The following is a 142,673-nucleotide window of genomic DNA, read 5'->3' as shown; positions in this document are numbered from 1 at the left end:
TGTTTATCTGTTATGTATTAATGTAAAAACATCTATTTATAATCTTCCAGTCTTTGCATTTCAGCTTTTTAAAAAGCATCAGTGTGTAGTCTTTCCAAGGCTTTAATTAATACACTTTCAGCATCATCTATCTTTCTCTGAACCTTCTCAGAAAATAGGGCCATGCCAGCAAAGCCAGCATCGGTTCTTTTCTGCTAATCTACTAGCAATATTCTTTATAAGTTATTTTGTAAATATGGGTGTAACGAAAAGAGAAAAGAAACTTTTTTTAATTTACAACGTTGGCCGAGAATGAAGAATGTAATGCTGGAGTACATACATAGGGCTTGTCGCGTCCTCCCTCTGCCAATCTGCTTTGGCTTGGGAAACAGTATGTGACTTCTTAATATATATAAAATGGTTGGTTATCATTGGCTTTTGTAAAGAGCTACCCCAGGGAAACAAAGCTCTGCAGAAGGCTCTCCTATCAAATCATGTTTACTTTATACTTGCCAGTGTCATTTCATGTGCTTGTACATGTATCATTGCACTTTAACAGCCAATATTTCAATTTTCTACTGCTGATGTAAATTACCACTACAGAATCCAGTATCCTTATTGTATGTATGACATTTTGAATAAATTTAACCATTACTTGTTGGTTGGTCTGAACATAGGTGTGTGTGTGTGTGTGCACGTGCGCGCGTGTGCACATGGGTGTATTATTTTGATTTTGTTTTGTTTCTTGGCACAAGTAGAAGTTGAACTGGTGCAGTAAATCCAATTGGAGTCATAATGGGTACAGAACAAGACAAAGCCTATATAGTCTCTATCCCTAAAGCATCATTTCAAGACTGTCTTCTCCCCTTTCCCCAAAACCACTTTTTTTTGCAATATAAATATGCCTTTTGCCAAGTGTCAGGGCAGTGATTAGGTGCCCAGGTAATTGGCTCTTTTGGATCCAGAGACAGTAAGCTGATCAGTAAATAAATGGATTTTAAGCTTTATTATTAACTCAAGCAAACTGATTTAAAAGCATAACAAAAAAATGCATACTATACATATCAAGCAAACCCAAATGTATTTCAGGCTGCCAAGAGCTCCTTTATAATAGCAGAGATACCCCATGGGTGACCAAATTCCAGAGGTACCCCATGCCAGATCCCGTGCAGAAGCTTCCAATAAACAACAGCCCCAAGATTTTTATTAAAGCTTGACACCATGATTATGGTCATGAGACAACAAGATCTGATCTTGACTGGGTGGCACATGACTGGAATAGAAATCGAAAGTTTTGAGACTTTCACCCTAAGAAAAGCTTTGCAGCTACATGAAGATCCCCTACATTTCTCCTGTATGCAATAACAAGAACAAAAAACAAAACAGGTTACCTCAAAATGAGTTCAGAATTTCTACACTTTTATTAATACCGGTAGGAGGAAGAAATCAAAATATGTCATTAAACTCAAAATAATCATGGTCTTCCATATTACCACTACAGTAGAACTTTACAAAAGAGAAATAAGATATGTATTGCCAACGTAAGACATTTAATGGAGTTCTAACAACTGATCTGTAATCTACTGATGCATAGGCCTTTAAGAGCCTATCCAACATTGTTTTGCAAAATTCTACATTAATGTAATTGAAATTAGAATTAAAATAGGGTTAAAACAGATTTTGATTATCTGATTTTTTTTCTATCTTGACCATTCCCAGTTTTATTATAGTTTAATACTTCAGCAAGGAATTGGTATGGAAATCACTACCATAGGATAATTAGTTGCAAAAAAAATCTGGATAAAAATTATGGGAGTATATGATTTGCAATGGAAAAAATGTCACTTTGTGGGGACTTTTGTTAGAAATTGTATTTCTAACATATTCAGGGAGAAAATACTGCTCAACAATACAGGAATTTAGATTAGATTAGATTAGATTAATTGGTACATATCATGTAAATGTCTTTCTTGTAGATTAAATAGCCAGAACAAATAGAGTAAAATTATCATATCTAATAGAACCTACAAATCAGTGTCTCTAACAAAGCTGCCTATTAATGGCAATTATCACTTTCATAAACCCAGTTGGATTCTGTCTAAACCTAGATATTGACCTTGAAAATAATAACTTAATAATATTACTTTTCTTTTGGACCACTAATATTGAGGCTTCAATTTTGGGCGAATAAATAAAAATGTCTAATATGTGTGTAACTTTATGTTTAACAAGTTCCTTTGTCTTCTACCAGGACTTGCATCAAAGCCAAACTAGCTATGATGTGGATTACCTGAATGTTATGAGGGATTATGAAGAGATTATAGATCCAGTGGTTAAGGCACTAAAATAGAAACCAGGAAATCGTGAGTTCTAGTCCTGCTTTAGACATGAAAACTGGCAGGGTTAATTTGGGCCAGTCATACTCTCTCAGCCCATCTCTCACAAAGTTGCTGTTTTAAGAAAAAAATAGGAGGAAAGAGATAAGTTCACCTCCTTGCGTTATTTATAAAAATAATAAAGGCAGGATAAAAAATCTAAAATAATAATTTAAAAAAATGCAGAGAACAGGACTTCTCAGTCTTGGCCAGTTGAAGGTGTGTGAATTTCAACTCCCAGAATTGCCCAGCCAGCCATGGGAAATTGAAGTCTATATATTTTCAGGCGGCCAAGGTTCAGAAACATGGCCATAGAAGACCATTCAATGGAATAAGAATCATCCCACACACCTGCTTTTTTTCTAAACGAAAGATCTCCATTTGTCAAGTTCAGGGGTTGTTTGTTTTTGTGGGGACTACAAATAAAAAAAGCTAGAGGAGTCATTTTAATGAGGGCAATAGGTAAAGCTCAATTCCCAGATCCCATTTAAGGGCTCTCCCACAAAATTGCTGTTTTTTTAAATTAATTTTTAAAATTTAAAATTAAAAGCCATAGAAGATCCAATTTATTTAAAAATAATTTATCAGATAAAATGGAGAATATACATGTTCTCTATAGGCTTCTGCAGCTATTGCTGCAACATCTCAAAGCAGGGAGGAAAAGACCATTATATTATTGAAACATTTCCAAATTTTCATAACTTTGCAAGTCATACTTCTTCTTTTCTGTTTTGCAGAAATTCTCTCCGCACATCTTGTATCATGTACATAAGTTTTTCAGGAAGCTATTATTGGTCTGTTTTCTATACTTGATGAATATTTTTCCTCATTCCAAAATGAGCAATCTTTCCAATCTTAGCTTTAAAAAACACAATATCTTTAAATTTAAAAATAAAATGTAATTAATTTATAAATATTAACATATTCATACTTACAGGTAATCTTATACTGACATGCTGCATTAAGGTCTTCCCTTTTCCCAAATCCTCTTTAAACTCTTAAATGTGTTTAGCAAAATCCAGATTGCTTTTTAAAAAATGAGAGATAATATTGCTCTTGTATTGGAAAGGATTCAATTTTCACATATATTTGTAGGCACATAATCCTTAAAATCATAAAACTATGGATTTTTTTTATAATAACTTTTAGTATTGTCTGCTAAATTAATGAATTTCAAAGCTTAGAAGTTTAATGTTTTAATTTTTTAGAATCTGCAGCATAAAATTTTTGGTTGAAAGAAATTACCACAGAACACATCTGTTGTACAAAATTACTGAAGTGTATGGTGGTTCTCAATTTGAAACCAGTTTCTCGTGGATTTCAGGGCAAGGTTACTGAAATCACCAAGTATCTTGCTAGTTCCCTAAGAATACTTATGATGCCACAATCCATACCAAATTTATTGGGCACAAACAAGAAAAATCGGGTGATCAACTTCTTGTTCAACCACAGAACTCATTAGGTGACTCTGGGCCTCTCTGACCTCACCAGTATTGATATTTCACATGGGGGACTTATCCAAATCTGTAATATTTCAAGTAATATTTCCGTCAGCAATGGGTGATAAAATAGGGATTCTTTATTATGCTTGTTGGCCAGACTTCTACCACTTAATAAAGAAATGAATGTCTATTTTACATTTAAAAAGCCCGAATGAGGTATTCAAGATGTGTTGAGTGTTATAAACTAGCAAAATTATGCCAGAGAAATAGAATTGAACTGTAGCTATACATGAAATAAATCAGAACAGTGTCAGGGTCACCAAATAGGGAGTTGAAGTTTGAAGTTTATTAGATTTCTATACCACCCTTCTCCCAAGGGACTCAGGGCAGTGTACAGCCATATTAAAACACATAGATTTATAAAATTTAAAACCAAATTAAAATCAATATATAAAATTGGCCTGCAAATTAAAACACACATACACCCATAATAAAATTCGTATTAGGCCAGTCCGGCAAGGGTCTTAAGGGCGCAGCGAAAAGTACGCAGGTCGTGGCTAAGACGGAGCTCTAGAGGCAGCTCATTCCAGAGGGCTGGTGCCCCCACAGAGAAGGCTCTCCCCCTGGGTGTTGCCAGTCAGCATTGTTTGGCCAATGGCACCCTGAGGAACCCCTCTCTGTGGGAGCGTATTGGCCGGTGGGAGGTTGTTGATGGCAGAAGGCGGTCTTGTATATACCCCGGTCCTAAGCCATGGAGCACTTTAAAGGTGGTGACCAACACCTTGAATCGCATCCGGAAGACCACCCGGAGCCAGTGCAGCTCGCACAAGAGGGGTGTTATGTGGGTGTGCCGAGTCGCACCCATAACCATCCGCCTGGCTGCATTCTGGACCAGTTGGAGCCTCCGAGTGCTCTTCAAGGGAATTCCCATGTAGAGAGTGTTGCAGTAGTCCAGACGTGACGTGACGAGGGCATGAGTGACTGTGCGCAGGGCATCCCGGTCCAGAAAAGGACGCAACTGGTGCCTCAGGCGAACCCGATAGAAAGCTCCCCTGGCCACGGCCGTCATATGATCTTCCAAAGACAGCCGTGCATCCAGGAGAACACCCAAGTTGCGAGCCCTCTCTGTGGGGCCCAGGATCTCGCCCCCAATAGTCAGCGATGGAGCCAGCTGACTATACTGGGACGCCGGAAGCCACAGCCACTCGGTCTTGGAAGGGTTGAGCTTGAGCTTGTTTCTCCCCATCCAGATCCACACGGCCTCCAGGCACTGGGACATCACTTCAAGGGCATCATTGGAGCTGGGATTCTTTGAGGTTCAGAACTCACTCTTTGGGGGCGACTGGAAGTCATAAAAATAAAAATGAAATGAAATGGCCAAAAAAGTCAAAATGGCAGCCACCATGGTGTACTCAAAACAGTGCTCGTTTTTTTTAATGTGTATCACTGGTGACTTCTTTAACCACCTCCTTTGATCACCCTGCTCTATTAGCCCTCCAGGTTTTGCCCTTTTATCAATAAATATTATCTTCTAATATTCCATTGTGTCTATTTGAAATATTTCACCTGTCTATTCTGATGGTTTCAAACTTTCTGCCATTTGATTTTATCTACTGGTTTATTTAAAATAAATCCTGCCTCTTTTGTAAATTCCTACCGGAATTTAAAACCTGATTTTTCCATCCCCTTCTTTTGGCCTATCTGGTGTGCCAGAGCCAGTTTTGGAGTTTTCTCTTCTATACTCCTCCTCCAACCGAAGCGTTGAAACAGAGAACTTTGCTCTCAGAGTCCTTGCTGAAATATCAGTACACTATTTGGACACAACATTTTGGTTTCATCATGATTTCCTGCCACTTCGGTGTTTTGCTTTGCCTTCTTTTGCTTGCATCTCCCATTGCAAGGGCTTCAGGTATGACACATCTGAAAATGTTTGTTGTGGTCATGAATTATTCCTTGTTTTCTATAATTCAACTTTTATGCAATAGTGTTTAATGTCTTAGAAAACCTATAGCTAAGATTTTAGTAAACCAGATTTTAATGCATCATAAGTCAGCAATCGCATGCTAAGAATAAGATTAAAAAGTAGCAAGTTGAAGCATTCTTGAGGCAACATTTCTGATTGTTGTATATTGCAGATATTAGTATGAGGAAAGGCATCTGAACAGAAACGTTATACAATGTATTTAAATATTTAGCATTTTATACTTTAATTTTTCTGTAGTCAATTTATGAAGTATTATAAAAAACTTATAAGGGTGAACAAAAATCTCTTTGCAGTATCCCTTTTCAAGAAGGGAATTTATAGTAAACATGCTGTGGTTTTATTCTTTACATCAAAATAATGATACAAGCCTAGCTGTGGATTCATTGTTTCATTTTAAAATCGTAAATTAAGACCAAGTCCCATTCTTCATCATTTAAACTGTGTACAATATATTCAAAGTTATCAAGAAAATTTAAAGAATAATATAAGCAAAAATGAAACAAGTGAAGTATTTGGTCCACTTTTCATTTCATATTAGTTCCCAGTTAGCAAATGTAAAATACAATAAAATATCAATAAATTATTGTTTAAACTGTTGTATGCTTTCCTTCAGAGAGTTTAAAAATACAGCCCTACTGCAATCAGGCCTAATGGTCTTCAAATCAAGGAAATAATGGAGGACAAGACTATTAAGGACTACTAGATTTGAAATGTCAGTGTCACCTCTTGATTGGGGCCAACGTGCCTTCAAATATCAGTTGCAGAGCAACATCAGTGGGGAAGGGCTATGTTTCTGTCTCCTACTTATGAGCACCCAAGAGGCTTCTGATTGGGCACAGTGAGAAAGAAAATGCTGGTCTATGATGAGCATTGGCCTGGTCCAGAAGGGTGGTTCCTAGATTCTTCAGTCCTTGAAGTAGAAAATTTAAATCATAAAATTGTGGGAGAAATATTGAAAAGACACTTTTAAATGCTAGTACAGAGGATACATGCATTCCTTTTAATATCTAGTGTTTCTACAGAATAAATAATTGCTTCAGTAAATCCAAGAGAGATTTCAATTTGTATTTCTTGAACAGCCCTGGATGTTCTGGAGCAAATTGTTTTGAAATATGATACAAGATTGAGAATTAGCTCAGTACTATGACGAGAGAGAGAAGCTTCCTGTTTTTTCCATACATGGGATTGGCTAAAAGCTGACCTAACTCTATGCTGTTCAGACCACTTCATAGGATCAAGAAAAACCTGACCATCCCAGACAAGAAAGGGTTTTTTTTAAGTTGAGAATTACTGCTAGAGCTAATCACAATGACTACCATCCTCACTGCCATTTAATCTGATTGGTAATGGTCACTATGTGTTGTATAATATAACTTCGCTGTTAAAAAGTAGACAGAAGACAGGGGTCATGGAAATTGCTACTGTCTTCAGGTGAAAGGGTGGTTAACAAGGGAAAATGAGGCAGACAAGCAGCGTTAAGGGACACTGAATTGATAGCTAGCACTGAAATGATGTGAATAAATGTTGAAATTTTTTTCAGTTGGGAACGTTTTTCAGTGCCCACTGAAACTTAAGGTAGGGTATGTGATTTCTGGCAGGATGGTGTTTCACTTCTGTCTGATGAATACAGTTGGCTCGTTGTTTCTGTTTTTAAGTTTTCTTAAGGCCCAAGGAAGCCAGCAACATCTTACAAAGAGCTAGGAGAGCCAATTCTTTCTTTGAGGAGTTTAAAACAGGATCACTTGAGCGGGAATGCCTAGAAGAGATATGTTCATTGGAGGAAGCAAGAGAAATCTTCCGAGATGATTTGAGGACCGTAAGTAACAAACTATTGTGGACAAATAGACTTCTTCTGCTGACCTGTTATTGTTTCTAATGAACTTTCAGTTTCAGTGATACTTGCCTATCTGACGTGTTAGCAGTTGACAATAAGTCTGTTGTTGCTATAAAGGATATAAATGAGCCAAAAAATATGACATACTAGGAATACTGTTAAAGACTTTCCATTCAGAATACTAAATGAGCACTACATATCATGACATATTATTATAAAAGTTCTCACGAACAAGTGCTAAATCACTCATCAGATCTCACATAGCCAAGTAACAGCTATATAAAATCTAAATTGGGCTATCACACTTTGCAAGAATTCATTCATGATGGCATCAAAGGGTGGAAAAAGCTGGATCACCCTCTATTGTGGTCTCTTACAATTACATGCTTCTTTCTTCCAAAGATGTTTTTTGGTTCTTTATGTGCATCCCTAATAGAGTTCTTACCTTCTTTGTCCTGTTGGCCAACAGGCAACAAGTCTTTGGTCTGTAACCTCTTTATCCCACCAGACTTGCCCTTCTTCTGGGTCATATCTTGATTCATGCCCAGAAAAAGAAATATGTAAAAAAGGAAGAGGGTAGAACTTCTATTGGCCAAAGTACTTCTGACTATTGTCCAGGCAGATTATTTTAAATATATACTTTTAGGATAGGGGCAGGGAAGAACCATTATTTTTTTTAAATCTAAAGTATCCAGCCCAGCTCCATCACATTTCTCTGTTGCATTTCTCACCGTCGTTTGCGCAAAACAGCATTCTGCCTTTGTCATGGTGCATTTGCTGTTGCTGCCTCCATGGCCTGCCCCTTGCGCAGCACAGTGAAATTTAGCACACTTCACAATGGGGGAGTTGGGGTCCCATCCTCCTCCTGGAGCCCATTACAACGTGGAACCACAATGCAACCCTGCGTCGTCATGGGCTCACTTTCACCTCCCAGATGTCAGTTGCTTTTCCTGCAGACTGCCTGTGTTGAGATGCCCTGCCTCCCGACTGGCCAGCTGGTCTTCGGCTCTCCGCCAACCAGCTGAGCGTGGGCATACTGCTCCCGGGCTTGTCGGCTTCCAGACGTCAGATTCCCACACCCAGCACCAGTTCAGGGATTCCTTTCCCCCCACCCCCTGGGAGGTGGGGGAAGAGAGAAAGCGAGAGAGAGAGGGAAAGAGAGTGGGAAAGAGAGAAAGACAGAGAGAGGGGGAAGGAAAAGAGAGAGGGGAAAGACAGAAACAGAGAGAGAAAGGGAGGGAGGGAAAGAGAGAGAGGGGGAAGGAAAGAGAGAGAGAGAAACAGAGAGATAGAGAGGGGGAGGGAAAGACAGAGAGAGGGAGAGGGAGGGAAAGAGAAATGATATTACAGAAGTTTTTCTTTTTTATTGTTGTTAAACGTAATATTTCAAAAGCAGGAAAAAAATGAAGGGGCATAAAAGTGCATTTATCACGTTCTTCTTAGAACATTTAGCTTCTTTATCATTATTTGGCACTTTGCGATAAATAAGTGGGTTTTGGGTTGCAGTTTGGACACTCGGTCTCTAAAAGGTTCGCCATCACTCACCTAGCGAATATTAGTTTGGTTAGGATTCATCCAAGTATTACTTTTCTTGTGAAAAAAATTAGCATTAATGTTGGATAATTTGCTTTATATTTTTCCTTCTTCCTAGAAAAACTTCTGGGCAATCTATACAGGTAAGGGTTATTCATCTGAATACCAATTAGCCAATTCTGCCACAAATGCCTTCCTAAAATGTGTGCTAATGTTGAATGCTTATTTTCACAGATCCTGATCAGTGTGACTCCAACCCTTGCCAGAATGGTGGGACCTGTATTGATAGGCATCAAGACTACTTATGCGTTTGTCCTCCAACACATGAAGGCATAAATTGTGAAATAGGTAAATGCTTACTAACTTGGTAAAAAATAACATAAGTGTTCTGCCCCGGGTGAAATCTAAAATTTGTTACTACTGGTTCTGTGGGCTTGGTGGTGGTGGTGGTGGTGGTGGTGGTAATGTGACTGGGTGGGCGTGGCCAACTTTTTTTTTTTTAACTTTTAAAAGCATTTTTTCTACAACCTCTTCGGCCGAAGAGATTGCAGAAAAAAATGCTTTTAGAAGCCTCTGACGATCAGGCAACTCAGCTGGGATCGCCAGAGGCTTTTAAAGGCATTTTTTTTCCTACAGCCTCTTTGGCCGAAGAGGTTGTAGAAAAAATGCTTTTAAAAGCCTCTGATGATCCCAGCTGAACCGCACGATCAACGGAGGCTTTTTTTTACTTTTAAAAGCATTTTTTCGGCTGAAGAGGTTGTAGAAAAAACGCTTTTAAAAGTTAAAAAAAAGCCTCTAATGATCGTGCGGCTCAGCTGGAAATGGTGGGGGGGCTGCAGGGATTTTTGCTACCGGTTCTCCAAACCACCCGCCGCCATCGCTACTGGATCAGGCGATCTGGTCTGAACCGGGAGCATTTCGTCCCTGGTTCTGCCCCTGAAGATTGGTCATTATTCCATATTCTCTCAGCCATTCATTCAAAAATCCAGATATCAGAATATTTTAAAACTGCAGTGGGTGATATCCAGGTTTTGAGACCTGAAGTGTCTTTTTTTCATATCACTACGATCTTCAGATCAATTTACTTTTGAGTCCTGTTGGAGACCTGTGCTTATGCAGATTTGCAGAGCTGTGCACTCCAAAACAAAGGTGATGCAAGCAGTATCCTTCCTTCTAAGGGAGCTATATGAATACCATTAACTCTGTCTTCCATTCTTCCTTAGAATCTAGAACATGGAAACTCCTCTTCCAGAATCTGACTTCTTAGCCTTCTTTGCCAGCAGGAACCCCACCCCACAACCCTTTCCTATCCAAACCAGGAAAATGTTAATTCACATCTTCTTTTCTATATTTAGGACCAGAAAGCACGCTGAAATGTTTTTTTAAAAATGGCAATTGTGAGCAGTTTTGTGTAGATTCCTCAACCACATTAAGACAGTGCTTTTGTGCAGAGGGATACAGGCTAGCAAGTGACCAAGTATCCTGCATCGCAGAAGGTAAGAATCAGCCATCACACCAATGTGTAACCATAATATTCCTTTCCAGATAGATGCCAGAGCATAGACCAGTGTTTGTCAACCTTGGCAACCTTGGGAGTTGAACTCCATGCACCTTAAAGTTATTAAGGTGGAGAAAGACTGGTATAGATAGATGGCTTTTTACTATTAATTGACATACAACTACAACTTTTCACTATTAATTGACATGCAATGGTCCCAATGCTAGAATGAATTAAGTAGTCAGCCTTACAGCCTGTTCTAATTTTATCAGTCTCTGTATTGAAATACTGATCTCAAGATGGAAAGCAGGGACAGCCTGTTGAGCTGACATTCAAACCCTTGGCCAGGGCTCACCATTAAGACATCTATTTGCACTGGGAGGGAAATACCTCATGCCATGTCATGCTCGCATTCTTCATGGCTTCAGGTAGGCATCTTTCACCAACCAGGAGATGCCAGGGACTAAATCGTGCTTCTGCCTGCATGAGGCAAAATTGGGTGGAGAGGGTGCTGGTGGGTGAGAATAAGGTCTTTCTGCAGTGAAGACAGTTGTCTTTAAACAAAACCATGATGCCTTCTTGGCGTCCAATCCTAAAGGACCAGTTGGATCCCAATGAGACAGGCCTTGATTTTATTGAAAACAATTTTACCTGCTCCTCAATTGTACGAGGAATTGTACAATTGAGGAGGAATTGCAATTCAATTCCCCCTCTACAAGAAAGAGCCTTGTTTGGGGAAGTTCATATCTCAGGGTGTTGTTTCACTTTCAGAAATTTTCATCTAACCTAGAAATCTCAAAACTGTTTCAGAAGAAGGAAAAGGAGAAATTCACCATTAGCTACCATTAATTTTTATAATTACCAATGTATATTTCACATTGATTTTTCATTTGACAGAAAAGGAAAGATACCAATTCACATGTGAACATAGTTGAACACTCTTAAGAACATGAAATTATAGAAGGCGAACAGCAAATAGATGTTATTATTATAAGTGAAATACTGTAGTATTTATGTTGAGTGGGGCTACAGAAATAGAGCTTTTGCAGTGTGTTTGTGTATGTGCCTATATGTATATGCCTATGTGTGTGTATGGATGCATATGGATGAATGCCTGTGTGAATAAAGAAGTCTGTATATTTTGACTTTAAAAAGCATTCACATTACTATTGTTCAAAATCTTATTGATTTGCTTGAAAATATTTAATGTGGTTTTGAAATACTATTCTGACTATAATATTACAGTTGATTATCCCTGTGGGAAAATACCTGCTCTGGCAAAAAGGCCAAATCAACAAGGAAGAATCATAGGTGGTTATGAGTGTCCTCGAGGTGAATGTCCATGGCAAGTAAGTGCTTGTCAGAATTTAATACACCTTAAATTAAAATTAGTTGAATTATTCACATGTCTATAGGCATCCACCTATTTTCTTTGCACTTTGCAAGGTACATTAGGAGAATGTAGGTCAGATCACTAGTTCCAAAATAAATAGATTGACTATAGTGCACAAAAACAGATTTACAAATTACTGAAACTATGCAGAATGTTGTGATAGATAAGAGGCCTTTACTTTTCCTGCCTTTTCTCCCATTGCCCCTCTTTTGAGTGCAGCTCTTGGCATGCCACACAAAATTGAATGCAGCCCTTAACCCAAAAATGCTTGCCCATCTGTGCTCTGGTCTGGATGATGCCAGCAAGATTACTGCTCCATAACATGCAAGTAAACTGTACAATTTGATTATCAACTATTTAGGCTCTCATAACAGAACGTGGAAATGAAAAATGTGGAGGTGTTCTGATCGCTCCATCCTGGATCATTTCAGCAGCTCACTGCTTTCATAGTGTCGCCCGACAAAATCTCAGGATAAGGCTTGGTAAGATGGTTTTTGTTAACTTTCTAAAACTCAGTGAAATTGAAGAGGGAAAATCACCCCACCACATACGAAGGTCTATCCCATTAATTTCACCTACATCTTTAAACATCTATTTTCATATCAATTGCTCCTGCAAAACTGGCCATCAACATGAACTATTTGGCTCTATATGACTTCTTTGAACAATTTCTATTCTGAAATGAAAAAGCATTCCAAAATAAGGAACAATGGGAACCTGGAACAACCTCCTTTTCTCCCTTCTTCATCCTAGGGTCACTAACATAAGTAAGGTGGTACCCCTTTTAAAGCACTACCTACAATGCAATCTCTGGAAAATTGGCAAGAAGGTTTTTGAAATAAATATTAAATATTATTATGATGATACATTGTAGACTCAGCCAGATGTTTAGATTAGATTTGGCATTTGTTGCCACTACTGAGTCCTTCCCAAGAACCTGGGATAGGCAGGATGTGAATGTTTGACTGTGTTAAAGGCATCATCACATAATGTAAATTATTCTGAGTAAAGTTGCCTTTTGCAATTGACTGGCAGTGGTTTTGTCAGTGCTGATGGTGTTCAAGTGAAGCTCCAGATGTTTTGGGATTGCATCCAAGGTGCCTTATATCAATAATGATTGTTAAGTCCCATAACTTAAAAGAGCCTGGTGGCGCAGTGGACTAAATTGCTGCTGTTAAAGTAGTATTTGGCTGTCAGCTGCCTGCAATTACTGCGAGTTCAATTCTCACCAGGCTCAAGGTTTACTCAGCCTTCCATCCTTTCGAGGTAGGTAAAATGAGGACCCGGTTTGTGGGGGCAATAAGCTGACTTTGTATAAAATAGAACAACGCTCGGGGGGGAGGGGGGCAAAAAGCCCTACTAAGCAGGTATATACAAAAGTATGAAGGCTATTGCTTAATGCATTGTAAGCCACCCTGAGTCTCCGGAGAAGGGCGGCATATATAAATCGAACTAATAAATAATAAATAAATAAATAAATGACATAAGAGCAGCAGCTAAGTATGTATTTTCCAGCCAATGTGAAACAGATGTAAGCATAGCAAAGCAGCCGCAGCAATGGATTGATTTGAACAGACACTGCAAACAATAACTAAAGTACAAATTTGTTTCAAGATCAAGACAAAACTTTGGAACATGGGTATGTCTCAAAGTTGGCACACTTGAAACAGCCATTTTGAACTAAGCAAAGTTTTGTGTTTGAAATGTTCTGCACAGTTCTTAAAAATAAGTCCTCAAAATCAGATTTTATATTCCAGAAAGAACATCCTGATTAAGTAAACACTATCAGTAACGGTAATCAAGCACTAAAAGAGAAAAGGAAGATTAAAAAAAAAAACTTTCCATGGAGAGAAAGAGAAAAAGAAATAATTTTTTTCTATTGTAAAAGAGGAAGTAAATAAATAAAATTTTTGCATTCATTAACTTCCAGAAGATGAAGAGATTAGTTAGGCTTTGTGCCTCGTGAAAAGGCTCGTTACCTTCTAAATAAATCAAGTATTACTTTTTTTTCAGGTGAATACCGTATCAACCATAGAGATGAAGGTGAACAAGAAAGAGGAGTTGATGAATTAATAATCCATGAAAAGTATTCTTCCAAAACCGTTGACAATGACATTGCCTTGTTGCGATTATCAGCCCCAGTCAACTTCTCTGAGTATGTGGTGCCCATCTGCTTGCCACCGCCTCGATTTGCAACAGAGATATTGAACTACGTTGAATTATCCACAGTGAGTGGGTGGGGGCGTCTCTTGGAAAGTGGGGCTACTTCAGCACTTCTTATGCGAGTGCAAGTCCCCAAAATGCACAAAAAGGAATGCATTTTGCACACTAAATTCAATATTTCAGACAACATGTTCTGTGCAGGTTATCTCGATGGGAGTAAAGATTCTTGTGAAGGTGACAGTGGTGGACCTCATGCCACTGAATACAAAAATACTTGGTATTTAACGGGAATTGTGAGCTGGGGTAAAGGGTGTGCTGCAATAGGAACATATGGAGTTTATACAAAAGTTGTAAAATACTATCAGTGGCTAAATAATCATATGGATTCCTAATACATATTGCTTCCAAATTGCCCTTTCATTGTCCAAATCCATAATATTTAACCTTTGAATTTAGCGTACAACTAGCTTATATATTTTAAATTGGATTCTACATTTTAAATCTGTAGTAAAACTTCAGTTCAATTAACTGCCATTAAATAATTTGAATGGCTAAAAGCTTTCATCCATTCACAATACAGTGGTACCTCGGTACTCAATTACTTCAAAACTTGTTGAATTTAGTACTTGACACATTTTGTGACAAAAATGTTGTCCCAGTACTTGTTGTTTGGTACGTGATGTGCTGCAATAGAAAAAGGGGGACAGACATGGAGAACAGACAGGAAGTCAGCCATACTGGGAAGGTTGCTTCAAAAGGAACAGGGGATGGCTGCAGAGGGTGGACAGAAAGTTGGCCATGCTGGGAAGAAAAGGGACAGACAGGAAGTTCTTCCTGGCCAAAGTTAGGGTCACATGGTAAGTCACATAGTTTGTTTGGCATTCAGCATTTTTACTACTCATTGTGCCTCCCAGAACCAATTAACAACAAGTACTGAGCCACCACTATAATGGACCAATCCCTTGGATTTAGACAAGGTATTTAAATTTACTTTAAATGTTTCTTTATTCACATTATTTGCACATGATGTAGATACCCAAATAACCTGATCATGCCATTTGCATAATGCTGTCAATACACAAATTATGTCCACTGCTGTAAATGACACATTTGGATTTTAGAGATGTTCTGAAATAATGGATATTTTATTGCTCTATTGCTGATTAAACTGAGTTTATATTTCATTGATTTCTTAAGTTAGCTAATAAATACATTTAAAATAAATTAACTTCTGACATGATAGGGACTCTTGCGTATAAATTTCATAAAATTTCATAGAAAATATTTGTTTAAGAGCTGGAAAATATATTTAAATTTTTGATTCATTGTGTTTCTGATTGCCCTGGATATTTTCATGTGTATGTGTGTGTGTGTGGTTGGGTTTTTTTTTTTTTTTTGTCATCTGTGTTTCTACTGGCTTGGCCCATTTTGTATTAAAAGTGTTACAATTTTGTCCACAAAAAACGGTCAGTCAAATACAGCCTCCTTTGATGTCTGACTGTTTGGGGATTTGTAGTCTAATAAATGAAACACACACTAGATTTTGAAAAGCTAATCCAGACTTTGCAAAACTGGACAGAGGGAGAGCTTCTAATTTACCACATAAGCTAAATGCTCTGAGTGAATTAGGAAGTTACTTGAAATATTAGGAGTTTATAAAAACTTAGAATCATGTTTGACTCTACAGACCTGATGCTATTATAATTACCAATCTCATTAGCACCAGAATTTTGCAGTAACAGTATAACAGAGTTGGAAGGGACCTTGGTAGTCTTCTGCTCAGGTAGGAGACCCTATACTATTCCAGACAAATGGCTGTCCAATCTCTTCAGTGATGGAGAACTGACATTTCTGGAGGCAAGCCATTCCACTGATTGTCTTGCCCTCTTTTCTGAATACTTAGGCCAATTAACCCTGGAGAAGGCCAAATCAACAATAAAAGAGAACCAGAGACATTGATTATCAAAAGGATGGCATTGCCAAATGTTAGACAGTCATAAGCTCTTTACTGCAAAGTATCTATCACTATATGGCAAATCTAGACAGCATACTAAAAAGCAGAGACATCACCCTGCCAACAAAAGTACAGCCTTGGTAGTACAGTGGTCTAAAGCACCCTGTTATTAACACAGCTGCCTGCAATTACTGCAGGTTCGAATCTTACCAGGCTCAAGGTTGACTCAGCCTTCCATCCTTTCTAAGGTAGGTAAATTGAGGACCCAGTTTGTGGGGGCAATAAGCTGACTTTGTATAAATATACAAAAGTATGAAGGCTATTGCTTAACGCATTGTAAGCCGCCCTGAGTCTCCGGAGAAGGGCGGCATATAAATCAAATTTTTAAAAAAAGTGCTTATAGTCAAGGCTATGATTTTCCCAGTTGCAATGTATGGCTGTGAAAGTTAGACCAGAAGGAAGGCTGAGCGCCAAAGAATTGAGGCCTTTGAACTATGGTGCTGGAGAAGACTCCTGCGAGTCCCTTGGATTGCAAGGTGATCAAACCGGTCAGTCCTAGAGGAAATCAACTCTGACTGCTCTTTAGAAGGCCAGATCCTGAAGATGAAAATCAAATATTTTGGCCACCTAATGAGAAGGAAGGACTCACTAGAGAAGAGCTTAATGCTGGGAAAGATTGAGAGCAAAAGAAGAAGAGATGACGGAGAACGAGGTGGCTGGATGGAATCACTGAAGCAATTGGCATGAGCTTAAATGGACTCCAGGAGATGGTAGAGGACAGAAAGGCCTTGAGGAACGTCCATGGGGTTGTGATAGGTCGGACACGACTTTGTGACTAACAACAACAACAATCTGTTGCAAGGCTGAGAATTGTACAGGCTCAGAAAAGCATTTTCTCTCCTTGCCTTCCTGCAGCCGCCAGCCGACTGAAGGAGGCGACTTGGCTTCCTCTCCTGCTCCCTATGGTGGACTTATTTACATTTGATTTTTAATTTTCAATTGACCTTTATGCGGGCTGGATAGGGACAGTCAAAGGCTCAGTCGTAAAATGCCTGGGTCTGGATATAATCCTAAACAAACATAGATGAGCCTTTTCCACAGACTGCTTTGATGTCCTTCTCTTACCTCAGCTTCCATGAAGATTCATGGGGCTCCTTATTTGCAGAGACTTTGTCCTTGTGGATCCACAGAGTAGAAACTCTCACTCGTGCTCATATGGTATTCTTTCTATGATGCCCCAAGATGTGTTCTAATCACTCCAATTATTTCCAAATAAGGCCGCAAATGATAAATGTTACATTTATTATTTTTTAAGGGTAACCTCACACTCACATATCAGATGGCCAAATACCTTCAAGTTCTACAACTACCCAAAATTTTTAATTAACTATATTGTTTTAGTCCCCTATTCTTTCCTATTCTCAATAACAAATATGTTAAACTATTTCTTTTTTTACTGTTCTGTACTGTAACAGGGGTGGGTTCTAAAATTTTTTACTACTGGTTCTGTGGGCATGGTTTATTTTGTGGGCGTGGCTTGATGGTCATGTGACAATTATTTAGGATTTAGCAGAGGTACTGGTCTACCAGGCTTTTAACTGTTTGCAGAGCTGCACTGATCTACCCATTTATTTTTGCAGGCACTGGTCTACCCATTTATTTTTGCAGACACTGATCTACTGATGTATTTTTGCAGGCACTGGTCTACTCATTTGTTTTCTTTTAACACTGATCAGCTGTAGGGCGGCCCTTTGAAGCCCCGCGGGAAGAGTTTAAACAGTTTTTTTCCCTCTAGCCATCAGCTGGGACTCAGGAGGCAGCAATAGATTGGGGGTGGGGCCAAATAAAAGTTAAGAATAATGCGGGGGGCGGGTGGAGGGGGAGGGGGCTCCAGAACCGGTTCGGTGATGTCATATCGTCACCGCTACCGGCTCGGCGGAACTGGGAGGAACCGGGAGGAACCCACCACTGTACTGTACTATTATTGTGAAGGCTGATCAAAGATTGTAATAAAGATATTTTATTTGAAAAAAATATGACTTACAATGCTGTACTTTCTGCTGCTTTTTGAAATTGTGGGAAGGAGAGAAAGAAAGAGGGGCAAATGCAATTCTCTCTTCTGTTCAAATATGCAGAAGTATACTTATTAAAAATAGTAGCGTTGGCATTTGCTAGGACTTCCTTAGGAACAAATTGCTCTAGATGTAGTGTGTTAAAATTTCTTTATGAAGAACTCCGAGAGAAAGCTCTTCTCCTAAATATAATCTGCTTTCAGCTTCTGGGTGAGCTTCCTTTAAGTGTCAATATCTGTGCTTAACAGTGAGGGACAGCTCTCTTTTGAGGCATCCATCCCACTTCATACTATTAATCTTGTACTGACTCAAATGACCTTACTTGGCAAAGATCTGCATTTTGAGTTAGTCAGCACAATGATCTGAAGAATCCATCCATATCCAAACAAACAGGCTTTGGAGGACATGATAAGGGCTGGGGCAGAACAACAGGAAGCCTGCTTGCTTGAACCTTGTTCATAGCCAGCCCTGAGAGAGAACAAAGTGCTCTTTTCCACGGATAGGCACCATGACTCCTCAGCTACTCCTCTGTCTGATCCTCACTTTTATGTGGAGTCTCCCAAAGGCTGAAAGTAATGGTAAGAAGCTCTTTGTTGTCTTTCTTTCTCTCCTTCTTATTGTTTGTCTCACATGGGAACTGCATTTGCATGATCTGTCAGTCTTTCCCTCCTTTCCTCCATCTCAGTTTAAATCCTGCATCAGTTTAGCTTCTCCATGAAACGGATGAACCTCTTGAAAGCTTATGCCTTTTAATATAATATGTTAGTCTGAAAAGGTGCTACCAGACTTCTGAGTTTTTTGCAGTCATACATACAGCTCTCTCCCTAACTTTTCTGGTTCTATAATTGGTTTCATTTCTTTTGAAGAAGTATTAATCATTTTTTGTGCAGCCAACAAAAAAGAATCAGGTTAGAGGAAGTCTTTGTGCTGAAATGCTCATATATTTGCTTTCTTGTGTGCACGGGTTGTGTAATTTCATTTCTTATGAAAGCATGAAAACAGAAAACATTGCAATCTATTCTATTTCTGAGACTGCAGAAATAACTCCTGTTTCAGGGGTGGGGAAGCAGGAAATGACTAGAGAAAACTGAGCTTAGGTATCTTCATATTGCAATTTTGTCCACTCAGAAGGGTTAGAAAATCAATTTTGTTCACTCAGAAGGGTTAGAAAACCACAATCACTGTTTGTGAAGGTTCCCACCATCAACAGGTAACTGAGTTATCCCAAAAAATAAATAGAATTACAAAGTGCACAATGACAAATGACGATACCTTTGAAAAGCCGAGGAAAAGGCAAGGATGACCTCTGTGAAATATGAAAGGAGAAAAGTATCCCAAGTGCGGTGGAGAGAAAAAGATTTCCTTAAATTTCACAAGTTAGAAAGGACAGAGGACAACTGACAGGGAAAACTTTTAATCTATTTGCAATGTACTTCTAGACACGCCAAAGATTTTTGACACTAATGAAAGGCTGATCATTCAATACATTGAATGTAACAGAACCTCACTGGGCTTGGTAAGCAAACAGCTGATTTCCTTTTAAAGTCATTCTAAAGTCATTTCTCAAAAATGTATTTGGTTTTTCTGTGTGCTAACCTGTAGGTAAGCATCTTGTTAGCATGAATATATGCCATGTTGATTTCATTGTCATACGCTATCAGCAACTGTTCTTAACAGGACTCTCCTGCATTTTTAACAGCAGCTGCAGAAAAATGGGCTTGCTTGTAGCAAGGAGGGCATAGAGGCACCAAGCAGAGTGAAGTGGACAAAATTATTCAGTCCAATGCCATTTTCAACAGACACATCTGTAAGTGGGAACTTCAGGGCAGAATAAAGGAAACATGGCCTAATACAGTACACAATTAATGGCTGATAGCTCTGCCACATGGGATGGAGAATAAACCTGGTTTATAGTTTAACTAGACGTGAGATTAAATGCACAGCATTTCAAACATAAAAGGCAGTGAGAAATGAGAGCTGATTCTTATTGGGATAAATGCAAAGTGTATAGGAATCAGCATGGTTTTCCCAGTTGAAATGTATGGCTGTGAAAGTTGGACCATAAGTAAGGCTGAGCACCAAAGAATTGAGGCCTTTGAACTATGGTGCTGGAGAAGACTCCTGCGAGTCCCTTGGACTGCAAGGCGAACAAACTGGTCAGTCCTAACAAACTGATCCTAATAAACTTATCAACCCTGACTGCTCTTTAGAAGGCCAGATCCTGAAGATGAAATACTTTGGCCACTTAATGAGAAGGAAGGAGTCACTTGAGAAGAGCCTAATGCTGGGAAAGATTGAAGGCAAAAGAAGAAGGGGATGTCAGAGAATGAGGTGGCTGGATGGAGTCACTGAAGCAGTAGGTGTGAGTTTAAGTGGACTCCAGAGAATGGTACAGAAAGGCCTGGAGGAACATTGTCCATGGGGTCACAATAGGTCAGACATGCAACTAACAACAAAGAGGAATCAGCAGCAGTCCTGGTTCTTCCCTCCAAATTTTCTAATGGAAAAATTTTCTAATGAATTTTATTCAAATAGCAATAGCACTTAGATTTATATACAGCTTTACAGTGCTTTACAGCCTTCTCTAAGTGGTTTACAGAGTCAGCATATTGCCCCCAACAATTTTACCCTCATTTTACCCACCTTGGAAGAATGGAAGTCTGAGTCAACCTTGAGCCTAGTGAGATTTGAGATTTGAACTGCCAAATTGCAGGCAGCCGGCAGGCACCAGAAGTAGCCTGCAGTAATGCACTCTAACCACTACACCACCGAGCTCTTACTTATTACCAACTTATTTGTTGCATTTAAATATTTCTTAGATTTCTATCATGCCTTTCATTTAGAAGCTCAAAATGATATACTTAGCATTCCTTGTGATGACAATATATGGAGAGAGGCTGCAACATTCTGTGGAATATTCCAGCAATTGTCCTTTGGATCTTTGGCTTGTAACATCTGTCCAGTATGTTATTAGAGATGCTTTCATAAATGCCTCTTTGGGGATACTTTAAAAAGATTCCACTCTATTTTTAAGGAAATTAAATTGAGGAAATTATTAGATTCCTTAAGTAGTTATCCCTGTATCCATCATAGGTAGACAACGATTGAATCTCCTAATTTTCAGGAAGGTAAAAGAGTTACTTTCAGATTACTGTAATTTTATGATGAAAGTAATGTTGGTACTCATAGTTGGTGCTTCTTGTCTGGATTACCTTAGAGGGCTGACAGAAGTAGATTATCTCAGCCCATTTCAAATTGGATTTAGTACAGATTATTGGGGTTGAGGCTGCCTTGATTAGCCTGATAGATAATCTTTTAGCATGGATAGACAGACTATGATTGTTGGTTCTTCTTGAAATTCCAGTATTTTTTAACTGAGTCAAGCATAATATCTTTTTGTATCTGCCTATTTTGGAAACAATTTCAGTGGCTCTATTCCGTCTATCAGAATATCTCTAATCTCTTGGAGCTTTTCAAGTGCAGCTATAACGTGAGATCCCTCAAGGCCAGTGGTGGGTTTCAAAAATTTTTACTACCGGTTCTGTGGCTGTGGCTTGGTGGGCGTGGCAGGGGAAGGATACTGTAAAATCTCCATTTCCACCCCACTCCGGGGAAAGGATACTGTAAAATCTCCATTCCTCCCCACTACAGGGGAAGGTTACTGCAAAATCCCGATTTCCTCCCGATCAGCTGGGACTTGGGAGGCAGAGAATAGATGAGGGCGGGGCCAATCAGAATTTTTACTACTGGTTCTCGGAACTACTCAAAATTTCCATTACCGGTTCTCCAGAACTGGTCAGAACCTGCTGAAACCCACCTCTGCTCAGGGCTATATTCTGTCTTCTGTGCTACATCAAAACACTGAAGAAATTCACCAGGAAATTTAGAGCAAGGTATCATCAATATGCAGATGATACTCATCTATTGCTCTATGACCTGTTCAAAAAATACTATGGCTCCCACACTTGCACCAATGATTGACTGGATGAGGGATTATGTGTTATAACTGAATCCAAATAAGGTAGAGCTCCTTGTGAGAGATCAGGATTGAGAAGTGGCAGATCTGCTGTTCCCATTTTTTGCTTATCTAATAGCAAGAGAAAGGAAGTCTATTCTGTATTCCTCAATGTCACAGCTATGTACATTGGTACCGTTCTCTCTTTTCATTACAAAACCAAACCATTCTATTTTAATTGCATTTAAATGAATTTTAATTTTAATGAGGCATTTTAATTGCTTTAAATGAATTTTGTCTGATTCCTATTTGAACAGGTTTTATATCTCTTTTATTTGTTATATACTTATTATATACTTATTATATAATATATAATATTACATCTTTAGCAACCATTGAAAAGTACAGCAGCACTGAAAAAACTGATTTATGACCACTCCTCACCCTTACTACTATTAAAGCATCCTTGCAGTCAGGGGATTCTGAATTTGCTTAATCACTATGTGATTCTGTTAATGACTACATGATTAACAGAAAGACCATGGCAAAAAAGTAGTAAAATCAAGTGTGGTCACATTCATTTAACAATCACATCAACACTTAGTGACAGACAATCCAGTCATATTTTGAGGACTATCTGTAACTGTTTTACCCAATGCATACCTGCCTTGGAATTCTTTGTAAAAGATGCTTTGTGAATATTTAAAATAGACCAAGTAGGTGTGCCCTTTAATTAAATGTCATTTTGTAGAACTGAAGAAGCATGTTTTCTTGTCACAACCCCTGTCCTCTGAAACCGCATCTTCTCAGAGACAATATGGCATTCACTCTCTTAGAGTTCTGGAAGGTTCTTAAGACTTGGGTCTCTTCCTAGGCCTAAGTTTAGGGTGTCTGTGGACCCATTGTTGAATCTTTCTTGCATGTTGAGTAATGTTGTTCTCATCTGGAGAGTTGTTTTTCTGGTGTTTTTAATTCATATAGCTTATACTGTAAGTTATCCAAGTCTTTGGGGCAATTTCAACTAATTCTATACATAAATAAATTTTGTCAGTTAGGGTAGATTGATATTGAACATACACAGAGGCAGAAGGTTGGGAAATGTAATGCAGTAGAATAAAACAAGGGAACAAGAACTTCTGTTGTGGGAACTAAGAAACAGACAGGATTAGCTTTCTACATCAGAAAATGATTGTTTGATAGATAAAGGGAGAACCAGATAAGTTAGAGCCGGGATCATTTTTATCAAAGGTGGCAGAAAGGTCAAGAAAGATCAGAGCGAGAAACCTTTAGATCTGGTACTATGGAAACAACTTGCAAGAGTCGGCCTGTAGCAAGTCAAGAGAACATACAAAAAGAGACAGCTAAGAAAGCAATTCAGCAGTTCAGAATACATGTACGTGATTGGCCAAATTTAGGAAAAGAAATTTTCAGGGAGTTAGCAGTTTTTAGAACTGTAGAAATAAAAAGTCTGCTTGAAATTATTTACCTTCTATAGGAAATTAAAGGAATGGCTGGTGTCATACAAGATTGGCTCGTTTCAGACATGAAATTTGAGACTCAGAAAAGCATAAGAACAAAGATTCATGTTAGAATTAAATGAAGAATCAGGAGACACCAGAAGTGAATAAATAATGTGGATGATGGATGATGGACCAAAACTTGTGGGTCAAGACTTTCTAAAGAGTCATAGATTGCCAGTATGACTTAAAGTAGCCTCTAAGAAACAATGGGATCAACTTCACTGAGGAAAAAAATTAACTTTTGTCACAGTTTAAGGTCTAGTTGCCATAGATTTCAAGTCTATCTCTATATATTAAATATTAACAAGATGGATGGGAAACTGAGAAAAGGATTGTTGTGAAGTTTCGGTCACTGAAAAACAAATCAAGGTGGAAAGGAGAAAGGGAGGTAGTGACAGTTGGAATGTTGCAAAGTATCAGCATTAAAAAGAGACTATGAAGATTGACTGAATTGCTATAGATTAGCTAATACAAATGTAATTAACAGAAGGAATAATTAAGGGTTGGCAATTCATTCTCACTGGGAATAGGAACAAGTAAAAAAAATAAAAACTATAAAATATAAATAAGGAAATATAGAGGTGGGTTTTTTAAAAAAAAAACACTTTATTAAGTGACACAGGTTATAAAAGAAGTCAAAGTGGAGAGTCTCCAATAAAGAAAATACTGAATTCTGCTGTGAAACAAACATAGATGGTAGAAGACTGATTTTGGAGAGAAAGAATAGGTTTCTGAGGGAGGAAAGCAGGGGATACTATAAACCCAGGCTGCAAGTTTACTTCTGAATGAGCCATTACATGGAATATGTAATGCATTCAAAATGGAGCATTTTGGCTATAAAGCTCAGCTCTCTGACATCTGCAGGTTCTCCAAATATACATTGGGGCGAGTGGTGGGTTTCTACCGGTTCGCCCCGATTTGGGCGAATCGGTAGTGGCAGCAGCGGGAGGCTCTGCCTACCTGCTCAGATGTCATCACAGAAGCTTTGCGCATGCTCACAGTTCCAAACCAGTAGTGAAGGTAAGTGGAACCCACTACTGGTTGGGGCCTCTTGTAATCCCATATGGTGGAATTCAGTAGTTGAAAAGGTTTATGTGTAAACTTATGAATCTTATCATAGTAAAATAAGTATGGTGTGAGTTGCTCTGTATGTCCATAGGAGGCTATTTCTGTTTAGTTTACCTGTGGTCGTGCCTAATAAAACTGTTTGTAATCATGATTTGTTAACTAATAACTCATTCCTCTCTTGCACGTTTCACATATTCACACTTCCTCACTTAAAAAGCTTGTGAAATCCTTCCCATGTAAGAAATAATGATTTTTTAAGAACTCAGGTCCATCATTTCTCATAGCATTATCCCTAACTATAATTATACAAAATATTATTTCTTGGCTTGAGTGGAGGAGCAGGAGAAATAGTTCATGTCCGTATGATCTTTGTTTTGTTCTTCTTTAGTATTCTTAAAAAGCAAAGTGGCAAATAGATTTTTGCAAAGAACGAAACGAGCTAATTCACTGTTTGAGGAATTTAAACCTGGAAACATTGAAAGGGAATGCTATGAGGAGAGATGCTCAAAAGAAGAAGCCAGGGAGGCATTTGAAGATCAAGAGAAAACTGTAAGTGTGTATCTTTGACTGCTCTCTCTATCTACTCTTTAGATGCATGTGTGTTTCCTTGCATCTTATTTCTGTGAGGCCTTCAGAATCAAAATCAGATGAAATGAAATGGGTTTCAAGTACCGATATGTCTTCATCATGGAATATTTTACCAGATCATCTTTTCTGTGATTCTTTCTGTTGCTTTTGGCTGTTCCATCTTCTTGACTATATATCTCTTTTCTCCATCCTGCTAAAGAAAACTGGAACTTGGAGCCACTTCCATCCCATACTCTGAGCACCCAACAAATCTGTGTGTCACCCAGATCGTTCTTACACTAAAGTGTAAAGTGCTCTTATTAGATTTGTATTAATTTATTATCTTGTTATATTTCTCATCCACTTTTTATATTTGAAAATTAATCAGGTGATTAACCATGCTTAAAATCCTGCAAAAAATAAAATAAAAATAAAATTCACCAATAATCCAACTCAAAATATTGGAATGGTTGTCTAAATAATTACAGTTTATCCCATTACTTAAAAAGCAACAAGCTCACAAATAAATCACTCTGATCAAGATGTGTAAATTCTAGATCATTCTTTTCATTAAAGGACTGTCCATATTTGCATCAGGAGAATAGAAAAAGATAACAAGAGTTTTTAAAATACAGAAATAACTTTTCAATGGAAGTGTGGTTGAGAGCGGAAAACTCTTTCTGATATATCGTGATATATTAGTATTAGTACTTAATCACTGGTCACCAAAATGTTGCATAAGATTCTTCTTAAATTATTTTTGTTTAATTCCCTGGCTTTGTAATTTTTATTTAATACTATTAAACTCTAATGTGCATGTGTATGTTTTTTTTTAATCAGGAGAACTTCTGGAATGATTATGTAGGTAAGAAATCATCTGCTTTTGCTCCACACATTTTTTCTAATATAATGGTTAAATATATACAATTTATTTGATGAATACCCTGTTTCCCCAAAATAAGACATCTCCTGATAATAAGCCCAATCAGGCTTTTGAGCGCATGGTAGGATAAATTAAAATTGACTGGTTGAGCCCCATTTTTTATTAATTCAGATTTTTTAAATCCTTCAAAGCTTAGCAAAATCACAGTTATAAATACCCTAATATAAGGTCATAAACAATTTGTTATTACCCATATGTGGGGCATTTCAAAGTCCATAATATATACGGCCATTAACATCCTACTCAAATCAAGTCATTGTGGAGAACTTCTAATAATTTCAGTGATCAACAATGTAGTTCCATATGTTAAACTGGTTTAGATTTGCTATATACCTTGTGAGAAAGCTTTCTTGGTAATTTGCATGTAAACTCTTCCTCTGTGCCAGTGGTGGGTTGCCCCTGGTTCGGACCGGTTCGCAAGAACCGGTAGTATAACTGGCGGGAGGCTCCACCCACTGATCCGGACATCATCATAGGTGATCTGCGCTTGCGCAGAAGCGCAAGCAAAGTGAGAGAGCACGCGAGGGCACGATGTGAACCGGTAATAAAGTTAAGTAGAACCTACCCTTACTCTGTGCACTGTATTTGTTTGGTAACATTGATTGGTCCAAAGTTGAGTATAAGTATTATTCATTATGGCCACCTTAAAAATTCCATACTTGGTACTGCATTTGAACTTCCCTTCCAGGAAACAATATAACAGTAACTTGGATTTTTCTTCTGAATGTGTAAATATAGTATTTCTGCATTTTGGATTTTAATGTCTTCTTTTTTTCATATTAGATGGGAATCAATGTTTATCAAACCCCTGTCATTATGGTGGGACTTGCAAAGATGGCATTGGTAGCTATACCTGTACCTGTTTGGCTGGCTATCAAGGGAAAAACTGTGAATATCGTAAGTTGAGCTGGAGCAATTCAGAAGACTTAAGGGGAAGAATAGAGTCATTTTATTGCTATGACCTCAATAATGTTACAATTTAAGGGACTGTCAGTTCCCATAAGATTTCACTAAAATCTTTGAAGACTTAGAAAAAAATCTCACGTCATTTCAAATTTTTACAAGACTTGTCATGGGGAGGGATAAGAGGAAGAATGCCCAAATAAAATTAACACAATTTTTCAAGGTTTAGCTGCTATCAAAGAAAAACATATGGGGCCCAGATTTAGTTTATGGGAAGTTAATGGCTTTGTAGGTGAACTGGTGTCTTGAATATATGGTAGCTTCTTAACAATATTATTGGCAGAAATAATGGAAAAGGATCAGTAGTGAAATTCAATTTTTTTTACTACCGGTTCTGTGGGCATGGCTTGGTGGGCGTGGTGTGGCTTGGTGGGCGTGGCAGGGGAAGGATATTGCAAAATCTCCATTTCCACCCCACTCCAGGGGACAGATACTGCAAAATCTCCATTCCCACTCCACTCTGGGGCCAGCCAGAGGTGGTATTTGCCAGTTCTCCGAACTACTCAAAATTTCCGCTACCGGTTCTCCGAACTGCTTAAAGTTTCCGCTACCGGTTCTCTAGAACCTATCAGAACCTGCTGGATTTCACCCCAGAAAAGGATGTTCCTAAGTATATGGACAATCCATTCAGAAATATTAGAAGATAAAAAGCACCTGGATGGATCAGGTCAAAGAGTATGTTTTTGTAGCTAACATCCTCGTCTCTTATTGGTATACAGCTGGTAAGGTATACAGTGAAAAAGAACAGTAGCATGGTTATCCTTTCATTTGTCTACTTCTCTTTTAAAACTATTTGGTCATTAAATGGAAACTATAATTTCTAGCTATAACTATAATAGCTAGCTCAGACTTAATTAATGTGTATGTGAAATAGGTGGAGTTTTTACATTAATATCTAAAATTTAGAACTTGGTTACACTAACTTGCTTTTTCTAGCTTAAAGTACATTTACCAAAATGGGCTGAACCTTAGTCAGGCTGGATGAGTGCACTCTCATCCCAATATGAAGATGGAGCCAGGATAAAGAAATGTGCAACTAACTGCCCCCCTCCCCAAAAATATAGAATCCCAGCTTTAGCTGATAGGTTTCCTCTATTTGGTGGAAAAATACATGAGGCTTACAGTTTTCTTCAATTTGTCCCATCAATAGTTGAAAACAAGGTCCATCAGCAGAAAAGAGTAAGGAGATCAGATTCCTACCAGCTGTTCTGACCCAGCTTTAGCAGAAACAAGAAATAGATTCCTTGTCCCGAAAAACCCCTCTTTATTTATCTCCTGTGAATTAATGGCATTCACACACCAAAAAGTCCAGACTATAGTCCTTCAAAGAGTTAACTGCAGTAACAGACCTTATCAGTTTTTTGAGATAATTGCCAGACCGTGAGGTCCCAGCCGCAAGGCTGCAAATTAAGTCCTGGCAAGCAGTCTCTGAGGCACAAAGCACGATGATCCAAATCTTCCAAAATCTGAACTGTTGTATCCTATGACCACCACTCCCCTTTCCTTCTATTTATTCCCCAGCCATGGAGGAGCCATTCAGTATCCACGTGTGTCTTGCTTCCCAAGTCAACTTCTTGTCCTCAGTTGTTCTCCTCTCCTAAGAGCTCTGCACATACACGCATTTGGAACAGGCCCTAGCTGTTCTTCCGCCTCACTTATCTCAGCCTCCATGGCTGGGAAATGTCAGACAGCCCTGGCTCTATCTCTGCGTCTGACGCAGAGCATCCATCAGAGCCTTTCCCAGACTCCAGAACTGACCCAAGTTCCTCCCCAAGTTTCTCATCATCTGAGTCTGCCACCAGCTCTGCTGGCAGCTGGTGGGCCACAACAGCACTTCTGCTTCTACAACCAGTTTCCCTAACATCCCATTATAAGCAAGCAACATAGGATTGCTGTGCTAAGAAAATTGGCTATGGCTGTCACAATTTTATCTTTGTATAAAGAAGATGTTTTTTATCTACTAATGTTTTGTCTGCTTATTTTTTTACATAGTCATACATAAGTCCTGCAGATTGGACAACGGTGACTGTTGGCACTTCTGCAAACTTGATCAAAACGAAATTCAGTGTTCATGTGCTGAAGGTTACATTTTGGGAGATGATGGGCAGTCTTGTGTTGCTGGAGGTATGAATGTGTTTGTTCAGTTAAAACAATTAATTATAACATTTTTTTGTTTTTTGTTTTTCTCATATCAGTGTTAGCCAAGGACTGGTGTGTTATTCCTATTGGGTTATGTACATTCTGTCGTAATTTAAAAGTCAGAACATTAAAAAAAATAACTTAGTTTGATTGTTGGTTGTATTATATAATATATTATTTTATTATAAAGGAGAAAGACAGCATTTTATATGGTAACAAAAGGGTCAGATCTCTATCTACCTTTTTTAATGCATTCTGATAGCTTTTCAACTCTGACTCCACTGTACCTTTACTGGCAGAATCTATCTCTGTCCATTGGCAATGAAGGCTATCTAAATATAACTTTATACTTCGATAGGAATTATTTTCTTATGTAGTGACAGAATTGTTAGAAGTGGGCTAATTAATCAGCATTCCAAAATGTAGTTTTCAACAACAGTTATCCTTTATTAAAAGAATAGAGATGGCAGTTATCTAATTTCTTAATAGTTCTCTCACTCAGAATAAGATTATTTAAATATAAAGGTGTCTTCTTCTCTTTTTTTGTATTCTTGTTTCTCGACCTAATGTTCTATTATTGCTACATCATTTAATTAGAAATCCTCATTATGATTTTTCAGGTGACTTTTCATGTGGTAGAAATATAAAAGCAAGGAAGAAGAGGGAAGCAAGTCTGCCTGAATTTCAAGATGATTTCTCTGATGCCTACGATGCGATTGACGAAGATAATTTTGTTGAAACTCCTGTAAATTTTTCTAGCTTAGTTCCCAGTGTGCAGTCACAGAATGCAACTTTGCTGAGTAAATCAGATGATTCAGACCGTAATGTCAGAGTTGTTAATGGAACAGACTGCAAACCGGGTGAATGTCCATGGCAGGTAAATGAATTCAATTTGTATGTCAGAATACTAATTGATTTATACCTCAAATTTGTTGAAACAATGAAACATGCATTACTTTTAATTCCCAATTACTTTCATAACGTGTGTGTGTGTGTGTGTGTGTGTGTGTGTGTGTGTGTGTGTGTGTGTGTGTAAGAAGTAAAAATACTGTCTGTGACTGCACAATGAAATCTCCACATATCCACCCTTGACATAGATAAAAAGGCATAGGATTTTAAATTCCATAGTCCTAACTGCCGTTTTTGACTCTCCTTGAAGATGTTCCTGGCCATCTGTTATGAAATCAATATTCCAAAAATAATGATTATTTAATTTATTTGTTTGTTTATTTATTTTATTACATTTTTATGCCGCCTATCTCCCCTATAAATTGACTCTGGACAGGTTTAGTCATATAATTTTATGACTTCTATTTTTAGGCACTTCTGATAAATGACAATGAAGAGGGGTTTTGTGGAGGAACAATTTTGAGTCCCATGTATGTGCTTACTGCAGCCCACTGCATTAACCAAACCAAGAGCATTAAAGTTGTTGTAGGTGGGTATTTAAATTGTTGTCTAGCTTCAAAAATATTTACAGTGCAAGCCAACAGTATCTGTGTCTTCTGATGTAATCCCAAATTAGTATGGATAAAATTGTAGCCTTAATTACGTATCTATTTTTGGTTACTAATATGTCTCAAGCCACACAAAATCAGAGTACAATCTCTTTGCTATCCTAATGTTAATGGCAATTGCATTTAATGACATTCTTCACTCTCTGCTATGGCTATATGTTTGACATTTGATGTTTAAGAGTGCTGTATCTGTAGCCTGTGTGCCACATCCGTATGTTACAGAACACTAGCTTCTTAGGCGCTCTAAGCCAATGTTCCTCAACCTTGGTGGCTTCAAGATGGGTGGACTTCAACTCCCAGAATTCCCCAGCCAGCATGCTCCACCCATCTTAAAGCTGCCAAGGTTGAAAAACAATGGACAAGCTGTAATACATTTCATTCGATTTTTGGCTGAGAATATTGTATGACCAAGGTATTGTCACAAGCATTCACAGGGAGACAGAAAAAAGAAGTGAGGATGAGTAATGGACAAGCAATACAGATGGTAAAATGCTTTAGCATACATACTTGCCTCAGATGTCCCAATATAAATATGTTGTCATGGCAATGGTGTGATGATGTCATCACATGCTTTGCATTTTGGCATTGCCAGAGTTTGTTACAGAGGCTGCCAATTGTGCTTTGTAAATCATATATTTTGGGTCAGAATTTTGCCCAGCAAAAATGGAAATGTTCTACACAATTCTCCCCTTCAAAGGTTTTTTTTTTTTTCCCTATAGTCTTTTTAAAATAAAATATGGAGGTTTACCATGGTTACTTATATTTTTGTCCTCTGGTCTGGTATTGCTTTTCCTATGTAAGAAACACATTCAAGCATTGCTTTAACATAAATTAATTGCATAGGGACAAAACAAGACAAAAGTACCCTAACAGTTGTAACAATGATATATAATTCTGATTAGATATGTTTCTTGGATAGATATATTTTATAATTTATTTTTCAATATAAAAATATTTATCTGATTATCAAAACTGTGGATAGTTACGTTGTACCATACAATTTTACTAAGTTGGTCTTCCACAGGGGAAGTCGACATATCAAGAAAAAGAACTGGACGTCTTCTAGCTGTGGATAAAATATATGTGCATCAAAAATTTGTTCTGGCCACCTATGACTATGATATAGCCATCATCCAGTTGAAGACCCCTATCCGGTTCTCTGAAAATGTGATTCCTGCCTGCCTTCCCACTGCTGATTTTGCCAACCAAGTCCTAATGAAACAAGATTTAGGCATTGTTAGTGGATTTGGGCGCACTCAAGAAAGAGGACGGACCTCCAACACACTTAAAGTGGTTAAGCTTCCTTATGTGGACAGGCATGTCTGCAAGCTTTCCAGCAATTTCCCAATTACTGAAAATATGTTCTGTGCTGGCTACCATACTCTGGCTCAAGATGCATGCCAGGGAGACAGTGGGGGCCCCCACATCACTGCATACAGAGATACCCACTTTGTTACTGGGATTATCAGTTGGGGGGAAGGATGTGCACAGAAAGGCAAATACGGTGTTTACACAAAAGTGTCCAAATTCATCCCTTGGATAAAAAGAATAATGCGTCAAAAGCTACCCAGAACAGAGTCGAGCACTGCTCGGCCCTAAAAATCATCCAATGGCATATTTCATGCAGTGATAATGCATTGGGTTAGAACATTCAATATTCATTTGGTTCAGAACTCTTCTTTTCAGACGTGTTGCCATTTTTAAATGTAACATTAAAGTAATGTAACTTTCCTATTTATCGAGAGCTTTTTTCTCTGGTATCAACCCTCTTCTGGCACATAGACTGTTTCATTTCAGCTCTTATCTCTTGTGTTCCTAGCTTTTACAACTTTTTCTAAAGATTTATAAAGGTTTATAATTGATAATCTTTCAAGTAGAAGCTCAGCAGTGATATTTGGTCCCTTTGTATACAACCTCCAGTTCCCTTGAGACCATGAGTTGGGTTAATTAAGGTAGTGCCCAACTGGATAATCAGCTGAATTGTTTTCCAATTTAATTTACCTCAAACAGAAGCAGAGGCCAAGCCAAGCCTTCAGGACTATTGCCTGCCAACTCAATGGAAGAGGGGTTAGGAACATTGTAAAATCTTGCTCTCCTAATCCAACACTTCGTGTCAGAAATTTCTTGAAGAAAGTGAAAAGAATTCTGTATTTCCCAAATAGTTATTCCACTCGTATGCTCACATTTTGGGTTATTTTGTGTAATCAGAATTTCCAGTGACAGGATATGACTGAGATGATCGCTAACTGGATTATAGGAACAGAATAAAAGTGATATATTCGACATGCTTTTTTAATTGTGTTGTTGTATCACAAGCATTGTGGAGAATTTTTTTTTATGAAAATAGGTTTAATTGAAAAGTTAAAAGGCTTTTCAGATTTGTGATATATATATATAATATAATATAAAATTAAAGATATTTGAAAGTTTTATCTGCCTGTGAAGTGAACTGGTGTATTTTCTAGACATCAGAAGATTTTGGGAGCTCAATTAAAACGGAGTGTAAGTTTCACATTTACAAATTATCTTCCTCTTTGTGAAAACTTCAGTGCATTATTTTCTGGTTTTATACTCTGATTCTTAGTTTAATAGAATTAACTTAATATTTTGACATGTCATCCAAGAAAATTAATGTGCATTGAATCCAGTTATGAGCTTCCAACATAACTAATCCATTTTTGTTTGTGTTCAGCAGCAAAGGGAGCAGCACAAAAATAGGCATAGTAAAGGCTTAAAATGAAATCCGTTGTCAATGACTGACAGTTACAAAAATTAAAGCTCCTAAATGTAAGGTAAGAGAGGAGGAATATTTAAAAGCTCAGTAAATATAAAAGTGTTAAATTTTGAAATCATAGAAACATATCAGCTGACAGAGAACATGAACACAGAGTTCTCAAATATCTAATAATTAAACCAAAATGTTTATTGGGAAAGCCCTGTTAGAGGAAGACAACATTAGGCAACTCATATATTGTCTATTATTTCAAAAGAAAGCAAATATTTCTTTTTTGCATGCATACTACTGTATTGAACAAATTTTATTAATTTGTTAATAATTTTATTAACATTAATCTTAAAAATTTAGGTAGGGTAAGAATCATTCAACCTCATTTTTTTCATAGCTAATATCCAGTGAGAACAATCCCACATGTTTACACAAAGTTTATATATTCCTCTGTTATTGGTCAGTAGATTTTCCATGTTCATTTATCCAATATTAAACCAACTGCAGCAAGTTCATACAACCAATTAAATATACCCATATGACCAATATAAGTATATAAAGTAATAAAACCAGTACTGTGACTTTATTATCCAATCCTTGTCCATGTGTGGAATAGTTCACCATACCTTCATCAGATATTCATTTTGAAAGAGATGAAGGACAATTTTAATATCTTTGGTTCTCAGAGGCAAACCAATAGTAACAACAGCTTATTCTGGGAATGAGAATGGAATGCCACATAAACAAGCAACATAAACAAGGAAATGAAGTATGGGGCTCAGTTTAGAACTGGAAGAATGATTCTTTTATTTACAAATTCATATGCAGTAATATTTATTTACAAATTCATATGCATTAATAAAACAAAATGTTCAGCTTTGGAACCACTCTCATATTTATTACAAATCAACATTCCCAAAAAATGCAACAATATTAAAAAATATGGAAGATCATTCTTACTAAATGCATCATGAACTCAAATCTAAGCAAAACTAAAAAGAATCAGGGCCTGGAATATCAACTCTCCTTTATGCCATATTTCTGATATGCAATTAGGATGTTTTACCATAAAGAGTCTAAATATGCATAAATGTTCATAAATATAAAGCAGAGGGAGATAATTGTAAACGTCTCCTGAGAGTTCTCTTTTTCTTAAGAGGAATAGTTTAGGGTGCATCTCAAATTCTTAAATTTTGAGTACAGTAATATTTTTATTCCAGCAACAATGTCCCAGTGGAAACAGAGATGAAAGACTTAAATGCGAAACACACATCAATTGAACTAATCTTTAGTACAAGAAAGTTGGCAAAGTTTAGGCAGTTAAAGAATAGAAGGAATCAATAGAGCAGCCACAGCTGTGCAAACTATTGATTTAATATTGCCAATGGTTCTTTCTAATATGATTCAGAAATGGATCTATTTATGGCACCTCTTCCAGCTTATTTCAGAATATAGAGATCTAAGATACTATTAAATACCTACATAGTTCTTGTAATTAGAGCTAGAATTAGAAGTTTCCCTTCTCAAGTTTAGCTATGTTAAGGTAGCATAGAAAAGATTACAAAAATCAATAGGACCTCTCTGTGAAACAGATGTTTGTGCAATGAATTGCTCAAACTGTTAACCCTGGATCAACTCTGTTTATACATTCATATATATGTCTTTGCCAACTTTTCTATTGTAAAATGACTTGAACTACTAGAGGGCACAGTGATTTATGATTTTAATGGTGCAGAATATTGACATCATCCCGGAGAGTTATGTTGGGGCAAGAGGAGAAGGAACTGACACTATTACATAAACAGCTTCATCCAGATACAACATAAATGTAGCAGAATTAACATGCTTTCCAGGTTTACTAGCATACTAACTCAAGCTTGAATTCAAGCCATATATTATACTTGCAGGCACATAAATACTGACTGGAATCCAAAATCTTGAGTAACAAGAAAATTGCAGTCTGTGTTTACTTTAACCACAAACTCAAAAAAATAATGTTCCCTTACATTTCCAGTAAATGAAATACTCTCTTGTGAAGTAATGTAATGCATTTCATTTTCAAGTGAAAGTGTAGCAGTTAGACCAAGAAACATGGAGACTTTTAACCAGGGTCATCTTCACCATGGAACTTTACCAGATGATTTTCAGGGTCATTATTTCCCAGTTCAAGTTACCTTACAGGTGGTTGTGGCATGGAAAAATTGGAGAAGGGAATGTTAGTACTCCACTTTCAGCTTTAATCTTTTAAAAACAAAATGAAAATGCATATTATATCAAGCCATCTTGATGGTTGACTCAGCAGAAGAATATTCCCATTTTAGTGTAGGAGAGCAAAATAAATTCTTTCTTTCTTTCTTTCTTTCTTTTTCTTTTTCTTTTTCTTTTTTTTTTTAATAGCTTGGGTAAATTTACAACAAAACATTTCATGCAAGGATCTGCAGAGCTCAGATCTTTTTTAAGCTTTCTTCTCTGGGGTTTAATAATGAAATAATGGGACAAAATGAAAGGACACAAGAAAATCAATCTTCATCTGGTCCAAGGCATATTAGCAAAATGGAGGGATTGTTTTACTCTCAACTAAGATCTCCTGAGCACTAAATTCACTTGTTGACATTCTATCCTATCCATTCTATCCTATGCGTCAATAGCAAAGTCCAACATTCTTCCAATGTTATCAGCAAAATTAGCTGTCAGCTTGGGACAAAACCTTCCCACTGAACATATGTGCAGTTCTGGGAAGGAAAGAATGAGGACCGGGACTGTGGGGGCAATAAGATGACTTTGTATAAAAAAAAGAAGAACACCGCTTAGGAGGCCCCGAAAGCCCTACTAAGCAGGTATAAACAAAAGTATGAAGGCTATTGCTAAATGCATTGTAAGCGGCCCTGAATCTCCGGAGGAGGGTGGCATATAAATCTAACCAATAAATAAATAAATTATATGAAGTAGCTCATAGCACCAATGACTCAAAATGATTTTTCATGCATATTTCCAGCAGACTAAATAAATCTATTCCCCTTTTCAACATTCTTTTGGCATCACACAAAATGCTTCTCTGATCGTAACCTTACTTTCATTCCTAACTAGGATCACATTCTCTTCATTATGTTGTCATATAGTCTTCTCCTGACTCTATATCACTACAACCTCATCTTAATACTAAATTAAAAATTAACGTGAAAAGATACTGATAGAGTTTACTCTATTGAAATTGTTTTTTTTCTAACCAGAACTTGTATATATGGCACAATTTTAGTTGTAACTATTTATTAACTCTACTGATTGTTTAGGCTATATGGTTTTAGAATGTATTTTCATATTCATATGTTCACATGCTGGAGCTCTCCTAGAAGGATTTCATTCTAAAAGTCTGAGTGCAAATATTTGAATTAGATATAAATTGCTGTTTTTGCTTCCAAGTCTCCAAACAGTTCAAAGACTAATCTGCCAATCATTAACACTTATTGAACGTCTGATTTTTTTTAAAAAAAATGTTAGTTTATGTATTTGTTTGAGCTTATACTTGATGAAGAAAAGTGAATAGTAATTACCATAGATTATATTAATTATTGTAAGAAAAGTTTAAATTATGTCCTTAAGCCAGTTTGTTGCCTGCACAGTCCAATGTGCTCATCTTAATGACTTTGTCTGCAACAGGGAAGATGGTCTGTCAAGTATCCTATTCATTTACATTTTATATGTCAAAACAAAACTTGAACTTGGCTTGGTTTGGTTACTAAGAGGCCGCCCAGCAAAACAGCTGTGCATATAAGAGCAGCCAGGAAGAGTTAGATAGCAGCTTTATGACCCTGGAAAAAGAGGTAGCTCTTTCAATGAGTCAAAGAAAGTGCTTCATGCATGCTCTGCATAATAAGAAGCACTCCCTTTGAAGGATTTCCAGAGCCAAAAAGGACACTTGTGTCATTTCTTTGTTTGTTCATTTTATAGAACTACCCATCTCATATATGTGATTTTGGACAGATTACAAGCAAACAAAAACAATACAAAAAACCAAAACAAAACAAAAAACCTCATAAGCAAAATAATGAAAAACATTAACGTAGTAAAAACTATGAAAATATAATCGGTGGAAAAATGCAGTCAATTCACTAACAATGTAACCACTTTGCAGGGATTTGTGATCAAATCCCCAGGCCAGATGGCAAAGCCACCTTTCCAAACTCTTCTGAAAGGCCAGCAAGGATGGAATAAGTTTGACTTCTGCAGGAATGATGTTCCAAAGGGCGGGTGTTCCCTCTCCTGGGCTGGGTCCCATCAGGTGACACTCCTTTGTGGATGGGACCCGCAACCTGCCTTTTCTATTAGAGCTGATGGGATAGTAGATACAATTGAGTCCTGAGTCCAATAGGAGAAGGGCGGTATATAAATCGAAATAATAATAATAATAATAATAATAATAATAATAATAATAGGGAGGAGATGGTCCCACTTCAGTGGTGAAATCCAAATTTTTTTACTACTGGTTCTGTGGGCGTGGTTTGGTGGGCATGGTAAGGCTTGGTGGGCGTGGCAAGGGAAGGATACTGCAAAATCTCATTTCCATCCCACTCCAGGGGAAGGATACTGTAAAAACTCCATTCCCTCCCCACTCCTGGGGAAGGATATTGCGAAATCTCCATTCCCACCCCACTCTGGGGCCAGCCAGAGGTGGTATTTGCCAGTTCACCAAGCTACTCAAAATGTCCGCTAGCGGTTCTCCGAACTACACAAATTTTCCGCTACCGGTTGTCCAGAACCTGACAGAACCTGCTGGGTTTCACCCCTGTCCCACTTACTTGAACCTTCAATGACAATGCTGACCCTAAAGGAACATCTAAATACATTTTATGCAATGCCATTTAGAACAAGTCAACCACCACAGAAAATGTCTCCATCCTGTTAAGGAGTCGATCTGAGCTTATTGGCCTGCCCTTTCTCTACAAGGAGTCAAGAACTGACTCGGAACATGTGCAGCTTAACGTAGTTAGATGTTTGGAGGAAAAATAGAAGCGAGTACCAATGATATATTGATAACACTTCACCCAAACCTCTGATAATAAAATAGTGACATGACACTGCCAAGTTGTAGAACTTCAAGCATCCATCTCTGAAAACTTACATCCTTAAAAATTAGTTCTAATTATGTAAATATCATTATCAGTATTCCACTAGTGATCAAAAAAAGTTTAATTTTGCTTAATTCTTTATCACAAGTAAAAGCAAATTCAAAGCAGCCCTGAAATATGTTTTATATGTTTTCTCCCTCTGGTGGATGCATAAGACAAAACCAGGAACAATATGCAATAGAAGTGTATTGATATACTGTATACTGTACATGCTATGATATACCATATTTTATTTCATTATAATCACTAATATGTTGCCTTGCTGAAAATTCTACGGAATGATATTTCATAAAATTATACACTTAAACAACATATATGAGGAGTATTATATATATACATATATTTTAATTAGATTTATATACCGCCCTACTCCTGAAGGACTCAGGGTGGTGAACAGGCACAAAATAAAATACATAAATACAAAAGTTAAAAGATATAATTAAAACCAGATTAAATAATTTAGCCCAAGACAATTAAAAAATCCCAATAATTTAAAACAAATTAAAATTTCAATTTAAAAGAATTTTAAAAGAGGGGAGAAAATTAGGCCAGGCCGGCTTGCTGGAATAGAAGAATCTTAAGAGCACGGCGGAAAGTGCATAGATCCGGGATCCTCCGTATCTCTGGGGGGAGCTCGTTCCAGATAGTGGGTACCCCCACAGAGAAGGCCCTCCCCCTGGGGGCCGCCAGTCGACATTGTTTAGCTGATGGCACCCGGAGGAGCCCCTTTCTATGAGAGCGTACCGGCTGGTGGGAGGCTGCTTGTGGTAGTAGGCGGTCCCCTAAATAACCAGGTCCTAAGCCATGGAGCGCTCTAAAGGTGGTAACCAAAACCTTGAAGCACACCCGGAAGACTACCGGGAGCCAGTGCAGCTCGCGCAGGAGAGGTGTCACATGGGAGCGCCATGTTGCTCCCATAACCACCCGCGCGGCCGCACTCTGTACCAGTTGGAGCCTCCGGGTGCTCCTCAAGGGGAGCCCCATGTAGAGAGTGTTGCAGTAGTCCAGGCGGGAAGTGACTACTAATATCTACTGTGATCAATTGCAGCACGAACAGCTACTGCCAATTATATGGTATCTTCTGCTACGAAGACTTTATGGAAGGGCAGCATCTTGACAGGCTTCCTGAATAGTAGTAGAAAAGAGCCATCCAATCAGTGGAAGACAAGCTGTTCCAGAATGAGGGGGCTACAACCAAAATCTATGTCTACAACATATCCTCAGCAATGCATGCCAAACAAGGACACAACCATATTACATGGGGCAGAGTTAGAAAGCCATCCAAGTTAATCACTGCTGCAAGGAACAATAATTACATTTTGACAATAGAAAAGATGGAAAATAAAATAAAAGACCAGTTAGACTAGTAAGGTGCATATTTATAAACATATCTGTTTATTTACAGACCAAAATTACAGCTTTGTGGTTGTAGGTTATAAAGATTTGTATGTTGTACACAAAGGATGTAGGATGTAAAAGAATTGAATTTATGTCCAAAAATTTATAATATATATCAACCCTAAGTCTAAATGTCCACAAATTATCTGCTGCAATTGCAACAAGCTGTAGCACCATTACATGCAGCAAATAGCAATAATTTCAAATGAATTAAATCCATGGAATGTATTTGATTTTAATATGCGTAACAGAAATAGTTGTTTCATATAAACTAGCTCAATACTACAGATTGACATTGTGAATGTTAGTATATTCACTTGAACATTTTTATGTGATTGCTTATTTTGTAAAGAACGTATTTGTGGTAAATATGGAAACACTCTGGTTTGTTGAAAGAGCACATGTGCAATTTATTTTTTAATATCATTCAGGAAAAAGGAGGAACAATTTTAAAAGTATTTCTAATTTGTTATGGAAGAAGTAGAAGGAGGACAGAAGGGTGACATATAGCTACTTTAATTTGGCTTTAGGTGTCTAGTGAGCTGAGTTCAACATACACACACATGTATGCCTGAGACAAAGGCATAAACACAAATTTCAGTGAGCAAAGGTTAAGACAACAATTTTTGTAAATTGTTTCTTACAAAATGTTTTCCTTTTTTCCATTTATGAAAAATAGTTGAAAAGAGAGGTTTACTATAGTTTCAAGTGGTGCTGGATGGCTTCAAAAAAAGTGTTGGACAACTTAATGAAAATCATGGGATCAATGGCCGTTAGTTTTGATGGATTTTGACCCCCTCTAAAGGCATCAGCTGAGAAACTTGTGGTCTTTTGGGGGGCAGGTGGTTGGCCATTGTGAGAACAAACAGCAGGAGTAGATGGGCCAGCGGTCTGATTTATTTATTTATTATTTATTAAATTTATATGCCGCCCCTCTCCGGAGAGTCAGGGTGGCTGACTCCGGAGACTCAGATCCAGCAAGTCTCTGCTTATGCTCTTATATAAGATACTAGGATACCTGTGCTCCGCTACAAAACTATGTGATTGGGCTTGATAAATCGACACTTACAGCTTGAAAATTAATGAGTAGTTACGATCAGCCTCTCCTCTCCCCTTCTCTCCCTCAGGCTTGCCCAGAGCCTCTCCTATCTTATGCCCTTCTCTCCCTTTCAGGTGAGGAGTAGAATGTCTAAACTACCAGGCTGGATGAGTCATGCGCTGGCCACACCCATGCCCAAGAGGCAGTTGGAACAGAGTTCTTTTCAGTTGGGGAGAACATCTAACTCCTTAGCATCAGAGCTGGTTAATAATAATATAAGAAATACTAATGATCTGATGGTCATTTCGAAAAATCCTTTCTTAGCAAGCACCTAGAAGCCAAGAGGAACATATGTGCCAAATTTCAAATTTATAGGCTTTACTGTTTTGGAGATTTCGTGATGATGCGTGAGTGGTATTTCACTTTTATATATATAGATGATAGAAATAGCAATAACACTTATATGCTTATATATATAGTGCTTAACAGCCCTCTCTAAGTGGTTTACAGAGTCAGCATATTGCCCCCAACAATTTTGGGTCTTAATTGTACCAAACTTGGAAGGATGGAAGCCTGAGGCAACTTTGAGCCTGTGGGACTTGACCTCTGGCAGTCAGCAGAATTAGCCTGCAATACAGCATTCTAACCACTGCGCCACCATGGCTCTTGATCAGCGGATTAGTGCAGAAGAAGCCAAGTGTTGATTCAAAGACTTCTTTTGACTGGAACAGTTGGTAAAGGGGAAGCAAGTTTAAATGCGAAATCTGTGCTTCTCTCTTGGCAGATCTGCACAGCTCTATTCTCTGAAAAGTTTTGACAGTTTGAAAAGTTGGATAGCCTGAAGGAGAATGTAAAATCAGAGCAATCCCCCTTGAATAGGAACTTATGATAAGCCTAAGCAGACATGAAAATAGAACTTTTATCTAAAACATTTTCTTTAAAAAAATCCTCTGGGTTTATGCAAAGGCTAATTCTGACTTAATCCTGTGGAATTAAGAGTCTGTACTTCAACTAAACACTCCGTATGAAACAAAAATAATATTTATATGCTTAAAGCCTGACCTCCATTTTATAATACAACAACAACAACAACAACAACAACAACAACAACAACAACAAGAAAAGAAAAGAAAAGAAAAGAAAAGAAAAGAAAAGAAAAGAAAAGAAAAGAAAAGAAAAGAGCTGTTATATTAGTGAAGGACTTTGGGACAATGGTCTGAGGCCCCAATTAGCAAAAAAGGAACAATCCCTTTTTTCCATCCCTTCTGTCTATGCTGAGTCCCTATTGAATTGTGTTACCCTAATTTATGAATGAGCAGTTGTTATATGGGTTGTTAGATGTGATGGGTTTTGCTTCTGACTTCACTGTCTTTCCCTTTCACCCGGGAAAGGGTCCACCAACGAAGGCATTGAAGCAAGAATGAAGAGGGTATTACTTAAAGACCTTGTCTCCTGGCCTTCTTCTGGCTGTTCCTCCTTATCCTCCTTCCACGTAGCTTTTGGGCATCACTCAAAATGATCATGTAACTTGCAAGATTCCTTGAATGGAGATGAAAGCTGCCTTGCTCCTGAGCAATTGGTTATCTTCTAGCACTTACAGAAGAGAAGGTAACCAATATGGGGGAAATGGCAAATAAGTAAAAGCATGCTGTTGTTTTCTTTCTGAAATAGTGATGGCCTCCTGAACCATCTTTGAAGCCTAGGCAGAAGTTAGTTTAAAAACAGACAAGCTAGAAGTGACTCAAAGTGATGGGTGTGAAAGGAACTCACACAAAATAAAAGTGTGAGAGGGAGGACCAAAAGCAGAAAGAGAAATGGTTGAGGTAGGATCTACATTCTTCTTCTTCTTGTTGTGCCATATCAGGCATCGGACATTGGCGATCATGTTGGCAATCCTATTTTTGTCAACAGCCATATGAAAAAGTCCTGCTGAGTTTTGTCCAAACCAGTCCCTTAGGTTTTGAAGGATCTACATAGTGACCAACAAATTGAGGATATTTATATACCTTTGAGTATTTGTTCCCACATTGTGGGAACAAAGCTAAAAAGGGTGCTGCCAAGGCATAACTAAGTAGTGCTAAGGGGAAGTGGAGACAGGACCAAGCCAAGTTATATACAATTAGTATAGCCTTTATTGTCATTGTACATTATGTATACAACGAAATTGGTTACAAAATAATCTCAAGAGGAAACTCATAAGCTAATCGTGTTTGCAGTCCACCACTGCATTAAATCAGTGTTCAAGGTTCAGTGTTCTGAGATCTTTTTTTTATCAGTTTTATATGTTAATGGAAAGAATTAGATGGATTCTTGGCAATATGTAAAAGGAGAAAGAGGAATAAGTGATGCAGTTGGGAATAGAAAATATAATTCTGGATTTCTCCAGAAGGAACAGAATGTAGAAAAGCAAACATGCTGGATAAATATGGAGGAAAGTCCTTTAGGATATTCATACATTTGGCTTATGTAGAAGTCAAGAAAAAAGAGACAAGAAGAGCAGAGAAAGGAGCAGTATACTCACAACATGAGAAAGATGAAATATATTGTCCCCATCCTCATTCAGTGACTGTGTTACATTTCAGTGAACAAGTCATTAAATAAAATGATTGCTAAGTGAATGCATGAAAAACAAAGACAGAGAGAGAGAGGGAGGGAGGGAGGGAGGGAGGGAGAGAGAGAGACAGAGAGACAGAGAGAGAGAGAGAGAGAGAGAAGAAATGGGTGGAAGCTTCAGAGAGAGACATTCAGACTCAAAATAAGAATTTCTGGAGAGCTACTAAGCAGTGAAACACCTTTCCGTCTGAAGTCATGGATGCTCTGTGTCACTGGAGATTTTCAAGCAAAAGTTCAACCATTTGTCTGTGATGGTCAGGGATTCCTACAATGGGTCAGGACAAGATTCTCAGACTATAAGGTCTCTAAACCCTCTAAATGATTCTTCTAACTAAGCCTTTTACTCACCCACAAAATTAAGTGCAGTCTTTGTAGATGAATCACTCTGACTAATCCGTCCTTTCCTTACCTTTTCTACTGTTTGAGCTCTAACTTACTGCTGGGAAATGGGGCATTGACACCCCCACCCCAAAGGAACAAGTTCTCTTAGTCCAATTTCTTCACAAGGACAATGCTGATGCTAACCTTCATAGCACAATTGCAGCTAAATTCCAGTTAAACTCTTTACAAAACACCTCCAAAGAGAAACAACAAAAGTAGTGAACAAGAGACATTTAACAGAAAACTGGAAACCAGAGGTACCACTGGGACCTGAATTACATATTTATTATATCTAAATACTATCTTTATTTTAGTAGCTTAAAATTGTTGCCTTTATTATAAATAAAAATACAATTGATCCTTCTGAAGCACATTAGGATAAGAATTTTTTTAAGTATGACAGTAAAACACCATTTCCACAGTGGTCACAAACATAGTGTTACCTGCTTGTCTAGCTAACAGCAACATGTAGAAAATATTCTGCCTGTGAAATTTAGGATTTTGCCATCAATGACGTTTATCTCTGTGCTTAACCCTTAGTAGAATATTCCTAATACTTGTCCTATATGGATAAGACTCTGAGCAGCTGCTATGGGTTGCATCTTCTACCCATCTGTTGATATAGTACAGATACAGTACAGATACAGTACTTACGATACAATATTTATATTGAAGGACAGAGTCAGAAGGACATTTATGCACATATGCCATTTGAAAATACATATTGGTTCATCAGATAAAAGGTAGTATAAATGCCACAAGTATTTGCTCAAGGATTCTTTTTCTTTTAAGTGAAATCTCTAATTGTTGACACTGTGTTGTCATTGCTCTGCCTCCTCTTTTTTGAAGCGGGCTTCCAAAGTTGCACTTTAAACTTTGTTCATTCTGTGCCTTTATCAAAGGGCCACGGTTAGGCAGACAAAATTCCGCAAACTACGCCTAGGGAACCAAAATGGGAATTCGCAAACGGATAATATGCTTTTTCTTATTTGTATTTATGGCTCACTCCGTAGACCTGACAGGTAGGAAGTTTTGCTCACATAATATTAACGCTTACTTTTCAAAAAAAGAAAAAAGAGCACAAGGAAAGGATATACTAACCTCTTATTATTCTATACCTTTAAGAGTTAATTCCCCATTCTCCTTATTGCACAGGAGGGAAAAATAAATTAGAAGAAGGAAGCTTTATATTAGTACTAGCATCCAGAAATGACTCATGCCATTTACCCCCTAATAATAAAGTGGGAATGCAATCTAATGCACGATACTTAGAAATTGTCCTATTGAATGCCATAAAACATACTACTTAGTTAAGGATAAACTGAGAAGGAAGCCTCAGTTGTAAAACTAAATTAGTTGCATTTTGGGGTTTACCAGAAAGAAGTGGGCCATAGGAAGGAAACGGAATATTTTGCTCTTTTCTGTCTTATTTTCTCTATTGCTATAGATATTCTACCAGTACCAGGGAGGTGTGCTTGGAAAACGAAGCCTGCAGATTTGTTTTCATATGAAGCATTGAAACAAAAATAGCTTCTCATACCTAGTGACATATTTCTGAACAAAAATGAGAGCCTTCCCATCCCCATTCATTTTTATGTGTTATTCAGCACGTAGGTGGAGCTCAAAGTTGTTGCCATCCAATTTACCATTTTAATCCAGCACCAAACATTTTCATTTTGCCATTATTGAAGGAGAATTTTGTGCAGAATTACCATATTAATTTTTGCAGATGCAAACCATGAGACAAATAATCTTCCCATGTACCATCTTCCCCTTTCGTGGTATTACAGTGTCATCCAACCGGTCATCTTCCAAGGAAGGATATTTTCGGTCTATTCCAGTTGTGGGGCAGGGGGCTGTTTTAAATCATTTCCATACTTGAGAGGATGGGCTGACATGGGGATGGATTAGGCTTCTGATTTTTCCCTTGTCCTTCTCTTAAGTGTTCCTGAAAACAGAAGATGCAAATCAAGTCCTGACAAGATCCAGACGTGCTGCTTTTATGTTTTTTGAGGAAATTTTCCAAGGGGATTTAGAAAGAGAATGCCTCGAGGAAAGGTGTTCGTATGAGGAAGCAAGAGAGGTTTTTGAAAACCCAGAAGAAACTGTATGTATTTTCAAAATCAACATTTCCCATATAGACAAGTTAATTCCTTTATGAGCCTTCATTGATGGCATTCCAATGAAGTATGTTCACAGCTGTAATATCTGCAGCCAATTCATTCTGGAATCATTCTAAACCATTTCTATACAAGTGCATAACCAGGGCATTATGTGTGTATTCCACATGCTGTAACTCAGCCTGACACCTGTTGACCACTTTAGGTTAATGCAGGCATGCCTTCTCCACTTCAAGGTTTTAATTTTTATATTTAAATATTCTCCTATATTTTATAAATAATTCAAGGTGGTAAACATACCTAACACTCCTTTCTCCTCCTATTTTCCCATAATAGTTGAGGAGAGAGCATGACTGACCCAAGGCGTCCCAGCCAGCTTTCTTGCCTAAGGCAGGACTAGAACTCACAGTCTCCTAGTTTCTGGCCTGGGTCCTTAACCCCTAAACCAAACTGGACCAAATGTTTATGGTCCAAATGGGAGGAAGCAAACAAAACTGGAGGAATCCATCAATCCCTGCTCATAATACATAGCACCATTTGTCAGTAGTGTTCCTATGAAAGCAGCATATTTTATGTTGATGTTGTTTTCAGTCAGTTCAGGGAGTGATGGATGGTACTTTAAGTTGGCTGTGGGAAAGAGCCCCAAACTGGGAGACAGTACAGTTAGTGTTCTGCAGAGCAGAGAAAATGTACAAGGACAATAATATGTTCGTGATTTGCTGCTGCCTATCTCTGCAAAAAAGAAAAAAAGAGGAATGGCATAATCACATCTATGTCTATTTGGGAATAGGACTCAGAGAGTTGAAAGATGTTGACCAAATGCTAAAGACTGGTAAACTTTACACTGCAGTATAGAGCAATTGTCTTATGTTCCTTACAATCAGTCATTTTTATATGTCTGAAGTTGCACAAGAAAACAACTACATCCTTTTTTCCAGGATGAATTTTGGAGTGTCTACTTTGGTGAGTACCTAAGAAGAAATTTAGAAATACTTTGTAACTGAAGAATTCTCAATGTTTATGTTATCTTTTAAATCAACAGCTGTGGTGGTATAATTTACTATTCTAAAAGACACTCAAGAGAAGATGCTGCCATTAATACAAACTTTGCTTCTTTATTCTTAGCCTTCTTTGGGAGGGAGGGAGGGAGGAAGGAAGAAAGGAAGAAAGGAAGAAAGGAAGAAAGGAAGGAATTCTAGTCAGTGCTATTAATCCAGACTCATTGCTTTAAAATGAAAGAGTTTTCAAACAGTTCCAGACTAGTCTTGCAGCAGTAATAAACAGACATAGGAATATTGTAATTTACTATTTTCTTTTTAAAAGAATAGTGATGTTTGAAGAGTCTTTTTTAAATGTTTACTTTTTTCATAAATCATGCTGTCCATTTAAATGGGTCTGCTCATCCTGCACTCAGTTTGTTATGCTTATTTTTACAACAGATTTATCTGTAGAAGTACATTTTTCTTTCTTGTTTGATCTGCTTTATTTTTTTCCAGAAAAATACATCAAATCTTTTTTTAGAAAAACACAAAGCTTTTTCAGAGGCCTTACTAACAGAATAATCTCAAATCAGCTGAGAAGCATTTCAAAATAATCTTATTTATGCATGTTTTTTTTTTTTATTACCTTGAATTTCCTTCACAAGGGAAATTCAGGCTGATTTTATTGATGGCAAAACAAGGGAACTGACTAAAAGTACACATTTATTAAAATTTAATCATAATAAAAATAATTTGTCTAGTTGCGCTTGGAAGTAATCCACATGTTGGCATGGTGAAACTATCTCAGAACGAAGCAGAGGGTCAGACTGTGGTCTGCAACCTAAAGACAGTCTCAGCCCTGTTTTTGCAGGCAGTGGTTATTTCAGATCATGCTGCCTAATTATTTCAGTAAAATGCAAAAGGAGTGATGACTTTAAGGATTAAGGATTTTGTTAAACAAACAAGCAAATGTGCAAAAGCTTCTTTCTACCAGGCTTACATTTATTTCATTTCTAAAAAGTATCAGAAAACAATAGAAAACAACATTTTTTCAGTCCAAGTGACATTCCTAAATCATTGCTCCTGCAACTCTTAGAAGATGAAGATTTTTTTGTTTCAAAAAAGTTTTCTCCCTTGACAAAAGTTGCTTATATAAATATAAAAACTAAGACCAGAAATGATGCAAGCAGAATTTGATCTGTTTGAGTTATAAAAGAAAAAATATTTTCCAGACATCATTGGTTTTCACCCTTTACCTGAGCCCATTGGTTTCTTTTCAGAATATCTGAGATCTGATCTTTGTTGCACTTTTATTGCTGATGCTTTTTTTTTCGTAACAGTATTTTGTCAGATGTGTTGCAGCCTTACCAGGCATCCTCAGTCTTTTAGGGCTACTGACATTCAGGGATCACATGACAGGAACCAATGATGGGGTGAAGCCCATTATATCAGAAAGCAAATAAAGGGTTTTGTTGCCAACAACCATATGTATTGAGACTACAACTGGCCCTGCTGATTATTAGTTTTTTGGGGGGAGGAAGGATTCCCAACTCATATAGAGAGTGCCTGAGTGGTGAACAGCACTCAGCCAGTGGTGGGATTCAAAAATTTTTGCTATCGGTTCTGTGGGCATGGCTTGGTGGGCGTGGCATGCCATGGCATGGCTTGGTGGACGTGGCAGAGGAAGGATACTGTAAAATCTCTATTCCCTCCCCATTCCAGGGGAAGGTTACTGCAAAATCCCCATTTCCTCCCAATCAGCTGGGATTCGGGTGGCAGAAAATAGATGGGGGCAGGGCCAGTCAGAGGTAGTATTTACTGGTTCTCTGAACTACTCAAAATTTCCACTACTGGTTCTCCAGAACTGGTCAGAACCTGCTGAATACCCACTCTGTATTCGGCATAGAAGAAATGATTTCAAAAATTTAAATTGAGCCTAGGAAACTCTTTTGGAAAAGTTGCTTAGTAGCTTACAGATAAACATATGAAGAGGAACAAAATATAAGCTCCCTTGTCAGAAAGCTCTAAATGCAGGTAGTGTTGTTGTTTTTTTTCCAGGTGGTAACCGATGCTCTTCCAGCCCCTGCCTTCATAATGGTGCATGCAGGGACACTATTCGCGGCTACACGTGTGACTGTAGAGATGACTTTGAAGGAATAAACTGCGCTTTCGGTAAAAAGCCGTTTTTGTTAATCAGCCAGAATGTGTGCCGTTAATTCTTATGAGCAATTAGCAATGGTTCAATAATGAAGGCACTATAACGAATATAGTTTGCTGTCTTCCAATACTAGGTGTCATAAAAGAATTTATAAGGGTTCCTCTGGAGGCTCACTAGATAAGGAATGGGGACCTGATTTTGCCCAGTTCCTCTTCCTCTGCAGCATTTCAGGAGATTCCCCCCCACACCAGATTTTTAGCAGAAAAAAGCTTGCTGCCACATTGCTTTGGTGGCAACAAGAACAAGAATGCTGATCACAGGTTATTATGTATGTTTGTTTTTAGCTTGGGATAAAAACCTAATAAAATAACATAAATAGTATGTTATTTTTTATATATTATAGTATATATTTTCCCCCAAATCTCTTGTCATGGTTGAAGAACTCTCACTTCTCTTTGTCTTTTTTTCCCCTTTTGGACTACAGTACAGACCTTTTCCTTCCAATATTGTCTTTCTGAAGACAAACCACACAATAACACTCATAATATTTTCCATGAGATTTTCCATTGTGCACATGCATTTGTAAAATGAAAAGTACAATTACTCTTTAATAGGTCATCTATTTTTATGAGGGCAGTAAAAGTTGAAAGGGGGAAATGATTTAAAAAGAATTACTCACAGCCCATCTAATGATATCACTATCTTGCCACACTTCATAGAAAACTACACTGTCATCTTTGTATTTTATTCATACTGTAAATGAATTGAAGTTCTGCTTAATTGGTGCATTGAAAATTACGGCAGTGTGGAATGTTTTGGCTGGAGATACAAAATCATTTTGCCATGAATACCCACAACTAGATACAATCCAGCCATTTTAGTCCATTGTGGGGGGGTTTTCCACTCTTAGTTTCTCAAATCTACTACCAAAATTTAAAGCTGACTCTATGCGTGTGATTCATTCTAAACTTAGTCATACTATAGTCCAAGAAGGGTGGCAAATAACAATGGGACTTTACACAATGATTTCAGTGAATCTTCTCTATGACTAAATCTGGGTGCCACTCATCATTCTCCAGAGCACAGCTGCAGCTTTTGATTCCAAAAAAGAACTTACCAATAACTTATGGCAGTTATAAAGAATCTGTACATCTCACAGAAATAGTCTGGCAAATGATATTCTCAGAAATAAATTGAAAAAAATAATTGCCACTAAAATAAGGACAAATATTAGAGAAACAAAGTCCTTGCTGGTTTTTTGCACAATAATTTGATTTCTTACTTCCCATTTCATGTTTATCTTGTAAAAGTAACATTTTATTTTCTATAGCTAAAAATGAATGCCGCCATGAAATCCACAGAGGGTGTCAGCACTTCTGCTACCCAGAATTCTACTTTTACCGCTGTTCATGTGCCCAAGGCTATAATTTGGGGGAAGACGATAAATCATGCATTGCAGAAGGTATGTAGAATTTTTTAAAGAGAGATCTTGGAAGGTAACCCAGGAGTCAGTATTGTAGGCATATTAAACAAATGAACTGAAATTATCTCTTGGTTCATTTGTCAGTTTCTGAGGTTGCATTAAGGACTGGGAGAATATTACGTATTGCAATAATCCTTTCATTGAGTATCTGTGCAAAATGTAGCTCATTCTAAACATAACAGACAATGTAAATACAACTCACTGCCACTCCTTTTAGAGGAGGCTGGGCTCCAGTCATAAGGAATAATGAACAATTTTGATCCTACTACAGCTTTGTTCTACGTCTACAGAAAAAAAATCATCAAAAAACAAGAACACACATAACAGAATAACAGAATTGGAAGAGATCTTGGAGGTCTTCTAGTCCAACCCTTTGCTCAAGCAGGAAACCCTATACCTTTTCAGACAAATGGTTGCCCAATCTCATTAAAAACCTCCATGTTGCATCGCCCACAACTTCTGGAGACAAGTTGTTCCACTGATTAATTGTTCTTGCTGTTAGAAAGTTTCTCCTTATTTCTAGGTTGCTTCTCTCCTTGATTAGTTTCCATCCATTGCTTCTTGTCCTGCCTTCAGATGCTTTGGAAAATAACTTGACTCCCTTCTTTGTGGCAACTGGTTGGATATTGGAATACCTCTGTCATGTTACCCCCATTCCTTCTTTTCATTAAACTGGACACACCCAATTCCTACAACTGTTTTTCAAATGTTTTAGCTTTCAGTCCCCTGAAAGCTCTTCTCTGCACTCTTTCTAGATTTATTTTAAACTTATCTATTTCTACACTTTAAAGCAATAAAGCTCAGGAGATGGTTGCCGCCTCCCCTAAACTGAATACCAAAGTTTTGTGTGTGTGTGGGGCGGGGAGAAATAATCTATTTCCAAAGATGTTTCAGTATAGACTGCAAATGGTAGCGAAATAGTTAAAGTGTGCTTGTTTTCATCAACCAAAGACCCAATTTCTTGTTTAAAAAAACATTTATTTTAATCAAATTTAACAAAAATAGTTGCTTTTGAAATCTACTCATTAAAAACGACATTGTTTTCTTTTCTTGCAATATATTTCCAGATGAATGTGCCTGTGGAAGATTCCAGCAGCTTTCATGTCCACTTAATCCAGCTGACAGAGAATTCCCCTGGCAGGTACCCAAAGTGATGGAGGAGTTCCTGATTTGGTCGGGCTGTTAGGGCTCAAATGGAAACTTGTAATACTTACAGGTGGTCAAATCCAAATCCAAATCGTGATTGTAGATCAGAAAAGTAAAATTTAAAATATAAATTACAAAACAAAATTAAATTAGTTTAGGACAGGGTTCCTGACCCGCAGGCCGGATACGTCACCTGCTGGCCACGCCTGGTTTAGTGAAGGGGAAAAAAATCCTGATACATCATGTGACGACAACATGAGTTTGACACCCCTGGTTTATGGGGTCAACTGATATCATGTCTTTACTGTTGCCCACTAACAGGTAGCAGCTCTCCTCATTTCAACTTAGCATCAGATAATAATTTAGTACAGTACAAAACAACTATTTTGCATGGAAATTGTTTGAAGACTGGTACTATATATAGTACTTTCACACTTGTCTATAGTAAAGGGGAGGGGATGTACTCAACAATTTTTTTCTCTCCAGAATCACATGGACATATTTCATGTATAAGTGTTATATTTTATCTTGTATTTAGCTCTAAAGGATTCTGCCCTTAGGCTGGGAGTTAACATATTCAAATAATTCACATATTTCATGGTAATGAGCATTCTGGAGCTCCCTTTTCGGGAGCTAATTCTGACTTTTTGGCTATGATGAAGTATAGTGTGCACTGTTTAAAACTTTGTGGTATCGAAGAGAGCATCCAATTCTTGTATTATTTTTGGAATTCTACTCAAACAATGGCAAACAACATTTTTAAAGAGAATTAAAGCTGGATAATCCTTCTTCTTATCCATTTGTGATTTGCATGAATTTTTGCTAGTTGCCTAATCTGGATTTTCTACCCCATATTCCTTACTAAATCTCAGCTGGGCATTATTCAGCATAACCCAAATGTTGTCTTATAATCATGAGTTTGGTAGCACCTTTTCCAACTAACAAATTTTTATTAAAATGCCAAAGCTGCTATATAGTTTTTCTCCTATATTGAATTACCAACTATCCAGTTCATAAAGACAATTACAACTGCTAGTTTTCCTTATGAATCAATGTCCTATAAAACTGTAATATCAGCAGCAATGGGGAATGAAATGGCAACGTATCTAGTGGATGTATAGGTAATCCTCGATTTACAATCGGTCACTTAGTGAACATTCAAAGTAACAACAGATCCCCAAAAGGTACCTATGACCCAGTTCCTGAATTTTGCCAGTCAGGCTCACCTATGGTCATGTGACAGTATTTGGTGTATTCAGCCAGCCCACATTTATGGCCATTTGCAGCGTCCCATTGTTATGACCATTTATGATGGTTTTGCCAGAAAGAGGTGTTGACTTCCGGCTTTCAGAAAAAACAGCAATTATTGGGCTTGCTTAATGACCACAGTATTTGTTTAATGACCGCAGATTCACTTAATGACCATGGTGATTTGCTTAACTGCCACAAAAAGGTCATAAAATTAAATGAGCCACGTGATGACTGCTTTACAATGATGCCTTATGACCATAATGGGCAGGCTACCTCTAAGGAGCAAAAGAAATGCTGATTTGCTTTGTTTTTAAGGTCTTGCTCTTAAATTCAGAAGAAAAATGGATCTGTGGAGGTGTTCTCCTGAAAACTAACTTTGTATTGACTACAGCTGAATGTGCGCTGCTGTCTCCCGTTAGTGTTGTGGTTGGTAAGTAACTTAATAACTGTTTCTCTCAATATTGGGAATTTCAAAGAAATAGAAACTCAAATACATCAAGTAAAAGTATTAGTAGATTCAGAATGTTCACCTGCAAATTTGCCATACTACAGTATGTGTGCATGTATGTATGTATGTATCAGGGATGGGTTCTACTTACCTTTACTACCGGTTTGCAGGGATCTCGCACGTGCGCTCGCTTTGTTCGCGCATGCACAGATCACTTCTTATGATGTCACAGTCAGTGGGCGAAGCCTCCCACCAGTTTTACTACCGGTTCTATAGTTCAGGTCCGAACCGGGGCAACCCACCACTGATACGTATGTATGGATGGATATATGGATGCATGGATGACAGACAGACAGATACCATCTTAGCTGCTAACACCCAGCCAACTTTGCCTAATCTCAAAAGTTACTGTCTGCCATCATTAATGAATTAATTTGGATGGGATAAGAAAATCCCAGGGCTATTCTAGAAAGTCCAAGAACATTGTGGAAGGTAGTTATGACAAAGTCCTTTTCAGTCTTCCCAAGAAAATTGCATGCTGCATCCATACCACCATGAATCAAGCTTGAATCAAGGAAGCTTTTTAACTTTTTATTTTAGGCAAAAAAACGGAGAATAACAAAGAAACCTTGCATTTCCCTAGCGCAAACATGCATCATGGAGCCACAGTGATGCTAAAACATCACCCAGAATATTATCTTTTTAAAAAAATCATATTTATTGAAATGTCACAATATTACTGAGATTTCTGTCTTCTCACACGAGATAAGACTGGGTGTTAAAATCTCATCTGATCTGGTAATTGTGGCCATTTATTTATCCCTCCCCAATGTCGGTGAAGGTACGTGAAGTAGAAAAGTTGTCAAACTGTGGTCCGGTGTGATAGTGGATATAATCATTATGTTATTATTCCCAATGTGGCAATTCCTTTCCTACAAATTGCATCATGCAAGAAATGATGGGTTACAGTGCGTTTGCTATCATCTGACTATAGGTATTTTTGTAGACACTGTTCCAGTCACTGCAGCCCCCCCCTCCTTTCCCCAACCACAAGCTCCTCCTAAGTGTGACAAAGGTTGCCAACATAGATATTCCACTATGTGAAATTAGTGCCACCTCTTCTCTTTTCATGATGCTATATAAAATTAGTGGTTTCACACCACTTATTGGTAGGACCAGCTTCGGCTACGTACTTTATTAATTCTTCTTATTTCAGCCCTAGTTAAATAGGTCTAGAGCCAACATGTATTTCTTTTTTTTCTACACTTTGTACAGGTGATTGTCTACACTTCTGAGCAAAGTAAATAAATTTTGCTACCTTTGTTTTACTGAACCCCATAGATCCCAAAAGAGATGCATAATCTATAAGCATTACTGCACTAATAACTTCAGTTGTATATATTTAAATGTTTTCAAGACACCGTTCCTCTCTGTGTTTATTTTTCTATATTCCATAATATTAGCAACTTAACTCGCAAGATGGCATTTTTCATTTGTTTAATGTAAAGCCGGTCAAAAGAAAAGCTATTGTAATGACCAATGAATATACTTTTTTACCTGTTCAGGAATCAACAAGCTGCAACTAATTATAAATTATTTGAATCAAATAATACCAGTGAAAGAGTCAAATATACACCTCCGCTATGACAACACCACTGGTGAGAACAACCTGGCTTTGCTTGAGCTTAGCAGCCAAATTGACTGCGACAGGAACCATCTACCCATATGCATTCCAGAAAGGGATTTTGCAGAGCACGTGTTGATTTCACAAATGGAAGGTAGTCTTAGTGGCTGGAATGCAAACAGAAGTCACCTGACACCCTCCCTGGTACAGTGGCCTATTTCCTACCTCAGTGAAAATGATTGCAAGCAAATTCTCAACAGAAATCTGATAACAAGGGAATTCTGCGGCCGCAGTCAAGCGCAAGCCAAGGAGATGCCTGTGGGAGGAAGTTTTATTGCCGTTCCCTATAAAGGAACATGGTTCCTCACCGGAGTTTTAGAACCATGGGCAACTGAAAGAGTTAACTGGAAAACATTTATATTTACCAAGACCTCAAGATACACAATGTGGTTTAAACGAATAATGGGATAATGAAATATAAAAACAAAAAAAATATAGAAAATGAGTATCCAGCATATAACATATTCAGGTTTGAAGCACTACTGTAAATATGATGTATGCCTATCTATGAAAATAAAACTTTTTTGCCTTCTGTGAACAAAACAGTATTCATTTCATTTGCTTCTGTGGAAAGATTTCATAGAACATCCAGAGATAGAATCTGTATTTGTTCCCAGTATCAATTATCAAAGTACTAATTTCACTGATTGTGAGATTTGGTATTAAATCTGACTATCTTTCCCCAGTAATGTGTATTTAATTTTTGTATTCTCTTCAGGAGAATAATTTCTGAGATCACTGTTTCTAATATATAAACATGAAGAAATGCAAAGGACAAAATCTAACACAATGACATCATCAAGAATTTTATAATTCATACCACTGTAAACTAGATTCATTGTATGTGCCCTGCAGATAATTACTTAATGAGACGCTTAATAGAAGCTCTAAATTGCCTTATAGGTGCTGAAGTTATATTAACAACATAACAGCCAGTCTCGCTGAAAGTACTCTAAATTTACAATTTAAAAAATGTAAAACATCCAGCTATTATTTTTCATTTTCTACATTTAATTAAACTTTGAAAGATAACACATTAAGTCTTTACATGTTTTTTAAAAAAAATATTATAGCAATATTAAAATTGAAAACATCAATTATGGTCATGTTATGAAGTGTTCACCAGAGGTTATCAACATAATATTATGCTGTTTATTCAATTGGGAATTTTTATCAAGAAAAATCCACACACAAAAAATTATGATGGAACAATACATAGTTCATTCTGTACCTGTTCTGAAAATTGCCTTCCAGAAGGTGGTTCTGAAGATTACAGAGAGGGGATCATAATCATTTCCTTTGAATGGAAGGAAATAGTGGAGCCATTCCTTCTCTTCTGTGCTGCAGCAATCTCTTCAGCATGCCCCTCTTTGTCCTAAATGCAAGACTGTTCCACCTTTTAAAGAGGGCTCCTCCAATCATAATCCCTGCCCAGGAGCAACATTCCTCCATCTCCGTTCAGCAGACAGTAGAAAGTGGAGGGAAAGGATTTTGCTTGCTGACAACAAGCTTCTGATGCTGATGTGATATATAGCCCTTAATATGACCCTGGTTTGGGGAGAAAAACCCACAAGCATCAGCCTGGCAAATTTAGAATAATTTACATATATCTCTTGGGTTTCAATATTTATTTAACTATGTATATGTTTTAATGCATGCCATTTTTGAAAGGTTAATTACAGATCAAAGCAATATTATGCACAGGGACATGCTGTTGTGCGAGGTTGTGTGCTTTAGGCACTAGATTATTTGAATAAGGCATGTACAGGGCACAGGGCTAATGTGTGGCGAAATGAGTGAGAATAGGTTACATAAGTGAAATTATAAGATTAACAGATTATTTTGAATCAATATTCAAGCAGGAAGCAAAGTCACTGCAAACAAAATAGTGTTAAGTCATATTCTGAATTAACGCTCCTTTTCCTGGTCTTGAATAATGTCATTATCCCATCACCCATCCACCCCAAAAACAGATTCTCTTCTTTTGCACAAGTATCTCAAAAGAAAGATCCCACACTGGATCCTTAATTCACAATTCAGCAGTTACAAATTATTCCATTACTCTCAACATAGGCCCAAATTACCTCCAATTTAAGAACTGCTGTTCTAAATCAACTTGGTATCCTCCAGATTACCAAAATATAAACATATGAATTTATAAAGTTAAACCCCAGAATTCCAAATCAAGATGATCTTTCCACATGCTAGATAAGAATTTGGGCAGCTAAAATTCAACACTGGTTGGAAAGGTGCACTAAAAGGTATCAAGCAGGTATAAAGGAATTCCTTTTCTTGAATCAACATTGTATTATATAATCCTTTCCATACACCATTGCTGCTGATACTGTGGATATCTATTTTCCCTGAATCTGTTGCCTTCCAGCTATACCAAAACCATGAATTTCTGAATTCTCTGCCAGCTTGGCCACTGATTAAGCAGGCTGGGAATTTTGGGATCTGTTACCTCAGTGAAGCCCAAAGGCACAAGGCTGAAAAAGGCTGATGTATTCTCACCCTAACACAGAACCTGGGGCAGCTGGCAATGGTCCTCTGACTATAAGCTAATGATTAATATACCATTAATACAATGTTGGAGGAATATGTAATGGAGAAAAAAACTTGTCCAATTCCATTGTTCCATTGAGTAACCATTTGTCCTTTTATGCTTATGAATATACAGAGTACGTTCACTGTATATAAAAGTAGGATTCAGACACATAAAATGTTATAGTTCGGTAAGCCTACGACAACAGCATATGTTGTTTTTATCCATGCCATATTATGAATGCCAACACTTACCATGTAAATGAGATTAGCCAAAATGCACTGGACTTCATCAATATCAACATCAGTGACTTTCATGAATTTCAGGGCAACCAGAAAGGCATCTAGAGCTAGCTGGTGAGTTTTAAGTAACAAATATCTGAAGGAAAGGGGGGGGAAAATCACAGTTGCTATTACTGATAATAATTCCAACCTAGTCTATGCCTCAACCTCCATTTCTATGCCTTCGCTGCCTACTCATATTTCTGGGAATGAAAACATCTACATATTTTATTTTTCTGAGAAAAGATTCTGCCACATAGTCTGGTAGATCCAGCCAAATTTCATTGTGATTAAGTTTTGGAGTTGAAGGAGACTACTGCAAACTAGCAGGTAAAGGACTGTGGTAAAATATTACAATTTTTGTGTGTGTGTATGTATGCATGCATGTACATATGTGTATATGTATATGTATGCATGTATGTATGCATGTATGTATACACACACATATATATGTAACCTTTAACTGGAAGAATCAGTGCAACATAGGAGAAAACCGTTTCAATCAAGGTACCTCAAAGGGGCTAACTTCTAGAATGTCAGGACCCATTATTCCCATGGGAATGAAATTTTGGAAAGTTCTTGCCATGTCAGCACAACTGAGCTGCTGTTCAGTGCCACTGCTCTGCTGCCATGGTTACCTGATCCTCATTTACAACATTCCCTGACACCTTCTCACAAGTTAATGGGGAAGCCTGAGAAGCTTGCAGGGAGAAAGTCAATGGGGATTATGTGATCATAGCTGCTGACAGAAACACAGTGATAGATTTGGACTTGTATTATCTGTTTTGGTAAGGAAATACAGTATTTTTTTAAATTGGAGGTGTCTTGGCAACGTTTCGATGAAGTCTCATTTGTCATCTTCAGGCTGGTGGTCTCGGCTTCGTGCTTCTAGGAGCAATACATTGGTTATCGGTGGCAGAAGATATCCCCCAATCAGCTGTTCCCAGAGGTGAATTTTAGCAACAGGTTCCTTGGTTGTGAGCTCTCTGCCTTGCTTTTTTTGTGTGTGTGTGTGCTTTTTTTTCTGCCTCTGAAACTTCTGAAACTCCATTTCAGAAAAAAACTTTTTTTCCTGCCTCTGAAAGCCTCCGAAACAGAGTTTCAGAAAAAAAGCCTCGGAAGCTCTGTTTGGAGGCTTTTTTTCTGAAGCTCTGTTTGGGGGCCTCTTTTCTGAAGCTTCGTTTCTGATGCTTTTTTCAGCTTCTGAAACCTCCGTTTAAGAAGCTAGGCGAGGCTACATTCGGAGTATAAGACGCACCTAGATTTTCACCCTCTTTTTTTTGGAGGGGGGGGAAAAGATGCGTCTTATACTCCAAAAGATACGGTATATCTGAAAGGATGACCCAAATGGATCGTGAGTTTCTGGTTAGTCCCTAATATTGGGTTAGTCCCAAATATTTGGAACCAAACTACCCTATTATTACTTTATTTGAAGAATGAAAGATAATCTTGATATTTTACTAATAGATTAGGGTTAATCCAAATAAGCAAGTCTGCTTATTCCAGAATAATGCAGCTCATATAAAGTAGTATTTCTATTAATAGCCATACATGCTGAATCAAAACAGAATATAAAATTCATATAAACCAAACAATTCTCTTTATTCCCTGAATTCTCTTTATTCCTTTATTCTATGACTTTTCTCAGCTAGTCTGTATAGTTACTATAGTCAGAAAGATAGCTTTCCAAGTCCCATCTCAGAGACCTCTCTTTTTTAAAAAATACACAGGGACAGTTTTTCTCTTGCCAGATATTTAAAATAACAGGCAAGTCTCTGAAAATCTAAAGCATGGTTCTTACATTTAAAACAATAGATTCCAGATGCTTCTGGCAAATGTATTACTGATTAAAAGATTTTACTAGTATAAATTTCCATTTAGGAAGATGGTCAAAAAGTTCTTTGCTCAACAAGTGCAAACTTGCCATTTCAAAAAGTACTCCTTACAATAAAGAGAAAATAAATAATATAGTTGTTGACTTACAACAGTTCATTTAGTGACACTTCAAAATTACAATAGCAGTAAAAAAGTGACTTGTGACTGTTTTTCACACTTACACCATTGCAACATTTCCATGTTCTTGTGATCAAAATTCAGACACTTGGCAATTGACTCATATTTATGACAGTTGCAGTGTCCGGAGGTCATGTGATCAATCTTTTGCTACCTTCTGACAAGCAAAGTCAATGGGAAAGCCAGGCTCACTTAAACAACTGTATTACTAATTTAATACTTGCAGTGATTCACTTAACATCTGTGGCCAGAAAGTGGGGCAAAACTCACTTAACAAATATCTCACTTAACAACAGAAATTTTGGGCTCAACTGTGGTCGTAAGTCGAGGACTACCTGTAATTCTCATTGATCTGACTTTTATAACATCAAATTGTACACAGTACACACTTAGCCATGTCAAGCAATATAAATGAAACTCTTACACTTTCTTGAAGAGATTTCTGTAGGTGATGATTTTCAGCTTCTCAAGAATAAGGAAGATACCGCAGCGAATGAAAAACGTCTCATGTTTTGCCAGAGCATCATTTAATAAAAGAAGGTTCCCTTCACTAAAGGAATTTGAAAAATAAAGATTTTGAACATTCCAAAAAATTCACAGTGACTATCTACATATAACTTGGGATGCATAATCCTATACTGAGTGATGAGCAACAAATAGCTTCATAGGAAGTCGGATATCCATTTATTTGACTTTTCTAGTATCTTGGTACTTCCCCCATAGCCAAGAGGAAGAATAAACTAAAACTCTGTTTCACTTTAACCTGACATATTATTATGGGAAAATGTGGAATTCTAATCTAACAGTCCAAGAGTTAGAGACTTGTTCAATCTTTCCTTTCCTGGTTTACTCAGAAGTGTTATCCCAATTAAGTAACTATCATTACTGATAAGTACTTAGTCAATTACTTCTTTCCACCTTGATCCTCCTACATTAAACGCAGGGGTGTCAAACTGGCGGCTCGTGGGCCAGATGCATCATGCACAGGTCACACCCACCCCAGCACCGCAAAGGCAAAAAAGTCATAATATGTCACGTGACGCGATCAAGTTTGACACCCGGGCTATAAAGGCACCAAAATTCTTTCATAACCTAATGAAAGCATCATTACTTCACATTAAACACTATTAATAACTTCCCATTGCAAGCAACCGTCCTGCTATAAGAAGGAGAGATACAACACATATATTAAATTGCCTGGAAAGGGCATGTTAACTTAGAACCACCAACAAGCATGGTATTCTTCAGAAAGAAGCCCAGAAAGAAATTAACCAGTTTACAAAAACCAGACCAAATCAGTAAATTAACATTCCGGTATATATGAAAGAAGAGATCTAGTCAAAATAAAACATAATTTTACTTTGTTCTTCCTCCTGGTTTCATCGAGGAGAAACGAGAAAGTCCACAAACCATGACTTTGTCTCGGATGTTTCTGTTTGTACATATCACACTAAACCGATATTTAGAGATATCAATATTGAGCAAATGAATTGGCAACTTTTTGCATTCTGGGATCTACTTTGCAAAGGGTGAGACAGCAATGGCAGGGCATTAGTTACAGCTCAAATGTGGTTATGATTGGGGTGTTCCATTTATTTCCTGAGGAGAGGAGAATGTTGGTTTAATCTGCATTACAATACTAATATGAAATTAGGGACTAAGAAGAGCATTTTTTTTAAACAGCAAAGTAACATTCAACAGTTCGTGTTATCTACATTGTAAGACAAATAGTTTGCAATCTTACTACACTAATAGGATTATAACTATATGCAGTTCCATAAATGAAACTTACCTCACAGCTTTTGTAACTTCTGCAAACTGCATGAGGTCATACTTTTTTAAAAGCTGGATCATTGGCATATGGCCCTGAAAATCCAAGCATAATTTTAAACTCAATGCCAAAAATTAGAAACACCAATAATCAGTTTTTTCCTAAAGCAATAAACAGTCATGAATTGTTCTGCCAATTATCACTATAGCTAATCTCCTAGCACAAAAGAGACTATTTTTGGCTGCCTACTACTCAAATAATATCCAGCGTATGTAGGCAGGATCCTAATGGGATCCTAAACTGGGTCAAGTTAGGCCAAAGTCATCTCTCTAAGTGTCCTACAGCACATTTACATTACATATTATTCCTAGTCATAACGCCATTTTTAACAGAAAGACCATTTTGAAAGACCAATTCTGAATCTAGCAGAAAGAATATATTGACAGCAGTCACTTTCTATTGGATCTGGAGTTGGAGTTTTGCATTTAGCAAAAGGTACCAAAGAACTGCTCTTTCTCTTCTTCCTGTGTTCTGAAGCTTGAACTACAGTTCCTGCCTCATGGAGAAGTCATCACTTTATTCTTAAGTGCTTGCAACAGAAGTTCCAACTAAGCAGGCCAGGAAATTTATTAATGATTCTGGCTCTCTGGAATCCAGGTTGTCATTCTCAAACTACATCTGATGGCATCCTATGTCCTCAATCTAGTTTCAAGTTTTCCTTGACTATTTGGAGCTACAAAACATAAAAAGCTATGTAACAACTGAACAGCTAACAATTTTATATGCCTAGTGGGTCCCAAATCTTACATGCCTTCTTCCATAAACTATACTTATGATGGGCAACTCCATAAATCTCTGGCCAAGAAAGGGCTCATTCCCCAATTCATTACTAAGTACAGGAACATACTTTAAGACCAGAGATTCTAATCTGCTGATACCTGACTTGATATCTATCAAAACACATATCATCATTTTTACACTAACATTCATTTTCATTTAAACAAGGTAGGAAAGTATGTGTGATTTCTGGAATTCTTTTCAACCCCTTTACCAGAAGTAGCCTTAGGAAGCATTTGTACTTTTGTCTGGGTTATGAATTAACAAGTTGCAACTGTATTTCTGCTCTATCCTTAAACTGCATTTGTGTTGCTTGTATATATATGAGCTGCATGTACTCAACTCTGGATCACATGATGATGATGATGAAGGAGGAGGCCTAGAGGAGTAGAGCCAGTAGCATTCAGAGCCATGCCCTACAAGCCTTCCCACTTGGAACTTTTTCTACAGTTCCAAGGCAGCTCTGGACCATTTCTAAACACTGTCTTTCTTCTGACTTCCAAATTTGTCCCATTCTGTGTAATTTTTATAGAGTCATTCTGTTGCCAAACAAATACACAACAGAAACAGTCCTGAGCTCTTTATATAATTTCTTTTGAGCAGTTCACTGTGTTGGCAAGAATAAAAGTAGGAACCCCAGCATGCTACAAAGCAAAGTGCCAGCTTCTTCCATTGCACTGAATGAACTCCAAACAGAGCTGTAGTCTTTCTTTAAAAAATGGACAGTTGCCAGTCCAAGCTTTGCAGAAACGTGTTCACCTCCCCAGAAAAAAGACAAGCCTTGAATAGAAGATAGAATGGATGAAAGGGGCAGGCCAACAGCTAATTTGAGAATATCCAGGACACATTCTCATAATTCCAAATTCTTATACTATTCATCAAAGTTCGGAATCTCTCCTGGAGGAAGACTGATAAGTTCAAATGCCACTCACCAGTAACATTTTCACTGGCAGCAAATAAATCAATATCATCCTTTTGTTTTTCTGACTAGACCGGTGACAGTGCTCAAAGGCAAAAGACAGATACTCTTCAGCTGCAAGAAGACAAAAAAGAGGAACACCATAACTCATCAACATAGACCAGGAGCAAGTACTGGGCACAGTTTAATGAAATTAGCAATTTATCTATTTCAATGATTTGTGCTAATGATGAATTAAGGTGAGTTTATCCACAATAATTTTTTTAGCAATCTTTCCAAATGTGGCTCTGGAAGATTGCATATATCCTGTTACAGTGTAAAATCTAGCTCTTCAACATGTATGTCTTTTATGCTATTATCAACACCAAAATAAAATCAGCTGAGATTTCAGTATACATTATATACATCAAGAGCAATGTATCTCTGTGTTGGCCATTTTAAGAGGGAGGACTTCAATTCCCAGAATTCCCCAGCTGGCATGCATTAAAGAGAAAGACCATAATGATTATTCTCAATAGTGGTTTGTACAAATACTCAAGTTTAATAAAACAGTTCTCCCTAATCATACTTACTCCTGAATTTTACTACATCAGTTTTCTGAAGAGCAACAAATGTCAATCTCACAATTGTCAGAAACTTAAACATTTTGAAAACAAGACAGTGTTCAAAGTAGAAAGGAATGCTTAGTTTTTAATCAATCTAATTTACGAGTTTGGTTTAACCTGAAACAGACCATTTCATTTTTCCCACACTCTACTTTTAACTCTGGAAATAAGAAACAGAATGACATTAATTTTTAAATCAGAAGGCACACCTCAAAACATAAGAATATAAAACAATTTTATGCTTCTGAATTTGATGTTAAGACTGCAGTATAATCACAGAAAGAACCTCACATGCTCCTTCTATAGATATTCTTCTATAAGCTTCTATAGAGCTTCTACAGAAGCATCTCTCAGGTTAGAAGTTAATTGTGGTCAATGTAGTAGCATCAGTAGCATCAACAAAAGCTAGTATCAATTCAACATATATGACTAGTGAAAACATCAGCGTAGAAATACTAAATAGATACAAATATGTGGAAGGAATATCAAAATAGGAAAGGAAGTAGAAAAACCAGGAAAATCCACAACATGTTGGACCTTCTAAATAATAGAAATGATGTTCTCTTCAAACAGTTTAATGAAATTTGCAATTTAATTTCAATAATTTGTACTGACAATGAATTAAGATGAGTTTATCAACAGTCATATATCTGTAACCTGCAGTAGTCTTATGATACTGAGATCAGACATATCAAACCAACTTTTTAAATGTATTAATATGCAAAAGTTCATAGCAAAAAAACCCCATCAGTTATATTAATATGATAAATACCTTGTTTAAAATCACTATCAAACATTGCCTTCCTTCCAACATAGTACCTGTATGTAACTCTTTGTGCCATGCTATATTCATCTTTAAGGTTTGAGCTATCAATTGCTCTTATCAATGGTTTACATAGGTGAAGTTTATTGATCTGGAAAGAGCAACATTGTTAGCAGAGGGGAAGTTACATGTGACAACAATCTTGAGTTAAAAAGAAAGAATTCTTGATAAGATTTTCAAGTTCCTGTCATACCTTAAAATATATTTTAAATAGTTGATTCACCAGAAACAACATGCCCCACTTTTTTGAATCCTCAATGCTGGCTCGACTGTAACAAATATTACAAAAATGATCAAAATCAATTTTTATCCTTACACATGCATATTAGACTTTGAGCCACATTCCTAAACAAGTGTTTTTGTATACCAAAATCATAACCGAGGTCTCTACTAACATCATAATCCTCTTTACACATATTCAGAAACATTCTATTGAGCTCATCAGATCTAAAGTGGCATATATAAGAGTTGCTTTATAGGGGAGATGAGACGCATAAAAATTTAACAAATAAATAATAAATAAATAAATAAATAATATAAATATTACGGAGACCAGTTTCAATTGTGACATTTATCAATGAATTAATATTTATATTCATTTTCAACCCTACGAATTCAAATCTTAAGACTGAGGAAACTTTATCTTAAGAAAAATAACCTCTGCTTTAGGAAAATATGGTTAATAATTTGCCATAATAAAGCTTTCAAAGAATTCCAAATTCAACTTATGGACAGTTTCACAATTGTCTCCCAAGTCAAGGAAGACTGACATATAACAAGCCTACAGACCAGTTTACAAAGTATAAAAACTGTCATGTATATTTCCAACAATTTAACCTAGGACTATGGATATACTCACGTGTCACTTGCACATACACGGAAACAGCTCATAAGAAGTTCAGCTGCTTTTTCCAACATGTCACCAACTTTGCCTTTGCCTTTCTTTGCTAGTTGTTGATCAGCCTATCATGACACAACAGTGAGATACAGTCACACTTAAGCCTTCCAATCACTAAGTTGGGACAGAATACATACATACTCAGAATTTAGATACAGTGTATACACAAGTGAGCAAATACCTTTGTGTATTCCTGAACATGTTTCAAGCCAAGCCCAGAACATTTGTTACCCCGTCCAACCCAATCTCTTCCTTTGCTTCAGCATCTATTAATTTTGGCCCAAGCAGCAATACTTACACTGTTGGCAAAAATTCGAAGATCAAGTGCCACTGCATACATAATAGGCAAAGCCCTGGCAAATGGAAATTCAACACAGGGTTAATCTTGCAAACAGTGAAAAATAACCTGCTGCATACTTTTAAGCATAGCAACAAAACATCTTTTATATTTATTATTGTAACATGGACAATGAAATTTTACAGTTTCTAATGAGTTCCTTTAATTTCTCCAAATATTCAGGGACATGGAAAAAGCACACCAATACCAAAGCCCACATTTACCCAGGACAAATAAGGCCTTGAGAGATTTCATGGCTGTTTCAAATCTTTCCATGGGCTATTTTTAATATTTATGGAGGATAGTCAAATGGCTGAAAATTATAGGAAAATGCTAAAGGTAAAGATAAAGGTAAAGGTAAAGGTTCCCCTCACACATATGTGCTAGTCGTTCCCGACTCTAGGGGGCGGTGCTCATCTCTGTTTCAAAGCTGAAGAGCCAGCGCTGTCCGAAGATGTCTCCATGATCATGTGGCCGGCATGACTAAACCAAAGGCGCACAGAACACTGTTATCTTCCCACCAAAGGTGGTCCCTATTTTTCTACTTGCACTTTTTACGTGCTTTCGAACTCGGTTGGCAGAAGCTGGGACAAGTAACGGAAGCTCACCCCATTACACGGCACTAGGGATTCGAACTGCTGAACTGCCGACCTTTCGATCGACAAGCTGAGCGTCTTAGCCACTGAGCAAATAATTTAATGCAAATAAAATTAAATTTTGATTTAGTTGTCTATCTTTCTTCAATCTCCATGCCATTCTCTATGTATGACAAACTGCTATTTTTGGTCCGCCAAGAGATCACTTTGCTTCTGTTTATCTTCAAAGTTGAGGAACATTTGAGATATTAAAATGGGTTATATCCTGACTTCCTCTACCTATCTAAAATGGAATATTTCTCATCAGGCCAGTTCATTTATATTTTGAGATATAGATGAATGTTACTCAGGTACTTACCAGTTTTCTTCTTTGTGTGCTTGAAAAGCTCTCAGGAAAGATGTAGAGAATATAAGGAAATCTGATGAAATGTGATTCATTTAAAAAATCATGGAATTTAGTGACCCAGCTCTAAGTATGAACCCATAGCTTAACACCAATATAAAAAGGCAAAAATAATGTCCTTGGTTTAATATGGATATTCACAGGATGTGGATGACCGAACCCACTCACACTTTGATCAGAAGAGGCCGCAACTATTACATCATGCTAATTACCAAATATTAACATCCTCCTTATCTAGAAATGCAAACCCATTGACTATAAAAGCCAGGCTTGAAGATTCTTTACATTGGGTGTAAAGCCAGAATTTTTTCAGTATTTACATCCAATTACAGTATAGTTGCCCCTGTTTATAGTATAGCTAGACCCTGAGTCTAAGTAGTAGATCAAACATTTATTTCGTCCTTAACCCAACATTGGTAACTCTGTAGTTTGTGCTGAAAACTTAACTCCAAATTCCACTGCAGATTTTCAAGAGAGCAAATGGTAAAGGATATTGTACTACAACTGTTTGGCATTTGTATGCTTCTACAAAGTCATGGTTGGCAACTGCGTAAGTACATCTATTTAAAAAAATGAAACATGAATTTTAAATAATAACCAAAACTAAGCTGTCTTATATTCTCTTCACTTGAATTTAATAAATCTTAAACACGTTTTTTATTAGTAAATCCAACTGTACTTCTTAGTATTTATTTATTTATTTTATTTATTTATTTAATTAAATTTCTATACCGCCCTTCTCCAATAGGACTCAGGGCGGTGCACAGCCTAAGTAAAAACAGAGCATACAAAATTTAAAAACAGATTTATCCAGCAATTTAAATATCAGACTTCTTAAATGGCAACAAATTAATAGTAGTTAATTTCATTGGCTAAAAAGGATACTTGAGTAGAATGCTTACTTATGATATATTTACAATGTTTTATTTTCCTACTTTAGAATTTTTCAGATACAATTCTATGCAAATATTCATTTCTATGGAATAACTGGGTTTAAAAAAATCCTATTCTTTTACACCATTTCAGCCACTTCTATACGTTCAGAATAATTGCTAAGATGGTTTTTTTAGTACAAGGTTCCATTTGTGACTACTTGGAATACATGAATGCGGCATCTTATCTCACTCAGTTTTACCTTAAATGAGCAGCAAACATCTCATCATAAGGTGGTTCCAGCACTTGTTGACATTTTTCTTCTGGAGATGAAAGCTAATTATAAAATAGACCAGAGGGAAAAATGAGGCCTTGTTGCCATAAAATAGTTTGACAAAAACCATGAAGCTTTAGAAGTACAATTTAGCTGCCTTTGGCTTTTTTCTCATAGCAGCTGAAACAAATAATAAAAAGAACTTTATAAGTATACCGCCTGGCCAAATTCAATTTTTAAGAAGTTTTGAAGATATTTACAGAATCTTTGTTCTTTCAGTCAATGATATACAGTATGGGAGGGAGGAATCATTGGAATTAGATTCGAGAGTGACTAGGTTCACATTTTATAACAAGGATAAATTATACTTGCAACTCAAAAAAGAGAAAAAAATGAGCTCAGAAGGCAATTAGGTTTCAAAAGTTTAACATACAATGATCATGTGAAACCAAATCCTTGCATGGCGCAACATTTCATCTAAAAGCTGGCTATTAAAAAGACTGTATAATATACTGCTTTTAGAATCACAGAATTCTGGAGTTAGAATGAACCACAAAAATTATTTATTCCTATCCTTTGAAATGTATAGAAAAATGAGTTAAACCTTCTTTCAGAGGTGGATGTCCAACCTTTTCTTTAAAAGATGGCAAACCAGTTCTGTAGAAAGACTGTTGAATACACCTTTTACATTGAGCAAGTACAAGAAGATACCTCGTCATTAAAAATACAAGTAAACATTGCAATACCTTTTAGGCATGGAATCCACAATAAATCAACAGTTCAAAGTGTATTTTAAAGTATTTTCCATGGCTCTAATTATGGCTATCTGACAATCCTATATATTTCTATTCAGGAATAAATAGGTCATGTTCCTTTATTGAGTTCAGCAGAACTTCAATACATTTACAGGATTGCAGTCCAAATGTGTTACCTGCAGTCTAGGATTTGCAACATGAGGATGTTTAAATGACACTAATTCTGCACAAAACAATCCATCTCTGCCATCAATAGATTCCAGTACCTGTGAAAGAAAACCATGTAAATTTATTATTAGAGGACCAGCAAGAAAACTGTATTAACTCTTGCTAGTTTTGATTATGACCATCATAGTGCCCAGCGGTAGGGAGTAACATGTGACTTTCCAGATATTGCTGAATACAGTTCTTATCACTGATAATTGGAACTGGAGTCCATGAACATCTGGAAATCACATGCCGTCCATACAATTTTTATACTTATGGAGAAACCTCCTAGAATCAGAAATGAATAGAGCTGGGCCTTGGTATAAGTCTCATTTCTTTGTAACTAAAAATAGCAAAAATAGCAATGAAATAAGAAAAGATATGACTAATTTAAAGTGATTTTTAAAATAATCTCATGAAATTATTGAAGGCAAAATGCTTCTACTATTTCCATGTACATTCAACAGAGCATTTTTGGATTTGGATGTTAGATTAGAAGAATTTTTCAAAGTATACCAAAATAAATAACTAATAGCAGATGATTTTTTTTCAAATTAGATTTATCAATTAATTACCTGCTGCAAATATTGGTTGATACTGATATGTGCCATTGAAAGAGCACTGCATAAAATTAAGTGGATGCTTTAATCTGAAAAATAGTAGACATTAGTACAATAAAAATAGCACAAAAGTTATTCAAAAAGGGCTGAAAAATCCCAACTAGTCTCAAATCTTTCAGCACCATATTGACAAAAAAGATATCCCTTACTGTGTTTATATAATTCCACTGCTGCCATTACTTTTTCAAGAATAATCCCAACTCTCATCTCTTAAAGCCTATCCAATTTGAATCTTTAAGACCACACAGAGTTTATTTTATTGAGTTTATAGTTTACTTTTTAAGACCACATGTGATTTAAATCTATCGATTGGACTGTTTTCTCCGTATCTTCCATCCACAGAGGGCTGCACATCAGACCTTTCTCTGGGGGCCATTAATAATATAATTGGAAGCAGACTTATTAACAGCTCCTTGCCTTTAGGATCCCCATCATTTAAGCACTTATTTAAGGGTTGTTCTCTCTTCCCAAAATTGATTTCCTAGAAGCCAGCCTCCTTCAGCACATAGTAGTTGGGATTCTCTCACCAATAAGTGTAGGTCTCAGCTGAACTGTCATACTACAAATTCTTTAATAAAGCCGTTTGTACATAAAAACTTTTTAATTAGTTGAAAACTGATAAAAGCTGTGTTTACTCCATATTAAATCATTGGATTAATTCTGTCGTCCTTTTTAACCCAGCGATGCTCGATGGCAGACAAACAGAAAAGGATCAGATCTTTGCAAAAAAGCTAAACTTAAAAGTTACAGGGGCGGCTTTTGCTGTCAGGTCCGAGGAGGGATTAAGGGCGGGCTGGCAGATGTTATTGCAACACAGCTCCCATCGGTGCTTGGAAGCAAAGCCGATGTGCAAACGACCAGAGCGGCACTAACCACTCACTGATCACGGTTGTTCATGGCTGCGACAGCTAATCAGCAGCGAAAGCAAAAAGAGACCCCCTGCATATGCACCAAAGCAAGATTTAATACGAGAAAAAGAAGGAACCTTCTGGAACATAAGGACCAACACGTTTATTGCAGCTTCGCAGGAAAATATCTCGATTTCCGGAATCAAAAACTGAGCCTTCACCAACGATACCAAACAGCCACGATGTTGCGGCACGCATGCGCACAACTTTCCTATTGGCTGCACTGTTTCTTCCAGGGCTGCCTACCACAAGCCCGATTCCCGAACTACGTCACTGCTGGGTCGCCCTGCGGGCTCTGTTGCAGATAGGCGGACCAAGCAGAGCAGCTGTCAGGGTCCTCTATCGCGGATTGGCCGACTCCGGTTTAATGTTCCGCCTATTCCCAGGCCCTACCTACAGTGGAAGCGACTCCTCGGTACTAATCTAACCGAACGAGAAGGGCGTGTCGATGCAAATGAATGGGGTGGGGCTCAGAGAAAGCGAATGATCGAAGCTTTTAAAAAATCCGGCGGCCACTAGGGGGCAGCAAAGGGGCAATGACCTGTAGTTGTCTGTCCGGATTTCTAGTATTAGTTTTTCTCATTATCTCCCAACCTAAAAGCTCAATATGAACAGTTTGCTTTTTGCTTACGCTATCCGTTTGGTCAGATAATTTCCAGATTAAGCTAATGCGTAATTTACGGATTAAACCAGTATTAAAAGGTTATTTGTGTTTAGAGTAAACCTGTTGTCATTTAAGGGAATATATAGTTCTGATTTAGAATAGAATATAGAATAGAATTCTTTATTGGCCAAGTGTGATTGCACACACAAGGAATTTGTCTTGGTGTACATATAAAAGAAAAGATACATTCGTCAAGAATCATAAAGTACAACACTTAATGATAGTCATATAGGGAACAAATAAGCAATCAAATCATATTAGGAAATAGTCAATATAATGATTTCATGCAGTTCTCAATTTTCCTAAGGAGACGAGGGGAAAAAAAATAAAGCCCATCAAGAGGAAAAGCCTGAAAAAGTCTAATTTAACCACAAGCCGTTTGTTAGGATTGCACGCCTTGGCTCTACCAACAAGGCAGCGCAATTTTAGGCAGATTCTGTGCAGGCTGATCAGCGGATCGGCGCTATAACTAGCGAGGAGGAAGATCATATTGGAGGAATCCATCAGAATAGAGCTAGGAGGGACCTGCGAGGTCTTCTAGTCCAACCCCCTTTCTCAAGTTTGTTAGGCTGTTCAGATGACGAAATGGAGTCTCTTGAGTCCGCGAGAACGTCTCCCTCAGGCGAGAGGCAAAGGAGCCATTTTGAGAGGCGCCGCTGGGAAAGGCCCGGGGCTCAGCGAACAAGAAGGGAAATGCTCTTGCTGCGGCTGCGGCGGCTCTCGGGCTGTTTGTCCTTGCAGCTCTCGGATGAAACAGCGCGGCGCTTCTGGAAGTTGTGAGCAAACTGTGCCGTTTCCACGAGAAGTCTTCTACCTGTACTGCTGTTCCTTTGTAAGACACCCGGAGCCCACATTGGAAGATGGATGGATCCTCCTTTGAAAAGCCTTTAGCCTTTTCGCTACGCACCGAGCCGTGGGAATGGAGAGATCCTTGGGATCCTACGATCTACCAAAACCAGCGGCAGCATTTGTCAATCCGGCGTTTCCCTCTTGCTCGAGTTAGCTGGCACCAATGAGGGGGGGAAATGCAACCGAAATATTTGGTTTTGTTTGTAGGTTTATTTCCGCAGTTTTGCTTTTATAAAAGAATGGCCCAGTCACTGCCGTTCGATTAGATTGAGTGATTGATCGAATGCCATCAAGTCTTTTCAATTCCTGAAGACCCCGTAGATTTTCTCCATGAGGATCTTATCCCAGCCTGTTCTTGCAAGTCTCCCAACGGTGAATCATGAATTACCGTTTTTGTAGCTCAAGCCATCGGCCTTGCTTCTGGTCATCCCCTTTTACTCTTTCCATCCCCTTCAACTTTTCCAGCATTAGAGCTTTTTCCAGAGAACTAGATCTTTGCGTAATGTGTCTGAAATGGGATAATGTGAGCCTGATCATTTGTGTTTCAAGTGAGAACTCTCTTTAAAATATTTCTTTATTTTAAATACAAATAATACAAACACAGTACATATACATCTAAATATATATATATATATATATATATATATATATATATATATATATATATATATATATATATATATATATATATATATATATATATATATTACAGTGTACACCCCCACCTTTCCCCCTTATAACTCTTCTATAATAACTAAAAAATACACAATATATTCCAATTGTGCCCTTATCCCCTCCAAAACAACATACATTCTTGAGTAGGTTTATTCCCTTTGCATTCCAACAGCACTGTTTTTATAAAATCCCTGCATATTTCATTATAATTGTTTGTCTGAATCATCCCTTTTTAAAATTTAATTTCTGTTAATTTATCATTTGTTGCCATTTCATTATGCCACTCATTTCTTTGAATATCCCAATTTCGTCCCCAATATTTAGCCATCAGTAATCTAGCTTCCAATTATCAAATTTACAATCAATTCCTTTTTTGTTTCATTTATATCCTGTTTTTCCACCAGCAACATTTGTATGATTATACAAATCATATATTTTATGATTTGTATACTTCTGTAAACCATCTGGTGTGTTTGGAAATCAGTGACACAGAAACAGCACAAATAAATGAACAGATCTAAATGATGAAGTTGGAAAGGACCACCATTAATGAAATCTGGCATCCCATAGCAATTTCCTTCCTTCGCTTCACCCATTAAAGGTTCTGCTTTTGCATTCCATGGTGCATATTGTAAACATTGCCCCACTATTATTTAATGTGATTTTTGAAGACTCACAACTTTCACTGCTATTACACTTCTCACATGAATCTGAGTCATTTTAACTCTGAAAGTGTTCTTTATTTTTACAGGATTAGTTTGTACCAAGGGTAGTACATATGTGTTTGTACATGTTACAATTGTGCTGGCATGCAAACAAAAGCTACACCTGGGCTTTTTCCTGCAACGCAAACACTCCTGGCCTTGTGACTAGGGTCATTATTGCTTGTCATGCAGATTACAGCCTATGAGAGTTGGCAAAGTAACAAAAATAAAGGGAAGATGTTTGGCATTGAGCCTAGGTTACATCAGAACCTTGGAACCATTTGGGAACTGAGGCAGTCTATTTGCTGAAATGTGACATTCTTGAACCTTTCTTCATTTTATTTATTTAGTGTATTTGTGGATATTCCCAGTGTTTAATGAGAATTTGAAAATAAGCAACATGAACAAAAGTTATAATAGAATCAATTAAATTCTTTGCTTTAGTTTCTAATACCACTAAGCTCACAATTTAGGACACAAAATATATGTTTGTATTTGAAACAGGAAGCTTTCAGTATCCATGGATCTTTGCTATAGGCCCATGATGGTGAACCTATGGCACGGGTGCCACAGGAGGCACACTGAGCCATATTGGTGGGCACACGAGTGTTGCCCTAGCTCATCTCCAGGGCGGATGCGCGTACCGGCCAACTGATTTTCAGGCCTTCCGGTCCCACCGGAAGTCAGGAAACTGGCTGTTTCCGGCGTCTGGGGGGATGGGGAAGGCTGTTTTTGCTCCCCAGGCTCCTAGAAAGCCTCTGGAGCCTGGGGAGGTGGAAAAACGGGCCTACTGAGCCCACCGTGCCATTGCGTGCCAAAAGCAGGGGGAAGTGTGGGGGGGTCACGTGCGCAAGCGCAGGAGGGTGGGGCGCATTGAATTATGGATGAGGGCACACGCACCCGCAACCCCCCCGCTCCGCCCACTTTTGGCACGTGACAGCAAAAAGGTTAGCCATCACTGCTATAGGCCTTACCTCTTTGTTACAACCTGCAATAAAAACATAGCTACTTTTATTACAAGGCCAGTTTGAAGTATTTTCTTTAGCATACCTATTATTCGGTAGGAATTGCTTTTGTTGACAGCTCACTGAAAAAATGGAATTTCTCAAAGTAAAACCTGCTAAAGAAAAATTACCATTTTAGTATGAATAATTAACACTCAAATATCTCTGGGCTATACATTAGAAATTCTCTCTCAAGGAGATGACACATCTCTGTTTCTAGGTTTTCTAAATCTTTAATAAGGCATCATGTATTTGCCTGTAAGTTCCTCATTTTTTCTACTGCCTTTTGATGTTTGACAAAAATATATACGTAACAAACCCAGAGGTATATTCCCACAGAATTATATACATTTCCTGCTACAGGAAGAATGATTACATGAAGACATTTCTATACATATTTTCTCTGTAGTGTATTCCAATGTGATCATCAGATCTTAAGTAATTATTGGTAAGACTGATGTTTTTAAGGTTTTTGCCTCATTCTTTGACAACTATTGTTTCTTTAAAAATGTTGGCTCAATATGAGTACCGGTAATTGCACCCATTGCACCCGTAAATGAAACCATATCTTGGTTATCATTGGAGTACAGGTAGTCCTCACAATTGAGCCCAAAAGTGAGACATTTGTTAAGGGAGTTTTGTCCCATTTTACAATCTTTCTTGTCACAGTTGTTAAGTGAATCACTGCAGTTGGTAAGTTAGTAACATGGTTGTTAAGTGAATCTGGCTTCCCCATGGACTTTGCTTGTCAGAAGGTTGCAACAGATGATCACATGACCTTGGGACACAGTAATGATCCTAAATATGAACCAGTTGCCAAGCATCTGAAAACGTGATCATGGGGATGTAGCAATGAAAAACTGATAAGTCACATTTTTCAGTGACATTGTAACTTTGAACATCAACTGTTGTAAATTGAGGATTACCTGTACTGACTTTTGAAGTATCAAAAACAGCTTTTACCTGCTTGCAACTTTGACTGAGCATGTTCATTTAATACTGTATTAAATATAGATTCACAAAATGTAAATTATTTAAACGGAGGCGTTAAAAATGATGTATGTTCAAAATGCTACTGCTTTTTTAACACATCTATACACAATGCACACCAATGAGCTATTTCCTTTTGGGGTAAGAGCATTTACCACAGTACAGAAAATAAGTAAGAAAAGTAAGATGGTTAAAGCTGTGAGATAAAAGGGGAGGGAGGAAATAAAGCTAAATATAACTTATACCAATGTTTGTTCACTACACTTCTCCTTATGACATTCTTCTATTAGGCACCTATACAGTTATCACACACATGTGAAACAGATTGCACAGTTGCTCCTTAAGCAAACTATATTAACATTTCTTCACTCTGTCTACATTTTTCAAAAATCTTACAGCAGTCGTGACTTCTTTTGCAGTATTTGTTTCTTGGACACATACAGCATTCATTTAAATGCCATTCTTCAACATATCGTTATATTCCCTTGCAAATCTCTAAAATAATCCTCCCAGCATTGCCTCACTTATTTCATATCAAATCACTTCATCTTTTTTATTTTTAATCCATTAACTCTATTAATTTAATAAGATCATGATTGTAGCATAAAAAGTACCCTGTTTTCCCCAAAATAAGACATCTCCTGATAATAAGCCCAATTGGGCTTTTGAGCGCATGGCAATAAGGCCAAGCACTTATTTCAGGTTCAAAAAAATATAAGACAGGGTCTTATGTTTGGGGAAACACGGTAGAGTCAATTAATTCTAGATCATTAGCTCCTCCTGTTCCATATATTGTGTATAGTATATGCAGCTTAATGTACATTTATGTTTATTTGGGAGCAAACCTGGGGGGAGGGGGCACAGTGACATTAAGTTGTTGCAGATTGGTGCTACCTTTACAAATCAGAGTTAGAAAGAACCTTTCAAAATTGAATTGCAATCATTGTAGAACTTAATAAATGAAAGGAATGCTTGAAGATTACTAATGGGGTGGTTTTTATATCTAATGAGTGTTTAAATGTAGTTCTAATTCATATAACGTCTCTCTGAAGATTTGACTTTGCAATTCATCATTTTATATTTCAAGTTAAAAGGATTTTCTGTAGATTTCCTGTTGCACAAAGCCACTGCCGTCTCAGAAAAAGCATTTTGTTTAAAAGCAACCTAGTTTGAAATCTAATAATAGAAGAGAATATAATATTACAATTGCCATTGTTGTGTATCTATGTAAAGTAGAGAGATCCAGTTTGCCTGGTAATTATATAGCAACAACTTAAATGGTGCCAACAAGTCATCTGTTAAATATAACCTTCAATGACTTTACCAAGTAGGGATTAAGTATATAAACATCATAGATAACTTAGTTACAAAGTAAGTTGATAAGACTGTAGAGCTGCCTCACCGGATATCATTCATTTAAACATATTTTTTAAAAAAAAATACTTTAAATTCAGAGACGGTTGGGGGAGCAGGTTGTTGCATGCTCATCTGGCATTACTCAACATTACTGTGTATCCTAGGGATAAACTCCTCTTAACTCCAATAAATCTAATTAATGTAACTCCAATTATTATATTATTATATTATGTGCCTTCAATTTCGCCTGTCCCCTACAGCAGGAACAAATTTCTCAGCTCAAGCTGTGTTTTGTTATTCTAAATTATTATTATTTTGATATTTAATATAGTAGAGGCTATCAATAACAGAATATTTGTAGCTCCGAGTTGAAGTGTGATGTCCTTAGTGCTCTCTGAGCTTGGTTGTTTTCTTGCAGATGTTTCATTACCCAAACTAGGTAACATCAGTGCTAGTAAGGACTCCTTATCAGAAGAGCTGCTTTTCTACTGTTGTTCTGATTCCTATACTTCCTGCTTCCGGAGGAAATCTAACATCAAGGAATCCCTGCATTGATGGCTGGTTTCATAAATCTTTGCCACTGATACATCTGTCTGGATAGGGAGCTCACCTCTGCATCTGAACTGCTTAATGATTTATCAATGAACCCAACTCCTTGAAGCTTGGAAGACATTTCCAATCTTCTAAGGATATCTCCATGGCCAAACATTTTGGCTTGTATTAGATTTATATCAGACAGTGGATTGATATATAAACATAATTTCACAAAATTGGTCCCTCTTTTGAATATAACACTAGAGATTTGGCATTGGTACATCCATCAATCCAGCCTGGAAATGGTGCCTTAGAAGTGACAAACCATTGCCAATCTGCTTAATCGTAACAAAAGAGCTGGCCATGGTAGAAAACTGCATTCACCAACTACAATGTCATGTAATTGGGGTAGGTCTAAACCCAATCTCTGTTTTGTTGGAGTAAGGCAATGCCTAACTCTTTGCAGAGAGGAGGAGATACAATTCTCAGCTACACTTTTTTTCTTAGAATAAACATCCATTTTATCTGTATTCATTGATTTTCTTTCTGACCAGAGTCATGACAAAGATCAAAAAGACTCAGCCAATAGCTCCCTCATCACACCTTGGTGACCTCATAGCTATAGTTCATCCTGTTTCTTTAGTCCATCAAGGGTACTTTCACTTTCTGAGCTGAACCAGTTTTAGTCTCTTGGGGTTAAGTCTTCCATCTAGAATAGACCATGTCTACTCTATGAGTATTTGATTGCACAAGGTAGAGCAGATTGTTTTAATTTATTGAAGCTTTCACAAGAGTTTCCTGGAAATCCTTTGAAGCTTTTGCTCAGAAATAACTATTCAGTCCCGGCAATATTAGATCTGCCATGTTTTCACCTTTCACAAGCAAATCTTACACAGTATGTCTTGTGTCCCCCTCTCCTTTTTATAACCATCTGATAAATATTTCCTGAAAGGCCTAGCATATCTCTTTCCTTGATCATTCTGTCTGCTTTCAGTCTGGAGTTTTATTCCTTCTATAAAATTGAAATCCTTGGAACCACAGAGTTTTGCCAGAACCGCAGCAGCTTTTGGAGGATAATTTATACAGAGCAATTCTCACCCTCCCTTACCCCACCATTACAAAATGTACTGTAATCTTTTGCTCAGGTTAAATATCAGAGCACTGCCTATAGAGATAATGTTTCCACTGAGGGAACCTGGAGCAAGCAAATAGGTAGATTGCTGAAAGGTTGATTGAATTACAAATCTTAACTAGGCTGATCTCTATGAATGCAAAAAGACAATGCATTTTTAAAACAATCAGAACAAGGAAGTCTTTTGTGCCTTTGCCTTGAACAGAGAAGAAAATAATGTTAAGATTTTTTGTCTTTATTTTAGTTAAGGTGTAGATAAGTCAGAACCTGCTCCAGTTGGGCAGCTAACTGTGAGCATCCTCCATCCTCCCAAGCCTTTGGTTATCCAAGTTAACTTTGCCTCCTGACTTAGGAGCCTCCTGGTTTTATTAAAAACAGGTTGACAAAACTGAACAAGTGTTTCAGTATTAAAATCATATATATGAAACAAAGTGTGTAATGAACAAAAGGAAGAAATATGCTCATAGCCTTCTTGTTTCACAGCGAAATAACAATGAGCACTTCCAGTAAATTTTAAGGCCCTTGTCTTATTAAAAAAAGGAAACTAATCTGGTTTTAGTACACAGAAACTGTTGTTCAGAATTGTCAACTTGACTAGTAATCAGGCAAGCCTTTTCAAAGCCAGCTTAGTGAGTTTGGGCCAGTCACTCTCTCTCAGCCCAAACTATCTCAGAGTTAGTGTAGGGAAAATAGGAGTATTATGTATGTTTGCCACCTTGAGTTACTATACAGTAATAAAGGCAGGATAAAAAAAATCTTTTAAAAATGTACCTAGGATTTTGAAATTTCCATATCATTTGTGTTATTTGCGATGACACAATGCATATAACCATGATTCAAAATTGTAGTCATAGAATAAATATAATTCTGTAAATCTTTGTTGAAATGTTGTCTATTACTAAATGACATATATTTCCTCCCTCCACCCCTAAGCTGGAGATTTTAAAAAGTGGGTTTCATTACTCATTACCCTATATATGGAGACACACACAGTGGTGCTTAAAATTTGTGAACTTTTGAAATTTTCAGTGCTTCTTAAATATGATCTAAAATATATTGTGTTTTTCTACACAAGCCCTAAAGAAAACCCAATTAAACAAGTTAATATAATATAATATTATAACTTAGAATAGACTAGAATAACAGAGTTGGAAGGAACCTTGGAGGTCTTTTAGTCCAACCCCCTGCCCAGGCAGGAAACCCCACACCACTTCAGACAAATGGTTATTCAACATCATCTTAAAAATTTCCAGAAAAACTTGTTCATTTCTTTACTATTGAAAATGATTCAGAGCTACATGTACGATGTTCAATGATCTGCTTCTTGAACCACTATCTGAAACAACAACCAAAGTCCATTGTGGTTTCAAAAATGCTTTAGTTATGCTTTAGAATTCTGATCAAACTTCATTTTGGAATTAAAATGTATAAACAATATTCTCCTGATGTAAATGTCTGGCATAGAGAAATCAGTAAGGCTGTGTGATTGGGTGCACATTATAAAGATTATCCTGCAGCATTCTGTTTGAATGGTTTTTTTTAAAATGGAACAGAAAGTCTGTGGCCCTAGAATGCATTGAATATTTAATTGGACAGGATTAATTAACAGTTATTTTTAAATGTTATCTTTCTAAATTGTATTCTTAACCAGATCAACCTGCCAAGGGTAATTACATAGAAAACCATATTAGCTGAACGTTCTAATTCAAGGTATACATTAGTGGTTTTTTAAAAACCATATGAAGTGAATTAAACTGCCTTACTCCAGGACACTTGCTTTATGAAATTTCATGTGACACCACAGGATACTCTAGTTTTCCTTGGTTATTAATTTTTTAATGTGTTTAAATGTTTTCTAGCCTGAAAACATATATGAAAATCACATCCATCTCATTACCCTATATGGAGACAGAAACAATGGTGCCTGTCTCCTTATTCCTCCCATTTACAGAACCAGAGCTATGTGAAGTCTTTGCAATAGCTTCCCTTCTGCATGTTTAGATATGCTTAAATATGCAAATAACTAATTTCAGTTTTTGTCATACTAAACCGGTAGCCAGCTGACTTTGATCAGTTGATTTCAGTGAGTTTTCCCCTAATTAAGCCTTCCTGGGAATGTAGTCTTATGCAAAAATTCACATTTTTTTTGATTCAACATCACAACATAATGAAGTTGTAAGAGTGTTCTTCTAGTGACTTTTTGTTGAAACACATCCTTTATTCCACTTTAGAAGAGTGTCCATGATGGATTACCAGGAGGCAATGCTTAAGAGTTATCAGTTATATTCTGTGTTAGCAAAATCTCAGGTCTTGCCAAAACTTTCAAAATTAAGCATGATCATCATGAAATCAGTGAAGTCAAAATACAACACATATTGCTTTGTATACATCAGATTCAGCAATACAATTGCTAATGCTATATAGCAATCAAGATTGTGGTTCATTGAGTACTTAGATTTTCCTCGCTATTAAGCACTTTCTAGGTACGTACTTAATTTCTAGAAAATATTTATTAATAAATACTAATAATATTAACTACCGTAATAAATAATCAATTCAAGTCTGAGCAGCTCACACTCCAAAAGCAGATGTAACAAAACAAGTCACATTTTGTCTCAATATCATCAAGAGGGTGGGATAGCAATTCAGAAAGGATCAATGCTTGGTTCTAATCTAAACCCTCCCGATATACGAGTTCAGCTTCTCCCATTCAGATGAACAGCCGTCTCCCGTGCCGTCACTTTCCTAGTTCTGTACAACTCTGGATCCTATCCAGGGTTTTCTTGCGAGATGAACAGAGGGACACTTTAATTGCCATAAGCCTCTCGAGTGTCTCTGCACGAAATTCACGCCTCTCCAAAAGGGTAGCGGCGAGAACACTTCAAAGAATGAAATGTATGTATGTGATTTTGTTTTGTTATCGTCTTCTTTTTGTTTTTTTATGTCTTCAGTTTATAATAAAAATTTAATATTAAAAAAAAGAATGATTTTTTTTTTAAAAAAACACCGACGTTTCGGTCTGACTCCAGATAAATGCATTCGAGGCTACTAAAAGCCATTTAAAAAAAAAAATCCCTCCGCCGCTAGTTAACCACAGTAAAGCATCACGCGTCCGTCACGTGAAAAGGCAGCAACGCAAACCGACCGCGCGTTAAACTGAGCGCGGGGCGACAGGAAACCGCTGCCTAGGGCTAGCTAGGCCAGGGGTAGGCAACTGTGGCCCTTTTACAACCTGTGGACTTCAACTCCCAGAATTCCTGAGGCAGCTTGGCTGCCTCAGGAATTCTGGGAGTTGAAGTCCACAGGTTGTAAAAGGGCCACAGTTGCCCACCCCTGAGGTAGGCGAACTGCTCTCTCTCGCGCTTGCCCCGTTTTGCTTTGACGGTATTCTCGCGAGGGCTGGATTCTCGCGCCTACCCTTCTCCCCCTCCCCCCCTTTTTTAAATAAATAAATAACAAGGAGGCGTGGTCTTAATTGGAATCAGGTGACAGCGAGGGCAATAACGACGGAGGGGCGGGGGTGGGGCTGAAGTCCCGGGTCATGTGACCGCGCCCCTGAACGTTTTTCACCGCTGCGTTGGGTCTCGGCTCTCCCGCGTCCCGTGTGGTTGCTGGCAGCTTCGTTGCGGCGCTCCTCTTCTTTCGCGTCCTCCCTTCTCTCTCGGAGAAGCGCTCCGTCATGGCGGGCCGAAGTGCGGTGGGTTTCCTCTTGGTGGCTGCCCTGCTCGGTGAGTGTGACCGGGGGCGGTTTCTCCTCTCCCCCCCCCCCCACGACCCCGCAGGGCGTTTGTGGGCCGTTCGTCTTCCCTCACGGCGAAGGCCCGCAGGGAAAGCCTCCCGGCTTCCTGCGCAGCGCTTGGACTCGCCTGGCCCTTCCCGTGAGGGAACTGGACGAACTCCCTTCCTCCTCACACCCCACCCTCCAACCTTTACCCGGGGGGGGCCGGTTTAGCAGGGCGGCCAAAGGGGAAGGTAGGGCGGCCTCTCCTCGGTAGGTTGGCCGCCTCCTTGCTTGGCGAGGCGGTTCCGTCGGCTGCCTTTCGGAGAAGGTGAAAGGATGGCGGAGAAAGCGGTTTCCTTTTCCCCTGCTTGCTCTCCCTCCCCGCTCACACATATCCGCCGCTTCTGCTCAGCGTTGATCCGGGTCCGAACCGGATCGGCTGTTTAAACTGCCCATTAAAGAACGCGTGATAAAGACGGAGCGGCTGCTAGGCAGCCTCGGCCTCCTTTTTGCGCTCTGGTGTCCTTTCGCAATGCTTGGAGTAGTGAAATCAGTGCTTTTCCTTTCCTTCCTTTTCTTGTTCCTGAAATTCACCCGAGCGCTTTGGATTTGCCTTTTCCCAGCCTCTAGTCAGCATTTGGAGGAAATGACTAATTGCTTTCTCCTTTTTTTTTTTTTTTGTCCTTTTTTCTTTTCATGCCCTTTTGGGGCACTGTAATGTAAAATAGGCTGCTCTTCCACCTTCCATTATGCTGGATAATTGGGAAATTTTAAAGCTGGAGGCCTCGGTTTTTGTTTTTTTTTTCCCTTCTTCCTTGGCCGAGTTGGTTGCTGTATTCTCCTCCCAATTATGTTCGGCTGCTGAGATGCTCTGCTCCAGTATTTTGACTTACTCTGTACTTCTTAGAACTGCAGAGGTAGATTGTGGGCCATAGGTGTTAACTTATGCTGGCTCGGTGTTCAAAGCTTGTACTACGGAAAATAAGAGATGAGAGTTGAAAAGATCAGCGCTAAGTCCTTCCCGACTATATTCAGAGAGAGAGAGAAATTAGTTCATTTTACTCATTAGGGAATAATAGCTTAAGGCAGCAGTTTTGTACAAGAAGGCTGCAACTTCTCCCTGCTCAAAGGGCAACACGCTGTTGGTGTTATGCAAACTACTGCCAGGTTTACAGATTTATGTAGATGGTAAACATCTTATCCTTGAGAAAATTCCCTGTGGTTTTTCTTATGTATTTTCTAAGTAAAACAAACCATTTTAAAATATTTTGCTGTGTCATTTAAACATGGCTTATTTAGCATATGACAGCAGAACTCTTGCTCCCCACAAAGAATGGTTGATTCTTTTTTTCCTCCTCTGAAGTTTCTGGATTTGTACTTCTTCTAAATGTTCTGTCTTTGTGATCATTTAAAGAACCCAAATTTTTCACATGGTTGATTATACAGGTAAGGTTCAGTTGGTTCTATATCCAGGTATTCTTTACCTTACTTTGTGAAAACTAGGTGTGATTCTTTGTAGAATCATGTAATCTGCTACCATTGATCCAAATTACAAGGGTTTTTTTTTATTTTTCCCTATGTCAGTATTTGTTTCCAGTATACTTACTGTGATTCTACAATGTTTATGATAGGGTATGTTCCTATACAAACTTGAGTAAATATTATTGAACTGTATTTACACCAAAGATTCTCAGACTTGTGACCTTGGAAAGTTATAAATCTGTGATACCCCCATATGAATAAAACTAATGAATTCATTCATTTACTTTTGTGAGAAATAAACCACATATCTTTAATAAAGTGTTAATCTAGAGGCCAATAGAACAGCACAGTTTTATAACATAAAATATTTTACCTGAAATAATAAAACACTATATTCAAAACCTTTAAATAAAGTTTAATTTTACAGAATTATTCAAATTTAGAGTGTATCTTAAGACTCATTTCTTCTGTATTCGGGATTGAGATATGTATTCTTTTAGAGCAGCAATTGTAAATAATCCTGACCTTGTCAAGTTGCCAGGGCAGAAGAGGAGCATGTAATGAAAGCTATCCACACTTTGGCTTCACAAGCAATAAGAGCTTTGCTTTGACAAGTCAGTTGTTGGCTTGTCCAGGCAAAACAAGTAGTGCTTCTGATAGAGCTTCTGCTTTGTGGGTGTAAGCCTTTAGGCTTGTGTATATAAGGCCTGAGGCTTGGCATATTGTACTGTAGCTGTGGTTGGCCAAGTTGAAGAAAATTCTGTGGTAATCCAGCCTTGTATGTTCTCCCTCAGACTGGCCTACAATAGTCTAGATCAGGGGTGGGCAAATGTAGCTCTTTTACAACCTGTGGACTTTAACTCCCAGAATTCCTTGGCTGTCTCAGGAATTCTGGGAGTTGAAGTCCACAGGTTGTAAAAGAGCCACATTTGCCCACCCCTGGTCTAGATAATACACAATTTCTTAGCTTGTAAGTAAAATATTAAAGAATACCCATAAAAACTATTGATTTAATAGTGGCTGGTTTCATTGTGGTTCTGTAAATGAGATGGATTAAAAAAATTCTTCAAAATTTGACACAGAGCAAATGTTACCTCATTCTTTCTTGCTTTGAAAATATGTCTTATTTCATTGCTTATGATTTATGTTTTCAAGAGTTATGCAGGGAAAAAAATGAAGTCAATATCTTTTTGAGCTTAAGTATTTCATAAATATAGCTTTCCAATGCCAACATACCTTTACTTTATCTGAGTTGAATCTATGAATAATTTGGTTTACAATGTTTTAGTGACATTGAAGCAGATTAGGAAAACAAAAGGACATTGTTTAATTAGTGAAGTCAGTCTTCCCTGTTTATCATCAGCAAAGATGAAAATGTTCTTGTTATCTATATGTTTAGGCACTGCAAAACTAGAATTTTAAAAGATAAACTCGTAAATATGACTCTGAATTTGGTTTTGTATTTGATATTCTGTTTGAAAGCCAATTTGTTACCTATTATGCCTTATAGAAATAAAATATTTCTATACCTTCTTTTAAAAGCATGCAAATAAAATTCTCTTTCAGAGTTGTTTTTGACTTTTAAAAAAGCTAATCCGGCATGAAAATTGAACTAGAACTCTATTGGCTGGAAATTGCAATTTATTGCCATGATATGTGACTTTCATAGCCACAAAAGTTTCAAAATTAAACTACTAATCCAATGTTATTCTCTATAGAAATGTATTTATTAATTTATGCAGTTTACTTCCCAATCCAGTTGGATTCCAGGAAATATAATAGTATTAGTAATCAGACACAAAGATACAATAATACATTGTAGTCAGTTGCAATTTTTCCATATAATTGCTGTGTATACAACTAGGTAATGTTTTTTAAATTCTACTTTGAAAATTACACAGTTTTTATACGAAAAATAGTTGTTTGGTTGACCTGGTTCAATTCCAGATTTCTAATAAATAATGGACTGGATTCTCCACCATTTGTAGTAAGGTCTTTGCATCTGCCTATAAGCTCAACTGATGAGGGCACTGTTGTAATTTAAAATGAGACATAGGGCTTTTAGAGATCAAATAGGACAGAAAGAATTGAAGGAATAAAGTGGCTTTATATTTAAGAAAACTATAGACTTTACACAGGAAATGCCTGTTTTTTGTTTTAACTTTCCCTATGTTCTTGTGCTCACATGTGCTATTCTCAAGACCCACTTGACCCCATAAAATACTCTGTGTTTTGACAGAACCAGGACAGAATTATATAGGCATGACAGTATAATACGATTATACGATTTACTTAGGAGTAGAACTAGATTACAACTTTACTCTTCTGCTCTTTCCTTTTGGGGACAATTACACAGTTGCTCCCTAATCTTAATTTTCCAGTACCTTTATAATATTAGTCCTATTAAGTAATGAAAATGGATGTTGTATCCTATTAAAGTGGCTTCAATTTTTCCAGTAAATGAAATAGGCTACTTTAAGATAAATACCACTTTTGTTTTTTTTAAGGTTGCATACTCTAATGGGGTTGGGATCTACTTGAACAGCATTTCAGTATTATGTTTTTACTGCTTATGCTGAGAACTATGGGGTGGAAGATTGGATTTGGTCAATAGGCAGAATCCAGCTCACCACTTATTCAGTGAGCTAACTTGAGGTCTGGAATTAGAACTTATTTGATTTCATTTGGAACCTTATCCAGTACTGTAGTAATATAATTTTTTCTGGGCTTCATCTGGTATGCATCTTCCCTCAGTGAAAAAAGAGGTGACAAACTAGTAGCATTCAGAACTGCCATTCCCCCTTTATAGGAAGAAGTAAGTATGAGCAAGGAACAGAGCTTTGATAGAAGGTAAGATGTGAATCAAAACTGCTTCATCCTGGTTTTAATCCATGTTAGCCTGCAAGATTGATACATTGATACTGGTTTGCCCTACAAACCCTGTGTGGCTGACTATGAAGATGGAAGAATTATCTTCATTTGATAATCCTAAATGTCAGGTTTTACTATTGTAAATATCTTGTCTCTAGGTCTTTTTAAAATCCCAAATCTAAGACAGAATACTCATTTTGTAAGAAACTAGCCTTCCCCCTTCTTCCATTTTTAAATAGTGAACAAAATCATAACAGAAATCAACGTATTTGGCGTATTCAGAAGATGCTGGGGTGCAATGTGTATCTTTTCTGATAGGAAGCAGTTGCTGCCCCATAAAACGTAGTTTTGCTTAGATGTAGATTTGATAATATGTATATCCAAAAGCAGAAGGAAGGGCAGAGGAGACAATACTTCTACTGTAATTTGGATCTAAATTGCGCACATTTTAACACTTACATGGGCTACAGGCACTGGAATAAGATGCATTCCAGTGTTGAGATACTACAAACCCAGTTAATTTGGACAAAGGGACAAGGGTATAATAAGTAACAGGGTATAATAAATCCTGCATATAATCTGATGTCAGACTTTTTTAATGTTAGGAAAATCTTATTCGGTAGCACTATAAAGTTATTTGTAGCCACTTTTTTAAAAAGAAAAAAAGGGTGCTACATTATATGAAAATTTGTATAGTATCTAGAAGCTAGACCTGAAAAAAGAGAAGTACCAGTACAAATAATGCCAATTAAGAGTTACTACTGATTTATAATTGTAAAATTAGATGCCTTTTTTTAAAAAAATAACTATCATATCAACTTTTTCCTCTTCATAAACTATATGTATATATGTTACCATAGCCCTTTTCAAGGGAAATAGCAAAATGGGGAAAATACAGAGAGGGATTAGGAAATAGCTGGATAGAAAAAAGGAAGAAAGAAAACATGGCAATAGGAGAAATAATGAACAGAAGAAGGGGGTGAAATTGAGAAAATTGTGGAGCAAACCATTTGCCCATCTAGTATAGCATTTCATATTAGTAATCAATTTGATGCATTTGAGATATATGGACAAGTTGGTGATATCCTTCTCTTATCAGCAGGCAGTAAATAAAACATGCTGCCTATGACGTAAGAGGAAATAAATATTCATCAATATTAGTAGCTACTTGAGAGCCTTCTCTTCCACAAATATATCCAATCCATTTAGTCATCAAAATTGTCACCAATAATTTGCCGATAGCAGATTTCAGTTTAATTATACACATTTTTTTTGCTGGGGTGAGGATAGGAGAACATCTTCATACAGAGAAACTACAGTCGGGGGGGGGGGGGAGATTTTCTTTGACAACATTATTTGTGCCATACATAAATGAATTGCTGTAGCCTGTTGTCATAGCAGATCTTCAACTCCCCATTTTGTTTTGACTTTTACTATATCTTTTCCAATTCAGTAATAACATCTTTAAAATTCATTGACCAGGATTGAGCGCAATACTCCAGATAAAGTCTTACAATAAATTTACATATTACATTATAATTTACCAGTCAGATCTAATTAGGTCTAATGATTCAAGGCGTGGAATATAGTTCTAACAGCAGCTGCAGAGAGTGTTGATATTGCCATCAAGCGCTCCAGTGTGAATCTACAGTCCTTTCCCTTTTCAGTCACTGTCAACAGTGCTCCCACTACATTTGTGATATTTTGTATGCCTGATATATTACTATCTATCCTATGACCTCAGCAGTGAGAAGCAAAGCATTCAGTTTCTATGCTAGTTTTTTCAGCACACATTGTCCTGATGTTTTCTTTGCTCAAATTCCTATTTTGAAGAACTATTTTGTTTTGTCTTAATGTTTTTAACCATTGCTTTTCTGCATCTTTTATTGACAGCTTGTGTTTATTTAGCCATGTTTATGAACAAGAGATACATTTTGTTGTAATAAGATCTCTGAGTCTGGTGATTATTCACTTCAGTCTCCTCTTGAAACGTAGTTAAGAAGTACTTCTTGACCTGAGATGCACATTGTGGCTAATATTCTATTATTACACTTTTAAATAATTCTGAGCATTGTGGAAAAGACTGATCTTGACTCTACTCTAATTTTACCATGGCTTTTGAACTTCTTCAGTAAGGCTTCATATACATGGATGCCCAAAGTTGTGCAATATTATGATTCCAAGTGGGAGAAGAGGGAAGCCTTCTTTAGGCCTTACGCAATATTCACTAGGCACATCGCCCCTTCTATTTTTTAAAATGAGACAATCATGGCTTACAGTATCTGCACCATTCAGCAACTCAGTCTGCAATTATTTAAACCAGTGTATTGCTTTGTTTGCAATAGCCTCAGCTGTTCCTAGCTGGGAGTGTTAGAAAATTTAAGTTCACAACTAAATTATTTATAGGGAAGGAAACTTAATCAGGTAAATATTTTTCCCTCTCTCTCCAAGTACAGAGGTCAGACTGAGAATACAGACTGTATAATCCTAGTATTGAAGCTAGTACTGACCCCTGTAAAAATAACTCTGTGGTTATAGCTATTTGCAGGTAGTTTGAAGAGTTGATCTAGATGGCACAAGCAGATTAATTAATCTCCCAAAAATCTTGTTTTGAGCTACCAGTTCTCCTTAGGGCAAAGCAGTTTTCAAAGGAAGATTTGTTAGTACCCTAAATGCTGAAAATGTACTTTTTTCTTCTCCTAAATATAATCCATAGCTCCCCCATCCTAGTTCTCACGTTCATTAGGTTTTCAGATTGAAGGAAGTCTCACTAGAATATTAGAAGCAATTTTAAACAATTTGTAAAAAGCTATAAGGACAATAGTGCCAGAAAATTCTACAATATTCTAAAGTGCTGTATTGTTAGTAGCATAATCTGTTCTTGTTCCTGTTTGTACCCTTTCAAATAACTTGTGTTGGTATTCATTATGCATTCTGTATGAAGCTTGGATAAAACACTGACACAAAAGAGCGTTTGCCACATTATATATATATATGAAGGATTATTTCTTCAAGTAGGAATAGTGCACACACAAGAAAAATGTGCAGCTGTATTGTAACGATAATGGCAATCTCATTTTGTCCTACCCTACACTCTACTGTAGAAAAATGCTATAGATGTGTATGATTGTGTATACAAAATTACTAATTGTAAGTTTAAGGTAGGAAAATGATATTACAGGGACGTTGTCTCTTGAGAATTCAATGCACAAGGAGTACAGCATTTTAAAAATGCAAGTCTTTGAAGAATTGTCATATACAAATTACACTGTCACTGAGTAAATCATTAGCTCTTATGGGTGATAGTTTGTACAGTTGCTGTTGACAACAGCTTGTACTGTAATAACAGGAATCTTGTTAATGAAGTGTAGCTAAGAGATGAAGTTAATATTACTTGCTTTTAAAACTTTGTCTCCTGCCAGGCAGAATTAATATGCACAAGTTTGTAAGGTAGTGCTTTTGGCATCAAGAACCCCCCCCCCCTCAAGAATTAATATTATCTCATTTTTAAAATCTGAAGGAACATTAACATGGGAGGGAGAGGGAATAGTGTACCAGTATTAGTTGGGTAATTTTGAAATAGTATTTTAACCAGTATGTTAAGAGTTCTCCATACAAATTATGCTGTAGAAACTTTGTTAACAAAAAGAAATCAACTACTCTCAAATTAATCGTCTTGCTTTGATTCTTACTGCCTCTTCAGTATGTTTAATCTTTGTGAACTTGTTCCATATACAATAAAAGAGGTATAGATGAATATTGAACACAGATCGTTCTTAAATACTAAGCTTCATAAGGCAATTGTATGTAAACAGGGTAGGATGAATGCATTCATTCTTAAATCACTTTCTACGTACATAAGAGCTCTACATAAGTTAGAATCCTGACTAGGTTTTTCTTATATAATAAAGGGCTTAGATCGCTTGTACAAACAAGAACTTTATAAAGCATGAAGATCTTCTGAATGTATTTGTACTATATTGAATCTCAAGTTACAGCTCTTTAAGATAATTGTAATCACTGCTTTGTTTTTCTTCTTTTATATATTTATAGGGTTTTTACAAACAGCAGCGTCATTTCAAGTGAAAGATTCAGAAGGAAAACTATGCCTATCAGCCAATTTCTCCATGAGGTTCACAGTGGAGTTCGTCACAAAGAGTAGTAAAAAACAGGTGAAACTACTGAAATTTAAAGGGATACTAACAATGCATATCGTTAGAGCACTCTGTCTCGGTACAGGTAGTCCTCAACTTACAACCACAGATGGAGTGAAAGAGCTGCCTGCTGGAGGATGTCAGGTCTGATCTTGCAGCCTGCTGAAGGATTTCCCCCCTGCATGGAGGAGGAATCCTTCAGGGAACTTCAGAAATGTCCTGCAGCCCATGACAGGATTTCAGTTCCCCTTCATGCACAGAGCTCCATGCATTACTTCCTCAGTCCCATTGAGTTTTTCAGCACCCTTCTGTCCCCTCCCCTTGCAGCCGGCTCTTCCAGATTCCCCAATAACTTTTGGGGAAACTGGCAAAGAGAATGGCAAATGGTGATCATATGATTGCAGGACAATGGGCAACTGGTGATGAATGTGAGCCAGTTGCCAAGTGCATGAAATGCGGTCGTGTGATTGTGACCTTCAGAAATACTTTGCAAGCTGTTAAAAAAAGAAAACCCTTTCTGAGGCGGTTGTAACTTTACAACATTAAATGATTGGCCAGAAATGGAGGACTACCTGTACTAACCCTCTTCTGCTTTTTAGATTGTATGATAGCAAACTTTGTGAAACATGTACTTTATATGTGAAAACCAGTTTGATATAATAGTTGGGCCAACATCAACCAGTGACTTCATGTCTAGAATGGACCTAGATCACCCAGTTTCTAGCCTGGTTCTTGTAGTCCCGCTTAGGCATGAAATCAGTTGGGTCAGGTTAGGCCAGTCATTCTTTTAGCCCTAGAAGAAGAATGCAATGGCAAGCCACTTCCAAAAATCCTGCCAGGAAAATTGCATGGTTTTCTTGAAGACAGATATTCACAGCTCCCTTTGCATGCATATGTTCAGCCTATTTTGTGTTATATTTTAAATATTAAGTTAAAGAATTCAAAAAATAAATCACTGCTGAAAGATAAAATTAATACTTGCAGTGAATCAGTGCAGGTAATTTATACTGTATGCATGGTGTCAAACTGTAAAAAAAAGGTTATGTTAGTTACCATGGGCAACTAACCTGGGCAATTTAAGTGCCTTTGCAAAACAGCAAAGTAGGTGGTAATAAGAAATATAGTTTGAGGTTGCACAGAGACAGACACTGACAGATCAATCCTCCAAGTTGTCCAATAGTTTTGAAAGCCATCTAAATATATGGCCAACACCAGATCTGATGGCAGCAAACCATGGTTTCAAATCTACATAAGGCAATATTTTTTATTGCCCTAAATTTCCCAACATTTTGTTTCAGTAGATACCTTTGAATTCTGTTGTTCCTGTATTTTGGAATTGAGGATTGGACAGGGTATACTTTCATCTACATTTTCCAGTCTTTTCTTAAGTATATTGTTTATAAACTAAAACAAATATTACATTTTTGTAGAGAAGCTGCTTTGACACTTAAGCTTTTTGTTGTCCTATCTATATACAGAACATGTTTAGTAATACAGTATATTATTACTCTTATTGAGTGTGGCAGTTAAAGCAGTACTCCAAATATGTGATTGCACAATAGTTTTATTAAGTTTGTGTACTGTATTGGCAGTGTTGTTTTCAAGCCATTTATTACTGAGTCCATGGAATTGAAGGAATTTAGTTCCTTCTCATTTTATTCACACAGAAATTGCAAAGGAAGAAAGTTGGTCCAAAGTGAACTAAATGAGGATTTGACTCTGAATTTTTCCTATCCTAGTTTCAACCATGAAGTATCTATACTGTTAACACTATTTTCAAATTGCTACAGGGTTCTGAAACATTTTATTAGTATAAATCCTACCCATCCAAGATGTTATATATTGCTCTTTTATTATTTGTACAAAAAGTACTCCTTTCCTTTACTAGAAATCCATCTTAGTTCCACATTTAACTTGTAATTCTGTTAAATTCCTTAATAACCAAAGCAAATATAATATAATATAATATAATATAATATAATATAATATAATATAATATAATAAATATAATATAATAATAACATAGCAAATACTATGTGATGTGAGCAGCTACATTCCTTATTTAGAAAAAACATACTAGTAACATTAGATGTTTCTTTTTTTAATACTAATTTTATTAAAAATTACAATTGCAAAGATTAAAAAATGCAAATGAATAAGACAGTGAAAAGTAAGAAAAATAGAAAAATAAATAGGAGCATAGTAAATAAGAAAAATGTATAAAGAAACAACTTTCTGCTTTATAAGAAATGTAAACAATTTTAGTAATTTACCCCATCTTATTTCAGTTCTTATCAGTAAAAGTCTTTTAAGGACTTTCCATTAAGTCCGTTAAAAGTCCAGAGATAATATCTATTTTGACCTTGATCAAATATGTTGCATTCCTTCCTTTTATTTTTAACAGTCTCTTTTTAAAATCACTATTAGAAAATTATCCAAATCACTCCCTTGGTTTATTACATCCCTTTTATTATCTTTCCTATACTATACCATATTTTTATTTGTAATTTTTTTAATCCACTTTCAGATCAGTTTCCACCTTGTCAGGTAAAACTTGTTCCTTTTCCATAACATCTTCTAAACACAATCTTTGTCTAGAGGCAGCCATTCTTAAAGTTATTTTCTGGGTCCTTTAAAAATATCATTCAATATATCAATATATGCTTCATTTTGTATTAGCAAGTCAGATTTAAGTGTTCTCCTTTAATCTTCTCCTGTAATCTTTAGTTCTTTTTGATTCCTCTAGCATCCACCCTTCAAAGTCTTACCTATCTTTTTTTTAAGAATTAAAAACAAAATCATTTTCTCACAGGAAGGCTTCTTCTAATTATTTCCAAAATCTTATTTCAAATCCATCTATACCTCAATCTGTTTCCAAAATCAAAGTTCTAATCACCCTTTTTGCATCTTAACAAAAAGAAGTCGAGCAATTTCCAAAAGTGGTTAGAAAAGGAAATATGGGAATTCAGTGTTCTTTTGAAATCACTGACTGCTGTTTTATGAAAACGGCTAATCCCTCATCTCCCAGAGCTCTAAAGCCACTGGAATCCCACTGTCTTGCAGTCTCCTCATTAGGAGCAGCTCTCTGAAGCATTTGTAGGTGATCTCAAATCCACTCCTTATCCAGAAAGGTATTTCAGAAAGCCAACCAGCCCTTCATTCTGCTGTGGTTGTTGGCTCTGCTTTTAGTGGAATCATCTTCAGTTTACCTTTTCTTCGCTGGAAGTCAGCATTACATTGTGTGAAAATTATTAGGCAAGCTGTATTTTGGAGGATTAATTTTATTACTGAACAATTACAGTGCTCTCGGTCAATCCAAAATGTTAATACTCAACCTGAATATTTAAGAAAGTAAAAGTGAGATTATGGCTTTCTTAGGAGAATATCTATATGTGCACAATTATTGGGCAACTATTAGTGTGCACAATTATTTTGCAACTAAATGAAAAATGAAAATTTTCCCATCTCATTTATTTTCATCTGTTAAAGTGAGAATACTAAACAAACAACTCAAAATTTACAAATAAACATTTCTGACAGTTCAAAAAATAAATAAATCGGTGACCAATATAGCCATTCTTCTTTTCAGTAACAGTCATAAACTTTCCATTCATGGAGTCTGTCAATTTCTTGATCAGTTGATGATCAACCTTTTGTGCAATATCAACCACAGCCTCTCAGACACTGTTCAGGGAGGTGTACTGTTTTCCTTACCATAAATCTCCCATTTAAGAAGGACCCACAAGTTCTCAATAGGATTTAGGTCAGGTGAGGAAGAGGGGCATGTTATTATTCTTTCATCTTGAAGGCCTTTACTGGCTAGCCATGCAGTGGAGTACTTCGATGCATGTGATGGAGCATTGTCCTGCATAAAAAATCATGGTCTTCTTGAAAGATGCAGACTTTTTCCTGTACCATGTCTTCTAAAAACTGGCAGTAGGTTTGGGAGTTGATTTTGAGTCCATCTTCAACCCAAAAAGGTCCAACTAGCTCATTTTTCATAATACCAGCCCATACCAGTATCCCACTTCCACCTTGCTGGTGTCTGAGTCAAAGTGGAACTGTGTGCCCGTTACTGATCCAGCCACAGGCCCATCCATCTAGTCTCTGAAGAGTCACTCTCATCTCATCAGGCCATAAAACCTTTGAAAAATCTGTCTTAAGATAGTTCTTGGCCCAGTCTTGCCATTTCAAGTTATGTGTCTTGTTCAGTGGTGGTCAGGTTTCAGACTTCCTTACCTTGGCCATGTCTCTCAGCACCGAACACCTTGTACTTCTAGGCACTCCAGGTAGGTTGTAGTTCTGAAATATGGAAGATAATAGGTTCCTGGTAGATTCATGTTTGATTCTTCTCAAATTTTGGCAGTGAAGGTGCGTCTTTTTTTCTCAACACATTTCTTGCAACCCTGTTGACTATTTGTAACGTAACGTTTGATGGTTCTGTGATCAGGCTGCAATATGTATCTTAGCAATTTTAAGAGTGCTGCATCCCTCTGAAAGACTTGTTACAATTTTTGACTTTTCAGAGTCAGTTAAATCTCTTTTTTTAGCCCATTTTGCCTGAGGAAAAGAAGCTGCCTAATAATTTTGCACACCTTGATATAGGGCCGTGATGACGAACCTATGGCACACGTGCCATAGGTGACATGTGTAGCCATATCAGTGGGCATGCCAGCTCAGCTCTAACGCGTATGTGTGCGCCGGCCAGCTGACTTTCGGGTCTTCTGGGCCCACTAGAAGTAGGGAAACAGGCTGTTTCCTGCCTCCGGATGGCCTGGGGGGTGGGGAAAACCTGTTTTTCTTTCTTACCTGGCTCCAGGTCCTCTCTATGCATCTGGGGAGGGCGAAAACAGCCTTCCCCAACCCCTCAGAGGCCCTCTGGAGGCCTGAAATAGCCCGTTTCCCAACTTCCGGTTGGACAGGAAGTGACGTTTTTTGCTGTCCCCAGCCTCCAGAGACTCCTAGAGAGGCTCCGGAGGCTGGGGACAGCAAAAAAGTCACTTCCTGTCCACCCGGAAGTTGGGAAACGGGCTATTTCAGGCCTCCGGAGGGCCTCTGAGGGGTTGGGGAAGGCTGTTTTCGCCCTCCCCAGATGCATAGAGAGGATCTGGAGCCAGGAGCCAGGTGAGAAAGAAAAACGGGCCTACTAGGCCATTGTGTGCCAGAGGAGGGGGGGTCGCGCACGCAAGCGCAGGACAGGGCACATAGAATTATGGGTGTGGGCACATGTGCGTGAACCCCTCCTGGCATGTGATGGCAAAAAGATTAGCCATCACTGATATAGGGTGTTGATCTCCTTAGGTTACACCCTCCCTCATTACACAAATACACATCACCTGATATGCTTATATCCATTAAGCATTTAAGTTTATACAGCTTGGAGTTGGAAAATATGCATACAAAGGACGATATGGTCAAAATACTCACTTGCCTAATAATTGTGCACAAGGTGTAGACATTTCTAATGATTATTCCTTCTAATGATTATTCCTAAGAAAAGCTTTTTAGAGTATAAAATTAAAATTAAATGATAATGGTTGAATGAGTGGTTGAAAAGTTTTGCTTAAGAACCGTCTGAATTCTGTATATATCTAGAATGGATGTATATGTCAAGGCTGCTCCAAATACATGGGCATGTATTAATCATGAATGATGAAGGAATTACATGTCTATCAATACTGGGCATATAAAAATTATCAAAAATTGATTTACTAGTTTGATTGAGATTTGGCAGATTTGTGTATAGATCTGTATTTACCCTTGATATTTTCACAAGATTGTTGTGGGGTAAAATAGGCGGGAAGTGTGGTAGATATGTTTGTCACCTTGAGTTATGTGTAAAAATAATAAAGGTGGGATACAAAATAAATACGTATTTGTTAGATCACCTTTTATAAATTATTTGTGGCCTTTACACGCAAATGAATATCTAATAATCTGTTATATACTATTGTGGGCTTGTTGAAGGATGAACTAAAATCAGGGGGGATTGCATGTTAAATCTACAGGTGTTAAATATAAATAATCTCTTATGTCCGTCAGAATGCAACCTTCATACTTCCAACTGAGGCTTCTGTAATGAATGTTAGCAGCTGTGGCAACAAGTTAAAGCCTGAAGAAATTCTTGTAGTTGGATTTGGCAAAGGACATTCATTAAATATGACATTTGAGAAAAAAGAAACATCCCGCTACGTGGCCAGTGCTTTGGTGTTCAAATTCAACTTGAATGATTCTTTATTGTTCCCCAATTCAACTGGTGGAGGTAAGTGAAGAGGTTTTATTTTTAAGGTTTTCAAAATCATCTGCATAGGGAGGTGTAATTGGTAAAGGTGTTGAATTAGGAACAGAAAGATGGATCAGAAAGATCCATCATGAGCTTCAAACACACTCTAGGTGGCTTTGGGCTACTCTTTTGCAGTCTTGGCCCAGCCTCTCTGCATTATGGGTAGAAAAATAGGAGGAGAAAGCACTGTATATAGGGACTTGAGCCCCTGAGTGGAAGATGGGGTATAATAAATAATAGTGTTGGGTTCCACTTGTATAGAATTCTCTGAAGAATCTTAAACTATTGTCTGTTTCTTGCTACAGAACTAACAGAAGAAATGGAGAGAACTGATATTCAAGCAGACTTAAATACAAAATACATGTGCCATAGCAACAAGTCAATAACTGCGGAAAAAGTGTCTGTTTTTCTTAGTAATGTTGCAATTGAGGCATACGTTACAAATGGCACCCTCAGTAAAAAAGGTAAGTTCTTCTAAAGAGTAACCACGCTAAGTTAAGTATTTCTATTCAGTTTAAGTCTAGCACTGAGTCTTATCCACTTTCATCTGAAACTATTTGACAGTTTTGTAATTGTTTTTGAAAAGTACACATTGCAGGCTTAGTAGAGTGCTTGATTTCATTGAATCATGTAACTTTAAAACATATTTTAAAAACAATTAGTATTGTTGGGGCAGATGCACTTGGGGGTTATATGTGAATGGCATATTTAGAGATGCATTTAAAGAAAAAAGGAGCAGATTCTCCCTTTCTGTCACATTTTTAAAATTCCAGTTTGGTAATTATTGTTGAAGGAGCTCTTTGGTTCCATCCATTGTTTTGGGGCACTCTGTTAATGTTTAATTAGGAATTTCTCCTGGCTATTGGAAGTAAGGGGTTCATAATTTTTCAGTAAAGTGTTCCAGCTTTGTAATTTGTAGTTGTTGCTTTTTAGAAACAATTTGTTCTGAAGACAAAGGTCCTACTATTAGTCCCGTAATCACTACTCAACTACCAACTCACATACCTTCAACTACTGTTGTTACAACTACCAGTGTACCACCCTCACTAAAACCAGAAGTTGGACACTACAGTGTAAATGGTTCATCTGGGATGTGCTTACTTGCTTCTATGGGTCTGCAACTTAATCTTACCTACAGTGCACAAAATAAGGTATATAACTTTTTAATATACTTTTAGACTTTCCAGAAGATCAGATCCTTGCAACTAGAGCATCTTTTTAAAGCCTCATCACTCTAAGTAGTAGTTCTAGCTCTAGTTCTTGTCTGTACATGTATTCTGTACACGTAGAACATTTTTCCATAGCTCATTTCCATTTATTTTTATTAAATTTAGAAACTTCCCATCTCATACTTCCCAACTCTGGGCGGTATTCAAGTAAAATAATAATATTGCTGTATCTATATTTGTGTTACATATAGTATACCTTAATAAGATAGCTTTGAGAAGTTTATTTTCAACTTTAAAACAAAGTTTTAATTATATTGCAAGCTTAGAATGGTTGAAACAATTGCTTTCAACTGTGAATATTATTAAAAAACTTTAATCAGACTACACTATGGTGCAAAATGCTGTATTCGCCTTATATAAATAATTGTGAGATGTATAACAGTTCTTTACTGTTTGGATAAATATAATTGAATTAAAATAGTACATAACGATAATTGCTACTTTTTCTTCTATGTGAAGCTCAAACTTTCTTTCACAATGTTTTTTTTTTAAAGACTGTTCTTTCAAAAGTGTTGAATATTCCACCAAATGCAGTTTCTTCTGGGAAGTGTGATAACAGCACAGTTACTTTAAACTTAAGTTCTGGGAGCACCAACATTTCTCTCCATTTTGCACAGGTAAGCATAATTCAATGTACAGCACATTAAGTAAGCACATGACTTTAACTTACAACTTCCTGCCAGCTTCTGACAAAATTAATGGGGAAGCTGGAAGAAGTCATAAATCCTGGGAAGCTTGCAAGCAGACCAATGGAGGAGTGATTTCCACTGAGTACAACTATATGGGGGATGTTTGCAGTGGTCTGGCATGCATAAGCACCACCAGGCCGGGTTGGTGGTGGTGGTGGGGGGTGCTGCAAAAAGAAACTATAGGAAAGTAGAGGGAGCAAATTCAACCTCTGCCAGCTTCCCCATTGATTTTGCTTGTGGGAAACTGGCAAGGATGATTGCAAATGATAATAGCAGGATACTGCAGTCATCACAAGTGTGAGCCAGTAGCCAAGCCCTTGGATTGTGATCACGTGATTGATTGAGGGTGCTACAATAGCTGGTATTTGGAGAACCATTTTTAAGTACTGCTTATTCTGCATCATGATAACTTTGAACAGTCCCTGAACAAGTGGACTTTTACAAAAGATTATCTGTAAAATAAAATTTAAAGTCTGTCAACAGATAACTAAAGGTTCTTAATCTGCAGATTGTAGTATATTTCTAAAAAGTTTTAATTACTGCTACTAGACATTTGAATATAATTTTTCAAACTTCTCACATTAGGCATGTTTCCTCTGAATTAAAAACTGCAAAGTATTTGAACTGCAAACATTTAAGTTAAAGATAAATGAAATTAATAAGTCATTAAATCTTTTTTTTTTAAGAATTCAAGTACTGAGAAGTACTTTCTTCATGGCATCCGCATAACTGCAGATCTTCCTTCTGAAGCTACAGGTAAGAATTAAATTCCTTTATAAAATGTTAATATTCTAAAGGTTTAAAAAATACATAGTATGTTTTAAAAGTTTAAACTTCTCAATTAAATTCCTTTCACATTTCCTAAATTAGCACTAATGTACATTATTCCTTTTCTCCAAATGATCTACCAAATCGTTTAAAAAAAAGTATTTAAGCCATAGGGTCTTTGACCAAATTGTCAGTCATGAGTTGATGGTTTCTAACTAAATAAATAGACCACTTTTGAACTTACTGTTTGATGGAGGGCAGAACATCAGTAGCAATGGTTGACTGCTCACTTTTAGTTCAGTTCTACATCTTGCTCTCACTAGTTTTTTAAGTTGCTTTTAATTTGGATTGTTTCTGTAAATCTTTTGCAGAAAAAAATATCAGTGTGGCCAACAATAGCCTAAGTGCGCTAAAAGCTACAATTGGAAAATCTTACAAGTGTGTGGCAGAAGAGATAATTCAGGTTTCAAACAAAGCTGCTCTCAATATATACAATGTTCAAGTTCAGGCTTTCAAGATTTCAGGATTCAAATTTGGAGCAGGTAAGGTCTATGAATACAGATTTAAAACATACTGTAGCTTATTGCAAATACGCATTCCTTAGAAGCAATTGAAATGTTTTGTTTAAATGTATTTTTAAGCAATTTAGGCCTATGTTCTTTCAAAGCAGTATTGAAAAAAGTGTTCTAAGAGGCAACACTGCAATTCCCGTGGCATGTAGACAAATTCTACATTAAAAAAAACAAAAAACAAAATGGGGAATTGAAATTAATAGTCATTTGATTTTTCTCTTAAGAAATGGCACGTTTGTGGTAAATAAAATATCTTTTTGCCATTTCAAATTGGAAACTAACTCTGTGCCTTGTTTCTTCTGGAAAGTAGAATCTGGCCAGGTAGAAAACTTCAATTTTTGAAAATCAAAATAAATTTTATATGGCAGAACTGCCTAAAGACAAGATAAGGACTTCTACCACTAGGAGGATTAGAAATTTGTACATTTTATTTGATCATTGGCAAGTGAAGTGTCAAATTGCATTTCTTTAATTTGAATGGAGATGGCTTTTTTCCAAACAGATAACACCTAGGCTGGTTTTACACATTGTTCTAAGGCATACAATTTGTTTGTCCTAATATTATGGCAATATTGTTTTATTCAGTGATTATAACAAATCATATTCTAGTCTAGCACAATATGAGAAGCCAGTCTATTTGTAATCTTAAAGCTAGTTCTCCATGTCAATCTATAGATTTTTACCACTGTATTCTAAGTGGTACAAATACAATTATCTCAGATGGTAATTTTTACATCTAGTGTAATAAATAATATTTGTAGTTTGGGTTCAGTCAGATGCTTTGACAAATTACAATAATCCATTGAAAGAATTACATTGTACTTGCCTTGCTCTTTTATCTGTTTAAAATTGAGTTACATTTATTTATTTTTCTTTCAGTGGAAGAATGTCAGCTGGATGAAAATAATATGTTGATTCCTATTGTAGTTGGTGCAGCCCTTGCTGGACTTGTCCTCATAGTGTTGATTGCATATTTAATTGGCCGAAAGCGTAGCCATGCTGGTTATCAAACAATTTAATGATTTGCACTGAATTAAACCAGCATGGAAGAACAGCAGTTGCAAGAAGCAGAAAATTGATTCCCCTCCCCATCTTCTCCTCAGTTAGATTTATGAGGGAGCACAATCTTTTCCTTACAACTGTTTCTTGCAGTGTCTGCTTTACTAAATGTGAAATCCATCTTGTGGCATTTAACGATGCACAAAGGATAACTTTAGTTCTGTTTAATTTTGCTAATGGGTTAAATATTTGCCCATCTAGAAACAGGCTGAAATTTTATGAATGCTTTTCTGAATTGGCATGGTTTATGTCAACTACTTAAATGAGGATGATATAGTTACTTCATACTCCACTTAAATTCAGATTAATTGTATTTAACAAAGGGAAATTTCCACTTTCTGGTACTACCAACCTGTGCTGACCTACGTTTTACTGCATTTACAGTAATGATTGACCAACCAACCTCTGCTATTCCCACTTTGCCTCTACCTAGGTGTGTATCATTAATCTTTAAATGCTAAGCTTGGTATATGCAAAGTGTGAAAATAAAATGTGGCTAACTCTTGATATATTTTTGGTCTGTCAGCTTAGTAGGAGCTGGCCCTTTTTTACATGAAAATGGGTGTTACTTTATTTTTGGTAAAGTGAATTTCAGTCTCTTGTTGAAAGTTCAAAGGAGATCCTGTTTCTGCACATGTGTACAATAAATTTCAATCTGCTAATTCTTGCTTTGATTCTGGCTGGGACTGTACACTGCAAGGATCAGTTATGAATGCATTGCCTGTAACAATGCTAATAAAGACTTTTCTGTATGTTCTCAGTGTTCTTTTAAGCAATTACAAAGCTGCTTTGATTTTGAAGTACATTTGTAAAGTTTGGAGGGTAACACTCTTACCTCAGATTCTTAGTTGTAAACTATAAGCCTAAAATATTAATCCATGTTTTGTATTTCAAATAATCTTCCTTCAGTCCTTGCATAGTTGATTTTTTTCCTTTGGAAAAGGGTGGGGTGGAAGAATTTACCATTAAACAAGTGGGTATGGAATTTCCTTGTCACACCTGGACCTGAGCTCTTGTGTTCGCTATAATTTATCCATAGAGATTCCCCCACAATGCCACAGCAAGCTAAAATGTTACAAAGTAGTAGGTTGAATAAGGAAAAAGAACACAACTTGGTTATTTCTTGATAGAATAACTTTCCCATTAGCAGCCCATGGGAGTACATAGGAGACTGCAGCTGTTGTACAATTGACAGTTCTGGGATGAAGCAGATTATTCAGGGCACAACTTCACATGAAGCATTTTGCTCGCTACCAGTTGCATGCAGAAAAGTAGAAAGAAACATAAAAACATTTGTTTTCTAATTTGCTGTAAGGTGTAACTGCTGGGTTTTTTTGATTCTATCAAAAGTTCACTATTCAGAACATAACTGTGTGTGTGCATATAAATAAAATATTAATCTCATTTAGCAGAGCTAAACAATAGGAAAAGATAGATATGCTGTTCTTAAAAAAAAGAGAGATTAAGTGGAGCACTCTTTTCTAAACAAGGATCTCTACTTAAAGTCCAGAGCCTTAATATGGTTGCAATTCAAAAAATGATAGCTTCAAATATACTTTATTATATAGTTTTGTATTCTGTTATTACAAAAATGTCTGAAAATATATAGTCCATTTGTTGAAAAGGGATTACATCTACATTACATTTTATTTACATAATAATTAAAGTGTTTGTGCTTTTTTTTTTAAATAAAAAAAATCCCATTGAACACATGAAAGGCTGGGGCTAATTAGTGAAGTGTCAATGGCAGCCTGAGAAAAATTGTATCTGAGCAAGTGAAGGAATGTTCATTTATACTGAAGCAGTCAAATTTGCTCTACACGTATCTCGTAGTTTGTTTATTGTAGTCATTCGCAGACTTCCAGGTTCCGTAAATATTTTCTAGAATTGAAAATTAAAGTATTAGCATACACTACAATGCAAGGAAATATCTGAGTGTGTGTTTCATGGTACAAAACGAGCAGAATCACATTGATCAGAAAGTGCAATGAGTCAAATCTCTCTAGAATGGGATTCATCAATTATTAAATAATTATAAATTATTACATTTACAAAATTCCATCCAGATTATTACATATAAGCATTAAGAAATATTAAAGATTCACTTGCAGTATATTAGAACATGAAAACTAGTGGGTCTTGTACCAATTTGGTCAGATAGATATAGGGCTAATTTTCCTCCATAGCTAAGTTTCCATGTTTAGACACAGTCCACTTCTAAATGCCAGTTAAATTTATGCTGCAATTGTAACTTTCTCAAGGTAATCAGGCTGGCCAAAAATTAGATGGGTCTTAGAACTGACTCCATCAAAAGTTTAGAGAATTTATATCTAACTCCAGAGATATTTAGTTGACTCAAAATAAGGACTTGTGCTTAGGAATAATTGGAACATATTATATTCAAAAATACTGAGTTTCAAAAAAAAAAAACCTATAAAGAAAACAAGTAAAGCAGCAATCTTATGCATGAAAACTCCTTTCAGAGTGAAAATGGATAAAGACGACATTGTCAATATCCATAAAATCATATATGGTTTATATGGCATGCAGGGCCGGATTTTCCTATAGGCTAACTAGGCTTCAGCCAAGGGCCTCAAGTTCAAGAGGGGCCTACACAGTGGTGGGATTCTGGGGGTTCTAGGGGGTTCGGCCGAACCCTTTGTTAAATTGCTGGCTCGCCCCGCCCCTTGCCCCGCCCCTCCGCACTATTATTTATTTCCAATAAATGGGGCGGGCGAGCCAGCAATTTAACAAACGGTTCAGTGTTTTTTTGTAATTTATTGGCCCCGAACCGTTTGTTAAATTGCTGGCTCGCCCGCCCCTCGCCTCCCACCCGCGCGGCACCAGCCTACCGTAGCCAGGGGTAGGCAATTGTGGCTCTTTTACAGCTTGGCTGTCTCAGGAATTCTGGGAGTTGAAGGCCACAGGTTGTAAAAGAGCCACAATTGCCCACCCCTTCCCTAGCCTGAGTTCCGCTGCCTGGGATCCACGTGGGCTGCCACGTGCTTCCCCACCAGCTCCGGACGCAAGAGAGCAGGATGGAGAAAGCAGCTTCCATGCCTTCACTCACCCTCACTCTCTGCTCTGTTGGATCGCCGGCCGTTCGCTTAACCCGCCCACTCCCCATCTATTGCTGCCTCCGCAGTCCCAGCTGATGGCTAGAGGAAAAAAAAACTTCAAATTCTTGCCGCGGGGCTTCAAAGGGCCGCCCTAGAGCCAGTGGTGCAGCCGAACCCTTTGTTAAATTGCTGGCTTGCCCCGCCCCTCCGCACCACTATTTATTGCCAATAAATAGTGGTGGGCGAGGGGCGGGGGAGCCAGCAATTTAACAAAGGGTTCGGTGTTTTTTTTTGTAATTTTATTGGCCCACGGAGCTTCAGCTTAGGCTAATTAGCCCTTGCTTAGATCGGCTCCTGACCCCCAGCTGATTTGCTCTCAGCTGTTTTGCTCAGAGCTCTGCTGCTTGCTTGGAAAGATTTTTTTCCCCCTAGTTATACTGAAAAACGAAAGAGAAAGTAAAGGAGGCTGTTGGCTTTGCACGTTTGAAAATTAGGCAGGCAGATTTCTTTTTCCTCGCCAAAAAAGGTAGGTGCAAACAACATGAAATTTAGGGAAAAAGAGGAGATTTTAAAACACAAAAGAAAAAAAGCTCTATTTAACTAGGGAATTGTAATAATTGAGATACTATTAATTGTATATTGTGTTGAAAGCAGAAATGGTTAAGTTGTGGTTTGGAGGAATATATGGGGGAAATTATTTGGTTTATTATTATTGGTAAATATAATTAATTGATTTGTAAGAAATTGGATTGCATGGAAATAATTGGAATATTCATGTTCATATTGATTAATATACAAAAAAGGTAGTTATATAACTAATTGATTTATATTAAAATGTTGAATTCATATTAAACAACTGTAATATTACATAATTAACCAATGTGAGGATGGATATAAAAATAGATGACAATGGGAAGGGGTATAATATAGAATAGAAGGGAAAAATTGAATTTGATTAAGATTAGAGATGAGTATGAAGGGTAATATTGGTTTTTTACAAAAATAGATGAGGAATAAATATGGCAAAAAGGAAATATAGAAATTGTAAATTTAATTGAAATGACTAAACACTGTTTAAATTTATGAACCGGCCAAATACTCTGTTCAAAGAAAATACATTGTATGTTTGTATGTGTGTTTCTAATTATTGCTATTTATTCATATTTGTTCTCTTTTACTCTTTAAAGTTTAACAATTCATTCTTTATCTTAATATCTTTATATTTGTTTGGGGTTGGCTTTCTTCCCTTTCATCTTTTTTATTGTACAGCAATCTTTCTCCTCAAACCTACCACCTCTCTCTTTTCTTTCCCTCTTACTTTCTCTTCCTCCCCTTCTTCTCCTCCCTACTTCCTCTTCCTTTCTCCTTCTCCTCCTCCCTTCCTCCCTCTCTTACCCTCCCTCCTACTCTAATTTCCCTTCCCTTCCTTCATCCCTCTCTAATGCTGTATCCTTTTATGCATATGGACTACTCAGAGGGCTGAAAAAGTTATTTCTGACTGGTCCTCGCACTTTTGACCAGTCCTCGAACTTACGACTGTCCTCACATTTTACGTTTTTGCCCTATCTTGTCACCATGGTGAAGAGAAGCAGTTGTGAAATGAGTGACATGGTTGTTAAGAATGCTACAATGGGCATAAATGATGACCAGTCATAAGTGCGAAGACCGGTCAAAAGTGCGAGGACCTGTCAGAAATGACTTTTTTCAGCCCTCTGGGTAGTCCTTTTGTGCATATGGAGTACTCAGAGGGCTGAAAAAGTTATTTTTGACTGGTCCTCACACTTTTGACCAGTCCTCGAACTTACGACTCTCCTCACATTTTATGTTTTTGCCCTATCTTGTCACCATGGTGAAGAGAAGCAGTTGTGAAATGAGTGACATGGTTGTTAAGAAAGCTGCACCGGCATAAATGTGAGGATGGTCATAAGTGTGAGGACCAGTCAAAAGTGCGAGGCCCAGTCAGAAATGACTTTTTTCAGCCCTCTGAAAAAAGTCTATGCACATAGCCACGCCCACCCGGTCACATGACAAGCTACCCATGCCTACACAGTCATGTGACCAGCTAGCCACGCCCACCCAGTCACATGATTGCCAAGCCACACCCCAACTAAGCCACGCCCACAGTCCTGTTGTTAAAAAAATTGAATCCCACCACTGGTGAAAGGGCCTCATAAGTGGAATAGCCTAGGGCCTCTTTTCATCTAAATCCGGCCCTGAGAATATCTCTCAGGTTTCCAGATATTTTTTATTATTCAGTATTTATTTATGAAACATGGGGCTGCTCCTCATCTGTGAAATAAATTATATGGCTGTTCACATTGTGTGAAGCTAATTGAAACTAAGATGACACTTAACATCCCTAGAGGAAAATCATGAATATAAATGAATGGTAGGCTTTACTGAAGCAAAGTGACTTTTCAAAAGTAAGGGCTCTTGTTGGGTTAAAAATAGTTCCAGAAGTTCCATAGAAAGAATACCAATAAAAGTAAAATGGGATCTATTATCTGTATATCCTTAGCTGTTTTGGTTATGCAAAGATGAGAGAAACGGTGACTCTACAATGCTATGGATCATTTCCAACACGATCTGTGCCCACTGCCAAGAGTTAGATCCTGATCAGTTCAAGATTGTCTGACTTTCCATCCTTCCAAAGTCAATAAAATGAGGATACCAGATCGTTGGGAGCAATATGCTGACACACTAAAACGCTCAGAGTGCTGTAAAGCACTAAGAAGCAGTATATAAATCTTAATGCTATTGCTAATTTTATTCGGGGCAGGGTGATAGTTGGATGGAGCTGTTTTGTTTTACATATTTGTCTGAGCAGCTCATGATCTCTCTCTTTTTTTTTTTTAATTATGAGCCTCCCAGGGTTGTTAGGCATTGTGCAGCCTACACATTGTATGACTAAATACAACGTATTTCAGGCTTAAACAATCTTATGAACAACAATATCAATTTTTATAGCAGATTTATAGTTTTCTAGGGTGGCACTCACCTGCATAAATATGTGACACTCAGTTACAAATGGTCCTGTAGTAATCTGCTTAAATTTTTCACAGATTTCAGGAAAATTTTTTGCTTCCAAAATGAAATCTTGATGTTGCTTAATTAATGTTAAGGCCACGCGAAAGATTATTTTTGATCCTTCATAAAACAAACAGTCCCAAATTCGGAGCACAGTCTGTAGAAGAATGAAATTAGTTACTGAGTGTATGAAACACATGCACTAGAATTTGGATAATTATATAAAAGGCAATTCAAGTTGGTGTCAGTTCTCACTTGCCTCTACTGGAAGAATGTCAATGAACAAACATATAAACCAACGGGATGCCACCAAAGTCCACAAGTTGCCATGTTTTTCCATTAATTCTGCTACAGCTGGATTCTTCATTTTCACAAGGTGTCCAAGAACATCTTGATCTATTTTCAGACCCATCATTTCAGGACTATAGTAATCTTCAGAAAGATAAAACAAAAAATTATGTTATCACAATACAATTTATTGTATTAAATATATATATTCTGTAAGAGATATCTAGCAGTAAGAAGGATCTCTCCTTCCAAAGCTAATTTGCATCTTGTCTGGTCCATGGGTCGTCCTGTGAAATTATGAAATTCTACTAGGACAGCTGAGAAATAGTATTAAAAATTTTTGACTGAGGACAATTTGCAGGAAAAACACACTCCAATTTCCTCTCTTCATGGACATGAACAGAGAAGAAAGGCTAGCAAGAACAGATAATACTGGAAATAGTTATTTTTTATTACCAGTAGCTGGATCTCAACCAGCATGAAATGAATTTCCAGTCTGACAAATTTTGAAGTTATAGATGTTGAGTTTCCATAAAACTACAATTTAACATCTTAAGGAAAGTATGTTCTATATTGAGGAATACACTGGCATGGCACATCTAGCTTCAAGGAGCACACACACAAAAATATTCCATTGTAAATCATTTTTCTCCATACTGTTATGAGAAAATAAAATGGTAACTCCAATTCTTAATAAAGACACCAGATGGCGCTACATTACTTGGCATACTTTGCCATGCAGTAAATTCCAGGTTTCCCTAATCTTTCCAGGATCTGTTGAAAAAGAACAGCAGTTGCTGCTTTCAGTCTCCAAAAGCAGAGCAAAAACCACAGACCAAAGCTCTTTGCATGAATAATGAGGCATTATTCCAAACCAGTAGAAATGCGACAAGATCAAGGTTAGACATGCCACTACTTTGCTTTCTTGATTGTACAATAAGCCAACTCTAGAGAAGGATTTTTTTTCTTTAAAACGTTTATATAGCTGTCCATCTTCTAATCGAAAAGTTAAAACAACATATAAAATCATGTTAAAATTATAAAACTAAACACATTAAAAACAACAAAAATCTGGTGCCAAATCAAGCTTCTAAAAATATGATCCCAAGCGCCTGAGGGAAATGCTAGAGCAACAAAGCTTTATGAACTGCTCTGGAGGGTAGAGGCCTGTTCCAAGGGGCAGGGGCAGCCTCAGAAAAGGCACACTTCCTAGTTCCTATCAGATAGCAATATTCAGGGAAGGGATTAGAAATTGACCTGATAGAATGGGTAGTTGTCCCTTAGTCCCGCAGATGGCCTGGCTCTGTGCCACATGGAGCTTTAAAGGTGATGACCAGCATCACCTTTAAACAGAGGTGGGCAAACCTGGGGGGGGGGCATTACTCTGTGCAGTGCTGCAGTCTGGGTGGTCTTCAAAATTGAAAATTATAAAAAGAAAACATTACAAGATTTCATTCTGCAATAATGTATGGCATTTCACTACATCACATACCTACATGGAACATTGCCTGTGGGAAATATAAAAATCTAGTGGAATACAGTGATGAAGTATTTCTGAATGCTTCAGTAACAAAACTTTCAAATACATAATTCTGGGTTGCATCTGTTTGCCATTCTCAAGTAATCTGCTGCAACAAAAATTCCATTTCAATATTTTACTGCACTCAATTGGCCATCTTCACCTGTATCTTCAATAAATTGCTAGAGATGTGCTATGTTCCTTCTTGCTTCAAACGCTCTGCTATTATACCAGTGCCGAAGAAGACCACCATCAAGGAACTGAACAACTACAGACCAGTTGCTCTAACATCTGTAGTTATGAAAACCTTTGAAAGGCTAGTGCTGTCTTACTTGAAAACCATCACTGATCCACTGTTAGACCCCCTGCAATTTGCATACCAAGCAAATAGATCAACAGATGATGCTGTTAATATGGCTCTGCACTACATCCTACAACATCTTGAATCTCCAAAGACTTACGCAAGGGTCCTCTTTGTAGTCTTTAGTTCAGCATTCAACACCATCATTCCAGACATTCTTCTAACTAAGCTAAACCAGCTAGCAGTACCTGAACACACTTGTAAATGGATCATAAGCTTCCTAACAGACAGGAAGCAGCAGGTGAAGCTAAGCAGAATCACATCAGATACCTGTACAATTAGCACAGGACCCCCACAAGGCTGTGTGCTCTCTCCACTTCTATCTATATACTAATGACTGCATCTCAAATGATTCATCTGTTAAACTACTGAAGTTTGCAGATGACACAACAGTGATCAGTCTCATTCTAGACAATGATGAATCTGCATACAGACGGGAGGTTGAACAACTAGCCTCGTGGTGTGACCAGAACAATCTGGAACTGAACCCTCTCAAAACCGTAGAAATGGTGGTGGACTTTAGGAGAAACCCTCCCCTACTACCACCTCTTACAATACTAGACAACATAGTATCAACAGTAGAGACTTTCAAATTTCTAGGTTCAAATTTCTCACGACCCAACATCAAAAACGTCATCAAAAAAGCACAACAAAGAATGTTCTTTCTGTGCCAACTCAGAAAGCTCAAACTGCCAAGGAGCTCCTGACACAGTTCTACAGAGGAATTATTGAGTCTGTCATCTGCACCTCTATAATTGTCTGGTTCGGTTCTGTAACCCAACAAGACAGACATAGGCTTCAGAGGATAATTAGAAATGAAGAAAAAACAATTACTGCCAACCTGCCTTCCATTGTGGACCTGTATACAGCACGAGTCAAAAAGAGGTCTGTGAAAATATTTACAGACCCCCCGCATCCTGGACATAAGCTGTTTCAACTTCTACCCTCTAAACGACGCTATAGAGCACTGCACAACAGAACAACTAGACACAAGAACAGGTTTTTCCCGAGCACCATCACTCTGCTAAACAAATAATTCCCTCAACACTGTCAAACTAGTTACTAAATCTGCATTACTATTAATCTTCTCATCGTTCCTATCACCCATCTCCTCCCACTTATGACTGTATTACTGTAACCTTGTTGCTGGTATCCTTAAGATATATATTGACTGTTTCTCTATGATTATCATTTAGTGTTGTACCTTATGATTCTTGACGAATGTATCTTTTCTTTTATGTGCACTGAGAGCATATGCACCAAGACAAATTCCTTGTGTGTCCAATCACACTTGGCCAATAAAGAATTCTATTCTATTCTATTCTAAACTGAGACACAAAGCAACAGTTGCATAAATTACATGCCACTTTGAAGACTAATACTGTTCCTTTAATGTTAAGACAATAGAGGTTCCCAATGTTTTCACTTCAGAGTGTCTTTAGTGTATTAGTAATTTTTTTAAAGCATCCCTAACTTCTAATTACACATGGTCCTATAGATATCAAATATCACTGTATTATTTCAGAACACCTCTAAGTGTTGGCTGTGTAGCCCTACAATACTCAGCACAACCAGCAGTAGTAGTCTTTCCTTCTACTTATGGGAAGGATTCTTCAGATCTCCAATAACTTTTGTTTATTTTTGTCCCAATCTTTTCCAGCTCTGCCAAACTGTATTCTTCTTATGATGCAGTGACCGGAACTATGCACAATACTCTAAGTATGATCTCACCATAATTTGCAAATCTACTACATATTTAGGATAATGATGATAGTAACAACACTTGAACATCATTGGGATTGACAAAATTATCATCAGTCAATTGCAAAAGCAATTGAACAGTTTACATCCTGCAACAATTCCTTTAAAACCATCAAACAACATCTGCCTATCCCATTAACAACAACAATTTAAAGGTTGATATTTTCATCGGACAGTCAACAGTGACTCCCAGTCACCTTCATTAGTATTTATTACCAGTCCATATTCCATCAATGTATTAAAAATGGATTTTTTGGGTGTGCACCAACACGTACTACTTTATTTATACTGACTCCATTTGCCATTTAGAAGGCCATTTAAGTTTGGAGAGATCTTTTTAGAGCTCTGCACAACTGCGTTTTGATTTTACCACCTTGAATAGTTTGGTTTTATTAGCAAACATGGACACCTCACAGTCCAACAGGAGCTCCAGATTACATAAGAATTGAAAACCACCACTTTCTGTATTATGTGCTTTTCCCCAGTACGAGAACCGACCTTTTAATCCAGAGGTCTTCAAACTTGGCAGCTTTAAGACTTGTAGACTTCAACTCCCAGAAGGATTCTGGGAGTTGAAGTCTACAAGTCTTAAAGCTGCCAAGTTTGAAGACCTCTGTTTTAATCCAACCATTTCCATTTTTAACAAATGCCAATCTGGAGAAATACTTATTCCATGGCAGCTCAGTTTGATCAGAAGTCTTTGAAGAATTTTTATAACGGCTTTTTTAAACCCACATGAACAATATTAACTGGACAATCCTTATCTCCCTGAATTTTTATATCCTTCTAAATGTTTGAAAATTTAGAGAGACAAGACTTCTTGCAGAAGCCATGCTTTTTGGCAAATCTTTCTTCTGCATATTCGCTAACTTCTTCTTTAATATTCCTTTGAGTTATTTTCCTTGAAACAGATGTTAAACTAATGGGATTATTTCCTTTACTGATCCTCAAAGACATACAAACTGGGTCACAACGGCTATTTATAAACCCTGAGAATGGAAGCTAATGTTAAATAAAAGCTTTATATGTTTTTTAAAAAGAACAGCAATTTCATTATTAGGTTCTTGAAGAATTTCTGATTGGATATTATCTGCACCTGCATATTTATTTTTTATTTGTCCATTTAGTTTATGACTTTCTCATTGTTTTCATTTATCTCAATTCACCTGACATTCCAAAAAGTCAGCTTTGGTTCAGAAATCTGTTTTAAGCAGTGAAGATAAAGGAAATAAAGGATTCAATTTCAATTTCCCTATCCTTCTTTAATATATCCTGTTGTCAACTTCCTACTCTGAATATAGTTGAGGCCTTCTTCTTTTCTTTTTTAAAGAAAGTGCTTTTACAAATTAATACTGTCTACATAGGTTTAGACTTTTTCAAACTACAGAATCCCCACCCAACCCCTGCTATGCTGTCCTCATGGGTAGTTGAGGATATTCCTGGAACAGTTGAGTGAAGAACACTAGGAATATTTGTCTGAAGTATATAATCCCAGCAGAGTCAGCCAAGATCCAACTCTCCAATTCAAGCAAGCAGGTACCTATATTGGGTTGCAGCAAAATAGGGAGCTGCTGAGACAGGAGATGACTTCAGTGACAATGGCAAAGGCGTCATTTCATACTACATGGGAAAAGGAAATGAATTTCACAAGGAAAAGCATATGAATTGACAATATAATGCCAGATGAAAGCAGTCAGATGCCACTCAACACACTACTGAAGATAAATTCTTTCAGAATATGCATTTTTATGACATGATTATGGGTTTCTCCTTGTGGATGCTGCCATGCAGAAAAAGAAAAACCCAAGTTGCAAAGACAAAATTACAGCCTCAACATAGGATCATTCATTTAGAAACCGTTCAAAGTTATGACAATGCTGAAAAAGTGACTTACGAACGGGTTCTCATATTTATGATCATCATAGTATCTCCTTAGTCACAAGAGCACGAGTTAGATGCTTGGCAACCGGCATGTATTTACAAAGCTTGCAGCCTCCCAGGGGCACATGACCTTCATTTATGACCTTCCCAAGAATTCTGACAAGCGAAGTCAATGGAAGAAGCTGACTGCATAATGACTGCATTGGTTTGCTTAATGTCCCCAACAAAAAAAGGTTGTAAAAAAGTTGTTCAGTGACTCACTGAACAACCTCATTGCTTAGTAAGCTTAGGAAGTTCTGGTCCCAATAGTGATTGTAAATTGAGGATTACCTGTAGAAACATGGAACGTAAGATGCATAAACATGGCAAAACTCAACACAGCAAAAGATGAAATGAATCAGCGACAGGTTGATATCATAGACATCAGTGAATTGAAATGGACTGCAATTGGGCACGTCTAGTCAGAAAAATCATACTATTACTCAAGACATGAAAAACAAAGAAAGAACAGATGCCTATGGCAAGAACAGATCTTGGCAATGGTACAATCCATGACCAAATAACATTAATTAGACTTTCCAGACAATCCTTTAATTTGATATTCATCCAAGTTTGTACTTCAACCACTGATGCAGAAGAAAGAGTTTTCTTCACATGCAAGCAAAATAGTGCTTAGGATCATCCAATGTATATTAGAGTCCTACTTACAATGAGAGTTACAGTTGCTCAAAGGGGTGGGTGAGTTAAAAAAGGCTAAGGAATAGCTAAGCCTCAAATCTCTCGTTGCCCTCATGCAAAACCCATACAAAGGTGAGGAAGCCACAGTCTACGTCTGTGATGGTGAACCTATGGCACACAGAAATGGCATGCAGAGCCCTCTCTATGGGCACGCATGTTGTCGCCAGCTGCTCTTTTTTTTTTAATTGAAAAAGTTTTAAAACAAACACAATTTCCCCACAGCCCTCCCACCCAACCCCCTCCCCCTCCCTGACTTCCCAGAGCAGAACACAAGGTATTTCTATTAACTTTTAACAATAAACTAAATTGCTTAACCAATCATTAAACTAACACCCCCTAAAAAAAAAAATTCTTAACCCCCCCATAGATAAAATCCTACTTCTTAGACATAAAACTTCTAATATCACTTATATAGCGCTTATACAGTTAAAAGAAATCATTCATAAGCTATTTGATATTTTTTGGTCTGATACTTATTTTGAATATAGTCAATCCATCTTCTCCAGTCCTGTATATACCTTTCTTGTGTATGATCCTTCAAATATGCTGAAATTTTAGCCATTTCAGCTAAATTAGTTACTTTCAATATCCAGTCATCAATAGTAGGCAAAAAATCCTTCTTCCAATGTTGTGCTATCAGCAATCTTGCTGCTGTTATCAAGTTCAAGATCAGTTTAGTCTCTGCATCTGTACAGCCAGCTGCTCTTCTGGTTTCCGGCACACGCATACGCACTGGCCAATGCCGGAGTCCTGGAAATTCAAAGACCAGCTGGCCAGTGTGTATGCGTGTGCCAGAAACTAGAAGACTAGGTGGCCGGCGCACACATGTACACTGGCCAGCTGGTCTCCGAATTTCCTGGGCTCTGGCCCACACACATTCCGGTTTGGACACAATAGGTTTGCCATCAGTGGTCTAGGTGGAACATAACAAAATGGAGTGGATATTAAGGGGCCCTGAATTGAAAAAAGATGTGCATGGCTTAAAAAATTGGAGCAAGAAACATCAGTAAATGGTGCTATGCTAAAAATACTACCCATTTAGCTGAAAATACAAATGCAAAGATAATAATGAAAGTCAAAGAGCAGAGTGAAAATGTGGTAGTAAGACAACCAAACTATAAAGACAACCAAATTTATGACAACAGGAACAGTAATCAGACTTTGAACTGAAAATGAAAATATTGAAATGGTAGGCAGCTTCTCCCTTTCTAAGAGCAATTATCAATTGTAAAGGAACAAGCAGTGAAGAAATATACCAGAGACTAGCACTTTGTAGAATAGCAATTAAGAATCTCTTGAAAAAGATATTCAGATGCTGGGATGTGTCTGCACCAGGGTGGGTTCTAAAATTTTTTACTACCGGTTCTGTGGGCATGGCTTATTTTGTGGGCGTGGCTTGGTGGGGGGGGGTAATGTGACTGGGTGGGCGTGGCCAACTTTTTTTTTTTTTTTACTTTTAAAAGCATTTTTTCTACAACCTTAAGAGGTTGCAGAAAAAAATGCTTTTAGAAGCCTCTGACGATCAGGCAACTCAGCTTGGGATCGCCAGAGGCTTTTAAAGGCATTTTTTTTCCTACAACCTCTTCAGCCGAAGAGGTTGTAGAAAAAATGCTTTTAAAAGTTAAAAAAAAAAGCCTCTGATGAGGTGGGCGGGGTAAGTGAGCGGCGACCGGGCCGGGGACCGGTTCGGGGGCGTGGCCAGCCAATGTTATTACCGGTTCTCCGAACTACTACAAAGTTTTACTACTGGTTCTTGCAAACCGGTGCAAACTGGGAGCAACCCACCTCTGGTCTGCACCTATGAAGATCAGAACTGTGGAGGAACTGGTTTTCCTTATGACTCTCTATGGAAGTGAATATTAAAGAAACAGGGCATAAAAAGTATTAATGTTTTTGAATATTGATGATGTAAAAGAATATCATAGATAATCAATAAAACAAATTCATGGATAACTGAACAAATATAGTACTTACTTAAGGCACAAATACCTGGTTGAATTTATAAAATTTTAGACACATTATGCAAAGACCTAATTTTTTTCTGAAATCTATAATGCTAAGAAGATGGAAGGAAAGAGGGGTAGAAAAGATAACCCATAGCAAGATGAATGGATTTCATTACAGAAGTGATTTGCACACAGTTAGGAGACGTGACAGGCCAGGGTAGGGCCTGATCATCCTAGAGAATCTATGTAGTTGCTAAGATTCAACATCAACTTGATGGCACATAATAAATCAAAAGTAGTTATTCCTCAGTTTATAATTTTAGTCTATACATCCCCATGCTTGAAAGTTAATTCTGTTACTTTAACACATATGTACACTCTTCCCTCCAACCCAAGTACATATATATATATACATATATACATATATACATACATATATATATATACACACACACACATATATATATACACATATATACATATATACATATATGTCTTCTTAAGTTTTCGCGGGTGTGTGTATGAAAAAAGTTAAAATCTCGGATGTTTTCCCGCGTCATTATAAGTTTGTTACTTAAAATGTTTAAAATCCTGGCTAAGATCACAGTCTGCTTCATGTTTGGATTGGATTGGAAGGGTTTAAGGTGGCTAATGATGCAGCTGCATCATTAGCCCTTCCAATCCATACATGAAGCAGACTGACACCCACCATGAAGATGTGGCAGGACCACGAACGCGAAGCCAAACAGCAGCAACGCAGCTCACCAGCTCAAATCCCTCTGCAACTCAGACTAACTCGAGCACAACCAAGCCCTCACCCAAACAGAACACACCCCCATCCAATCAGAGCACAGCCAACCCCCCATCCAATCAGAACACACTTCCACCCAATCAGAACACACCTCCATCCAATCAGAACACAGCCAAGCTCCCACCCAATCAGTTCACACCCCCACTAGCAGTTAAAAGGAAGAAACAGCTGCGATCACACATTGCTCCTAGAAGCACCAAGCCGAAAACACCAGCCTGAAGATGATGAGACTTCATCGAAACATCGCCAAGACACTTCCAATTTTACGTGGGAGAAAACCCGAATAACCAAAGACCTACATACAAACACCCGCGAAAACCTCAGAAAACAAATATACATATATACATATATACACATACAGACATACATATATGCATTTTTTTCTTCAGTCCTTTCTCAAGGAGCTTATAGTTACAAACATGGACTAAACAGAGATTATGGGACATCTCCATGCAGGAGCTAAATAAACAAAATTAAATTATCCATTTTAAAGTTTTTTGGCATCAGTTTCAAATGACCATAATAAATACCAATTTGCTTTTATTAAGACTAGATTAAATATCCTATCACCACATATGTTGGAATATAGATTTGAAAGGATTTTTATCCTACAAAGATTTAATTCTTTCAATATCAAAATTGGATCAATGGATTTCATTTCTAATAATCTATAACTTTTATGTAATAGTTCACAAGTATTTAATCTGGTTTATTTTAAAAATGTACCAAACAGATTTAATTTCAAATATAAATTTTTGCCATCTGATATACAAACGTGGTTCTTGTGCTGGTCAAACTTCTAGTGGTAGCTTCTGAAAGCAGCTAATGAATTAAATAGGAATAATGGAATTATTCTGGACACATAGTTAATAGTTAACCAATGCTAAATGTTTTCCTTAATGTAACATAACCAGTCTAGTGTAATAGGTTCTGCAATATCTATATTCCATTTCATGTTTACTTTAACTGTAATAGATTTACAGTATATAGAAAAATAAACTCCATCTAATTTTTCACATTCTCTCCAAGCTTATTCATGCAGACACCTACCTCATGAACTTTATAAGTAGATTAGATTCTAAGGATGAAATATAACATTCTGGCAGTGTATCATCCCTCATCCTGTTGAATGTGATATTTTTTACTAAATAAGTCATGAAATATTTTATGTCTTCCATCTGAAAGACATCATATAACTTATCCAAATACTACTTGATGCTGCCATCCAAAAAAACTCCTCCTTACTTTGACAATACTATGGAAATGAATTAGTAATATGAAAAGCAACATCAGTTTGTCAGATATATACAAGCAGATTACGGAGCCTATGCTAACACCCTATAAAACTTTCTTATACTGTGTTTCAAAAAGCTATAATGTACAACAGTTTTCTCCAATCTTGGGCAACTTTTATGTATGTAGATATCAACTTCATAATTCCCAGCGGTGGCCAGGTTACCAGGGGAATTCTGGGAGTAAAATGCCCAGGTCTGATGTAGAGCAACAAGGACTATTCCAAATTAGAAGACTTCAAGTCAAGCCAATGATATTCCTCAGGGCAAATGCTTTTATGCTCTTTGAGTAAACTATTTTGCAAATAGTCCAACATAATCTATCAAAATTGGCTATTTTAACAACCATTGGCTTCCAATCACTGTTCTGAATCATTGCATTTGAATCATTTAGCAGTTAATGTATTGTCATCAATATATTTAGAATGATCACCTACTGCATTATCTAGCTGTCTGATATATGAAAAGCTATTTTAAAGTTACCAGATCCACTAAGAGCTCCAGCTGATCTATTTTAACAATTATACAAATGTCTACAAACATTTAGAAGAGCAGCTCTGGTTTAGCTCAGTTTTTTCAAATCATTTCTCATAAAAATGGTAAAATATCAGCCGACAATGGACTGCAGATAAACCACATAATCACATAAACCTTTCTGCATAGACTCTGCACCTTATTTCCCTACACAGAGAAAAGATACACTGGAAACAGTCTCCTTTTTTAAAAAAATTGATCACAAAATGCAAAAAATGTCGTATTTATTTTGTATATAGGTAAACATTAACTTAAGGAACACATGCAGTAATTTGCAGTTTCTGACATGAATGTGCTGTTTGTGTAAAATGAATAAATTGTCAACACATTACTGATGGTACATCGTATACATTTAGACTTCTGGAATCCAAAATATGTCTATATGAACAGCAAAGTTAGTTCTATCCAGTCGGGGGCTGCTGCCGGTTGTAACAATCAGTTCGCTCAGAACAGAAAATGTGAGCACGCATAGCATCAAAAAACCGGCAATTATATAGGACAGTGATAGTTAACCTTTTTGGTGCCAAGTGCCCAAAGCACGCGAATGCACGCACGAATGTGCACATGCGTGCTGAAACCCCAAAATGCAATGTGAGAACACCCTGCACATGTGCCACGCCCCCTGAACATGCGCCATGCCCCTGTACATGCATGTGCATCCCTGCGCATGCACCACGCCCCCCCCTCACCCATTTTTGGCTTCCAGGTTGGTGCAGGAGGCTTTCCAGGTCCAAAACGGGGCACAGGGGGACCTTGTGCATCCCCACATGCACCGTTTTGGCTTCCAGGTTGGTGCAGGTGGCCTTCCAGGCCCAAAATTGGGTGTGGGGGAGGAACTTGCATGCGCACGAAAATGCAATGCAAGTGTCCCACCCCCACACATGCACGCATGTGTCCCCTGTATGCGCCCCACCCTCCATGTATGCACAGCAGAGACCCAAAGACCAGCTGGCTGGCGGGAGACACGCGCACATGCGCAGTGGAGCTGGGCTGGTGTGCCTGCAGAGGAGGCTCTGCGTTCCACCTTTGGCACGTGTGCCATAGGTTCGCCATCATGGATATAGGACATGATAGCGCCAGGGTGGGTGGGCAGGGCCAGCCGCTGGTCGGAACTACCGGTTCGCCTGAACCAGTCCAAACTGGCAGCAGCCCACCACTGGTTCTATCTATTAAACACACTTAAAGGAAACAGGAGACATAGGAAATGAATTGTGAGGTGAGAGATTCAGACATACCAGGTAATATTCGGCCGATGAGTGCATCTAATAACCAAAACGATTCCTCCTCATTCCTTGTAATAAGAATCAAGTATCCAGCTATGAAATTCATGCCCTGAAATAAATATGCATTTCCTATTTATTTCATGTCAAAAGATGGAGTCAAAATAATGAAATAAAGAGAAAAAAGCAAATCATTTTTTATTTCCATTTTTAATGTCACACTTAAAAATCTTTCATTAGTTAAGCAGTACAGGAATTCTTTCTACTTTCTTCCTCTCACATATCCAACAGAAGCACCTTGGGGAGGGGGGAGGGTGGGAGGATTACAAGGGTTTGATGGAAAGTAGATTATGAGGTGGCTAATCTGATATAACGAGAAAGGAAACACATCTCTTTGAGAACAGGGGCAATTTAAAAAAACGGCTCTGCTATCAGTATAAAATTTGTCTTTGCCCTATTATGAGTTTATAGACTGGTGACTATGCCAATATTTATTTATTTATTGTCATATTTATATGCCGTCCTTCTCCCGAAGGACTCGGGATGGCTCACAAAATAAGCAATCCAACAATAAATAGAATTAAAATGGTACAATCCAATTTAAAACCCCAAATCCCCAGATTAAAATACACGGCAGATCAGGGAATTTGCTGAAAAAAGCCATGTCTTTAGGTCGGCGCGGAAGGTGTATAGATAGTTTCTATATACTTATGCATTTTTACAAGTCAAAAATTACTTACTTATATAGTTTTATAGCCGAATGCTGTTTTGAAATGTATAGTATACCGGGGACATAATAATAATGTTAGAAAGAAATGTTTAGCACATAGGGGGTGGTGTAAAAGGGTGGTAAAGTATTATATAATGTAATATTAATTTGGATTTCATCTTGCAGAAGCCATGGGGGGAGGGGAGGGGGAGGGGGGTTAGGGAGGGGGGGAAAGGGGGGGAAATCTGTATTTGAAAAACTTTTTCAATAAAAAAAAATTACTTTGCAACGAAGTTGAGTAATGCTGTAACTTTTTAAAGTATTAAATGTCTGAGCTGTACGTTTTAAAATATTCAGGAAGAGTAGTATCACTTGCATTCATTTAGATTTAACCTTTAACGCATCTCCAGTTTCTCATTGTCTTTTTAATTCTCCTAGCTTTTATTTCACTAATTGTTCTTGATCTTTCCATTCAATTCTAAAGCAGAAAGATTATACTTTTCAAAATTTAATTTTATAAACAATGCCAGCTTAAATTCAATCAAGACAAAAAATAAAAATAAAAATGGCAATATTATTTTATGGAACATTTCAGGTCATTCAAACAGAATCAGCTGTTCTCCTAAGTTTCCAAGTTTCTTGATAATCATCTGTTGACATGACATTGGCTTTCTTCAAACAGTGCCTCCCTTCCCCCCCATCTCTTCTTTCTAATCTATGAAAAGCCAACAGCCAGTATAAAAAGTGTTCCAGTTGTGCTGCTAGTTTGCTTGACAATAGCAACCATGGTGACTATTTGGCATTTGGCTGCAGGAACTACTAAAGTCTACCCCTCAGAGGGTGTTTGAAGAGCAAGTGCATTTATTAACCATGCACGCCAGTACAAAACTCTTAGTACTGTTGCAGAAAACAGCAAACCAAGCTTGTCCAATTCTTTTAAAGGAATGCTCACTGCAAGATTCCCTGGAATAGGTTAGCTTTCAGTCACATTAACATTTCTGTACTGGGAACTAATTAAAAATTCCCTAAATGTAATCTAAATCTTAAATTACACAGAATCACATACACTCTATTGCTTCTGAAAAGTCTATGTACTTGGAACAATCGGCTGCCTGCAAAGTACAACATATTTTATCCAGTTGAAAAAGCTTCAACTTCTCTAAAGCACATAATTGTCAGAATTCCTCTAACTGATGCACTGATTTGCCAAATATTTTGGAAAATAGTGGATCTATTTTGAAGAATATAGTAACAGTGTGTTCCAAAGCTAAAGTCACCATCTACTGAAATTATATGATGGTAAAATGAATTCATGATGGTTATTCTAGGAGGGATAGTAGTTTTCTGTTAACAAACCTAATTTGGACTACCAGACCAGCTCACCTGGACAGTATGGCTTTAAGACAAATCCTTTCCTCTTATGAACACTCTTTTTTTTCATATTTTCTGCCTTTCCTTTGAGGAAAGTGCAAGGCAATCAAGCATTGTCAGTCATTCATGCAAGTATTCCATTTAAAATAGCTGTCAGCACTTTCTTAAGGGGGGAACATACAGGCCAACTAGTTACTTGGTGGGGAGAATTGCCTTCCTGTTGCATCCTAAACAGAGAAAATGTTTCATGCACAGAAAGTTGGTTCTCTACCTCAATTGGTTTTGTTAAGCCTCTACTGCAGGAGAGAACACAGATTGCCTCTCATATCCTCCTTCAGGGAAAATGCATGTTAATAGTGGGGCCTTTTGGAAAAGAGGAAGACATTATTCCATTAAGCTTCACCAATGAGAGAAGTATGGCTCACCTGGGCAGGTGGAGAACCTAGATCTATCTTTTGCTTTACTGGTTTCTGTCAGATGAACTGATATTCCAACTGACAATACTGGCTAGGAATTTTGGTTATCATAGCCCCAACTTACATGACTATGCTAAAGGGACGTCAACTGGGAAAGGCTGCTCTAAAACTATTTTTAGCCAGATTCTTTTCTACTGTATCAACAAGGAAGCAACTCTACTGGTACAAGGAACGTATGTATATAAAGTCATATTAGTCATGTGACTAGTCCCATTCAATGGACTTACAATCATCAAATGGTACAGCACAGGTCTCCCATGCTCCGCTCAATAATATTTATAAGCTCTTAAAATCCTTTTGATTGATTAACCCCAGTGGAAGAGTCCTGTTTGTGGAATCTGAATTTTTAGAGAAGAAATAGGGATTTACTTGCTACACCAAAATGATGGTTCCTAATCTAAGATGCTGTTCAAATTCTGAGAACCAAAACACCATTCATGCATTCATATTCTGCATTTATTGTTTTCACAAATAAATCAAGGTGGCAAACATATCCAACACACGTTCCATCTCCTATTTTCTCCACAACAACCTTGTGAGGTGAGTTGGGCTGAAAGTTACTGGCACAAGGTCATCCAGCTGGAGTTCATAGCTAGGATAGGACTTGAACTCACAGTTTCTTGCTTTCTAGCCTGGTGCCTTAACATTATACCAAACTGGCTCTCATCCTAAAAGGTTTTGGATTAAACTTAAAGTCTAGTTTGCAATCTTGATGTGATAATATCCATTCCTTTGAAATCTGTCAAATATATTTAATTATAATATGCTTGATCTAGTTTGTCTTAGCACATTATACACTCAATATTTGTAGGTTAGTCAATTGTGGTTTATTACTTAGGACAGAGTATGAACTTAACCAATAAGACTTGTTCCAAGTGATTGGAGTTTTAACTCAAATATGATCAAAAGTGGTAGAAAATAGGAGACAAAACTTAGAATGCATTCTTAATGACATGCTGACAGTGCCCTTCTTCTTTGCACATTCCCACTTGTCCGCTATCCCTTGTAACTGGTAGAGAGAGAGTTTATAGGTCTTGAGACATATGTGGCACAGTATGTCTTCTTAAACCCAGTTCCAGTGCTGGGTAGGCAGTTCTCAATCTCAAATGTGACTCCAAAGAGGTTGGAAAACAATTAGACTGCATGTCTTAAGCCAGGGATCAGCAACCTGTGGCTCTGGAGCCACATGTGGCTCTTTCACCCCTCTGCTACGGCTCCCTGTCACTCAAAATATGCGTCAAACTCCTGTCTTAAGCTATTGAAATATAAGTAGAATTCAAGACACTACAGGAATAAAATTTAATGACATGAAGTTCATTTGCTATTATTTTCTACCTCAAAAATAACATATTTTTTATGCATACCTGGCAATATCCCACAGATGGATTATGGTGCCCATATGCTACTAATACATTGTAGAGTGTTTTCTGTAAACAGGGAACAGCAGTTTTGCGGAATTTTATATTATCTGGAAATGTCCTATTTATGTCTATGAAAAAGGAAACATGTTAAAAATTAATCCATGGAACCAAGTTTTGGGAACTTTGTTTATGATTAAACAAATGATAAGACAGATAATATTTTGCTCAAAAGTAAAAACCTACATCAAACATTTTAGAAAAATTCTAGTTGGCTTTGTTTTTCTTTTATCCTACAAAATCCATCAATTCTCGCCAAACTGCACTTCTAGATGCATCCTAATGAATAATTCTTGAATGCAATTTAACTTCAAATAAGAAAAAAGAATCATAGAATTATATTATAAAAATATACGTCTCTCTCTCAGTTTTTTTTTGCAGTTTAATTACATTTACTGCTGCACCTTAAATACCAAAACCAGCTAAAAAAATATACATGAAATTAAAGGACTGAGAAACCTGCCTCTGTTAAACTGATATGTTTCTGTGTCAAAGTCATTTAAAAATAATTTCCAATAAATTCAATAAAATTTACTTGTTTGCAATCACTCTAGCTTTAAGAAATGTATCAATCCTAAGAACTAAGAACTGAAGGGATAAAGGGACAGCTAAAATATAATTAATTTTGGCTCAAGTATCAAGAATTTTCCATCATGCTCTTCTTCCTCCTTTCCGCATTTCTGGGCATGCCAATTCTTCAAGTAAAATAGTTTTGCTTTGATTGTGACCAAATCTGAGTCCCATTTAGTATTCTAATTCTCCCTTTAATAAAGACATGAAAACTTAAATTAGCAGGCACTGAAACTATCCAGAGCACCTGCAGGTTAGAGTAGGTATAGGAAGCAGTGGTGCTTGTAGAGACGTTTAAACAGTTGTATGTTACTACATACTTATGCAATGTTAGGGTTAGGATTTTACTTAGAACAGCCACAAAGCACTATAGAGGCAGTCCTTGACTTTTCACTTAGCGACTGTTCAAAGTTACAATGGCACTGAAAAAAGTGATTTATGAACAATTCTCACATTTACGAGTGTTGCAGCATCCCCATAGTAATTACATAGTCATGTAATTAAAATTTGGGGACTTGGTAACTGGCATGTATGTATGATGGCTGCCACATCCTGGGGTCCTGGGATTGTCATTTGCAACCTTCTTAGGGAGCATGGAAGAAGCCAAAGTCGCTTATAATTCACTGAACAACTATAGTGATTCACTTAATAACGGTGACAAAAAAGGTTGTAAAATGGGGCATGACTCACTTAACAACTACCTTGCTTAGCAACAGACATTTTGGGCTCAAATGCGGTCCTAAGTCAAGGACTACCTGTAAATGGCTATATGAATAGTGTTCTACACTATTTTTTCTCTGGAGCAACCCAGAGAAGTCTATACTGTTGGATAAGGAGTTATTCTGTTGGAGAAGATTGCAAATAAAACATTATATTATTGCTGTAAAAGTTAGGTACAGATAGTCCTCAACTTATGACTGGTCATTTAGCAAGCATTTAAAGCTATCATGGACCCAAACAAGGAACTTACAACCTGGATTCTAAATTATAATGGGTACACACACACACACACACACACACACACACACACACACACACGTAATCGGCAACTAACCCACATTTGTGGCCATTTGCAGCATCCCAAGTCATAAAACTGCAATTTATAATATTTTCTGCCAGAAGTCGGCATTTACTTCTCATTTCTGGCAAAAAAAAAAAAACTACTCATTTGGGACAATGGTTTTTTTAACAGCTGCAGATTTCCTTAATGACCGTTGAAAAAAGTCATAAAATCAGATCAGTCACACAATGACCTCTTAATGACTTGCACAACTTATGGTTGTAATTCCAGACTCAATTATGGTCACAAGTCAAAGTCAAGGGCTACCTGTGTCCCTATAAATACATAAACCCAAACCAAAGTAAAATTCAGGTAGTTCTCGATTTACGACCTCAATTGAGCCCAAAATTTCTGTTGCTAAGTGTTTGATTCGTAAACTGTGCATGGATATCGACTGAGGCGAGACTAACTCAACACAACTGATTTAATGTTAACAACACAAGTTACCAGAACGCTTCAGAAAAACATTTACAACAGAGCCGCTATTTATATACCGGCTGTCACACATGTCTAGCCAATAACAAACGCCTGTGCTTCCCACCAAGAGAGCTGTCATCTTAGTAGATAATCAGAAACGCCCCCGGTTGCTGGCAGCAACAGGGCAGAGGATGCTACACTCCTTCCCCCTCGGATGGCGCATGCGTAGTCAGACAAGTATGCTGGGTGCCTGCGTATTCTGTTGGAACGCCGCAGTTCAGAAGCGGATGGTTTGATGTGTGGCGGGGTTGATGTTGCCAGCCCTGGCTTCCCGGTTTCCTTAGGCATCGGTGGCCTGGCCTCGCTCGGAGACTCCAGCGGCGGACGAATGACTGGATCCACAGGTACGTCAGCCGCCGGGGCCGCCAGAGAGGAGGGAGTTCGGGCAATGGCTCTGGCTTGGAAGTTGTTTTCAGACTCCGCCACTGCAATTAGTCTAGGTTCTGACCCGACTGGGGCTGGAGGAGAAACAAACAGTCGCCTCCGGATCTGATCAATGTGTCGGCGCCAGCTTCGACCATCCTCGAGCAAGATCCTATAAGAACAGGGCCCTGTTATTTTTGAAATTTGACCTGGCAGCCAGCGAGGCTCCCCCCCCATAATTTCAGGCATACACTTGGTCCCCAAGGTTAAAGGTCCTGACCCTACTGGTAGAGTCCAGGGGGTTATCTGTTGCATAGTTCGGGTGTAGCCTGTCCAGGGTTGTTCTGAGGCGACGGCCCATGAGAAGTTCGGCCGGACTGAGGTTGGTTGTTGGACAGGGAGTGGTGTGTTGTGCCAGGAGATATTTTGTGATCTTCTCCCCCCAGTTGGCCGGTCCCAGTCTGGACAGGACGTCCTTGGCTGATCTAATTGCCCTCTCAGCCCATCCATTGCTGGCTGGATGAAACGGGGCTACTGGGGCATGGCGGATGCCCAGTTCGGCCAGGAACACATGGAAAACTGCAGAGGTGAATTGTGGGCCGTTGTCTGAAACAATCAGGTCAGGCAGGCCATGAGTAGCAAACCATGTACGAAGGACCCGGATAACAGCCTCTGATGTGGTGGAGGACATGCGAGCTAACTCTACCCACTTAGAATAAGTGTCAACAGCTATTAATATGGTATGTCCCTGGAATGGCCCTGCCAGGTCGATATGAAGGCGAGACCAAGGGCTCCTAGGAGTTTCCCACTCCCTGGAGGGGGCTTCCGGGGGAGCCGGGCGCGATTGTTGGCAGCTCTGGCATCCTCCCACCCACTCAGCTATGGACTTGTCAAGGTTTGGCCACCAGACATAGCTGCAACCCAGGGCCTTCATGCGGGCAATACCCGGGTGTCCTTCATGAAGGCTGCGTAATATGGGCATTTGCAAGGGGGGAGGAACCACTACCCTGCATCCCCAAAGAAGGCACCCCTCAACACAGACAACTCATGCTGTCTCTTCTCAAAAGGTGGGAATTCCTCGGGGATGTGTCCTCTAGGTCATCCCTGCCACACCCAATCTAAGACTTGGGCTATCTTGGAGTCTTTCTGCGATGCTTTGGCTATGTCCAATGCGGTAACAGGAACCTCCCATTCGTCCACGAAGAAAACAGGTGCCCCCGGGGCTGGGTCAGATACTGGCAAGGGCAAGGGACAGGGGCTGAGGCCGTCGGCATTCCCTAGGGCCTTCCCAGGGCGGTGTATAAGTTGGTAATTATAGGCAGCCAAAAACACTGACCAGCGAGACAGGCAGGGGGGGCATGATTTGGGGGGTCTGTCTGTCTCCAGACAGCAACCCTAGAAGGGGCTTGTGATCAATGAAAAGCTGGAAGAAACGGCCATATAAATAATCATGGAACTTTTTGACTGCTGACACGATAGCCAAGGCCTCTTTATCTAGCTGACTATAATTGCGTTCAGCAGGGGACAGAGTCCTAGAGAAGTAAGCTATGGGAGCCTCAATCCCATTTGGCAGTGAATGGCTCAGAACTGCGCCAACGCCATAGGGAGAGGCATCACACACTAGTGCAAGGGGAAGATGGTCAGAGTACTGGACAAGTACTGCATCCAAAGTAAGGAAGTCCTTAACAGCAGTAAAGACGGATGCCTGCGCTTTTCCCCAACACCAGGGTGTCTTGCTGTCCAGCAACCTGTGGAGGGGCTCAGCGACAGAAGCCTTGTGAAGCAGGAAAACACTGTAAAAATTAAGGAGGCCTAGAAATGATTGTAGCTCTGCCTTGCATGTGGGAGTTGGGGCCTTCTTAATGGCCTCTACTTTAGAAGGTGTGGGGTGCAGACCAACTGCATCAATTAAAAACCCCAAGAATTCAACGGTGGGAACACCAAATTTGCATTTTGATTTTTTAAGTCTGAGGCCTGTCTGCCTAAAACGGGTGAGGACGAGACGCAATCGGTGGAGCAATTGGGCCTCGCTAGTTGCAGAAACCAAAACATCATCAAAATAAGGGATGACACCAGGTATACTATGCAACAAACGCTCCATGAGGCTCTGGAATAACCCAGGGGCCACAGTAATTCTGAATTGGAGGCTGCGACACTTAAAAGCCATTCTGTGGGTGACGATCGTTTGGGCGGCCGCAGTGGCATCATCCACAGGCAGTTGCTGGTAGGCCTGGGCCATATCTAGCTTAGCGAACATGGTGCCCCGACCCAGGGAATGTAGGAGGTGTTGGACCACAGGAACTGGATAGGGGTGCGCTTGCAAGGCCCAATTGAAGGTGCATTTAAAATCCCCACAGATGCTAATAGACCCATCGGGTTTGATTGGTATGACAATGGGGGTCTCCCACAGGGAGTGGTCTATGGGTTCCAGAACCCCTTGAGCTACTAACTTATCCAGTTCCTGGTCTACCTTTGGGCAGAGGGCAAATGGCACCCGCCTGGGCTTGAGTCGAATAGGGGCCACTTGTGGGTCGAGACTAAGGGAAATAGGGGACCCTGTGTATTTACCTAAGGTATCATCAAAAACCTCGGCAAAGTCAGTGGTCAGAGCTTCAAATCCATCTGTGGAGGTGGAGTGAATGCCAGAAACTGAGAGGCCTAAAGCCTCAAACCAGTCTAGCCCAAGTAAACTGGGAAGGTGACCCTTGACTATGATTAAGAGGAGGTGACCAGAAAAATTCCCCTTTTCTACCCAGAGGGTAGCCCGTCCCAAAAAGGGGATGGCCTTCCCCTGATAATCACGAAGCCTGGTATAGCAGGCAGAAAGGTGACTTTTAGGTAGTGTAGGCAGTAGCTTGTGTAGGGTGGTCCAGGCAATGATAGACTTAGAAGAGCCCGTATCCACCTCCATTTGGCAGGGAACACCCTCTAGCCTAACTGTGAGGAAAATTCTTTTCCTGAAACCTGAGGAACCCTGAGTGGTCGACACTGCAGAGTGGGCATCGTCTCGAAAAATTGTGAAACAGTCCTCCCGGGGCCTGGCTGGACCCCACAGGGGTCTTCTAATGGAACGTTGGTCCGATGCAGATCAGGTGTCCAGTGCAGATGCGCGGCAGACTTTGGCAAGGTGGCCTTTTTTCCCCACAGCACCGGCAGATCACAGATTTAAAACGGCAAAGGGAACGGGAGTGGTTTTTGCCGCAACCCAGCGGCGGCATCTTCTTCCCTGGTGCCCTCTTTCCCAGCAGGGATTTTAGGCGGCTCACTTCAGTTTCATCATTGGTGGTGCCATCGGACAATTCTTCATCATAGTGGACAGTAGCAGCGCGGCTAGGCGGAACTGCGGTATGTGCCCAGTGCATCTCAGCTGTCGACTTATTGGACATTTCCGATGCACAGCCTTTGTCGATAGCAATTTGAAGGGTAATGTCAGTTCGTGCTAAGAGATGCCATTGCAAACGGATGTCCCTTACACCACACACCAGCTGCTCCAACAGGGAGTCATCCAAATTGCGGAATTCACACTCAATCGCTGTGGATCTGAGGGAAGCCACATACTGATTAATGGATTCACCCTCCCTTTGGAGGATTTGGCGGAAAGCGTACCGCCGGGAAATGCGAGAAGGAGCCGGCGCGTAATGAGCCCGTAGTTTGGCCAAAAGAACGTCCCAGGGCACCGTAGATACGAGCTGAGGTGCCATCAATGCCCGGGCAGTTGTGAATATTTCAAGGCCACAGGAATTTAAGAAATGGGCTCGTTTCCTGTCACTAGAGAGCCCAGTGTAATCATTTGCCTGGAGAAAGCATTCAAAACGCTCCATGTAGGCATCCCAGGATTCTGTGGCAGGCTCGAAATGGGCGAATGTGGCCGGGGTAGACATCGTAGCACGGCAGGGACAACGGTTGTGTACCTTGAGTCTCCTCAGTCGCCCAAAACCTCGTCGCCAGTGTTTGATTCGTAAATTGTGCATGGATATCGACTGAGGTGAGACTAACACAACACAACTGATTTAATGTTAACAACACAAGTAACCAGAACGCTTCAGAAAAATATTTACAACAGAGCCGCTATTTATATACCGGCTGTCAGACAGGTCTAGCCAATAACAAAAGCCTGTGCTTCCCGCCAAGAGAGCTGTCATCTTAGTAGCCAATCAGAAACGCCCCCTGGTTGCTGGCGGCAATGGGGCAGAGGACGCTACACTAAGCAAAACATTTGTTAAGTGAACTTTGCCCCATTTTACAATCTTTCTTGCCACAGTTGTTAAATAAATCACTGCATTTGTTAAATTAGTAACAAATAAGTGAATCTGGCTTCCCCATTGACTTTGCTTGGGAGAAAGTCACAAAAATGGATCACCTGACCCTGGACACTGCAACCGTCATAAATATGAGTCAGCTGCCAAGCATCTCAATCTTGATCATATGACCATGGGGGTGCTGCAACGGTGGTGAGAAAAATTGTCATAAGTCACTTTTTTCAGTGCCATTTTAACTTTAAATGGTCACTAAATGGACTGTTGTAAGTCGAGAACTACCTGTAGTTCTTTTTCTTGCTTGTGAAACAGTTGGCACATTTCCAGAAAATTTATCTGTATCCCATAGGTTGCATGCAAGACCAGGTTACATTCTAGACCATGACTTTCTGATAACTCAGTTTTTGCCTGTAGTTCTTGTCCTTGTATATTTTTAACATTTTCTCAGCCTTGTTAGCTTCAGCCGCTTCAACAAATATTTACTTCAATCACACTGTAAGATGCCAGATACAAAGGCTTTGGATAGTACTCTTAATTGTTTCTTGAGTATACTTGCTTTGTAAACAGAAAATATTTTTACATTACTACCATTGTATCAATTTGCTTATGTCAATTAACATTTATCACATTCAGAGAAAGATATTACCTTATAACTCTAGTTGCTTTTTTCTTTCCTATGAATTCCTCCAAATTAATCTATCAGGATAATTCCAAAAACACTACTTGTTTTTTTAAAAATGTAATTTAACTTCCAAGCTAAAGCAGCAACAACATAAATAGAGTAAAATATTTCAGCATTCAGTTTTAGTGTTCCACAACCTGATGACCTTCAGAGCTTAAAACTTCCATCAGCTGAACTGGGTCAGAGGCTGCAGTCCAAAATAGCCGTGGGCACAAGGTGGAGAAAGATTCACAATGCAAAGATATAAAGGCAGTTGCAGAAAAGGTTGTTCTAACAGTCTTGTTTAAAAACTTGTTTAAAGCAGTCTTCTCAAACATAGTGTTGTCTAGATGTGTTGGAATTTTACATTCTTCTACTGTGGATATTTTTAGAACTAAAATCCCAGCACAACTGTGAGACAGTTGGGAAAATCTAGTGTAGAACTGTTCAGTCATTATTTAGCTACCTCTAGGACTATCTCTCATATCTCTCATATCCCTACTAATAACTACTGTAATTTCAAAAAATTAAGTTGCAGCAAGTAAATGGAAGAGTTATCACAGAATTCTAAACTTGCAGGAACTAAAACTTATTATATTAGAATGAGTACTAGACTAACAGCAACATATCTGCCAATTTTTCTGACAGATAGCGAGAGACAAGGAAAAATAATTCAGTGATTCTTAAGATAATGTTTTAATTGACATAAAAAGCATTGCTTCTGTCCAAAACAATAATTATCTATTTTATGCACCTCCATAATTCAAGGGAAATGTGGACAACAAAATCCTAATACATACATAAACAAAATAATGTATAGAGAGATGTATTTTGAAGCTAACCTGTTATAATAGTTTCCACAAGTTTGCTGTTTTGGTCCCCTTCCAATAATTTCTGGTAGTAGCCTGGGTTGTGATCCATGTGAGACCTAGCACCACTCACCACCATCCAGACTTCAGCACGGTGCTCATTTGGAATGCCTTTTCTGATATAGCGTTTAACTGCAATAAATTAATTAAAACACATATTTAAACATGTAAAAGGATGCCATAATGAAACCCAACAATTAAAGCTATAAATAATTAAAATATATTAAACATATTAACAGTGGAGATACACGACCATCTTGCACTGTCATACGTCAAGGTGAATTCAATATTGTTTCATTCCAACATTACAATTTCATATTGTCCTTCAAGATGAGACATACCAATAACCACAGTAATTTTGGAGTCACTTCAGGCCTCTTGCACTAACTGTAAGAAGCTGCCTAAAACCTGCCAGATGGAAAAGAGGATAAGCTTCCCATGAGACCAACTTGGAAAACAGAAAGGATTTTGGCCAGGCTATCATAGTGTCTTGTCTACAGAAGTTAATCAGCTCAAACTACCAAGTTCTGCCATCTCACCCTATGTTGTGAGTATACAGGCAGATTGCCAGTCTTTATCATAACATGCTTGTATGAAGAAGGAACTTCTTAACTGCTATGCTAGGTGTCCCAAGGAAAGAAAATATGTTCTATTACTCTGATTTTTTTCCCTATTTTTCTGCTTCTCAGAAGAACAGGGAACCTAATTTCCACTATAAATTAAAACTCTTTTTCAGAGGGTTCTCTGTTTAATGTTTGCTATTCAGAAAATCATAAGTCTTTTAATAATATTTTGAGACTCATTACAATTTACAGTCACCAAGACTATGTAATTATATGAATATACATACTTAAGGGAAGAATTTAAACAAGTAAATATGCTACAATCCCCGCTTATGCAGAGAGAATATGATTAATGGCTCAATTCATTCAATATAATACTAAATTGAATTTTTTAAATAATAGCTTGTTAAGTAAACCACCATGACTGGATTATATAAAGCTAAATGGGGAAAAAACAAATGACTTAGGTCAGTGATGGCTAAGCTTTTTGCCATCACGTGCCAAAAGCGGGGGTAGTGGGGGGGATTGCACGTGTGCCCACATCCATAATTCAATGCCCCCCATCCCCCTACGCATGCACGCATGACCCCCCACTCTCCCCCCGGTTTTGGCACGCAATGGCACAGTGGGCCCGGTAGTCCCATTTTTTGCCCTCCCCAGGCTCCAGAACCTTTCTAGGAGCCTGGGGAAGGCAAAAATGGCTCCCCCCCGCCCGGAGGCCCGGAAACAGCCCATTTCCTGACTTCCAGTGGGCCCGGAAGGCCCAAAAATCAGCTGGTCAGCGTGCACATGCGTGCTGGACTGAGGTAGGGCAACGCTCGCCCACAGATATGGCTTTATGTGGCACCTGTGCCATAGGTTCACCATCACGGGCTTAGGTAAACGTCCAAACAGAGCTCCTGTTTTAAAATGCACAAATTCAGATATATGCCCCTGCTATCTGATAAATTGAATTTTTTCTCTGGGATATTTATACCAAAAAGAAAATAGTACATCTGAATATGTTGGTCTTCTCTTTTTCTTTGTTCCTGACCCTTCCCTGGCACAGCTACTGATTCTGAAATAAGGTGCCATTCTGTAAAGAAGAACAGGGGAGGGGGGATTGGGGCTACATGCATACCCATTATTTCTCAACGCTGCTATCTTTTTGAAAGAGAGCCCAGATCTCAAATGAGAGAAAGCCGCTTTGAGTTCTTGAGACTATGAAACCATTTTTTTTCTCTGCCTGAAGAATAAAATAAAGCTACCAATGGAGAATTTTACAACACAGTTAATTTCTGGAGGAAGTAAAAATGTATTGTTTGACTGTAAATTAAAAGCTTGTCAAAAAAGAAATATCTCTGCATTTTCATAAGCATAGAGATTTTCAGCTTAAATGTTTAAATGTTAGTCAAGTTTGTTGAGAGAGAGAGAGAGGGAGAGGGAGGGAAAGAAAGAGAGAGAGAGAGAGAGGGAAGCAAAATAAAGAAAATTAGAAAAAAGGAAAAAAGGAAAGGAAAACAAAGAGGACAATGACAAAATTTCATATAGAGCAGGGGTGTCAAACTCAAGGGTGCTTAGATCTAGCCCGTGGGGCCACCTGGAAACAGCGAAGGACTGGCCCTCAGTGCGTCTGCCAGTGAAAACAGACTGTGGCCCTCCCAGGCTCCGTTTTTTGGCCAGGACAGCCTCCTGCAGCAAAAATGGGTTGCAGGAGGCTGTCCCAGCCGAAAACGGAGCTTGGGAGCCCATTTTCTTTGGCAGAGGGTTTGGGCCATAGGCACGGCACGAGTGATGTCAAACTGGCCACGCCCATCCTGGCCACGCACAGCCCAGACCCTGAGGTCAAACACAACCCTGATGTGGCCCTCAATGAAATCGAGTTTGACACCCTGATATGGAGTACATTGGGACTCCTTCTCATAGATGTATATGTATATAAAGTTTCAATAAAGACAACCATATTTGTGATCTTCCATTCATAATTTGTCTCTAAGCAGCTCCTTCTTAATTTGCCAGAAAAGATTCTGTCTTCAATCCATTGAGAAATGGGAGCCATACTTACATTTATCTTTCTAGTGTTGAAGGATTACTCTATTAACCACAAGAAGGAGTCATCTGGATGCCCAGAATGTCTTTCTGGAATTTTGAAATCTATGTATGGGCTTGGTTAAGATGTGCTGAATCAAATCTTATTTAAATATTAATTACAAACATGCAGCTTAGCCAAACAAACCTAATTCCTTTCACCATAGTAATATTAGTAGTGTGGTGCAGCAATGTTATTCAGGAAAAGATTATACAGAGCACACAGGGATATACACGTGATAACTACCAGCATATACTCAAATGTGTCTTAATACTTAATAGGCAGCAGCCACAGTTCCAGAAAGGAGTGTAATCTGTGTACTCCGTATGCACTCCAAATCAGATCTTCACTTTCGATTCAGGATTTCTCTGTATAATAAGATGGTAGGTTTTGTCTAGCTAGCATATGTTGAAGGCACCAACTTGAACAAAGGCCAAATATCACGATTAGGGCAAACTGGTAGTGATAAAAACTACCAGTTCAGGCAAACTGGTAGTAAAAAAATGCTTTAAAAAGTAAAAAAAAAGGTCCAATGATCATAGCTGTGCAACCTGATCATTGGAACCTTTTTTTTTTTTTTTACTTTTTTAAAGCATTTTTTAACTATCGGTTTGGGAGAATAGGTAGTAAAAAATGCTTTAAAAAGTAAAAAAAAAAAGTTGGCCACACCCACTCAGTCACATGACACCCCCACCAAGCCACGCCCACAGAACCGGTAGCAAAAAAATTTGCATTTCACCACTGGATCACTGTGGCAAAAACAAACACAAAAGTTCAGAGAGTCTCTCTTGTGATTGCAGAAATAGAACTGATAGAAGCAAATATATGAAAAAGTTCAAAGTATGATTTGTTACCTAAATTATAATTGTACTCTTTATGTATTTATTATTTATTGAATTTATTTGCCACCCATCTCAAATGACTCTGGGTCACTCTTTAAAAACAAATTATATGCATCCATTCAGCATTTATGTTTGTCTGTTTAATAACTTGCATTTATAAATCTGTCTTTTAAAAAATGCTATGTATTAGAAAACTATTTGAGAAAAACTTTTTGTCCACAGATGACAACTCATTGTTCCAGTTTTGCAACAAATAATTACTAATGTTAACAAATGTTTATACCAATAGACAAATTAACTTCTTGCAAGGACAGAATCTACACAGACCAATTTGTCAGTGATGAACCACAGAACCTAGACATTATTGCACTTTTGTTAATTTATTTTTGTTTGTTTGGCAATTAATTGCCAAATTTCTACACAAGTTTCTGGGGAAATAATGACAAACAAGAACACTGAACTAGGAAGCACAGGCTCTCCCAAATGATGGTTCTACAATGTCATAAAACACCTTCTGAAAAAGATAAAAGTTTGCAAGTTAAAATGAAAACTATTTGTCCCAATTTCATATTTAAACAACTCTTACCTTTTATGTTCTTCTGCACCCTTGTGTTTCCTTTTAAAAGTTTGGACCACTTAATTGCTCTTCGAGTGAGTACCACTAAGTATCTAGAAAAGAATTCTTCATAGGTTGTGTAGTCAAAGTCAGCTGGTCTTTCAAAACCATATGGATCCACACTATTTCAAAAGAAAGATTATTATAGAGACATAAAAAGCATGCAGTTAAGTGAGAATTATTCATTAACCCAAACTTAAAACAGAAGGAGAAAATAAAGTACAAATGTAGTGCCAAACAGATTTCAGAAAGTTTCTCAATTCCAAGATATCTAGCTAATAGCAGATGTCTCTCAGGACAATGGAACCATTTCATAAAAACCATTAAAACAGCTAGAGACCACTGATACACTTCTTATGCCCCGTTTCTGGATCTATCCAAAAAAGGAGAAAAATGCTTAAAAACTTCCATTTATGTGTCATTTGAACTAGAAGCTATTAACAAAAACTACAGTTATTTTAAACAAGCTGGTTTCAGAAACAATGACGCAAACAGAGCTCATTTTAGTTGACATTAACTACTTTATCAGCCTGGATGATATCAAAAAGCTAATGTTTATTGTATTCTATTGCTTTTATAATGTATTAGAGAAGTTTTCAGCTGTATGCTGCCCATTTATATTTATAAATATAAAGTTGTTCATAATTGCTGTTGATTACACAGTCACAACTGGGCACATTTCTGGGAAACCGTATGGAAAAGGGTTGCTGTTGTCTTTTTATTATTTAAAAAAAAAAACTATCCAGTCAATTCTACAATCCTGTTAGTCCCTGGTAATCTGACCAACTATAGTGAGTATAGAAAATGGCCTTGAAGATCTGCTACCAAGACAACAATAAAATAAATAAGGCTTGAGCCCAGACCAGCAAAGTGGTTTATGAAAAAACCTCAGACAACCTCCCTGCTTAATTCACAAGGCGATAAAAGACAGAGAAAGAAAGCACATTCAGATCTGCTCGATTTTGTTACTATGGCTAATCTAATAAAACTGAGTAGCTTTAAAACTGTAAAAAAAAATCAAGCTAAAAATATCTGAAATTTCTAAATTTCTCCCATGGGAAATTTAGATGAGAATATCAAAGTTTGAAAGATATCACATGAGAAAATTAATATTGTTTAACATTTTGAACAATTCAATTTTTAAGAATTTTTGAATGTTGAGGTTCTATGCATCTGGGAATCTTAAAGACAACTTGTCACCCATGAATGCTGCACTGCCAATCCAGTGTGCTTGTCAGATTTCCAGGAGATACAATTCAATGTATTGCTTCTTTCAAAGAACATGAGCATATTACAGGTGTCTTCATTTAATGACCATTCATTCAGTATTTGAACTTGAAATGGTGCTGAGTGAATGGTATTTATGACCAGACCTTATACTTACAGACCCATGGTCATGTGACTGCAATTTGCAGCCTTCCTGCTGACTTCCCACAAGCAAAGTCAATGGGGAAGCTGGCAGGAAGTCAGAAGACACAGTCCTGTGCAGTCCTCTCTTAACAACAGTAATCTGGAATTCTGGAACTGCAATCGCTAAGCAACACGGTCACATGGTTAGCATTGTTACAACAAAGACTACCTGTAATATTAAAACTTATCCAAGTTACTAAATATTCCTTCACGCATTTCATGCAATTGAAATAAATTCTAAATGAAAGTTCATGTTGTAGTTTCCACATTGTGTAAACCGTAATTACAATTTTGAAAGTAGCCGCATTGAAACAGAATAGGGGAAGAAACCAGCCATGCCATACAAGGTATTTAAATAAAACATTTTAAATTGAAATCTAGTCTTGTATTATACAGCATTATAAACTCACCATCTTTCAGCTTATCCATTGTACTGCAGTGGTAATAAAACTAATCTCCCTTCCAATGCTGCTGCAGGTAATCCTTGATTTACAACCACAATTCATAGCAAAATTTATGTTGGTAAGCAAGGCTTAGTGAGTTGTTTGTGGTATTATGACCTTTTCTGTCAGAGTTATTAAGCAACTGCAGCTAAGTGAATTATGTAGTCATTAAGTGAATCTGGCTTTCCTCATTGATTTTACCTGTGAGATGTCAGGTGGGAAGATCGCAAATGGCAATCCCATGATCCCAGGACAATGCAACCATTGCAAATATATGCTGGTTAAGTGTCAAAATTCTGATCACATGACTGTGGGGCTGCAGTGATGGTCATAAGTGCAAGGCCTGGGTGTAATTCACTTTTTTCAGTGCCATTGTAATTTTGAATGCTCACTAAACAAATAATTGTATAAGTAGTTGTTGCTTAGAGACCATCTGAAGTTACAATCGACTCTCCCAAAATATATTTATGACCTTGTTCCAAAATTCTAAGAGTGGCACTTTCCCTTCCAGTCCCATGACTGCGGTTTGGTTACTTGGTAACCAGTTCACCTTTAAGGCCAGTTGCAACATTCTGTGGTTATGTGACATTATTTATGTTTTTTGCCAGAAACAGGCTTTTTCGGATTGTTTCTGACAAGAAATACCAAAAGAAATGTATTGACCTGACCACCGCAGTATTCACTTAACAACTGGCCCAAAAATGTTTGTAAAATCAGATTGGTCATGTAAGTTTCTAGACTTAGAACCACCATAATTTACAACAGAAATTCTGAGTTCCATTACGGTCATACAAGGACTTCGCATAATTCATGGACTACCCGAATAAAGGTAGATTTACAGAGATGTATCAATATTATTTTTTTTAAAAAGTCTGATGCATCATTTAAAGTAAAAAAATGTGTAATTCCTGAAATAATGTATCAGGTAAGCCTCCAAACTAGTTATTAGAATTCCACTGCTCCATAAGATAAACAATTTGTTTATACTATTACTTCTCTGGCCATGCAAAAAAGCACATCAATCAAAAGTATTTTCTCCCTCCCACTTTCCCTCCCTCCCTCCCTCTCTTTCTCTCTCTCCCTCCACTCCCTCTCTCCCTTCCTCCCCCCAACTCTCTCAGCCACTATTCTTAACCAAATAGTTGTTAAGGCCATCAGACTACAAATGAACAGTGTGAGTTCCAATCCCACGTTAGGCACAAAGCCAATTGAGTGATCTTGGGCCACTCGGCTCTAGGAAGCAGGTGATGGCAAACCTGGAAACTTTGCCAAGAAATGCAGGGACTTGTCCAGGTGAATTCTGAGAATTGGACAGGATGGAATGAAAAGGGGGAAAAACATGCAGAAGATTTATTGAAGAAGAATACAAAGGAAGTTTAAGAAGCTCCAATTAGAACAATGTCTTCTCAAATTGATTTACACTACCTGTTTGTATGGTATATTCCTTCTATATCATCATTCTACAAATAATGATTTTCAATTTATGCATGCAAGACAGAATTACTAAAACATTATCGTGAAAACTTCAACTATTCATGTTTTGCCTTTCAAGTTTGCTTGCAAGGAATGACAAAAACATGCCAATGTCTATTAGCAATCTGAAGGGCTTCCCCCAAAATGGGAGAACAAAAAATTAACTCCCTTTGTCTGAAATCAGGCCTTTTTCCCCATTTTGATGTGCAACAGAGGAATTAATAAGTGTTGGACAGTGGACACTATTTTGTTCTGAAGAAAATATTAATCATTCCTATTAATCATCCATCCCTCTGTCAGTCTCATTCCGAAAACAAGTCTTTCCGCCTGCAGAAAACCTAAGTAATTTACAACATTTAACCTCATCATATTCTCCAGTAACTATCGTCTTCTGCATACTGTTTAATATATTCTTCTCTGAGTCTAGAGCTTTCCTTCAATTAAACCTTAAAACAATAAAATGAAATTGTTCAACATTCATTCAGGACAACTGTGAACAAGTAGATTTGAGAAGAGCATCTACCTAAATACCTCATTCACTTCATCCTGCTTTTTAAAAGCTCTTCATGCTAACTCCCAACAAAAGGAAGAGCATTTCCCGGAGCCTACATAAAGTAAAGTATTTCCAAAACAAGGACCGTTTACTTATTTCCCTGTTTTATAAATTGAACTGTCCTACGGAAGGTAAAATAAGTTGTCATTATTTCTTCTCAAATAAACTAGAAAATGCTAGTATTAGATTATCCAAGGGTTAAAAAAAAAGTTTTATCCTGAGGAAATCTGCATTCAGACAACAGGAAAAAAAACAAAAAACAACCTGGATTAAAATACAGTTGCCTATTTGCGGTTGAGTATGTGGCGGAAATACAGCCACTAGCAATAAAAAAAATCCTTAAAAAGGAGAACTCTGTCAGGCCAACAAACACCCACGGTTGACCGAATATCTAAGCCAACTACACCTGGTTCTCCCAGATAAACTTGTTGCCATTAAAAGCGAGGCGCGCAGTCCTTGAATGACAGCTCAGCTGCTCAACAAAGGAAAATACTTCAGTGAAGTTCAGCCCTTCCTTGAAAGAAAAGGAGCTCGAGAATTCATCCCAAACATAGGGACTGCGCCCCCCCCACTCGCGCCCCCCACCTTCCCCCCCTTTTTTTTTGCCCGCGATCCTACCCAAGCCCTTCTTCCTTCATTTCCTGTTACACCTGACGGGCCACACCGCGCACGCCAAGCAAAATCCCACTTGACCCGCACGCCTCTTCCTCGGAACCCAACCCCGGCCGCAGAGGCGAGGCGAGGCGAGAGGCGCGCTCGGGGAGGTCGCGGCGTACCTATGGACGCTGCTTTCCCGGCTCCTTTGCTTCGCTCGCCGTACTTCCTCCCCCTCCATGGGAAGGGCTCTCTCGGGATTCCTCCAGCACTGAATGGTCGGAGGGCTCCCCCCGCCTCTCTGCTGTGGCTGCAGGAGCCCAAAGCCCACCGCGGCGTCAGCGAGGCGGCTGCTTTCGACGGCGTCGCTGGGCTCCTTCCCGGCTCCCAAGAAGAGAGCGCCCGGCGGCTAGCAGCGAAGTCTTTTTCAGGAGGCAAGAAGGAGCCGGGGCGCCTAAGGAGCGCCGCAGCGATACTTCCACGTTGGAGGGACCAGAGGGCAGAAGACCACCCGGCTTCCAAGTTCAGCAGCAAGCTTGGTCCCTTCAGGTCCCTTCGATCAAAAGGCGCGGAGCAGCGCCTTTCCCATAGCCCGCGATAGCCCTTCCTGTTCCCTACCTGCTTTTTAAACCCTACCTCCGCGAAGGGAGCGCCAAATGGCGCCGCCTTAAGGACAAAGCCGGCGTAGCCGCTAGAGGTAAGAAAACGAACCGCTGAGGGAAGGAGCCCCCCTCACGCCCGGCCGGGGGGGGGCGGGCTCGCGGGCTCCCTCCCTGCCTCCCACCTGCCTCGGCAACTCCGAGGGTGCGCGCGCACCCTCGCATGGTGGAGCGGAGCACGCCGAAAGTACGAGAGGGACGCTCACTGTCCCTTCCTCTGGGGCAGCCCCCTGAACCCGTTTTCGGGTCAAGAATGGTAATGAAGAACGTGCGCTTCGGCGGGGATGTCTGCGGTCTCCTCGGCTTTGATTTACACAGGATTAACTCAATTGCTTGAGGTTTGTGTCAAGACACCAAACCACAGGCTAACCACACTGGATGGATTCGCGTTAGAAACCGAACCACACGTTTTAAGCTTTTTGCATGGTATCCTACAGTGGTGGGATACTTTCTGAGCAGTTTGGCAAACTGGTTGTTGGAAGAAATCATTAGGGCAGAGAACCGGTTGTTGAATTACTTGAATCCCACCCCTGGTATCCTAGCACAACTCATGTGCCTTCAGATCAGTGCTGCAGAATCTCTGGGTGCCTGGATTCTTCTCCATAGCAGTTTTTAGGTATCCTATGAATGTGCGTTGAGGCAGAAAAAGGGCTGCTCGGATGCACTGTCCCAAATCCCAGGGAGCAGATGGAGTGAGTGAGGGGGAATCAGTTAAAGAAGGATCAATTTTAAGTAGCTTATGAATTCACTTTTCCGAAATAGGTGACCTCCGGATAATGGCATCTTACTGAAGCCACAAGTAATATTCTTAAACTGATGGGATATGTTAAGCCCTCAAACACTGTCGGCTTTTCCGAAAGTGCTTAAGACCTGACTTTTCCAAGGCAGAGAGGGTGGGGGAAGAAGGTTAGTTAAAACGTAGATGAATTGACT

General features: G+C 38.0%; 6 protein-coding genes across 9 annotated transcripts; 4 read left to right on the top strand and 2 right to left on the bottom strand.

Moving 5' to 3' along the window:
• The first annotated feature begins 5,631 nt into the window (after positions 1–5,631).
• F7 (coagulation factor VII) lies at positions 5,632–15,526 on the top strand. The gene is made up of 8 exons (XM_034419027.3): positions 5,632–5,705; positions 7,436–7,596; positions 9,266–9,290; positions 9,382–9,495; positions 10,503–10,643; positions 11,891–11,994; positions 12,400–12,520; positions 14,052–15,526. The coding sequence occupies exons 1-8, from the start codon at positions 5,636–5,638 to the stop codon at positions 14,591–14,593; spliced, it is 1,278 nt and encodes a 425-aa protein (XP_034274918.2). The 5' UTR covers positions 5,632–5,635; the 3' UTR covers positions 14,594–15,526.
• Positions 15,527–18,637: 3,111 nt separating this feature from the next.
• F10 (coagulation factor X) lies at positions 18,638–33,182 on the top strand. Its single transcript, XM_034419041.3, has 8 exons — positions 18,638–18,805; positions 25,159–25,319; positions 26,178–26,202; positions 27,064–27,177; positions 29,236–29,367; positions 30,003–30,259; positions 30,703–30,820; positions 31,924–33,182. The coding sequence occupies exons 1-8, from the start codon at positions 18,736–18,738 to the stop codon at positions 32,496–32,498; spliced, it is 1,452 nt and encodes a 483-aa protein (XP_034274932.2). The 5' UTR covers positions 18,638–18,735; the 3' UTR covers positions 32,499–33,182.
• An 11,886-nt stretch (positions 33,183–45,068) lies between these two features.
• Positions 45,069–56,485, top strand: PROZ (protein Z, vitamin K dependent plasma glycoprotein). Its single transcript, XM_034419050.3, has 8 exons — positions 45,069–45,203; positions 46,125–46,288; positions 47,240–47,264; positions 49,340–49,453; positions 50,770–50,901; positions 51,990–52,063; positions 53,635–53,749; positions 55,333–56,485. The coding sequence occupies exons 1-8, from the start codon at positions 45,134–45,136 to the stop codon at positions 55,860–55,862; spliced, it is 1,224 nt and encodes a 407-aa protein (XP_034274941.2). The 5' UTR covers positions 45,069–45,133; the 3' UTR covers positions 55,863–56,485.
• Positions 56,445–71,537, bottom strand: PCID2 (PCI domain containing 2). Of its 2 annotated transcripts, none has more exons than XM_087895414.1 (15): positions 71,194–71,537; positions 70,164–70,237; positions 69,558–69,647; positions 68,615–68,688; positions 67,974–68,039; positions 67,435–67,476; positions 66,442–66,496; positions 66,105–66,208; positions 65,439–65,514; positions 65,195–65,336; positions 63,831–63,931; positions 62,083–62,156; positions 60,715–60,840; positions 58,251–58,374; positions 56,445–56,999 (listed from the first exon to the last, which is right to left on the bottom strand). In XM_087895414.1, exons 2-15 carry the CDS (start codon positions 70,197–70,199, stop codon positions 56,910–56,912), a joined length of 1,200 nt encoding a protein of 399 aa, XP_087751540.1. In that variant the 5' UTR covers positions 70,200–70,237; positions 71,194–71,537; the 3' UTR covers positions 56,445–56,909. The 2 variants fall into 2 exon arrangements, with proteins under 2 accessions (XP_087751540.1, XP_087751541.1); XM_087895415.1 differs by having other exon boundaries at positions 71,216–71,297.
• Positions 71,538–82,551: 11,014 nt separating this feature from the next.
• On the top strand, positions 82,552–102,604 carry LAMP1 (lysosome associated membrane protein 1). The gene is made up of 9 exons (XM_034419086.3): positions 82,552–82,752; positions 91,152–91,270; positions 97,295–97,514; positions 97,841–97,999; positions 98,469–98,686; positions 99,259–99,381; positions 100,140–100,209; positions 100,593–100,763; positions 101,673–102,604. Exons 1-9 carry the CDS (start codon positions 82,704–82,706, stop codon positions 101,810–101,812), a joined length of 1,269 nt encoding a protein of 422 aa, XP_034274977.2. The 5' UTR covers positions 82,552–82,703; the 3' UTR covers positions 101,813–102,604.
• A 789-nt stretch (positions 102,605–103,393) lies between these two features.
• On the bottom strand, positions 103,394–141,821 carry GRTP1 (growth hormone regulated TBC protein 1). 3 transcript variants are annotated; one of them, XM_034419094.2, is made up of 8 exons: positions 141,264–141,821; positions 136,579–136,730; positions 132,493–132,651; positions 124,210–124,334; positions 120,305–120,401; positions 108,198–108,370; positions 107,910–108,095; positions 103,394–103,733 (listed from the first exon to the last, which is right to left on the bottom strand). In XM_034419094.2, the coding sequence occupies exons 1-8, from the start codon at positions 141,320–141,322 to the stop codon at positions 103,644–103,646; spliced, it is 1,041 nt and encodes a 346-aa protein (XP_034274985.1). In that variant the 5' UTR covers positions 141,323–141,821; the 3' UTR covers positions 103,394–103,643. The 3 variants fall into 3 exon arrangements, with proteins under 3 accessions (XP_034274985.1, XP_034274988.1, XP_034274995.1); XM_034419097.3 differs by lacking the exon at positions 141,264–141,821 and adding an exon at positions 141,106–141,210; XM_034419104.3 differs by lacking the exons at positions 120,305–120,401; positions 124,210–124,334 and having other exon boundaries at positions 141,264–141,729.
• Positions 141,822–142,673: the final 852 nt, after the last annotated feature.

The sequence above is a fragment of the Pantherophis guttatus genome, chromosome 5 (genome assembly GCF_059756535.1).
Source record: "Pantherophis guttatus breed Tessera chromosome 5, ASM5975653v1, whole genome shotgun sequence".
Lineage (NCBI taxonomy): Eukaryota > Metazoa > Chordata > Lepidosauria > Squamata > Colubridae > Pantherophis > Pantherophis guttatus.
The sequence above is the reverse complement of the archived record's forward strand: the minus strand, read 5'-3'. Positions and strand labels throughout refer to the sequence as shown.

Excerpts from the sequence above, each read along its gene's own strand:
- F7 (XM_034419027.3), top strand. The coding sequence starts at position 5,636 with ATGATTTCCTGCCACTTCGGTGTTTTGCTTTGCCTTCTTTTGCTTGCA. Across the intron at positions 5,706-7,435 it reads TCCCATTGCAAGGGCTTCAG|TTTTCTTAAGGCCCAAGGAA; the intron begins GTATGACACATC and ends TCTGTTTTTAAG. Across the intron at positions 10,644-11,890 it reads AGTATCCTGCATCGCAGAAG|TTGATTATCCCTGTGGGAAA; the intron begins GTAAGAATCAGC and ends ATAATATTACAG.
- F10 (XM_034419041.3), top strand. The coding sequence starts at position 18,736 with ATGACTCCTCAGCTACTCCTCTGTCTGATCCTCACTTTTATGTGGAGT. Across the intron at positions 18,806-25,158 it reads CCCAAAGGCTGAAAGTAATG|TATTCTTAAAAAGCAAAGTG; the intron begins GTAAGAAGCTCT and ends GTTCTTCTTTAG. Across the intron at positions 30,821-31,923 it reads GAGCATTAAAGTTGTTGTAG|GGGAAGTCGACATATCAAGA; the intron begins GTGGGTATTTAA and ends GGTCTTCCACAG.
- PROZ (XM_034419050.3), top strand. The coding sequence starts at position 45,134 with ATGGGAATTCGCAAACGGATAATATGCTTTTTCTTATTTGTATTTATG. Across the intron at positions 50,902-51,989 it reads TAAATCATGCATTGCAGAAG|ATGAATGTGCCTGTGGAAGA; the intron begins GTATGTAGAATT and ends ATATATTTCCAG. Across the intron at positions 52,064-53,634 it reads ACAGAGAATTCCCCTGGCAG|GTCTTGCTCTTAAATTCAGA; the intron begins GTACCCAAAGTG and ends TTTGTTTTTAAG.
- PCID2 (XM_087895414.1), bottom strand. The coding sequence starts at position 70,199 with ATGGCACATATCAGTATCAACCAATATTTGCAGCAG. Across the intron at positions 65,515-66,104 it reads CGTGTATGTGCAAGTGACAC|TCGAGCCAGCATTGAGGATT; the intron begins GTGAGTATATCC and ends TATTTGTTACAG. Across the intron at positions 63,932-65,194 it reads TGATAGTGATTTTAAACAAG|CTGAAGAGTATCTGTCTTTT; the intron begins GTATTTATCATA and ends GTCTTCTTGCAG.
- LAMP1 (XM_034419086.3), top strand. The coding sequence starts at position 82,704 with ATGGCGGGCCGAAGTGCGGTGGGTTTCCTCTTGGTGGCTGCCCTGCTC. Across the intron at positions 98,687-99,258 it reads CCTACAGTGCACAAAATAAG|ACTGTTCTTTCAAAAGTGTT; the intron begins GTATATAACTTT and ends TTTTTTTTAAAG. Across the intron at positions 100,210-100,592 it reads TCTTCCTTCTGAAGCTACAG|AAAAAAATATCAGTGTGGCC; the intron begins GTAAGAATTAAA and ends AATCTTTTGCAG.
- GRTP1 (XM_034419094.2), bottom strand. The coding sequence starts at position 141,322 with ATGGAGGGGGAGGAAGTACGGCGAGCGAAGCAAAGGAGCCGGGAAAGC. Across the intron at positions 108,096-108,197 it reads TTGACATTCTTCCAGTAGAG|ACTGTGCTCCGAATTTGGGA; the intron begins GCAAGTGAGAAC and ends ATTCTTCTACAG. Across the intron at positions 103,734-107,909 it reads AGTGTCACATATTTATGCAG|AAAATATTTACGGAACCTGG; the intron begins GTGAGTGCCACC and ends TTTCAATTCTAG.